Raw genomic sequence first — 144179 nt, 5'->3', positions numbered from 1 at the left:
CTTCCAGGCCAGCTCTCTGCTGTGGCCCGGGAGTGCAGTGGAGGATGGCCCAAGTGCTTGGGCCCTGCACCCCATGGGAGACCAGGAGAAGCACCTGACTCCTGGCTTCGGATCAGCATGGTGCGGCGGCTGCAGCCATTGGAGGGTGAACCAACGGAAAAGGAAGACCTTTCTCTCTGTCTCTTTCTCTCACTGTCCACTCTGCCTGTCAAAAAAAAAAAAAAAAAAAGGAAGAAGAAGAAGAAGAAGAAGTGTTGATTGTCACAAGCTACTGAGTTTGGCCTATTGTTAAAACAATTAAAATCGTGTTGACTTATTGTTATAAGCCACTGAGTTAGTAATAAATAGCTAACTTATAACTATACAAAAGTCCCCGGAACACTTATACAACCCAAAGAGAAGTAGATTCTCCGTACCTTGGTCAGAACTGCCTTTATATTATTTAGATAAACAATGTAATATTTTTTGCACCTACATGATGTGGTAGAAATCTGTTCCCATCAGTGTGGTGTGTGAGTGTGTGTATGTTTTAATATTTCTCGGTTGACACTCATGGTCATGTTCTGGAATCACTAGATTAGATGACATCTAAGGTTTCTTCCAAATCTAAAATTTCATGATGCTACATAACCTAGCTCATGCCATTTGTTTATTGCTTCATATGTAGCCCCTCCCTTTTGGTCACTTCTGCTTCAAGTTAAGTGGAGACTGCCCTCGGTTCCTACACTTTGGTGTCATTATTTCTGAGGTCCTTTGTAGCCAGAGACTGCAAGAGACCTCCACCTTTCCAGATGCTTATATTACAAGTCTGAGATAAGGGAGGATGAAATGAGTGTGGAAATGGAGTAGGGTGTGGTGGGAGCTGGGAAGATAGGTGGTGTTGGAAGATGCCAGCCTTCAGTTCCCTGAACATCCAGATCATGTGACTGCCTGCAATAGATTGGGTGGGGGGACTGCAAATCCAGTTTATTTCCACAAATGAGGAAATAAAAATACCATACTAGGAATACTGGCTATCATACTTAGTAGATACTTATCAGATTCATCATTTGAATAGAGATGCTATGATGGGGGGAGGAGGGGATGAAACTATGTAGAATATTTGAAAGTCTTATCATCATAGATGACCCACTGACATCTTGGAAATTCCTAGAGAGGTCTTCACCTTAAATGTAGGTGAATATTGAAAGGATAATCTCTCTCTCTCTCTCTCTCTCCTTGTAACTTCTGGGGAGCATAAGAAGTTACTGGGATATAAATTCCATCTTTGGGGGTGTCCCGAGTACTTTTAGAGTTGTAATTCACTTTAATAAGGTGTCAACACAGAAAGCAGACTAGTATTCATGCCAGACCCCTAAAGAATTCTTTCTGTCCAAAGAGCTTGAAGTTTACTGGATTAGCCAGGAATTTCCCTCTTTATCTATAGAGATTATAAACGCCTTCTTTTTCTCTCCTGGAAGGTTGATCTGTTCCTACTTTGTTCTTATAGATGCTTCTTACCCTACTCCAAAGAAGTTAAGTTGAGGTTTAGAGAATTCCACAGACTATGTTTCATCGTCTAACTTCTGTAAAAGAGATGTAAGAATCCTGGAAACTCTGCCGACTTCTCTTGGACATCTTGAGACTCTGGTATCTTTCTTTGGTGATCTTTAATTCTAGTACAAATGACATACACATGTGGGGGGGGTGAGATGGGGGGAGCACATCTGTTAGAAGTGATACTATATTTTTAAAGCTTCTTCAACAATGTACCCAATATTAACTCACTCTGGTAGGCTATATGTTATTCTAGCTTTGAGCCATCATTCCTCAGGAAGTTTTCAAAAGTTGGCTACACTAACAGAAATGTGGTCATCAGACAATATAATTCTGTAAGGTTTATTAATCTCATCTAAATAAATATGTAAGTTAAAGAATCAGTTTCAGTTAAATGCAATTATGGTACATGCATATGATAAAAAGAATTTCCAACTCGGGAGCTGTTAAGAATTATTTAGCTTGGGGCTGGTACTGTGGCATAGCAGGTAATGCCGTTGCCTGCTATGCCAACATCCCATATGGGCACCACTTCACGTGCCAGCTGCTCCACTTCTGTTCTAGTTCCCTGTTAATGACCTGGGAAAAGCAGAAGAAGATGGTCCAGGTATTTAGTCCCCTGCCACCCACGTGGGAGAGATGGATGAAGCTCCTGGCTCCTGGCTTTGGCCTGGCCCAGCACTGACCTTTGTGGCCATCTGGGGAGTGAACTAGTAGATGGAAGATTTCTGTCTCTCTCTCTCCCTCTCTGTAACTCTGACTTTCAAAATAAATAAATAAATCTTATAAAAGAAAGCTCACTTTAGCTCACTTCCAAGAAACATTATTAAGTGGAAAAAGACACTGCCATGTGTTTACTGAACTACCACTTATGCGAGGAGAAAAGACACACACACACACACACACAGGTTTAGAAAAGTACAGAAACTGCTAAAAGACACAGGAAATCACCACTGTGGTATTGTGATTGCCTGGGGGAGGGTGGCCACAAATGAGGCAGAAGGGAAGGAAACCTATTTGTGATTGTGTATTTGATTTTATTTTGTGTACATTTTACCTTCTCAATAACAACAATCAAGACAAGATGTCTGCTTTAGTTCATTTTTAGTACTCATGGAGTAAAAAATACAGCTGGCTTGAGACTGTGTTTTGGGGTCGGCCAGGTTCAGATTTGAGTTCACAGGCAAGGGGGAGACTGCCCTGACCAGCTGGCCCCTTCTCTGTGAGAGAAAGCAATAAGCCCCTTAAAGGCTTGTCTTGGGCGTGAATGAGCACAGCTAATGGAGAGATCTGGTAGGCACTCACAGAACCATAGCCGACTTTGTTTATACACTGTCCTTACTCATTCCATAGAGCGGTAATCAACGACAGCCTGTTCTTTGACATCTCTGTTACATCCAAAGGTCGTGGACAAAGCTTTGAAAAGCAGCAGCCTTGCTGTGTCACAGGGAGCACATCTTAGGAGTAGATCTAAACCGAGATCCTGGCTGCATTATTGCCTTGAGAGGAAAGTGTGTTTGAAGGCAAAAGAGAAAGAAAAAATATTTTTTTACTCTTTGTCTTGGTACATGAAATTTCACCATGAAATTTCTTTTATATCTTGGTGGCTAGTAAATCCCTAGCAGCCTTTACACTGATGATATTTAAACCTCATCTGCTAACACTTTGCCTGGAATTAGTTTAAGCAATTAAAATCTTCCCCTTCCCCAAATACCACCACCCAGAAAACAGGGGACTGTGAAAGAGCAGGCCAAGCAGCCTCTTTCCGCAATTGCAAGCTGTAACCTGATGCGGTTTTAGAAGGAACTCCTTCCTTGAGACCCTTTACTGCCATCTGCTGGAAGTTGTAGGTAGTAACCTGCAGGCTCTCCCTTGACTAGAAGACAATAGACCCGCTGAGGTTTTTGCACAGTGCCCCCAAAACAAGCTTCACAGTTTTGCCCAGGGATGGCACTGTTCCTACAGCACAGGCACCAGTGGCAAGCTGCTTTGCTTTCAGGTGTGTATCCTGCGTAATTCGTCCCTACAAGCATTTTCTTGGTCACTCTTGCCGATCTGTGGTACTAGTCTGAAAGTGGCTCCTGTGCCACTTCGAGAATAGAATATCTGCAGGGCCCTTGCAGACCACTGCAAAGTCCCCTTTCGGAGTCCACAGCCTCCCCAGGTGAAAAAGTTTTTAAAGAGTGTGAAGTCATCTTTCTATCATTGCTTAAGGCAGCACCATAAATTGTGACAGTCAAGAGAGGCCTGAAGGAATGCGGCATTGCAGGCAAGCTCCATGGATAGGAAACAGATCTGACCAGGTGCCAGCAGAACAAGGCGCTGGCCTTCGGAAACTCTGCTGAGTTCTCCAGAGGGTGTCAGGGAGCAGGGGGAGCAGAAGAAGGAGTCCTGTGGGGCTCCCACGGACGGCCAGTCCCTCAACTCAAAGACAGAAATGAGGTTGGGCTACATTCTTTTCAGCCCACTGATTGCTTTATTTCAAATTACCCTAACTACTTAGCATGGTAAATTAAGTTGAAACCCCCAAAAGTTTGCGGAGGATGTCATCTAATCTGATTAAAAGGAATATTCCCGTCACAAGCTAGGGAGGAAATGGAAATTACTCTGAGTGCTCTGCTATTAAATAATTTGCATAGACTTGCATATGCTATACATCAGAAAAGCATATGCGCTTTAGATTTAATGAAATAATTTTCCCTCTCCAAAGACTCTTAGAGTCTCTGTCCTCCCCTATCTGTCTTTTTCTCTTCCCATCTGTCTCTTTTTGAACATTAAAATTATTTCATGGGAAGGGTACATTGCTATGCACAAATTACATGAAATATGCTAATAATCTTCCTGCTGGCAGGGCTGGGAGGTCCTGAAACTGCATTGCTAAACTCCCTGAATGTCCCCTTTGTCAATCTCACATAATTAAAGGCTCCCTTTACAGCCCTTAAAAGGTTCAGCTTGATTCATTTGGGACTTCCATGGGTGGGGGAAGGGTTGATAAAACCAACCTTCTGGCTCTCCTTTCCAAATAATGTCTTCCTAACCCTAAGGAATAGCATCTAAATCAACATGGAAATGAAAGGAAAAATCATGTCATCCACATTGATTGGGTCTCTGACATGGCCATTGTGGTTGCACGTGTGCAGTAACCATCCTCAAAAGGTTTCAGTGCCTGCTCTGCTTGTCAAGGTTCAAAACCCTTGACAAATACTGACTGCTGTTAAAGCATCACCCTGATTTTATCCAAGGAGATAAGGAAGCCCAGATAGATGAACATGATGGGTTAGTGGCTAGTGGTGGGGGAAGGGAGGCAAGGGGGATGAAATCTATTTTTATATTCTCTGTGGATATTCACTCGCTTTTTGGTAATATTTTAGCAGATCTCATGTTCAGTTGTAATGTAGCCAACAGAGGAATTCTAGTGAATTCCCCAACAAAATTACATTAGGATCAAATGTGATCGTTATAAACACTATCCAGATGTTGGGGGTGGACTGGATATAACTCTTTAAGCCCCAAATTACAGTCTAATAAATGCAAGCATGGGGATCTGCCAATGCATCTGAACTTCGTGTCGGAAACCAGGTCTGACCTTGATTTAACTCCATAAGGAACTAAGAGTTTCCCCACTTGGATAGTTAGGATGCATCCAAAGATCTCCATGTGCTACACTGTCACAAGTTTTATCACTTACATGAAGCATGACCATATCAGATTCTGGATTCAAGCCAATGTTAATGCAAGCATTTTATTAACACATTTAGAAAGGAAACAGAATTGTAACTAGAAATAACTATTGAGGTTATGAAACAAACCTGTGAAATGAAATACAATATAATATTAAAATCACATTTGTCCTTGGTAAGTCTCAGGGAGTTAAGATAGTGTAATAAGCACACACTAAAGTATTTTACTATGTAAACCAGGGATGCAAACTAACACAGGCCCACAGAAAAAGACTTTCTGTCTGTAGGGCTGAGGCAAATTGATGCAAATTGGTAACTTTTTTGATAGCACAAGACCAGTATAAAATATATCATAATTAGAATGTCAGTGGTTAAAAGAGAAGATGAATATTTCAAATATTCTAGTGTCAAATATAAAAAAAAAATAGCAGACACTTTGAAAACCTGGAATCAAGAGACTAACCAATTTGTTGAGTAGTAAACTTTAGCATGACTACTATTGAAATCGGAGAAGACCCCCTAAAATTCACACTGAAATGTGGCCCCTTAAAGTTCCCTAGAAATGCTATCCGGGGTGCCACATGCACCACCAGAATTTGGGGTACCTTATGATTTCAACACGGGCTTATTACTAAATCCCCGATATTAATAAGCCCGAGAGGGTTCTTGCCTAATATTTAAAGAATTCTAAATACCGGCACAGATAAACGAGGCAGCATGGTACGTTTTAAGCTTTTATTTAGTGAGAAAAATGCAAAAGAGAGTGAGAGCTTTGTTTAAGAGAGAAGGGTAAGTAGGGGTTCATACCAAGCACCAGGAACCAGCCACATGGAAGAGCATCTAGGCCAGGAAGCCTAGAGCACATGGCCCGAAGTCCATGCGCCCTGGAGGCGCAGGGCTACAGCAAGCCCCTTCCTAGCAAGATGCCAGGGAAAAAGAGCAGAGCTTGGCACACTGTGCCCTAGGCTTCTAACCTACTCCAAAGGGGAGTGGTTAATTAACCTGATTGGCTGGTGGGCACCCCAGTGTGGCCAGGTAGGGGAACAAGGCCACTCAGGGGCGTGGCAAAGGCATCAGGTAGGGGCATGAGGCCACACAGGGGTGTGGTGAAGGCGTGGTCTTCCAGTTCACAAATCTGATCAATTTTAACTGTATGCCTGCCTACTTCACTATCTACATGATATTTTTTTGGATGATGCTGGCAGAAACAGAAAGTAAAAGGAGGGGCCAGCACTTTGGTGCAGCGGGTTAAAGCCCTGGCCTGAGGCGCCGGCATCCCATATGGGCGCCGGTTCTAGTCCTGGCTGCTCCTCTTCTGATCTAGCTCTCTGCTATGACCTGGGATAGCAGTAAAAGATGGCCCAAGTCCTTGGGTCCCTGCACCTACGTGGGAGAACCAGAAGAAGCTCCTGGCTCCTGGCTTCAGATTAGCGCAGCTCCATCAGTTGCGGCCATCTGTGGAGTGAACCAGCAAATGGAAGAGCTCTCTTTCTGTCTCTACCTATCTCTATAACTATGTCTTTCAAAATAAATAAAATAAATCTTAAAAAAAAAAGTAAAAGGAAACATTTTAAGGAGTGCCAAACATGCATCAAGACCTTTAAGAAATGTATGCTCTTTATCTGATTTTAATGTTGTATGTCCTGAATCTTAGAATGAGCTCCTCAGAGAAACTGACCATACATAACCAAAGATGTGAAATACATAGACCCCCAAAATTCAGATGTGAAATCACCCAAGAAGACAATAGATGTCACAAGTCAGCGTAAGTAGAGCATTGAGGTTCTCTTTGTGTCTTCTACCACTAACTTTCCAAATGCAAAAAGTTATTTGTAGCAGCTGAAAAATATTGAAAACACATGATATCAGCTATCCCAAAATGTGAAACCTATGTCATGATTATCTTTGTCTACAGGAGTATTTTTTAAAAATCACTCAGTTATTTGCAAAAGGAAATTAAAACCTATCACCCTCCCATCCGTACTTCTCCTCTGTTTTTTGTCAGGACTGGTCCCAGTGTCTTCATCACTGGGTATGTGACTGTGAGACAAAGAATGGGGGGAAAAGGAATTGTGAGAAGAGAAACTATCTCTTGATGGAAAACTCAGATGAATTAGTGCTATGGACCTCGAGATATTGTCGGGGAACAACTCAAGTGTCCACTGATGACAGATCAATGGGTAAAAATAACGTGGTATAAATTAGGGGTTTATAAAAGTTCACGGAAAACAGAATTAAAAAAATAAGTTTATCCTGTTGCAAAAATATTTTGAAAACCATGCATTGAAGATTTTCAAAAAGCTTGCAGTTGGGGTAGGCATTTGGCCTAGCAATTAAGATGCAGGTTAAGACACTCATGTCCCAGAACAGAACACCTGGGTCTGAGTTTTCGCTCAGGCTCCTGACTTCGGCTGATGCAGACCCTGGTAGACAGCAGTGATGGCCCAGGTGGCTGGGTCCTTTGCTGTCATATGGGAGACCTGGATTGGGCTCCAGGCTTCTGACTTCAACCCACAGCCCTGGGCTGTTATGGATACTGAGGCTTAAGAGACCAATGGATGTGATAACTCTCTCTCTCTCTCTTTCTGCCTCTCAAATAAATGAATCTTTTAAAAAGCTCATAGAAATACATATTATGAAAAAGGTATGCATGGATTTCAAAAACTTTTTACAGCAAAGTAAACGTATCTTTTAATTGTATTTTACATGAACTTTTTGAAGCACACACGTACCACTTCTGAAGAAATATACCATGGGCTACTCCTCAGCCTTCAAAAGCAATGAAACACTGATACATGAAACAACGTGGATGGACCTTGAGAACCTGCTACAAGAAGCCAGACACAGAACAAACAACGATTCTACTTATGTGAGCTACTGAGGATAGGCAAATTGAGAGACTCCAAGGAGAAGAGTGGGCCCTGGAGTCTTCAGGGAAGGAGTGACGGCTATTGTTTAATGGGTACAGAGTTTCTTCAGGAAATGATGAAAAGTTCTGGAAACAAATAGCAGCAATGGTTGTACAATGTTGTGAATGTACTTAATGCCTAATGCCACTCAAAAGTACTCTTAAAAACATAGATAAATTTTAAGGCCGGTGCCGCGGCTCAATAGGCTAATCCTCCGCCTAGTGGCGCCGGCACACCAGGTTCTAGTCCCGGTCGGGGCGCTGGATTCTGTCCTGGTTTCCCCTCTTCCAGGCCAGCTCTCTGCTGTGGCCAGGGAGTACAGTGGAGGATGGCCCAAGTGCTTGGGCCCTGCACCCGCGTGGGAGACCAGGAGAAGCACCTGGCTCCTGGCTTCGGATCAGCGTGGTGCGCCGGCTGCGGCGGCCATTGGAGGATGAACCAACGGCAAAAGGAAGACCTTTCTCTCTGTCTCTCTCTCTCACTGTCCACTCTGCCTGTCAAAAAAAAAAAAAACACATAGATAAATGTTAGGCAATTATATGCATACAGATTCATAATCTCAGGGGAACAGCAATGATGGCCAGGCAGTGATAGCTCTAGAGTGTGTGTGGAAGAACTGAACGAGGCTGGGCAGAGCAGGTGTGCCCAAGGCAGTCTTCCTCCCAGCATCAAGTAGGTAAGTGTACAAAGCCAAAGTGTGGGGGATAACCGAGAATTCAGAAGTGCCAAACCCACCTCCAGGCAAACATCCAATAAAAAACCAAAGCAGGAGGAAGCACTTGGCCTGGTAGTTAAGCTGCTACTTGGGATGGTCATACTGGAGAGCGTAGGTTTGAGTCCTGGCTCCATTTCTAATTCCAGGTTCCTGCTAATGCAGACCCAGGGAGACACCAGTGATGGTTCAAGTACTGGGGTCCCTTCCCTGCCACTCATATGGGAAACCCTGATTGAGTTCTCAGCTCCCAGCTTCAACCTGGTCCAGTCCTGGTGACTGCAGGCTTTTGGGGAGTGAGCCAATGGAGGAGGTGCTTGCTTGCTCTCTCTCTCTATCTCTCTTTTTTTTTCTCTCTCTCTCTCCTTGTTTTTCTGCCTCTCAAATAAATAACAATTTTAAAATAGCAAATACTCTAGGCAAAGTCTCTTTAAGCATGAGGATACCACCTTTTCATTCCCAGTGTTAGACATCCACATATTCTTAGATTTACAACAAACATGAGGGGTCTTCAAGAAATTCATGCAAAATTGTAATTGAGACAAAGTGCATGGTTATGAACTTTTTGAAGACTTCTCAAAGGCATGAGGATCACTGTTCAACCCTTTAAAAAAATGCCTTGAAGGCAAGGAGTGTAGACTGGACATCTTCTACTCACCTGGCTGTGAGAGACTTAACCTCTCTGCCTCTGTGTCTGTATCTACAACATGGGGGAAATTATAGTTCCTACTTATAGGTGGTTGTGAAGAATAAATGAGCAAATATATGTGAAATTGCTCCTGGAAGGCAGGCATTTGATGCAATGATTAAGATGCCCCCTGGAGGGGCCGGTGCTGTGGCACAGCGGGTTAACGCCCTGGCCTGAAGCACCGGCCTCCCATATGGGCACCAGTTCTAGTCCCAGCTGCTCCTCTTCCGATCTAGCTCTCTGCTATGGCCTGGGAAAGCAGTAGAAGATGGCCCAGGTCCTTGGGCCCCTGCACCCGTGTGGGAGATTTGGAAGAAGCTCCTGGCTCCTGGCTTCAGATCGGCACAGCTCCGGCTGTTGCAGCCATCTGGGGAGTGAACCATCAGATGGAAGACCTCTCTCTCTGCCTCTCCTCTCTCTGTATAACTCTTTTCAAACAACACTTCCTTGACTCTTTCAAGTCAAGGAAGACTGCCTTGGGCACACCTGCTCTGCCCAGCCTCGTTCAGTTCTTCCACACACACTCTAGAGCTATCACTGCCTGGCCATCATTGCTGTTCCCCTGAGATTATGAATCTATATGCATATAATTGCCTAATATTTATGTTTTTAAATAAATCTTTTAAAAAAAAAAAGGCAGAAAGACAGAGAGAGAGACAGACAAACAGAGAGAGAAAGGGAGAGAGATCTGCCATCTACTGGTTTACTCCCTAAATGCCCGCAACAGCCAAAGCTGAACCAGGCCAAAGTCAGGAGGCAGGAACTCATTCCAGGTCTCCCATGTGGGTAGCAAGGTTCTATATACTTGAGTCATCATCTTCTGTCTCTCAAGGTGTGCACTAGCAAAAAGTGGGATCAGAAATAGATTAGCAAGGACTTGAACCATGCATTCCAATATGGGACATAGGCGTCCCAGTGACATATCCACTGTGCCTGTCCTTCCAAGAAACTTTTGAATCCACCTTGTTCCCATATTGAGCTAGAAAATTATGGAATGGCTCAAGAGACTGAAGGGAACTGAGAGATGGAGTAGGAGAATACCAAGGGTTTCCTCTGACACTAAGTCAAAGGCAAAGTCACAAAGTTCAATATCAAATGCTATGGAGAAAGAAAGACTCAGCCAAGGCTCTTCCCACTGGGTTAGGTGCAGTAAGAAACACCCCCAACATCTTGGGCTGGAAGATCACAAAATCTAACTTTTGCTCAAGATTTGTCTTTCTACTACTGGCCAACTGGGGACTTCCCCCAACACTGATGTTCTTTCTCCTGTACCCAGACTCAGGGAGCAACGGCCACCCGCAGCACTGCCCTTCATCATGGGAGAGAAGACTGGGGACTGGCTGCCAAAGGTTCAGTTCATAGAAGACTCTGCCCTTTACATGCACACAGCCATTTCTAGTCCTATCACACTGGCCAGAGCCAGTTGTGTTCCCATGTCCAAATGAAGGGATTGGGCAAGTGAAATTCTATCATATACCTAAAAGAACCAGAAATATGTGCTGAACAGAACTAATAACCACCACACTACCCTCAAGACTAGTCTCAGCCACAATTTATCCCTCAACGTTCACACGGTGCGCCACTGACTACAGACATCCTTTATGCATGTTATTGCACAGGAGCCTCACAAATAGAGGTCTGTGTTTACTATTCACACTTTAAAGCTGACGAAGCAGGCTCAAAGAAATTAAGTTAGTTGCCCAAGGTCAGGTACTAGCAAGTGGCAGGGCTGGGATTTGAACTTTCGTTTCCTGACACTTAGTCCAGGCTTGGGCTGTTTCCTCATGCATTCAGCCATGCAGATGGGGACAGATGCCAAACTGCAGTGGAAATGAAAAGAGTTCACTAAGGAATTTAGGCTTGATCTTGCAGCCATGGGAAGTTTCTTAGCAGGAGAGTGACACCTGGAAAGGAGTGTTTTAATAGGGTGCCCCAGCCCAGCACTCACACACTCCTGGAAGAATCATTAGTTTTTGTCCAGTCTCTCAGGACAGCAGTTTGGCAACTCAGATCAGCTTTTTAAAAGCTCATATACTTCTAGAACTCATCAACAAGAATATACTCAGATAAGGGTTAGATTTGTATCTCAGACCACTAATACTGCAGACAAGTATTTTAATAGTAAAAATTTTTTTTCAGAGAAAATTTAAATGTCCAAAAATAGGCAAATAGGAAATATATTATTTATGCACAAGACAGAAAATGAGGCAATTTTTCAAACAACACTTCGGAAGAATTTCTAGGGGCCAGCGCTGTGGCGTAGTGGGTAAAGTCAAAGCCTGCAGTGCCAGCATTCCATACAGGCACCAGTTTGAGTCCTGGCTGCTCCACTTCCTATCCAGGTCCTTGCTAATACACCTAGGAAAGCAGCAGAAGATGGCCTAAGTCCTTGAGCCCCTGCACCCATATGGAAGACCTGGAAGAAGCTCCAGGCTCCTGGCTTCAGATCGGCCCAGCTCCAGCCATTGCAGCCATTTGGGGAGTAAACCACCAGGTGATGGAAAACTCTCTCTCTCCCTCTTTCTCTCTCTCTCTCTCTCTCTCTCTGCCTGGGCCTCTGCCTCTCTGTAACTCTGCCTTTCAAATAAATAAATAAATAAATCTTAAAAAAAAAAAAGAGAGAGAATTTCTAGTGGCTTGGGAAAAAAATCCTCATTTGGTACAGTTAAGAAAGCAGGATATAGAATTATATAGTGTCAGGTAATCATGAAAATATACACACAGCTATACATTCTCTAGGTGGTTGCATTTTGAATGATTTTGTTTCATTTAGACTTGCCCAGGTTTTTAAATTTTCCAGAACATACATGTGTTGCTTTTATAAAGAACAAATAATAAAAGTTATAAAAGAAAGAGAAATTGACAATCACTCAGGGTGAAATGGAAGGAAGAGAGTAGAGACAAAAAGAAATCCACAATTTAGCCTTTTATGGGGCAGGGAGGAGGGCTTGTGGACAGAGAGAAAGGGCAGGTAGAGGCTCATTATTGTTTTGCTTTAAACTAAGAAATGGTATACCACCTGTGAGGCACAGAGGCCTTGCCTTTTTTTTTTTTTTTTTTAATACAAAGACTAAATGGAACCCTGTTGGAAGTTGCAGGTAGGGATCACATCTGAAGACACACACAGCACAGTGCCTGTCTGGAGCAGTGTCAGGTAGGAAAGATTTGGTTATTCACTATAGCAGAAACCGACTGCAGAGAAGATCCCTGGTCATACAACACAGTTCCATCTAGCAGCTCCTCTTTTTATAGGAAAAAATTAAATTGACACATTGCCATGTGTCACAGGTTTATGGTTTTGAAAAAGACTGGTCCAAAACACAAGAGATGGCTCCTGGATTCTGCTCTGGATGGCTGGCATACTGGGAACACCAGCCCCAGTCTCCTCATTGGTTAAAAAGCAGGTGACCTCTTAAAAAAAAGCAGGTTAAAAAATAGGTGACCTCTAAAACGTTCTCCAGCCTTCAGTGCTAGGACTATTTTGGTCTGTATTAATTTCATGGTAATGAAACCAACCTGTAAGTGTATTTGTGTAAAAGATTTTCAGCTAGACCACCCACCAGATCAAACTGCATTGGAATGCCTTTATATGTGCCAGTTTTCTAGGTGCCCCATTAAATTAGAACCAAGTCCTTTCTCAAGCATTTAACATTTTTTAAAATGATTTGTAAACAGAAAGGAAAAGTTAGCTCTGAGACTTGGGAAAAGGTTGACAGTAGAATCAATTTTTTTTTTTTTTAAACCAAAGACTAAAAGGACCCCAGCTGGAGGCGGCAGGTGAGGAGCACTCTAAACACACGGGGGCTGCCCATGTTGCCATATTTAGTGATAGTGGGGTTAACTGTCTTTTTCTTTTCCCTACAACTGCCATCAAGTAAGAAAGTTGGGGAAACTTTGAAATATAAAATGCAACAGGATGAAGACTTAAAACAGATTCAACTCATCTGAATTTCTGAGTAAAGAACAAAGCCATTATTAATGAATATGGAAAATATCTTAAAGCAGGAGTCAGCAAGTTTTTCTTTATAGGCCAGATTGTAATTCAGGCTTACAGGCCATGCAAAGGTCTCTGTCAGAGCTATTCAATCTGCTTTTGTAGCATCAAAGTAACCCTAGATAATACATGAAAAAGCAGGCATGCCTATGTGCCAATAAAACTTTATTTACAAATATACATGGCCACTCTCTTGCATATTCCTATTGAAAACCAGAGTTTCCAATCCTATTGCATCCAGCAAATGTTAGGAAATAAGGGTGCAAACACAGGTGCAGGAATGAGTGAAGATTTGAACCCAAGGAGGAAATTAAATTAAAAGTTACAGAGAGGAGACCAATGCAGAAAGGAGAAAAGAGGGAAATGCAGAAGAATGGAGTGATAACAGAGGCAGCATAGAGGAAGCAGGAACCTCTACATTACAGCCACTGGGACACTCCCCACACCCCCCATACATAATGCCTGGGGTCATTTAAAAACAAAACCACTTGCCGGCGCCGTGGCTCACTAGGCTAATCCTCCGCCTTGCGGCGCCGGCACACAGGGTTCTAGTCCTGGTCGGGGCACCGGATTCTATCCCGGTTGCCCCTCTTCCAGGCCAGCTCTCTGCTGTGGCCAGGGAGTGCAGTGGAGGATGGCCCAAGTACTTGGGCCCTGCACCCCATGGGAGACCAGGAGAAGCACCTGGCTCCTGCCATCGGATCAGCGCGCCAACCGTGGCGGCCATTGGAGGGTGAACCAACGGCAAAAAGGAAGACCTTTCTCTCTGTCTCTCTCTCTCACTGTCCACTCTGCCTGTCAAAAACTAAAAAAAAAAAAAAAAAAAAAGTATGACTCACATATTTAAGTTTTTATCTATTAGAAAACAGGGGGTAGACATTTGATGCAGTTATTGGTATACCCACATCCCATCTCGGAGTGCCTGCGTTCAAGTTCAGCTTTGCTCCTGATTCCAGCTCCCTGCTAATGTGCATCTGGGGAGGCAGCAGGTGATGGCTCAAGTACTTGGGTACCTGTAGGAGACCTGGATTGAGTTTCTAGCTTCTGACTTCTGCTTGGTCCAGCCCTGACAGTTGCAGACATTTGTGAAGTGAATCAGCAGATGGCAGATCTCTGAGTCTTTATGTCTCTCTGCCTTTCAAAATAAAATAAATTTTAAAAATACTAACATGGCGTGCCAGCGCTGTGGCATAGTGGATAAGGCTGCCATCTATGGCACTGGCATCCAATATTGGTACCAGTTCAAGTCCTGGCCACTCCAATTCTAATCCAGCTCCCTGCTAATGCACCTGGGAAAGCAGTGGAGGATGGTCCAAGTGCCTGGGCCCCTGCACCCGTGTGGGAGACCCAGAGGAAGCTTTTGGCTGCAGATCAGCCCAGCTCCAGCTGTCGTGCCCATTTGGCACAACACTGTTGTTGAACCAGTGGATGGAGGATCTCTCTCTCTCTGTGTGTGTAACTCTGCCTTTGTAATAAATAAATTTTTCTTAAAGTGTATCATGTAAGAAAAACAGACTGAAGGAGAAAGACTGAAAGTATAGGGATGTAAAGAAAGGCAGGTGAAAGGGGGGCATGGACAGGGCAGTGATAGCCAAGAGGGAAGAAAAAGGAAAAGGTCCGTTTTTCCCTCTCTTCCCAGTTTTAGTTTTCTGAAAATCCAAATGCCATGTGTGATCTGCAGCCCTTGGTCTTGCTGGAAATTTCTTGGTCAAAATAGTCGGTGGGCACATGCTCACCAATGACATAGCAGGTGTACCTGTCCCCCAGGCCCTCTCAGCCCAAGTCCAAGTGGTCTCAGCCTACTAACCACTGTTCTGAAATTGCTCAGTGTTACATTCCTCCTGGCACTGTGAGCTCAATGTAGACTCTGGTCTTTAATAGCAAGCATGGAAAATTAGCCATGGGTCAGTTTCCTCATCCACTGGTCATACCTTAGCATTTCCTTCCAGTACAGAATTACATGAAAAGGATCTCCAGATCATGTAACACTTTGGTTCTAAGTGTACTTGAGATGGGGGTGTGAGGAAGAGAATAAAAGCACCAGGCAGAATTTCATTTGAGCCATCTTGATTTAATGGGGATTGATCTCTCTCTCCCTGCCCCCTTCCATTTCTTTCTCTCACCCTCTTTCTCCTCCAGAGACAATTCAACAGTCTCTTTTCAATCCATACCTGGCTTTAACTAACACTCACATTCAGGAAGTTCTTCTTTATATTTAACCCAAATCCTTTCTGCTACAGTTAAACCCATTTCCTCAGTGGAGATTTGGAACAGCTGGTTCCCATTCTCTTTATGGCAACTCTGCTTACAGATTATCTGCTTATAAAGGACGTCTATACCAACCTCTCCCAAGACATCCAGATCCCTTTATTTAAGCATTTCCCAAGAATATTTTCATATACATTTATTGATAAGCAATTGCCTAGTGTTTGGAGTTCTGACTCATTGAGGAAATTTCTGCAGCTCAAGAAAGACAACAGCCTCTATCCACAAACTTGACAGGGAAAAGGGGCAATATTTAAGAACAATCATTTTCTACTTGAGTCATTAAATACCAGCTTTTTTGGGAAGATACTGCTAATTCAAAGTTTGGGACAGAACAAAGACTAAAACTAGAGCAGAATGCTTGTGTCTGAGCAGGGAAGCACGTAGATGACCAATCTTTGGCCAAATGCCTACCTACATCTCCACACAAGAACATAACCCCTTACATGCATATGGCAAGGCATTTTAGAACTTTGACAAATAATGCCCAATGTTGGTCTCTCAATGAAATTTGTAACTGTCTTCTCCCCATCACATATCTCAAACGGTTTCTTCTCTAAAGCATTAAAAAAAGGAAAACAAACAAACAAACAAAAAAACAAAAAAAAAACACCCGACAACTCTGGAGCAATACAAAAGATCTTCAGCTGACTTTTAGGAGCAAACAACATATGTTCTTGAACATCTGTGCTTTTCCCAAGCTATTTTTTCCCCATTATTGTCAAGAGAAAAGAAGTTGAGTAGAATCCTTCTCCACAGAGGCACAAGTCTATAATACTCCCTGTTGATTACATATAAAAGACACAAAGTATTAGTTTATTAAAAGCAGCTTCAACCATTGCTGTACAAAGCAGTTTTCCGATGCAACAGATTTATGAAGTAACAGCTGAAAGGTATGCAGATCACAAGATACATGACAAATGTACTTTATTACATGGATCAGAAATACCATATGTACTAGCAGTTACTGTACAATGATACACAACACCCAACCAAGACCATTTAAAGGTTTTGCCAATATTGAAAACTATAAAGACACAATGCGAGAGTGAGAAAGTGTTTCATAAGATAGCATAATGCCAATACAATTCATCACTTTAGGAAATAAAATACATTCTGCATATTATACTTAATGTATTATAAAGCAATGCCTTTCTTTAAATTAAAATTTGAAGGACTTTACCCCATTCATTGTTTAAAGCAGATGTTTATAACATTTTTCTGTACTTTTAAAGTGGAACTTAGTGGAATAAATAACAGACAACGATATTAACAAAATAAAGGAGATTTCAGATTCTGGTATTTCCACCAAAAAGATACTTAAGTCATGTAGTGTACAATTCATTTCCATCATGACAACTTCCTAGAGGCATTTTTTGGCTGGAAAGGACTTTAACAGAGTTCATCCCAACAAGTACAATGTTTAAATTCATTCTGCTACATTCCAAGAGGCTGCTCAGCCTTGGCTTAATGGGTAGTACACCCAAGACTGCGAACACCTCCCAGTATCTAAGTTTCCTTCTTAGATTGAATCAAAGTCTGGCTCCCTGTAGCATGCCCTCATAGGTATTCAGTCTACATTTTAGGATAGCCTTACTCACTGCATAACAGTTGCATGACTTTGGGCAAGTTTATATATGTCTTTAAACTGTTGATCTGGAAATAGGGATAATAAGAGCATTGATCTCCTAGCCTTGTTTTAAGGATTAAATATTATATATAAGGCAGTTAGCAGAGTAAACATTTTCTAAATGTTGGCTGTTGTTATTTTTACTACCATCCTAAGAATGAGTTTTATTGCTCCCCTGTTCTAAAACACATGCAGAAGACCCTTGACATTCAACTATGTAAACTTTTGAATTCTTTTTGGTAAGCAGGCCCAAACCTGGCCCTGGAACTCCTGGCTGCCTGAAGGACCTCTGGGAACAACAACCCCCTGCTCATCCTCAAATACTTCCTTGCATTCGTGTTTCTAATATGCTGGCAAATACAGGGGAAAATAGTTAAATTTTGAATCACTCTGCCAAGTGGTGTCACAAGTGAGTCACTTAGTAAGATTAGCTAACAACCAAACACCTGCATTTCCTTTCTATTTATATATTTGGCAATTCTTTGAGGTCTCTTTAGATCCTGCCCGCTTCCCCCACTCCCAATTTTATTTTGTGGCCAGCACTTTAAACTACATATCACTGTCTATCATAACCACCAGTGCCATTCAGATATTTAAATCAAGTCATTTGCAGCCAGTTATTTTTCCTTCTGTAACTCCTAAAAACTATATCCTAGATATAAATTTTGGAAACAACCAACAAATTTCCTAGTAAGCAAATACTTACTTTACTGCATGTTTATTTTACACAGCCTGTGAACTAGTAGGAAAAGAAATACATCCACATTAATGTGACAGTAAGGAAAAAAAAGTTATGATCAAAACCACCGCTTGATTCTACCTTAGAGCTTCAATTATAGTTGGCATTTCTTATCTGATCAGGTGCCACTGAGAATGGCCTACACCTTGCCCTTTCAAATTGTTCAGCCTTTTAGTAATTCAGTGCTTTTAAAGGAAATCTAGTTTGCTGTAGGCCCAGAGATTTGAGACTTTATAAATGATTGCCCTTCTTTTTTTTTTTTTCTTTTAATTCGTATTTATTTTATACTGAGTTTATTCCCGAGCCGTAAGTTTTTGCTTCTTTAGTTTCTTCTGGGATATCGTTTTCTTCTGTGCCACCTCCTCTTCTGGCTTAGGAACAATCTGTTCCTTCTCAGTGAGGATCATCTCAATGTGGCACGGGGAGCTCATGTACGGGTTGATCTGGCCGTGGGCTCTGTAGGTCCGGCAGCGCATCTTGGGGGCCTTGTTCACCTGGATGTGCTCAATGACCAGAGAATCCACATCCAAACCCTCCCGCTCAGCATTACTCTCTGCATTTTTAAGCATGTGCAGCAGAAATTCGGTACTTTTTTTGGGCCAACGACCCAGGGTCCAACCCCACTGCTTGGCCTGGGCACATCTACCAACTCCACCATTGTACCGACGGAACGGCACACACTGCTTCTTTAGTGTGACATCTTTCAGGTATTTGGTGGCTTTTCGGATATGCATACCCTTGATGGCCTGGGCAGTTTCTCAAGTGTTCTTAAAGTGAACGTGAAGATTTGAGCCTCTTGATTTGCATGATTTTGTGGGGTTTTCTGGGTCCAGTGAGTAGCGAACCATTTTCGCAGGTCACCTAAGGCCGCTTACAGGAAGAGCATGATTGCTCTTCTAAAACTTGTTTTTTATCTGATCATCATCAATCCGTCACGAGTTGAACCAAAAAACAGGCATTCTACCCTAAAATTACCTTTCTCTCTTAGCAAGTCTATACATCCTTGAGGAGGAGGACGGCATGACAAGAACAGGCTCTGGAGTCACACTGCCTAAAGTGAATCCCAGCCTTCCTAGATTTAGTTATGTGGTCTGTGTGCTTCAATTGCCCCAAATGCAAACAGAAATACTAGTACCAAACTCATAGGCTTCTTGGGTGGACTAAATGAAGTAATACTTTAAGTAATTTTGATCATCCTTATTCTAATAATAAATTTGACTTTTTTTAAAAGCAAAACTAAAACATTACAGTCAATTCCTAATGTGACGTAGTTCACTCAGTCAAATTTCAAAAATGATTTGGTCCTTAGCTTGAGCTCCATCTGGTGGTTTTTTTAGCAATCCTCTGGAAAATATTAGTCAAAATGACGAATTTCAAAAAGATAAGCTAATTATTTAGAAAACTAAAGGACTATGTTATACTTAATTTATAATTTTGAAGAATAAAATGACAGAGAAGTGATCATACATACCCCTGTACCAGCTTTAGAAATGCCAGTTTAAATTTCCTGCCAAAATTCAGAGGTGGGAAGAATCTTGCTGGAGGTATAACTTGAGAAGTCAAGTGTGTTAGAATTTCCCTTTAATTGCCATCTTCCCAAAGGCCATCTGACACTTGAGAAGTTTTTTGGTAGCAGTGCTTGATTTTTTTGTTAGCAAGTTAAATCCTAAACAAATTTCATGACAAACAAGCAAATGAACATTCTATCAGAGAGGCCCTGGATGAGCTACTACCATTGGAGTGGAATTAGAGATTAAGAGTAACAAAAATGTGAACAAATTCCTGCAAATAGTCTCTTAAAGAAAATCTGGTTAAAAAACATGACAATGCTGGGAAAATTTAAATAAACATTTGGTGCATCACTGATACAGATTTGGTTATCACTGATACAGACAATTCCTGGGATGAAATAATTCAACAAGTATATTGACAATGATTTTGTCAATGGTGTAACATTTGCAGCTTTTCATTTCGTGAATAACATTTACATATCCACTTTCTCCTCACAAACTGTTGTTATTCACAATTCTACCAAAATGCAACAAAGGCCATGAACCAATGATATCCACCTTTCATCTCATCTTCCCTAGCTTAAAACTGACTTTAAATATTTTAAACTTACCCACAACTTTTCAATGAATTTTTGAGTAAACTGAGATAAATCTTACTGTATTAAAATAGTTACACACAAGATACTTTGGTCAACTTTGCACTGCATATATAATGGTGGTTCTATAAGATAGTGTCATCTGGTGACATCACAGCCATCTAAGTACACCGATGTTCCTATGATGACAAAATTGCCTAACAACGTATTTCTCAGAATGGATCCCTGTCCTAAAACAATGCATGACTCTAAATCCAGCATATTACTGGCAATAAATGTTACGGATCCTGACCTCCTGAAAGATGCGGGTCATGTCCTATTCATCTCCATGTTGTGACCCAGCCTACGGCTATGCTTGGCAGTTTGTGATCTCACACCCAAGTGACCTTATTGTAATACATTGCACCTTTGTTTTCCTGTGAAGTTAGCATCTTTTTCTGGGCAGATGCAGTTTCTGGCCCTAGAAAGTTGATAACCTTGTATTGTTCTCTGCATCCCTAGCACATGGAAGTCTCCAGCACACAGGAGACACTCCATAAATATTTGTTCCAGTGCAAATGAGATTATAGTGAAATTTGAGGGAACACAACTCTGCTTAACTAAAAGTAAATTTAGTCAGAGTGCAATTAGCAAACTAGCAAGACAGATTTAACTAAAAATCATTTCATTATACTGGGCTTTCTTGTATCTTACTTTTTGGAAAACTAGTTCAGTCAAGGCTGAACAGGTTTCTCTATTGCTAAATCTCTATGGGACTATACTAACCTAAAATCTTGTGGAACTTCAAGTATGTAGTATTTCTCACATTGATGTGATTTTATTTTTTTAACCATGCATCTGGAGAAACTTGATTCAGAAAAAAATACTCTGGGAAATACTGCATATTAGGCCATATAATATCAAAATATTAAATGAATCAGATATTCTAATCTAAAAAGCATGCTGACTTGTACATGCTAAAATTCTACCTAAAATTAAGATTTCTGAAAATAACTGAAAAATTTGGTCTTCTCTATTACTAAAGTATCTTAACCATACATGGAAAAGATCAAACTCCAAGATTTATACCCAAAGTATTTTTTATTCTGAATTATACAAAACCAAAATTCCAAAGAATATTCATAAAATAGTTTTATTTATTTTTTTAAAGATTTATTTATTTATTTGAAAGGCAGAGTTAGAGAGAGGCATTGGTTCACTCCCCAAATGGCTGCAATGGCCAGAGCTAGGCTGATCTGAATGCAGGACCCAGGAGTTCCCTCCAGGCCTCCCACGTGGGTGCAGGGACTTGGGCCATCCTCCACTGCTTTCCCAGGCCATAGCAGAGAGCTGGATAGGAAGTGGAGTAGCCAGGACTAGAAGTGGCATCCATATGGGATGTTGGCACTGAAGGCGCCAGCCCCCACTGTTTTATTTTTAAATATGCTTATATAACAGCTTTCTTTAAATCCGAGTTTATACAAATTTGTCAGTAATAATTTATTTCACCTTTACTGATTATAATTACCATGTTTTAAGAACAAACATAACCACATTATTACTTGACAGCATTTTGATGTCTGATAATACCTAGATATTAAGACAGCATCCAATTAAAATACAAATACAGCTTTCATTCACCACAGAAAATATTTTATTTTAGTTCTAAAAAATCTGAGCAGTTACACTGGGTCTGAATTGAAGGGGAAAAAGGCCTACTTAAAACACAAAAAGAAATAGTCTTCATTTGGTGAGAGCTGAAAGCAAAGCACACATTCTTGCCAAACAACTGTCCTGTGGGGTCTTTTTCAAGTTTAGAATGAGAGTCTCTCTACCATGCCAGACCCTTTGCTGCTTTCACTGCTTTTGCTTTGCTCTTTCCCTTTCCTTTCTCTCTCTTTGCCTTCAGCCTTTTTCTTTGTCTCTGGTTCATCCATATTGGGTACTGTCCATGTTGATCTAGAAGAGTCTTTCTGTTTCTCTTAATTTCAGTCTCCATTTTCATGTCATCTGAATTTAAAAAAAAAATGGAATAACTATTAATACTCATGTATAAAAAAATCCCTATGAAAGCATATTAATAAACTGAGAACATCCTCAGAAGTGATGGTGGGGCTGGTGCTGTGGCATAGCAGGTAAAGCTGTCGGCATCCCATACGGGCTCATGTCCCGGCTGTTCCACTTTCAATCCAGCTCTCTGCTAAGGCCTGGGAAAGCAGTAGAAGATGGTCCAAGTCCTTGGTGCCCATATAGGCCCTAATCAATGATCATTTCTAACGAACTCAATGGAGCACTCAGCAGCATAGTTGAGATGAAAGAGGCAGACAGGCAACAGGCAACAAAGGAGGAAGACTTGGTCACAACCAGAGGCTGCTCCATGTTTCCTATCCAGATTATACTAGAGATCAAGTTCTGCTGATCAGAGGCTTGGCAGAACGCTCAGCGCAGCTATGCTGTGGTGCACTGTCATCACCCTGAACTGCTGTAAGGGACAGGTCCAGAATGCCCTTCCCTGGGACTGTTCCATGATACAAGGTCTTTTATTATATTAGATATCACTGTTCCCACAGTGCCTAGAATTGTGCCTGGAGTATAACCGTCACTCGATAACTAGTTGGTAGATGATTTTAGATGATGTACTAGGTTCTGAGCATGCAGTGGTCCATATAAGCTCCTTGACCTCACGGAGTTTACACTGTTCTGCTGAGGTGAGAATAAAAAGCAAAAAGAGAATTTCATCCAGTGGTAAGTGATTTTTTAAGAATGCTAGCAGGACCAGATCAAGACCTAGATTCTATTATGTACATGGAAAGACAATGAGAGACTTTAAGCATGAAAGACATATAAATCTGACTTATATTTTAGACAGACCACACTGATAATACGTAGAAAATGAATCAGAAGGAAGCAGGGGCTGGTATGGGCAAGAGTTGATGGTGATTTGGATTAAGGTGAAAGCATTAAAGAGGAGGAAAATAGATAAGTTTCCTAATGCATTGCTGGTAGTTTGGATGTGGGGAATAAAGGAAAGATGGGTCAAGAATGATGACCAGGTTTGTGGCTAAGAAATCAGGCAGCTGGGGGTTAGTGTTATGGCCTAGTGGGTTAAGTTGCTTCTTGTGACACTGGCATCCTGAGTGCCGGTTCAAGTCCTGGCTGCTTCACTCTGATCCAGTTCCTTGCTAATAATGCACCTGGGAAAGTGGAAGACAGCCCAAGTACTTGGATCCCCGCACCCACATGGGAGACCAGGATGAAGCTCCTGGCTTTGGCCTGGCTCTACCCTGGCTACTGTGGTCATTTCGGAAGTGAACCAGTAGATGGAAGATTCTCTCTGTAACTCTACTTTTCAAATAAATCTTAAAAAAAAAAAAAAGAAAGAAAGAAAGAAAGAAATCGGGGCTGGCACTGTGGCTTAGCAGGTAAAGCTGCAGCCAGCACTGGCAGCATCCCATATGGGTGCCGGTTCAGGTTCTGGCTGCTTCACTTCCCATCCAGCTCTCTGCTCTGGCCTGGGAAAGCAGTAGAGGATGGTCCAAGTCCTTGGGCCTCTGTATCCACGTAGGAGACCTGGAAGAAGCTCCTGGCTCCTGGCTTTGGATCGGCACAGCTCTGGCTGTTGCGGCCACCTGCGAACTAAATAAGTGGATGGAAGAACTCCCTCCCTCTCTCTTTCTGCCTCTGTGTAATTCTGCCTTTCAAATAAATAAATAAAAATCTTTAAAAAAAAAAAAAATCAAGCAGTTCAAAGAGTAAAAATAACAAGAAACATGAACCTGAAAGCAGAAAAGAATCCTAAGGAAAACAGTTTACTAAATGTGGAAGACTCCTCTATCCACAGTCTCATCCTCATTTAGCTCCCAGAACACTGCAAGAATGAGAGTATCCAGATATACCCTAGGCAGATTTGGTGTCCAGAATACATACAGAATTCTTACACACTATTAATAAAAGTACAATCAACATACTTTTAAAAAGAGGAGGTGGTGGCAAAGTTCTTAAATACAATATTCTCAAATAAGGTATACAAATGGTCAATAAGCATATGGTAATATGTTCAATAGCATTATTCATTAGGAAAATGCAAATCAAAACCATAAAGAGATACTGCTTCGTATCCACTGGGATGGCTCTAACAAGAAAAATGAAAAATAAGTGAGGATGTGTATCTCATACATTGCTGTCAGGAATGTAAAATAGTGTAGCTAGTAAAAGAGAGTAAGCAATAAATCACTATAATCTAGCAAGTCCACTCATGTATATATCCAAAAGAATAGAAACAACAAAAACTTGTACACAAATGTTCACAGCAGCACTATTCATAACAGCCAGAAGACAGAAGCGACCCAAATGCTTATCAACAGATGAAATGGAAAAATATATGTGATATATACATCAACTATTACTCAGCCTCAAAATGGAAGGACGTACAGGTTGAGTATCCCTAATCTGGGAATCTGAAATCCAGAAATTTGTGCATGCCTGACACAAAGCTCAAGTGGTTTTGGATTTCAGACCATTTCAGATTTCAGATTTTTGAATTAAGAATGCTTCACCAATAAAGTTTATGTAAATAATCTAAAATCTGGAACACTTCTGATTCCAAGCATTTAGAGATACTTAACCTGTATTGATAAATGTTACAATGAGGATAAATTTCAAAAGCATCATGCTAAGTGAAAGGAGCCAGGCACAACACATCATATATTGTATTTCATTTATATGAAAAATCCATTGAGACAGAAAGTACTTTAGCAGTTGACAGAGATTGGGGCTTAGGAAAAGAGAGACTGCTTAATGAGTTCAGGGTTTCCTTTGAGGGTGATGAAAATGTCTTGCAACTAGAACTGATATTTGCACACTATAAAAGTACTAAATGCCAATGAACTACATGGTTAGTTTTATGTTTCATGAATTTTGCCTTAGCAGAAAAAAAAAAAAAAGAGAGAGAGAGAAAGAGAGAGAACAAATGGGTAGGGATGGCATGCATGTGAGGAAATGGAAGTAATAACTGAAGTAATAACTGAAGGCAAGTATTTCAACAATTTAAGGAGCTGAAATAGGCACCTGACTAGTAATTAAGAGCTCTACAATCCACATCAGAGTGCCGGGATTCAGTTCCAGGCTCTGGCTCTTGACTTCAGGTTCCTGCTAATGCAGATTCTGGGGAACAGTGTAAGTAACTGAGTTCCTGCCCCTCATGTGCTTTGGACAGGTCCAGCCCAGGCCAATGCAGGCATCTGAGGGAGCAAACCAATGGAAGGAGCTCTATTTCTCTGCTTTTCAAAACCTTTTTTTAAAAAAAAAATTTCAGAGAATTGAAATACATCAGCAGATTGAGAGAAATGTGGATTCAAGGAAGAATTTTTCTTTCCTTTTTCAGTGGGACTTCTGAGAACACATATGGGGCTGACCCAGCAGAGGAGACTGATAAGGAAGATGCTGCGCCAAATGCAAAGCAGAAAATGACTAAAAACATGAATCAAGAAATTAGTGTTTGAGGGACTGCTAACAAAAGAGGGAAGAGACTTTGAAATTCTTATAGACTTGGGTAGTAGGAAGATGAAGATATTTCATTCATTGGCCCTATTTTTCAAAAAAGCTAAAGTAAAAAGCTCCCTATAATTTTTACTTGGTGGAGTGGGAGAAGGATGGAATGGGAAGAGAAAATTAAAAATGGTCATTTGGAAGAATGGGAACAGAAATTTCTAGGATTGAAAGGTTCAGGAATGCTGCTATCTTCCTTGACCATATGATACCTAATAAATATACTTCCATTTTTAGAGTATGCCTGTTAGGAGTTTTTAATTTAGTTTGCTGCCTTATTGGTCCATTAGGATGTAAAAACCAGTGACCCTTTCTTTCTGCTGAAACCAGCATTATAGACAGTTTCCAACTTCACACTCTGATTCAAAGACAGAGGTCCCTAGGATCTGTTAAAACGAAATATGATGAAACCTTGTGACTTTCAGAATAATATATAGGGGTCTATGACTCACAGAGGGAACTAAACTTTACAAGAGTAAAATGAAGTGCTCTTTCTATCCTGTCTACAACCTTACTGAACTGTGAACTGTCTCAACCAGGACATGTTGAGGCTTGTCTATTCCTGAGACACTCAGGCTATTGGATAAGTACCAAAGACCAACCCTGAACAATCCAAAACATGCCTATTCAAACGGACTAGCTATGGAATAGTTTAGCATACAATTTATAGTAGCACCAAGCCTTCAAAACATAAAAATGTGGTATGGCAGATTTGCAGGAAAGTTGGTATGGGAATGGTAGAGGACAGCTTTAAAGGGAAAAAGAGGGGCTGGCAATATGGTACAGCTGGCTAAGGCGCTGCTTGCAACTCTGGCATCCCGCATCAAGCACTGGTTTGGCTGCTCGGTTCCCAACCCAGCTTCCTGCTAACACACCCAAGAAAGCAGAGGAAGATGGCTCAAAAGCCTAGGCCGCTGCCATCCATGTGGGAGACTAGGATGGAGTTCCTGGTACGTGGCACAGCCTTGACTGTCACTTGGCCATTTGAGAAAAAAACCAGTAGAGGGAAGATCTTTCTCTCACACTGTCTCTATGCCTTTCAATAAATAAGTAAAAATCTTAAAAAAAAAAAAAAAAAGCAACACATAAACTCACCTTTTTCATCTGTCACCTCACATTCCATTTTCTCTTGGTAATGTTTGGGTACTACCACAGTTGCTATCTCTTTAACATCTTTCATGACAACATCACTGTCTAGTTTGAGAATACTTTTAAGTCTGCTCAGCTCCTTTGGAGCATTCTTTTTTCTCTTTTCAGCACGCATCTTCCTTTTCCACTTACTCCGTAAGCTTTTAGCCATGTTTTACCTAGAAGTTAACAAAAACATACATTCAAAAGTAAATACATACTATTTTTTTTTTAAAAAAGGTACGTTCTTAGGAAACCAGGCCAACAGATATCACTACCAGACAGGAACCAGTGGAAGGTAAAGCTCTTCAGGATTTATGAAGTCTTAATGTGCAAGTTAGGGGAGGATCAACGTGGTACATACAGCCATTAAAAACTTAACAGTATATCTAACAGCCTTTCTTAGAATTCTTCAATGACCTTCCCCCTCATATATTTCACACCTACAAGGTCACTTATGATCTGCCCCCTGCCTACTAATGAAGGACCCAAAGCTGGCGGGGTCCTTGGTAGCACCCTGGGGACCCAGAAATTCAGACTCCGGACACCGGTGATGCAAGCACAAGAGGCGGTTTATTTACGTTTTGCGCAAAACGGACCCCTCCCTCCTGAGAGAGTGAGGTGCGGGACAAGGGTTACAGGCAGTATTTAAAGGCCCTTTCTTGAAACTTCCTTGTTTCACAAGTCCTTCACTTCAATTCCATCTCATCTAACTCCCCATTCCCACACACATCTGCAAGCTCCAATCACATCTGAAAAAAGTCCAAATTACGTCCACGTCGGTGCCTTCACATGTGCTGGTCCTGTCCCCGGGCACTGCTCTTCCCAAAGTTTGCTCCTTCAGTACCTCAGAAAGGACCTCTCTGACACCCGAGTTCCCTCCCCGTAAACTCAGGCTGCACCCCGTCACTCCCATTGCACTGCAGGCTCCATCAAGACGGAGCAGCCAAGTAGTTTTGTTCGCCGTTCGTCCCCCAGTGCACAGCGCTTTGCATTCAGCACAAGTTATACAAAAGCTGTTGAATAGATGGCTAGTCTAGTAACACTTTTTGAACGCCAGCAATCACAAACTCAAATGTTTCCTTGTCTACAACAAACTGAACCCTGCCAGGAGCGGAAAAGAGGGCCCAAGTGAACCTCAGCATCTTTACCGACGACGGAGGTCTGCACTTTCCACAGTTTCGGGAGGCCAGAGGGCCGCCCCAAGGTCATGGAGGCCCTTCGCCGTGGATGGAGGTCCGCAACTCCAAACCAGAGATCCAGTTTGGTCCCAAAGCTGCCAGCGCTTGCCACGAAACTCTCTAAGGGCCCACAGTTCCACGGCCCAGAGGATCTAGCAGTCCCCAAACTCACCGGAAAAACTTCCAGACGCTCACGCCACACGCAGATCACGCCGACCGGAAGTCCTGAACTTCCGCCTTCCGGACTGCGCCGACGTGGGGCGGGCGCACTGCACGAAGGGAGCCAATTGGTCCTGCACGGTGGTGAGAGGCGGGTCTTCGGGAACCCGGGGTGACGCGATTCCTGCCTTCGGGGTGAGTAAGGGTGGAGCTAGAAGCTTGACTGGTTGCTTGCGGGTGTAGAAGTCGGATTTGGAGAATGCAGAGTAGTGTCCTGGGCGAGAGGGGCGGCAGTGGGTCATCATCCCGGACGTGGGCGGGGTAACTTGAGACTGTGTCTGTCAGGCGGGGAGTTCGAAGCCCGCTTTCTTTTCTTTTTCTTTTTTTTTCTTCTTTTTTAAAGATTTACTTATTTATTTGAGTTGCAGAGAGAGAGAGAAAGAGAGAGAGAGGTCTTCCATCCACTGGTTCATTCCCCAGATGGCCGCAAACCGGGGGAGCTGGGCCCATCAGAAGCCAGGAGCTTCTTCCTGGTCTCCCACGTGGGTGCAGGGGCCCAAGGACCTGGGCCATCAGCCACTGCTTTCCTGGGCCATAGCAGAGAGCTGGATTGGAAGTGGAGCAGCCAGGACAGGAACCAGCGCCCATATGGGATGCGGCACTCCAGGCGGCCCTACCTCTATGCCACAGCGCGGGCAGCCCACTTTCAGATGTCAGACCCTGCCTCACCGTTCACAGGAGCTTAGGCATTGTCTTAGACTGAGTTATCGGAGATCACGTGTTCTTTCACAGGGCCTGTTATCAACTTTTTTTGCAGCCTGTAGATTTTCCCATCAGGAGTGATGATCTCTTAGATATACATACTTGTCAGAACATATCAAATTACACTGTTAAGTATGTGTAACCTACGGTGTGTCAATGCTATTGCCCAAACTAAAAACAAGTTCCCATCCCAAAGAAGATGGGAAAAATGATGACGTTGTTTCAGTCCAACCAGTGTTTACCTGTCTGATCACTTCCATAGACAGAATGCTAAACCGAGGCCGACTGTTTAGGTCAGGAACAACACCTATATTGTGTAAGCTTCCAGTAGCATAAACTTTGCAACCAAACAAGTCTGTGCCGTGTTCTTGGTTCAAACACTTGTGAATGATACAGATGAGTAGTTGTCTTAGAACCTGTATTTCTTGTACCTAAAGCGAAGATAATACAATCTAATTGATCCTAGGTACATGATAAGGTCTTAGCAAATGATAAACTTCCTCCCTTTTTACATTTTAGTTTCCAATATGTGGCTATACAATGTTACCTGTAAGCAGATTTTTCTAAAGATTTACAACATTATCAAAAACAAGAAGGGAATTGTCTTTAATGATGTCCTGGTTAATTCTCAGGTTTACTGGCTGCTGGTAAAGGAGAGTTTTTTGTGAAACAATTTGTGAGTACCTTCTTTCTTTAAATTCTATCTCTTTAAATTCTGTCTTTTAAGAAACTGCATTGTATGGAAATCACTGAATTCAGAATATAGGAAGTTTTTAAGAGAGACTGAAAAACTTATAATGTTTTTTTTTTTAATTTTTATTTTTTGACAGGCAGAGTGGACAGTGAGAGAGAGAGAGAAAGAGAAAGGTCTTCCTTTTTGCCATTGGTTCACCCTACAATGGCCGCCACGGCCGGCATGCTGTGGCCGGCGCACCGCGCTGATCCAAAGCCAGGAGCCAGGTGCTTCTCCTGGTCTCCCATGCGGGTGCAGGGCCCAAGCACTTGGGCCATCCTCCACTGCACTCCCAGGCCATAGCAGAGAGCTAGCCTGGAAGAGGAGTAACCGGGACAGAATCCAGCACCCCAACTGGGACTAGAACCGGTGTGCCGGCACCGCAGGTGGAGGATTAGCCTAGTGAGCCTCCGCAGCGGCCTCAAGTTTTATGCAAAAAAAAACATGCCTGAGAAATCTAGTTTCTTTAAATGGAAAATTAAATTCTCAGAGCTATTGAATTTCTGTTTTACAGGTTTACCATCTACATGTACATAGTCTTTTTTTTTTTTTAAGATTTATTTATTGTATTTAAAGTCAGAGTTACAGGGAGGGAAGGTGGGGAGAGAGACAGATTGTCCATCTTTCTGGTTCACTTCCCAAATGGCTACAATGGCTGGGACAGACAGAATCCAGGAGCCTGGAACTTCATCCTGGTGTCTCACGTGTGTGGCAGGGACCCGAGCACATAGGCTCTCTTCCCCACTCTCTCAGGCTATCTTCCCCACTCTCCCAGGCCTTTTAAGCAGGGAGATAGATCGGAAGCAGAGCAGTGGGGCCTTGAACTGGACTCATACAGGATGCCAGTATCACAGCTTAACCTCTGTGCCACACGCTGGCCCCATATATACTTAGTCTTTCAAATTAGAATTTAGCCATCTCTCCAAAGGTGACTTCATTTTAGAGAAAACCCACACTCAGATTGACCAAATTGCCTGTATCCTGCTTACCATAGCAAGGCTTTTTTTTTTTTTAATTGATTGATTTATTTGGAAGTCAGTAACAGAGGAGAATCAGAGAGAGAGGTCTTCCATCCTCTGGTTCACTCCCCCAAATGGTTGCAATGGCCAGGGCTGGGCCAGGGGGAAGCCAGGAGCTTCATCTGGGTCTCTCATGTAGGTTCAGGGGTCCAAGCACTTAGACTATCTTTGTTACTTTCTCAGGCACATTAGCAGGGATTGGAAGTGGAGCAGCTAGGAATTGAACCAGTGTTCATATGGGACTTATGTAGCTTAACCTGCTACACCAAAATGCCAGACTTCAGGCCAAAATTTTTAATAAGAAAAGAAAGAATAACTTACCTTTATGAAAATGTTGTGGTGGTACAATACATGTCAGAATTTAACATTACTAAAGCTGAATCATGGAATGCACTATTTTAAAAAAGCTTTTTAACTTGTGTTTCCTACCAGTATGTATGTTCAATTGTGAAATGGACCTAGTATATTGAAAAATCCCTCATTCATACATTTGAGAATGTATAGACACTATATACAAAGATGAATAAGTGAAAGTGCTACGTTCAGGAAACTTTAATTCCTGATTTAAAAAAAAAAAAAAAAAGGCTTAAGGCCCAAACTGGACATTGCTGTGGCTCCTCACAGAGTTGGATGGAGCTTATGGAATTAGAAACACTGGAGAGCCCTGAATCCCTGACAGGAAGTCAGGTGATTCCTCTTCTAAAAGACGTGCTATACGACTGGCACCGCCAGAGAGCAGAACCCCTGCAGCTAGGCCTCTCCTATGAAATCCTTGATGTGCATTATCACTTCGTGAGGAACAGGAAGAATTCTGAGAATCAGAAGGTGACTTCTGGTTGCCTAATTCCTAGACATTGGGCGACTTCAAACAAATCTCCACAAAGATAAAAGAAACATGCAAAAAGAGTTAAGTTCTACTTCATCTTTAAAAAGGCCTGCAGCTGGCTGCTTACGCCACTTTTACCAGAATGGCATTAAGAGGACCAAAGCCATGCCTGAGGTCTGCAGGGAAGCAACGAAGATGTGTGCACAGAGCCCTCTGCACCTCCTTCCCCATACTACACTCAATAAATATGATAGTTCAGATACTGCTCTTCTCTCATTTTCCTCCTACTTCTGCCTGTTATTCCCTTGAATCCTGCATGTTGAGTTGCTTGTTGCACTGTGCATGTTCTGCTTATTCAACTTTTCAAACAGTTCTCGAGTTTGCATATTTTCCCCTTTATTTGAGGTAAAACAATTGAAGTTGCATGTGCTCTTGGATCCAGTAACCCTTTTCTAGATGTATTCCCTATCTAGGCAAACTCTCATATACAGAAGGTTACAGAACACATAGCTGCACTCATTATAATAAAAAAGGAAGAGCCATACAAGATTCCTTGACAGAAAAAATGTATTGAGTAACTATGGCTCATTTAGAAAATATATTCTATACTGGTCTTTGTCAAACTTTAAAAAAAATTTTTATTTTTGTTTAAAGATTTTATTTATTTATTTGAGAGGTATAGTTACAGACAGTGAGAGGGAGAAACAGAGAGAAAGGTCTTCCTGGGGCTGGTGCTGTGGTGGAGCAGGTTAACGCCCTGGCCTGAAGCACCGGCATCTCATTTGGGCACTGGTTCAAGACCCGGCTGCTCCACTTCTGATCCAGCTCTCTGCTATGGCCTAGGAAAGCAGTAGAAGATGGCCCAAGTGTTTGGGCCTCTGCACCCACATGGGAGACCCAGAAGACGCTTCCTGGTTCCTGGAGTCAGATCATCTCAGCTCTGGCCATTGCGGCCATCTAGGGAGTGAACCAGCAGATGGAAGGTCTCTTTCTCTCTCTCTCTCTGCTTCTCCTCTCTCTGTGTAACTCTTTCAAATAAATATAAATCTTTAAAAAAGAAAATGGGGCCGGCACTGTGGCACAGCAGGTTAAAGCCCCGGCCTGAAGCGCTGGTATCCCATATGGGCACCAATTCTAGTCCCGGCTGTTCCTCTTCCAATCCAGCTCCGTGCTGTGGCCTGGGATAGCAGAAGATGGCCCAAGTCCTTGGGCCCCTGCACCCACGTGGGAGACCCAAAGGAAGCTCCTGGCTCCTGGCTTCGGATCAGCGCCGCTACGGCCATCTGGAGAGTGAACCATCAGATGGAAGACCTCTCTCTATCTCTCTCTGTAACTCTGTCCTTCAAATAAGTAAAATAAATCTAAAAAAAAAAAAAAAAAAAAAAAAAAAAAAAAGGTCTTTCTTCCATTGGTTCACTTCCCAAATGGCTGCAATGGCCAGAGCTGCACCAATCCAAAGCCAGGAGCCAGGTGCTTCTTCCCGGTCTCCCATGCAGGTACAGGAACCCAAGCACTTGGGCCATCTTCTACTGCTTTCCCAGACCATAGCAGAGAGCTGGATTGAAAGAGGAGCAGTTGGGACTAGAACTGGTGCCCATATAGGATGCCAGCACCGCAGGTGGAGAATTAACCTACTGCGCCATGGCACAGGACCCAAACTTTTTTTTTTTTTTTAAGCTTTTATTTATTTGAGAAGTAGAATTAGAGGGAGAGATAGAAAGGTCTTCCATCCACTAGTTCACTCCCTAAACAGCCACAATGGCTGGAGCTGGGCCAATCCACAGCCAGGAGCCAGGAGCTTCTTCTGGGTCTCCCACATGGGTGCAGGAGCCCAAAGACTTAGGCCATCTTCCACTGCTTTCCCAGGCCATAGCAGAGAGCTGGATTGGAAGTGGAGCAGCTGGGACTGAAACTGGCGCCCATATGGGATGCTGGTGCCACAGGCTGAGGCTTAACCTACTATGCCACATGGCAGCCTCATTGTCAAATGTTTTGGTTGAAAAAAATCATTTAAAAAGTATGAATTAATTACACATTATTTCACTTTGATTAATACAATGGAATACCTGAGACAGGGACTTGTAAAGAAAAGAGATTTCTTTTGGCTAATGGTTCTGGGTGATCAAGTCCAAGATCCTGCTAGCCCCATTAGTGTGGCATCTGTTGAGAACTGAGTATGGTATTGGTGTAATGCTTACTGAGGAAGGGTCACATAGTAAACTACGAAGCGGAGAGTGATTGGGCCCAACTCAGGCTTTTATAACCAACCATCTAGCAAGACCTACCTTTCAAGGGCATGCCTCCAGTGACCTAAGAATCTCCCACTAGGCCCACTTCCTAAATACCATAATTGGTGTTTAGTAACCATTAATTTGACTTTGGGGTTTAAAGTCCTGTGTGAAATTCAGGAACCAAATAATGTTCAGATCACAGCACATATTGTTATTTTTATAAAATAACAACTATTTCCTAAATTAAAAATTACTCAGTAAAATAACAGCTTTGTTTTACACTTTTTAAATGTTAAATCTCTTGCTTAATGTCTTAAGTCACATTTCAGTCTATTCTTTGAATTGAAAATTCTAGTAGCAGCTGGAATTACTTAGTTTACATGATAATCTATCTTATTTCATCAGAATAACAGTCCAATAAAGTAGGGGTTATTCCCCATCATAAAGATGAAGCAGAAGTCCTGGTAAGGAAGTACCCTGCCAAACATCACATAAGCAGTTGGATGCACAGCAAGGATTTTAATCTAGATGCTTGACCCATTTTTTTCTTGTTATATCCTTTATAATTTAACTGCATTGCATCATGCAATTGGGTATTCAACGATTAGATAATGATGCATTAAAATTACATTCAAGCACGAGGCTAAATCTATGTGACCAAATTATTTGAACTTGATAGACCAGAAATAGTGCTTGGTGAGTATTATGGGCTGACTTTTAACCCCCTAAACCCCCAATTCATATGAACTCATAAGCTCTATTATCTGAAAATTGGACTCTATTTGGAAAGAGGTCTTTAAAAAAGTAATTAAGAAAAAGGCCATTCTGGATGCACCTCAAATATGAAGGATGTCCTTTTAAGAGGTAATTTGTACAAATACACAGGGAAGACCATGTGGAGAGACTGCAGGATAACTGCCACATACAAGCCAAGGAGAGAGGTCTCAGAAGAAACCAACTGCCAGCACTCTGGTTGTAGTCTTCTAGCCTCCAGCCTCCAAAACTGTGAGAAAATGAAATTTTTTTTTTTTTTTTGACAGGTAGAGTGGACAGTGAGAGAGAGACAGAGAGAAAGGTCTTCCTTTGCCGTTGGTTCACCCCTAATGGCCGCTGCGGCCAGCACACTATGCTGATCTGAAGCCAGGAGCCAGGTGGCTTCTCCTGGTATCCCATGCAGGTGCAGGGCCCAAGGACCTGGGCCATCCTCCACTGCACTCCCTGGGCCAGAGAGCTGGACTGGAAGAGGAGCAACCGAGACAGAATCTGGCGCCCCGACCAGGATTAGAACCTGGTGTGCCGACGCCGCAGGCAGAGGATTAGCTTATTGAGTCACAGTGCCGGCCAAGAAAATGAATTTTTGTCATACTTTGTTTTGGCAGCCCTAGCAAACTAGTACAGTAATTTAGCAGTGCTCTGTGGTGTGTATGTTCCTCCCAGGTATGACAGAAATTGAAGACAGTACCAAATCCTATATATACTATGTTTTTACTATACTCACATACTTATCATAAAGTTCTACTTATAAATTATGGGGCTGGCATTGAGGCACAATGGGTTGAGCCACTGCCTGTGACACCGGCATCCCATTTGGGCACCAGTTCAAGTCCCAGTGACTCCACTTCTGCTAATGGCCCGAGACAAGCAGGGGGAAGATGGCTCAAGTGGTTGGGCCCCTGCACCCATGTGGTAGACCCAAATGAAGTGCCTGGCTCCTGGCCTGTGGCTGCCATCTGGGGAGTGACCCAGTAGATGGAAGATCTCTCTCTCTCTCTCTTTTTAACTCTTTCAAATAAATAAATAAATCTTTAAAGAATTTATAAATTAGGTAAAGTATTAATGATAAAAACTATAATATATTGCAATACATCTATTGTACTCACCCTTTTTGTGTTGGTATAAGATGATACAATGCCTATGTGATGACATAAAGTAAGGTGAATGACACAGGCTTTATGACATGCAGTTAGGTTACTGCTGGCCTTATGACGACACATCAGAAGTTGGACCATCTACTCTTGGTGATCCTGAATCACTAAGCCATTTGTTGCACATATAGCATGAATACACTGGACAAAGTGACGATCCATATCCCAGATAGGATAGAATGGGATAATGCAGGATTTCACCACCCTACTAAGAACAGCTTGCAATTAAAACTTATGAATTATTTACGAAATTTTCCATTGAATATTTTCAGACCACAGGTGCCTGAGGGTAACTGAAACTGGGGAAAGTTCAAGGTAGATAAGGAGGGAGAACAGTACAGTGACAGGATTTGCTAATGTTTCATTGGTCACTGTCACAAACTTAACATGCTGTGGGGACCAACACAAAACCACAAGACACTATTTCCAAACATTTTTATTTTGAATTATATGTACTTAATGACAGGTGAACCCATACTTTGGGGTCCTCTAACCACATAAGTTTGGTATAATTTTAAAATGAAACTTGTACTTCAAAAAAACACAATTCGTTTCAAATTTTGTTTTAATATCTAGCTTTCAAGCAAATTAATTTTAATGCATCATTTTATAATCAAATGTCACTAACATTTAATATAATTTTAATATAATATTGAATACTTCCCTATGGAATTTTCCTTTTATATTTTTTCCTTTCTAAAGGAGATTTATACTTTTAATGGTATTAGTGCCACTAATACTTTAGAATAAAAACATCAATTAGAATAAAAAACACATTAATTTAGGGAAAGTTTAGCTAAAATCACCAAAGTAATAGATATTTTTAATCTAATTGCTCATAAAATTACTTTCAAATTTCAAATGAATAATTTTGTATGCTAGTCTGGGATTGAAAAAAAATTTAAAATAATAGAATTTGGTATTTCTTGCCTGAGTATCTAGATCAAGGATTCAGAAATGAGATACAATAAAGAATAGTAAGATTTTAAAGCTAAGAAATACACAGAATATAAAGATCATAAAGGTACTTAATATTTATTATATCTTGAACTTTATTACTTAATGAAACAGTTTCTAGAGATGGCTTTCAATTACTTTTTATTAACTGCTTCCAGAAAACGTAACAGGTGCAGGAATAGATTGATAACATCCAAGTAGAGGCTGATGGCAGCTAACACATACTCTTCAGGTGATAGTTTATGCATCAGAGAGTGGGTGTCATAGATGATGAATCCACAGAAAAGAAGGGCTCCAACAGCAGCCAAGACCAACTCCATTGTCTCACTATTAAAAAATGACTGTAGACAAGAGATTAAAGAAATATGTTTTTATTTGAGAACAGTATTAAGAGCACTTAAGTTACCTCCCCCAATGATCTGTTACATACATATTAAATAATGATATATACAACTTTATATACACAGGCTAAAAGTACAAAAAGGCAAGTCAGGTCCAAGCTTGCTTCTGTTGGATGGAAAGATGACTAGATTAATGGATAGATAGTTTCCTTTCAATTAAATTACCCATTTGATTTGAACAGTAGTATTCCAAATATAAATTATTTTGAAATATATTTCTTTTTCAGAATTAAATGTGTTACTTAGAGGCTGGCATTTTTCTATATAACTTTTTCTTTCAGTCATAACAGTGATCAACATAAGAACTTGAGTTTTTAAAAAGAGTATAGTACAAATATTCTATATACAAATGTCACAGACAGTTATAATAAGTGTTCTACCATAAGAGTATCTGTTACCCTTTTGATCTTATTTATATGCTGTGACCAGTATTATAGTTCAAGTTAACCATTCTAATACAACTTACCTTCAAGATTCCTGACAAGCATAAAATCCACAAAACAGCAAACAGTCTATAAAACCAAAATTTTAATAATTTAGAATATACTTCCTTACCAAAACTTTCTAATTCAGAGATTTATCAAAGCTATATGAACAAATGTACAGAACTGCATTTTTAAAACAATAGCAAGTTATTCTGTGAATATATCAAAGTTCACAATGTACTTTCTTTCTTATATATGAAAGAACTTAACATATATATGCAAATTTGCCACTGCTACAGTTTTACAAGTTACCATTCAATTGTTTAAAATAAAGTATCTTTATATGAAAAAAAAGAAGTCAGTCCTTGGTTATCAAGTATGAGAGGTCAGTGTTCTGTTATCAAATATGAGACATACCTTCCTCCAGGGACCTCAATGTACACACAATAAATGGGTTATTTAAATTCATAGGCTCTGTTTTATAAGTTTCTGGTAGAACTTGAACCTCAGGGTTTATAATTTGTGAAACTATTCTCTGTAAAGACAGTACTATGTAAAGACTTAAAAGTCATATCTTGCAAATACATTCTAAGTCATTGTTATATCTCATTAAACATTTAAAAACCAAACAGCAAACTCTCTGTGAATATAGGTAAGATGTGGTAAGAAATGCCATATACATAGTGCTGATTTCACTGACAAAAATAAATTCCATCCTCTTTTCTCCCAACAAAAAGCACAAAATAAGAAAGAGCACACAATAGTTAATATACTGGTAAACTGGCTCTCTGGGGGAAAAAAACAAGTCAAAGTTTGTAGCAATTCCTGATTTTTTTTTTTAATGTAAATACCTCCACCAGGCCTATATTTAAGCTTCCAACAATTTAACATAACTTGCAAGATTCTTGAAAGCTCGTAGTCAGCTGCAGCACACCAATGACAAGTTTGTATAAGTATCATATGTAGTTCTGAGATTTAATTTCTTTTGTGGCAAAATTACTACAGTATTAATAATGATGTTGTAAAACCATGAGAGCTATGAGTCAATATATGAAGCAATGCCACCACTGCCTGCTACCACTGTACATTTATACTGTTAACAAATACTTCTTGAGTCTCTACTATAAGTAGCCAATAAGCCTTTCTGAAAAATATTTTTTCGAAGCAGTTGTTTTTGCTCAGACTTTATATGTTGGCCTGAGACAACCATCTTGGTTTTGGAGCTTCACAATAACTAGTGCCATTAAATTTTGCTTAAAATGATATAAAATTCCACTTTTAAGTATTTGGTATACTGGTGAAAATATAATTATTGGGGCCAGCACTGTGGCGCAATGGGTTAACACCCTGGCCTGAAGCACCGGCATCCCAAATGGGTGCTGGTTCAAGACCAGGCTGCTCCACTTCCAATCCAGCTCTCTGCTATGGCCTGGGAAAGCAGTAGAAGATGGCCCAAGTCCTTAAGCCCCTGCATCTGCATGGGAGATCTGGAGGAAGCTCCTGGCTCCTGGCTTCAGATTGGTGCAGCTCTGATCACTACAGCCAGTTGGGAAGTGAACCATCAGATGGAAGACCTCTCTCTCTCTCTCTGCCTCTCCTCTCTCTGTGTAACTCTTTAAAATAAATAAATCTTAAAAAATATAATTATTATTAGGATTTTGCTAGGGAATCATTACATGTCAATATTCAATAACTTAAGGTAGTAAATGCATTACAATGGTGAATTGGGCTATATCCAATGAGCAGTAGTGACATGTTTATAGGTTTTAATAATGCCATGATCAATTTTATATCACCTAGTTGCTTTGTGGATAACAGAGTAGAAACTGGTAGGACTAGAGATGGAGAACTTGTTTGTACTAACACAGGTAAGAAGTTTTAGAGGGTTTTGCTTCCAGTATTATAGCAAACAAGGTTATTAAGACCATTTACTGGCACTCCCCCCCCAAAAAAAAATTAAAATTATGGATTAAAAAGAAAATAATATTTCTTTTAAAAAAAGATTATTTGAAAGGCAGAGTGACACACAGAGAAATTTTCCATCTGCTGGTTTACTCCTCAAATAGCCCCAAAGTCCAGGGTTTGGCCAGGACAAAGCCAGGATTCAGAACTCCATCTGGGTCTCCCATATGGGTGGCAGGGGCTCAAGGACTTGGGCCATACTCCAGTGCCTTTCCAGCACATTGGCAGGGTGCTGGATCAGAAGCAGTGTAGCCAGGACTCGAACCAGCACTCCAATTTGGGATGCATGCTGGCATCGCAAGTGGTAGACTGCACCCCAATGCCAACCAAAGAATATCTTCTTTTTTTAAATTTATTTTTATTTTTTACAGGCAGAGTGGACAGTGAGAGAGAGAGAGACAGAGAGAAAGGTCTTCCTTTGCCGTTGGTTCACCCGCCAATGGCTGCCGCGGCCAGCGCACCGCGCGGATCCGAAGCCAGGAGCCAGGTGCTTCTCCTAGTCTCCCATGCAGGTGCAGGGCCCAAGAACTTGAGCCATCCTCCACTGCACTCCCGGGCCACAGCAGAGAGCTGGCCTGGAAGAGGGGCAACTGGGACAGAATCCGGCGCCCCAACCGGGACTAGAACCTGGTGTGCCGGCACTACAGGCGGAGGATTAGCCTATTGAGCTGTGGCGCTGGCCCAAGAATATCTTCTTAAAACCATCAAATAACTGCTAAGAATCATCAAGCTAAAATCTACATAAAAGCAGAACCCAAAGTAATACCATGGTATGGTAGCTGGATTTGCCTAAAACCTATCAGCTTAATGTTTGGGCAAGCCATATATCATCTCCTATCCCCACCCAGGAACTACAAGGCAAGTTATCAAAGCAAGGGGAGAAGAAAACACCCCTGGGAAATTGTTACTGCAAACTTTCCCTTTACAGATTTGTTGTTCAAATTCATAATGCCTAGGCAGTTGAGAAACATCTTTGGTCATGTATTTTAAGTGGATGTAATTGAATAGTTTCCCCAGCTGCTGGTCACTCAATATAAGAACGCACCTTCAACCTAGGCCTCAAGAAATTCAACAAATAAATTTTTGAAGAATAATTGTAGGGGCCGGTGTTGTGGCATAGCAGCAGGTAAAGCTGCTGCCTGTGATGCCTGCATCCCATATGGGCACTGATTGGAGTCCCAGCAGCTCCACGACCAGTCCAGCTCCTTGCTAATGTACCTGGGAAAGTGTGGAGGATGGCCCAAGTGTTTGGGCCCCTGCACTCATGTGAAAGACTTATATGAAGCACCTGGCTCTGGCTTTGGTCTAACCTAGCCATTGAGGCCATCTGAGGAGTGAAACAGTGGATGGAAGATCTCTCTCTCTCTCTCCCACTCTCTCTCTGTAACTGTGCCTTTCAAATAAATAAATAAAAACATCTTTTTTAAAAAGAATAATTATATAGTCAAGAATATCCAAGCATACAAGGAAAAATATCACAAGAATTAATCAGAAACAACAGACACAGATATATTGATCTCAGAAATATTCAGATCTATATATGGTAATTGCAATTACCAGTTGTGTAAATAAATATAAATTAATTATGAAGAGGCTGAAATATAGGAGAGGCTGTTTACCAGAACAGGATTTTAAAAGACATACTGGAATGGATGGGAGGGGAGCAGTTGGAGACTGGGATGAGAAAACAGAGCAAACTTTTCACTATACATACCACACAATTACATAGGTAACATCTCTTCAAGAAAAGGGGAAAAAGTCTCTCCCAAATCAAACTCCACTCTAATAAAACTAAGCAGCACAATACTAACAATAGTGTTGGTTGATCAACTATATTTATCTTGTAACCTGAAATATCAAAAGGGGAAAAAAATGGGGAGAGGGAGTTGCAAGAGTAGGCTTTTGTTAATATTTACTATTAAAACAGGAAGAACAGAAAATGCTTGGGTGATTATGTGCCAGCAAGAAGCCAGTGTGAGCTTAGCAAAGAGTCCACATGGTCACCAAGGGAGGGCAACACAGTGCCATTCTCCTAATATGAAAAGACCATTCCCTACATTTGTTTGAAGGAAGATAGATGTTAACCTAGATGTATGAAAAGGTTTTAAAGTTCATGCAGGCATTTCCAATGTCTGGGCCTATTTCATTGTTTACAAAGATGTGGATGAAGTCTTGGTAACAAGACCAAAATAATTTTGTTAAATTAATAAAGCATATAAGCCTTGCCTCTCAAGAAAGCTGTTGTCTTTTCCTTTCTTAATTTTTTTACATTCACTTGCTTTTATTATACAAGGGAAGCAAATGACACAAAACCACTTTCCATGTCCTTGTATGAGCTGGAAGTTTAGGGCCTTGACTTAGTATTCAGAGAATGATTTCTTTTTACCTTCTATTTGGAAAGGTAGTATTCAAAGCTAACAGTATAGCACTTTTCTCAAAATTGCCCATAATATTAAAGATTTACATTATATCCAAGAATATATAACTTACCCTGCTCCAAATTTGCTGAAATCTCTCTTAGATTGTAGAGTATATGCAGTCAAACCAAGAAATACTGCAGTAGTCAGTATAAAGGCTTGCAGAATAACATATACATCATAGAAAGTAACTATAAAATTAAAACACTGATTAAAATCCATATAAACACTCTAAAACAGCTTTTTCTAGTGCTTATAGAAATGATTTGTTTTCTTCTCTACAACATACGAATAAAATAATTATGAAAAAGCCCTTATCTAACTTGAATATGAGTAATAGAATAAAACCATATCTTTAATGCAATAAACAAGTTCCAAAAATTCATTCATACAAAATAAGGGGGTTGCATGACTATGAAGTTAGTGAAATAACTAGAGGTAGCTGGTTAGGAGTTTTAGGGATCTGATAGAGTGACTCATTTATTTCTGTCTCAACTACAGTTGAGACATCTGTGGGGATTTTCCATTATAGTTTAAAAATCAGTAGCCATTGGGGCCCGCGCTGTGGCGTAACGGGTAAAGCTGCCACCTGCAGTGCCAGCATCCTATATGGACACTGGTTCAAGACGTGGCTGCTCCACTTCCAATCCAGCTCTCTGCTATGGCCTGGGAAAGCAGTAGGAAATGGCCCAAGTCCTTGGGCTTCTGCACCCGTGTGGGAGACCTGGAAGAAGCTCCTGGCTTCTGCCTTTGGATCGGCATGGCTCCAGCTGTTGCGGCCAACTGGGGAGTGAACCAGCGGATGGAAGACCTTTCTCTCTCTCTCTTTCTCTCTGCCTCTCCTTCTCTCTCTGTATAACTCTGCCTTTCAAATAAATAACTAAATCTTTAAAAAAAATCAGTAGGCTGGATTCTAAGTCCTCTAGTTGGCTGGGAATTCCTAGAGAGCACCAATTCTAGCAATCAGCTAGTAGGTTGTACCCAATTCATCAAGCCAATCCAAGGCAAAATTTGGGCTGTTTGGGATTGCCTCCTAATCATACTTTACAGAGAACAGAAACAAACTGTGGGCTTTGCTGGATGTGTAGCAGTTTCTCTTCTGTAATTTTAGAATAACCATCAGATTTACCATAACTATTATAAGAGAAATGCTTAACATTTTTTTTTTTTTTTGACAGGCAGAGTGGATAGTGAGAGAGAGAGAGACAGAGAGAAGGTCTTCCTTTTTGCCGTTGGTTCACCCTCCAATGGCTGCTGCGGCCAGCGCACCACGCTGATCCGAAGCCAGGAGCCAGGTGCTTCTCCTGGTCTCCAATGCGGGTGCAGGGCCCAAGGACTTGGGCCATCCTCCACTGCCTTCCCAGGCCATAGCAGAGAGCTGGCCTGGAAGAGGGGCAACCTGGATAGAATCCAGCGCCCCAACCGGGACTAGAACCCGGTGTGCCGGCGCCTCAAGGCAGAGGATTAGCCTGTTGAGCCACGGCGCCGGCCAGAAATGCTTAACATTTTAACAGAATGCTAAATTTTAACCTGTTTAAAGGAGGTTCAGTAATTTTTAATTTTCAAGGATGAAATATCCACATTATTTGTAGTCCTAAATGCTACATTGTTGGGCTTTTTTGCATTTATGCCATTATGGGATTAAGAAGGTGAACATGGAAAAGATACATGAAATCAATTTTGCTTATAAGATGGAAAAGATTGTATAATTAATAAAGACAATAATGTTCTCAGATCACCTTATCTATGTATTTCAACCCCTAGTTCCAATAATCTTGAAATTCATCTCTCCTACATTCCTTATACATGGTGAGGGGAGTGGAAGAGGGATAAGATAGATTTGATAACATTAATAGATTATATTAACACCAAGTAAAAGATAATACCTGCTGTCTACATTAAAAAGCTTTAATCATTTATTTTAGTATATATTACTAATTATATTGTCTTTCTTTTAAAAAGATAGGTATAGATTCAATGACATAGAGGTACAAATTCAACAAAAAATTATGACAAAACAGGCAGGGATAATTATATTAACCATAGTACTAACAGTTTGCTATTATTGACAGTCATAGTTAACTTTTTTGGTAGCTAAAATTAACCATTTTAAGACAATCAGAATGTTTGCTGTTAATTTATTGAAGTTTCTTACTTGAGGCATTACATAGCATATCAAGTAATAAGAGACAGCTGGCCTTCGAATACATATTTCAAGTACATATTTAACATGAGATAAAGAAACAGAAATTACCACTATTTTCTGTCATATCATTTAGTAAAATAAGAGGAGACAGAATGAAAGCATGGTTTAATGCAGGTGATTTTTAAAGGAGTAAGTTCATATGATGAAAGTACATGGCTCAAAACACAGCTCATGTAAGATCCCTTTAAATTTGGGAGATTAGCTATGGTTGTCTTATTTTCATAAATGGGAAACATAAATGAAATATTATTCTCCTTTCCTTTTGTTTCCCTTAAACTTTTCTACTTACTCTAAGCTCACTGAACTATGTAGAGGACAAATATTTGACTTATGTTTATACTTTAGGAATTCTTCATCCTATACTATGTTTTTGAAATATGACATCCCATGATGTTAAATCTTAAGCCCAGATACTTTTTTACTAAAAAGATTTATCTACATTATAACATAGAGAAGTGAAATTATGGCTTACCAGCAATGCCCACAGTCAGAGCTTCCAACAGTGTCTAAGAAACAGAATCTGAAATTAATGCATGTAAAATTTACATGTACACTTTCTAATTTTTAGCAGTCCAATATGATCCCTTATGGACAATCTCATTTTAGATTCAGAGGAGGCCTGTGAATTATATGGGACAGTTATTAAGCTCACCATAATGAAAATAAGACCTGTTTATTGGGCAAGAATATGTGGATCCTAATTGTGATTCTATCACTCTTTAAGCCTTAATCAGATTTGTAACAGGAAGATTATGGAAAAAATATAAAAAATTGTTTTTCTCTGTAATAGAAATAAAAATATTATTTTATAAATCATGTACACATTTAGAAAAACCTCAATATCTCATACAAACATAGGGAGAATAAAAATATTTAGGTGGTACTTTGCTGGGATGGAGTCTTGAAACTGTCTCCCAATATTCATTCTCTTCCCCATAGCAAAATTTTAGCTGGCCATGTGGCTGTTAAGATTAAATTTTTACATAGTTTAGCCTCTCTTGGAAGTACATCTGACCATATGACTATATTCTAGCCAACTTAAGGTGAGTAAAGAGGAGTACTGTGTTCCAGACTGTATTCTAAAGCAAAAAGCTTTCTCTCTCTCTCATTTTCTCTCTCTCTCTCTCTCTCCTCCTCCCTCCCTCCCCTCTCTCCTCTCTCTCTCTCTTGAAATGCCTGAACCATTGCAGAAGACTGGGCCCTTGACAGTTTCACTTGGGAGTACTTGGGAGCCAACAGTGGGTCACATAAAAATTAAAGTTGGAAAAGAGAACACAATGAGTAAGTACAGTGTGAGGTAGAAAAGAGGTATAACAGAACAAGGGAAGGGAGACCACAAATCCTGCCTCTAAATTTCCTACAACAGCGTCATTTCTAGAACTTTCTTGCAGTTCCTCTTCTTGAGGCCTGATGAGTTTGAGGATGGGTTCTGAAGTTCGTACATCCTTAAACTCTCTTTATTTGAAATAACTTGGGTTGTACTGACAACTTTAATAACAAAAGAGCTTAAAATTTAATTGAATAATTGCTCTTTATAATAGTTGAAACTTCCAAAGACATGAGCTTTTCTTTCATAAAATAAACACAAACTCATTATCAGAATTCACAAATTTCTTTAGTTGAAAGCATTTTAATCTGATCAACAGCTTTTTCACTTATTTGATTACAGATAATTCTTATCAGTTTCAAATGTTTTGAACTAAAATTTTAGGTCAGCACACAAAGTCATAATGGATTTAAGAAGAGACAAAATAATTTTAAAAATACTGGCTGGCGCCATGGCTCAACAGGCTAATCCTCCGCCTTGCGGCACTGGCACACCGGGTTCTAGTCCAGGTTGGGGCGCCGGATTCTGTCCCGGTTGCCCCTCTTCCAGGCCAGCTCTCTGCTGTGGCCCGGGAGTGCAGTGGAGGATGGCCCAAGTTCTTGGGCCCTGCACCCCATGGGAGACCAGGAGAAGCACCTGGCTCCTGGCTTTGGATCAGCGTGGCGTGCTGGCCGCAGCACGCCAGCCACGGCGGCCATTGGAGGGTGAACCAACAGCAAAGGAAGACCTTTCTCTCTCTCTCTCACTGTCCACTCTGCCTGTCAAAAAAAAAAAAAAAAAAAAAAAAAATACACAACTTGCCTTACCCACTCATGCTGGTCATAGTCTAAGACTGAGTTTTTAGAGGTAGTAGGTTTTAATTTTAACAAAATTAGAAGAGGAAAGTTTCACAAGGATTATCTACTTAATATTATCATTTTACAAGTGAGAAAACTTAGATACAGAAAGGCTAAATGCCTTACCAAATGTCATATAATCAAACAGTGGGAAAGCCAGCTCATCTAATGCCACTTCAAGATTTTTTTCTACTATATCCTAATATTAACTAAATACCTTTGAAACTTACAAGCAATTTAAAATCCTAAAAGACTACAAAATTATAAGTAATTTCCTAAAATACTCTAATAGGAAAAAATGTTAATTTTGTTGTCATTTCATTAAATATGCATTCAGTTAAATAAATACATGTAAAACTCAGAAATAAATGTTAAAGGAAAAGACATTTGTCAAAATACTCACAAATCCAAAAAGAAGGTACAGGTTTAGGGGATGCTTATGTCTGTTTAAAGTCAATGCAAAAATGAAACCCAAAGATCCAAGAGCAAACACCAAAATTAAGGCAGGACTGAAAGACATAATATTAAAAATATTTCAAGTTTAAAGATAGCATGAATCACATTACCCAACTTAATAAAATTTACCTATTCTACGTGAATATGAAAGTACAGGAAAAAAATGACCTATACCAAACTGAAAATAAATTACTTTTACACTGGAAAATTGGTATGAGGTAGGGAGGAAGAGCAGCAGGACAGAGCAAGCAGCCCACAATGAATAAAGGTTTTTTACTTTATAAGCTTCTACCAATTTGAGTAATGTTTGAAATTAGCATACTACTGCTATTAGCATACTATTTTTATAATTAAAATACAATAAAGAAATTAAATAATACTACATTTTTAGGGTATTTACCATATGGTTATACTTCAAATTAAAGACTTACTCCAAATAGCAAACTATTAATTTAAGACTCCCTTTTCATAGGAGTGAAAGGGGGAGTAAGAAGATAAATTTTCTATATCTAAGAAAATATTCATTCTTTACTTTTCCTTTTCTTTAGAATAAAGAAACTATTATTTTTAGCTGTGGAAATAATTATGTTGGAGGTGATTATCTTCAATAGGCATGAATCAATTAGAGCTCTTGAAAATTTCTTGATGAAATTATCCTAGTCATAAACCCAAACTAAAATTAACTCACAGTTTCTAAGTACATTTATTTTTTGAGGATGTCTTCAGCTTTCGAACAGGACATAATTTATAAAACTTCATGGAGTAAACTCTTAATACTTTTCCAGGAGTTGAACAGTTGAAAGGTAAATACTATGTTGTGAAACATTTTTCTTCATCAAAAACAAAACTAACCTGACTTTTAAGAGTTATATAATGAAGCATTTTTACATTTTAACCTCAAAAGTTAATAGAAAAAATGAACTTTCTTTATGATATGCCTTTCTGATGACACACTTACCTTGCATGAACAAATACCCGTATAGATTCACAGTATAAAAAGATTGCAGAGGTCACTGTAGTTAAGAGAACTTGCAGGGAAAGGATGCTGTAGACTTTTCTTAGAAAGGCTAAAAGAGAAAAAATTACATGTGACTATATTATTTAGCATTTATCTTAGAACAGCAAAATGAAATTTCTTAGTCCCTATAAGGTGATTTTCATTAAAACCAGAAAAAAAGCTTCCAAAGTAATTTAAAACATTGTAAGGAATCTAATCCTCCAAAAGCATGAGCTTAAACAGATTAACTTGATGGGGCAAAAGGTAAATGTTTTCATCAGAATAAAAGGAAAGTATTAAATATCTACTTATACACAAGAACATACAACAAAGCAAAAGATAAAAAACATAACATTTTAAAGAAATTATTGTATCTTCAATCTGAAAGGCAGAAATAGAAAGCATTCAATTATTTTATTGATCTGAGAAAGAGAGAGACAGATAGGCAGATACAGAGAGATTTCCCAACTGCTAGTTCAGTCTCCAAAGGCCTGCAACAGCCAGTGCTGGGCATCCTGAAGCTGGGGGCCTGGAACCAATTGACATCTCAACTGCTACCTCCTGGGGTACACATTAGTAAGCAGCTGGAATTAGGAGTGGAGCTAGAACTCAAACCAGGCATTCCAATATAAGATGCATCTTAACCACTTTGCCAAACACATACCCCTAAATATTTTTTAAAGTCTTAATTTCCATAGCAGTAAAAATGTTCCCCCAAAATGAAACTTATCCTTAAAAGGCAAATAACATTTTTACTTATCTATTTTTATTTCTCATTTATAGTACCTGTTTCTCCAGTTTCTATCCAATAAAAAATTTTTCCTTTCAGATTTTTTTTAAATAAATCTTTTTTTAAAAAAAGATTTATTTATTTTATTTGAAAGTCAGAGTTACACAGAGAGAGAAGGAGAGGCAGAGAGAGAGGGAGAGAGAGAGAGAGAGGTCTTCCATTGGCTGGTTCATTCCCCAGTTGGCCGCAATGGCCAGAGCTGTGCTGATCCGAACCCAGGAGCCAGGAGCTTCTTCCGAGTCTCCCATAACAGGTGCAGGGGCCCAAGGGCTTGGGCCATCTTCTACTGCTCTCCCAGGCCAAGCAGAGAGCTGGATCGGAAGTGGGGCAACCAGGACTAGAACTGGCGCCCATATGGGATGCCGGCACATCCACAGAGCTGGCCCCATCCTTTCAGAATATTTTATCACCAATATCCAGAAATCAACACCAAGGCTTAATAATTAGACAATACTGATTAAAAGGTTTTCTCATATAAAAAATACAATGACCTTCCAGCAACTCACCACCACCTTCATAAAAAAAAAAAAGTTCCCACTTTCTCCCTGTGTGCACATACTAAGAACACTCCCTTCCCCTCACACTCCTAGCTAACTGCCAGTCATTTCTCAAAACTCAGCCTTTCTCAGTTCCTCGGTCTGGATTAGGTGTTCTTCCTTCATGTTCTCAAGGGACCTTAAACGTACCTCTATCACTTTATGATCGATAAGGCTACTTGGTGTTTACCTCTGTTAGACTACAAAGACTTAATGCTCACTGATAACAATAGGGAACAAGTCTTTTTCATTTCTATTCACTTGGCACCCAGCCTAGTGGATGGCACAGAATAAACACTCATTAAATTTTATCTGCTTTTAAATAAATTTATATTGGACTAACAAAAGGTACCATCCCCCAAATAATATATTTAATAAAGGATTAATATCCAGCATAAATAAGGAAATCCTTCAAGTCAACCAACAATAAAATCAACTTGATTTAAAAATGGATAAAGTAATGAAATATCATCTCATACTCATTTTGATGGCTAATTTAATTTAAAAAAAACATGTTGGCAAAGGTGTGGAGAAACTTGAACCCTTGTGCACTACTGGAAGGAATATAAAATGTACAGCCAGGATGGAAAAAAAGTATGGCAACTTCTTATAAAATTAAAAATAGAATTATCATACAACCCATTAAGTTTACCTCTAGAAACCTATTCAAAAGAATTAAAGCAGGGGGCTGGCACTGTGGCGTAGTGGGCTAAAAGCCTCCATCTGTGGCACCAGCATCCCATGTGGGTGCCAGTTCCATTACCAGCTGCTCCTCTTTCAATCTAGCTCTCTGCTGTGGCCTGGGAGGGCAGTGGAAGATGACCTGAGTGCTTGGGTCCCTACACCTGCATGGGAGACTCTGAGGAAGCTCCTGGCTCCAGGCTTGACAGGCCCAGCTCCAACTGTTGTGGCCATTTGGGGGGTGAACCAGCAGATGGACAACTTTTCTGTCTCTCCCTCTCTTTGTAACTCTACTCTCAAATAAATAAATAAAATCTTTAAAAAATTTAAAAGCAGATCTTGAAGAGAGATTTGCACACTTATATTCACTAAGAGACCCAAGCCATGCAAATCTCCACCAATAGATGAATGTATAAACAAAATCTGGCATATACACAGAATGTGATTTTATTCAGCCTTAAATAGGAAATTCTGACACATGCTACAATGTGGATGCAACTTGAAACTAATTGGAATAAACCAGTCACAAAAGAAACAAATAATTGATTCCACTTGTATCTTGAGAAGTCAAATTCATAGAGACAGAAAGTAGGGCCTGGGAGAGGAGAGAATGAATTTATTATCAAATGGGTATAGAATTTGACTTTTGCAAAATGAAAAAGTTCTGGAGAGAGGCAGGCATTTCCAGGCCCAGCAGTTAAGACACCTGCATCCTACATCATAGAGTGTATGGGTTTGAGTCCCAGATCAATTCTAACTTCCTGCTAATGTACAACTTGGGAGGTGATGAATCAAGTTGCTGTTTCTGTCACCCATATAGAAGACCCAGAGTTCCCAGCTCCTGGCTTCAACCTGGCCCAGGCCTGGCTCTTGTGGTCATCTGGGGAGGGAATCAGCAGGTGAAGGATCTCTCTCTCTCTAACTCTGCCTTTCAAATAAATAAAATAAATCTTTAAAGAATGGTTAAAATGGTACATTTTATGTTACATATATTTTATCTCCATTAAACATTTCTGTAAGTGCTTGCTTCGGCAGCACATAAACTAAAAATGGAACGAAAAAATTCTTTATAAAAGAAGCTGAGCTCACTCGCCAAAATAATTGCAAAATTCAATTCCAATAATATTGATAGTAGGCATCAGGATTCTTAATGCATCAGAACTATCTTCATAAGCTTTCCAGAATGAGTTCGAAATGCCTGTAGAGGCTGAAAATCTGGGGAAGCTTCTGTAATCAAAGGGCTGGAATAATTGTATGCGATGATTTCTTCTGCGTATTTTAAATTCACAATCATTTCTGCCCACTGGATACTGCACAGTAATCTAAACATGGAATTCCGACTGGAAGTTTCCAACAGCAGCAAATTCCTCACTAATGCTCAAGCACATTCTACGTCCAATTCCCAAATAGAGAAAACAGTGGACAGGATAGAGCCGGGCTCTGTCCTCACGCGAGCTCACAGCCAGTGCGGGAGACAGGCACGTCCAAAGCAACTTGGAACTCAAAAACATCAGGCGGACCACTCCTGACGTACACGACGATCACGTCCTCCACTTATTTCCAATACAACTGTTTCTCTCAAAGAAGCCAAGCCAAGGGTGCTGACGCCTTCCTCTGCCCCCGCTGCCTTCCCTGAGAGGAACCGGAGCACCGCCGCTCCCCCAGCAGCGCTCTCCCTAGACCCCTGGGGAGGGGAGCGAGCTCTTCCTCCCCGCCCTCGGAGCAGGGCGCTCTTCCCCGATCCCTAGGGGGCACGGAGGGAAGGGGCGGGTAGGGCAGAGCCGACTCTCAGGAGCTGGAAATCCGCCTCCTGAGGCCCAAGGCGCAGCAGGGCGGACGAGGGGCGCCGGGGCGCACGGCGCCGGGGTGCGCGTACCCATCCGGATGTGCACGCTGGCAGAAGCCACGCAGCTGCCGTAGTTGAAGTCATCCTCGATCGAGGAGCGCGGGTAGCGAGGGTCCGGGTCGGCCATGTTGGCAACAGAACCTCCACCCATCCTGGCCGGGCCTGGGAGACCGCACTGACCACAACGGCCTTCAACCCACTTCCGGGATGAGGCAATCCAGCCCAAACTAGCTGAGTTGCCTCGGCGGAGCGAACCCCGAGCTAGTCGATTGCTTTAATTCAGGCCAAGTCATCTAAAGTGAAACTTTTCCCAGATTTTCATCAAGAAGGTTTTAAATCCTCTCAAGGGGAGAGTTGTCAAAAGTGATGGAAGTGATGTCCAATTCATCCAGCCATCCGACAAATATCTCATCCATCCATTTTAATAAAGTATTTTTTATTCTATCATTTTTATTAATTAAAAAAATCGTACACTTGTTGAGCACTATCTATAAACGAGGCTTTATGAATGAAGAAATACTAAATCCTGAAAGGCAAACAGGAGCCCCTCCGGAGAATAGAGTGATTTTCCAAAGCGGCCCGCATCCACAGAGGGGCAGAGCAAAGTGTACGTGGCCAAGAGTGAGGCTGGGAAGATGAACAAAGGCCTGATCACTGCCCGCCAAATGTAGCATACACCGGGGAAATCACGATAAAGAAGCATGGAAGAGGAGATACTGAGTTCATCTAAGAGCTGATGGCGGCAAATACAGTGTCTCAGAGTGAATATTCATGATATTGTCCTTCCTATGCAAAGATGAAGTGTAGACATGTACACACTCATATCATCCCAGGGCCCATGGAAGTTTTTCAGTGCGTTTTCTTTGATCCACCCCCATTACCCAGTCCTCACTTTAACCGCAGCATCCAAAAGACTTGGCAAGTGAAGCGGAATAGTTGTGGAACAGTCTATTCTGGAACTAAACCCTTAAACTTGATGTTATCAGAAGTTCTTTTTGAAAGAACTTATAAATTAATAAAGTTTAATCCTCCACCTCTTAGCAATCACAAAAACTAAATTCCGGATGGATTGTGGATCTAAATATGAAAGGCAAAACAGTAAAACTGGATGAAAATTATAAAGGAAAACATCTCGAAGATTCGAAGGAAGGCAAAGATTTCTGAAATCAGATATAAAATAGCACTTAACCTCAAAAGAAAAGACGGACAAATTAAACTATGTTAAAATTGGGAACTTCCAGTAATCAAAATACCCTGTAAAAGAGTGAAAAGGAAAATAGAGGCAGCGCCGTGGCTCACTAGGCTAATCCTCTGCCTGCGGTGCCAGCACACCAGGTTCCAGTCCTGGTTGGGGTGACGGTTCTGTCCCGGTTGCTCCTCTTCCAGTCCAGCTCTCTGCTGTGGACCGGGAAGGCAGTGGAGGATGGCCCAAGTCCTTGGGCCCTGCACCCACATGGGAGACCAGGAGGAAGCACCTGGCTCCTGGCTTCAGATTGGCGCGTCGTAGTGGCCATTGGAGGGTGAACCAACGGAAAAGGAAGACCTTTCTCTCTGTCTCTCTCTCACTATCCACTCTGCCTGTCAAAAAAAAAAAAAAAAAAAAAGACATTGATAATATCAATTGTTATCATGACTGTGGATTAATTGGAACTAAAATTAGAGCTGGCTTCATAGGCATTTGACCTGTGCTATTGATGAGAACCCTGTACTGAAAAAATCTTACACTTGCTTCAATACTACATATTTTGTCTTTGGATTTGTGTTTTTAAATGAATTCTGCAGGATCAGGAAGCATGACCATGAGAAGAAGAGATACACACAATATGGATGTCCACTGTTCCCTGCCAGTCATTAGCATTTAGCACAGCATTTTGTTGGACCTATAATTCATGGGAGTTAATCTAAACTCAAAACCAGTACAAGATGAACATGTCACATCTACAACTCAGGAAAGGGAGTAGGGAAGTACACTGAGAGCCCCAGGAGGCCAAGCAGTTTTTACAAAGTAGAACTTTCTGTGAATGCAGAAAACAAGGCAGTGCCATCCTGAGAAACAAGAATGACCAAGGAGTACTATCACATCCTCTTTTACCGTGTTCCTTCGTTATATTAGTCAATCACTTATAACAAACATGAAGACAGAGAAGGAAAGGGAAAGATAGGGTGAACAGAGTTGCTTTTCTTTTCAGTCCATCCTCATCCATAAGCTAAAGGTAAAGATGCTGGTTAATGTGCATGTATCAAAAAGTGATATACTGGTGGACATGCGGCGCAAGTAGCTAAGCTTTAGCCTGAGATGCCCATATCTTATACCTGAGTATCTGGGTTTCAGTCCTAGCTTTGTTCCAGATTCCAGCTTCCTGCTGATGTGCACCATGGGATGCACAAGTGATGGCTTACATACTTGGGTACCTGCCACTCATGTGGGAGATCTGGATCATGATCCACACTTCTGGCTTCATCCTGGCCAAGCTGCAGCTGTTACAAGCCATTTAGGAAGTGAGGCAGCAATTGGAAGATCTCTGTCTCTGTCTCTCTGCCTTTGAAATAAGTAAACAATAAATAAGCTTAAACAAAGTGATATAGAATAATGGAGCTAGTTTTTGCAGCTTTTCCACAGTTACTGGAAGAATGAAATATGTATGAACATAAAAGCTATTAAAGTATTGCCTAGTCTTTGGTGATTCAGCACGTGAGTTAAAGTCCCCTTTATATTTGCATTCAAAACTGGCATTCAAGGGGAGGCATTTGTTGCAGTGGTTAAGTCCCTGCCTGAGGTGCCTGTTTCACATATCAGAGTACCCAGGTTTGAGTCCTGGCTCCACTGTTAATTTTGCATTCTGCTAATGCTCACTCTGGAAGGGGCAGGTGATGACTCCCTACTACCCACATGGGAAGCTCAGATTGAGTTTCCAGCTCACAACTTCAGCCTGACCCAGTCTCAGCTGTTATAAGTATTTGGGGAGTCAACTTGTGATGGAAGATCTCTCTGTCCCTGTCTCTGTTAATTTCAAATAAGTGTAAATCAATAAATAAAATCAATAATTTTTTTTTAAATTGACATTGCACAAGGTATAAATCAATGGCACAATTTGTGTTAATAATTTGAAACAATGCTTGTACTTTTATTATTTTTAAAAAAGATTTATTTATTTGAAAGGCAGAGTTACAGAGAGGCAGAGGCAGAGAGAGAAAGGTCTTCCATCCACTGGTTTACTCCTCAAATAGCTGCAAAGGCCAGAGCTGGGCTTCTCTGAAGCCATGAGCTAGGAACTTCCTCACGGTCTCCCACCTGGGTGCAGGGACCCAAGGACTTGGGCCATCTTCTACTGCTTTTCCAGGTCATAGTAGAGAGCTGGATTGGATCAGAGTAGTTGGGACTTGAACTGGCATCCATATGGGATGCTAGCACTGCAGGCAGCTGTACCTGCTATGTCACAGCACATACATAATCTTGTATTTTTTTCTTTACTTGCTTTATGACTTAAAATTGCAAGTAAAAAACATGGCAAGTCAAGTGGTTGTAAAATAAATGAAAAAAGGTTTATATTTTAGTTGGGCTTTTCTCCTGCATTTTGGGCAAGAGTTCCCATATTTTCATTTTGTACTAGGCCCCACAAATTATGTGACTGACCCTGTAGTGGAAATGCGAAAAGGGGCAATTCTTTTGGAAACTGTATGACAGTATCTACCAAAGCTGAACATACACTACAAATTCTACGACTCAGCAATTTTACTCTGAGGTAGAATGCATGCCCAACAGAAATGGGTGTGTATGTTCACAAAAGACACATTCATTAATACACATAGAAGCATTATTTACAATAGCCCCAAACTGGAAAAAAACCAAATGTGCATCATTGGGAAAATGAGTAAATATATTGCAGCATTTTAATGCAATTGTATGATTTATACAATAAAAATGAACAAAGGGTGCAGATGTTTGTCCTAGCAGTTAAGTCATCACTTAGGATGCCCACATCCCATATCTGAGTACTTGGTTTCAAGTCCTAGCTCTGCTCCATGTTCTGCTAATGTACACCCTGGGAGGCAATCGTGAGAGCTAAAGTTGTTGATCTCTACCATCCACAAGGGAAACCTGGACTGTGTTCCCAGCTCCCAGCTTCAGCTTTTGCACATATTTGGTGTGGGAACCAGCAGATAGGTACTCTCTCTGTGTCGCAAATGAATAAATAAACACCTTTAAAAAATGAACAGATTTCTATTATCTGCAACGTGGATGAACCTCACAAACAATGCTAAGCCAAAGAAACCAGACACAAACAAATATACATAATAGGACACCATGTAAGGCTGAAAAGCAAATAAAATTAATTATCAGAAAATTGTTCTTTGGGGAGAAGAAAAGGATGATAATAGGAGGGGGAGCTTAGAAGGACTTCTGAGAGTCTGGAAATTACTGTTTCCTGCTGATTGCATTATCATTACTCTGTATAATGTTTATACTGAGGATTGCTGTACTGCTCTGTATACTGTATTTAATTTTTCAGAATTTTTAAAAGTGAAAAAGAAATGCTGCTTCTCAGTTTAGTTAAGAATGCTAGCTTGTGGTTATAAGCTGTTTACTTACAGACATGAACTCTAATAACTCCCTATCCTGTTGTCTCTCCATTTCTTTTAAAGCTGTAATTTCAAGGAAAGTGCTTTGTAAATGAAGTTACTAAGTTAATGAAATGTTGGTGGTTTTGAGGGCCTATCTGTATGCTTCCTCTTTCTTCCAACCATCTCTTCATCTTTCTCCCCTCCTTTTTATCTAATGTCATCATTCTACAAATCCCAAGATAAAATATCTTCTATCCTCAGACTATAATTCTGTTCTTACCCCTGGATTGATTAGAAAACACATTCTTTTTTGGTTTTTGGATAATAGCATGGATTCCACATTAAAGGCAGTAGAGATCTAAATTGCAACTATTTTTAAAAATGCTTTTTAATTTATTTATAGAGTTGTATCTACATCTCAATTTTAGGGACCAGAGTAGTGGAGGTTTCTAAGTTTCACTGATTATTGAAAAAGAACATGGGCTTTACAGTCAAATAGATTTAAGTCTGAATCATAACTTACTTGCTTTCACACACATAAATAAGTATCTTGAGGCCTAGATTTTCTGTACTGTAAAATAATACTTAGAATATCTAAACTGTGGAATTGATGAAGGATTAAATGTGGCAATACATAAAGCACTCAGCTCTTTTGCTCAATAAAGTTTCCTTTTCTCCCTCTCTCAACCCTATTGGATAGGTCTGATTTGATGTTGCTGTGGTTTGGGTATGTTTTGTCTCTATCAAAGCTCATGTTGAAATTTGAGTCCCAGTGTAATAGTGTTTAAGAGATAACCAAGTCGTGAATAGATTAATGTCTTTCTTGAGTGACTGAGTGAAGTCCCTTGGGACTGGATTACCTCTTACAGGAGTGAGATGAGTCTTGAGAGACTAGAATAGTCACCAAAGCGTAGGTTGCTGTAAAGTAAGATTACCAATGCTGCTGTGGCCTCTTTTGCATGTATCCACTCCTCACTCCCTTGAGCATTCCTGCCATGTAATGCCATCTGTCATATTGATGCAGCATGATGCTCTCACCAGATGCCATCGCTCAATCTTGAACTTTCTGCCTCCAGAACTTTAAATGAAACAAACCACTTTTCTTTATGACTTAACACCCTCAAGTACTTTTTTTAAAGCAGCAGAAAATGAACTAAAACAGGCAGCTATTGAGGAATGGGGGAGAATATTAGAAGGAGGAAAGAAAAGGGGGAGGAAGATTGACCAGAGGTAGGAATGAACACAACTACCATGAAGTGGACTTCAGAGAGCCCTGGCTCTATTATGTACTAGAGAGACACTAAAGTCTTTTTTGAGGTAATGAGAAGAAGAAAACTTTAAAAAAAAATTGCTATTTGAAAGGCAGAGGCTGGCACCGCGGCTCACTGGGCTAATCCTCCACCTGCAGCGCTGGCACCCCGGGTTCTAAACCCGGTCGGGGCGCCGGATTCTGTCTCAGTTGCTCCTCTTCCAGGCCAGCTCTCTGCTGTGGCCCGGGAGTACAGTGGAGGATGGCCCAGGCCCCGGGGCCCTGCACCCGCATGGGAGACCAGGAGGAAGTACCTGGCTCCTGGCTTCGGATCGGCTCAGCGCGCCGGCCACAACGCTGAGTGATCCATCTTGGAAAAAGGAAGACGTTCTCTCTGCTCTCTGTCTCTCTCTCACTGTCTAACTCTGCCTGTAAAAAAAAAAAGAAAGAAAGAAAGAAAAGAAAAGAAAAGAAAGGCACAGTGATAGAGTGTGGAAACAATATTATGAAAACTTTTTTTTTTTAAACTTGTGTGAAAGGCAGAGACAGAAGAGGAAAGGAGAGTAGGGAGAGGAGAAGAGAGGAGAAAAGGGGAGGGAATAAGAGAAGAGAGATTATCTATCTGCTGGTTCACTCCCCAAAATGCCTACGAGAGCTAGAGCTGGCCAGGCCAGTGCTAGGAGCCAGGAACTCCATCCTGGTCTATTATATGGGTGGCAGGGATCTAAGTACCTAGGCCAACATCTGTTGCCACCTAGGGTGCACATTAGCAGGAAGCTTGTTTGCAAGCAGAAGTGAGACTTGAACCTAGGCACTCCAATATGGAATGTGAGCATCTCAAGCAGCAGGTTGAGCAGCTGTGCCACAATGTTCAACTCTGAAAACTATTTAGTGTAGATGCATCTGGAGATAAAATGGATTTGGAAAGGGCTGATGTTTGGTGCAGTGGTTAAAATGTTTTTTAGGACACCAACACATTGGCATTCTGGAGAAGAGAAGGCACAGAAACTCCATGCCCAGGATACTTGCAGACCTTGCCACTCTATATGTCTCTTCATTTCATCATTCATTTGTGTCCTTTATACTAAAATGACCATCATAAGTATACTGCTTTCCTGAGTCCTATGAGCTGTTCTAGTGAACCAGGAAATTTGAAGTGTGTCATGGGGACCTTAACATTTGTAGCTGGCCAGGCAGAAGTGCAGATAGCTTAGGGATACCTAAGACTTGCACTGGTAAGGTGTCTTGTGGGACTGAGCCTGTAACTTGTGGGGTCTGCTTTAACTCTGGGTAATTAGTGATAGAAATTATGGACTTTGACCCTAACTTTTGTTAGAATTCAAAACTACGTTCATCTAGTTGATGTTGGAGAATTGGCAGGAGGTGATGTGTAAAGTACTAACACTGTTCCAGTCATGCAGTGAGTGCTCAGAAAATGGTAACTCTAATTGTTGCTGGTTAAAGGCAAAGCCATCACTTCTTTCACTCATTAGACATTTATTAAGTAGTTTCCCTGTCCCAAGCACTGTGAAAGATACACAAAGATGATCATGACTCCCCTGCTACACATCAACCCTCAACAAGTCCAGCAACAACAAAATTTAGGATAGCAATAAGTACTATAATGGGATCAAGAAATAAATGATTGACTTTGAGGAAATTATAAATGGCTTCACAGAGTGTTTCTCCTAGGGCTGCAGTAATAAATTACTATGAACTGGGTGGCTTTAAACAATAGACATTCCCCTTGTTGGTTCTGGAGGCCACAAGTCTGAAGCTAAGACATCAATATGGTTGGTTCCTTTGAGAGGCACTGAGAAGAAAACCTGTTCTAGACCACTCCACCAGCTTCTGGGGGTTGCTAGCCGTCCTTGGAGCTCCTTGCCTGTGGCTAGATTACTGTAGTCTCTGCCTACACTGTCACATGACTTTCCTCTGTGTCCCCATGTCCAGGTTTCCTTCTTCTCATAAGCTCATTAGTCATTGTATTAGGCTTGCCTCTTAACTCAGGTCATCTGAAAATGAAGCTTTATTCTAGGGTACTGAAGGTTGGGGCTTAAACATATTTTTGAGAGACACAATTCAACCCACAGCACAGAAATGGTGACTTTTTCAATTGAGTCATAAAGGATAAGTAAGGTTCACCAGGTTGGAGATACTGCAGAAATCCAAGCATAAGGTAATGAATATAGACATTGGAAAAGACCCAGGCACCTAGCACAATGGCTAATAAAGTGGGTGCTCAGCAAATCCTTCTGAAGATAGTAGTCAGTTTGTCAAAATGACTCAGATTCCCTTGGCCTGTGTGACCAGCATCAAGGAAGTTGATTTTCTAAGAAAAGATCAGTTTGGAGCATGTTGATTTGAGATGAAAGAAGAAATCAGAGTAGAATTATTCAATAAATAATGTAGAGAGGAACTGAGAAGGGAATCTGTAAGACAAGTTAGGGCTGAGAACACAAATATGAGAAGGGTCCACCCTGAGATAATAGATGGATGCATGTTTCTATTCAGATCTGAGGAGTGTGGATAAGCGAGAGAGATCTGAATGAGATAGGATTGTACTGAGCCACATATTATTGGGAAAATTCCATCACTTCTCAGCTCAAATCTGAGTGCATGGATCATTGCAGTTTTAAGTATGGAGGTCACAGTAGAACTTAACCATTTGGGGAGATCATGTAAGTCAATGGAATGGCAAGCACAAAAGGTTTAATGTGGGATTTCCCTGGTGTGTTCAAGGACCAGCAAGGAAACAGAGTGGTTAAATCAGAGTGAAGAGAGACAACAGCAGAGGGAGAGGGAGGAGAGGGTAAAGTGGGGAGAAGAGGGAGAATGTGGATCATATTAAGACTTAGACTCCTTTTTTATTGTTTTAATTTTTTTTGACAGGCAGAGTTAGAGAGAGAGACAGAGAGACAGAGAGAAAGGTCTCCCTTTTCTGTTGGTTCACTCCCAAATGGCCGCTACGGCCGGCGCGCTGCACCAATCCGAAGCCAGGAACCAGGTGCTTCCTCCTGGTCTCCCATTCGGGTGCAGGGCCCAAGGACCTGGGTCATCCTCCTCTACACTCCCGGGCCACAGCAGAGAGTTGGACTGGAAGAGGAGCAACTGGGACAGAATCTGGCGCCCCGACCAGGACTAGAACCCCGGGGTGCTGGCGCCGCAGGTGGAGAATTAGCCTAGTGAGCCGCGGCACCGGCCTTTATTGTTTTAATTTTTAAAAATTTACTTTACTTATTTAAAAGGCAGGGTGACAAAGAGAAATGGAGAGAAGAGCCAGAAAGAAATCATACATCCACTGGTTCACTCCCCAAATGGCCGCAATGGCCAGAGCTGGGCCGGTCTGAAACCAGGATCCTGGAGCTTCTTCCAGATCTCCCATGTACCTGCGCCATCCTCTACTGCTTTCCCAGGCACATTTGCATGGAGCTAGATCAGAAGTGGAGCAGCTGGGACTTGAACTGGCACACATATGGAATGCCAGCATTGCAGGCAGTGGCCTCACCCACCACACCATAACGCCAGCCCCCTCATCAGTTTTAGACACAGTTGGTCTCCCAGTCCTTCTTGGACATGTTCTTCATTTGACTTCTAGGAAACCATATTCTCTTAAAATTTTCACTTACCTCATGGATCACTCCCAGCTTCCTTTGCTGTTTCTCCTATTCTCTCTGAACTCCTCATGTTGGAGAATCCTAGGATTCAGTTCCTGGTTCTTCTGTCTACATCCACTGCCAGTTTCAAGATTTTACCAGCTATAAAGGCTGCCAAATGTATGTCTAACCCAGATTTCTGAATTCAACTTGAGTCACATTCAAAATTGCCCTCTTGATCATGCCTCATGGACCTGCTCTCCCCTTGTTCTTTACACATCTAGGTTAATAGCATCTCCATCTTTCTAGTTGCTTGATCCAAAGCTGTAGACTCATCCTTGATTGCTTTATTCCTTCACAGTCCATTTTAAAAAAGATTTATTTATTTATTTGAAAGGTGGAGTTAGAGAGAGGCAGGGAGAGAGAGAGAGAGAGAGAGAGAGAGAGAGAGAGAGGTCTTCCATCTGCTGGTTTACTTCCCAGATGGCTGCAATGACTGAAGCTGTGCTGATCTGAAGCCAGGAGCTTCTTCTGGGTCTCCCACGTGGGTGCAGGGTCTCAAGGAATTAGGCCATCCTCTACTGCTTTCCCAGGTCATAGCAGAGAGCTGGATTGGAAGTGGAGTGGCCGGGACTTGAACCAGCACCCATATGGGATGCTGGCACTGCAGGCGGTAACTTTACCCACTATGCCATAGCGCTGGGCCCCTGCAGTCCATTTTCAATCCACCAGTAATCCTGTTGAATCTACTCAAAATTTGAAGAATCCTCAAAAATTTTGGGAAAATATTGTGAAAAAAACTACGTGTGAATTTCAATTTTTTTTTTTGAAATTTTCTCTCTAACTCTGACTTTCAAATAAATAAATAAATAAATCCTATTAATTGGGAGCCGCACTGTGGCATAGCAGGCTAAGCCTCCACCTGCAGTGCCAGCATCCTGTATGGCCACCAGTTTGAGACCTGGCTGTTCCTCTTCTGATCCAGCTGTCTGCTATGGCCTGGGAAAGCAGTGGAAGTTGGTCCAGGTGGTTGGCTCCCAATTAATAGGATTTTTTTTTTCCTTCCAGCTACACTATAGTTCACATGTAAAGAGCTAACAATTGGAAAATTGGATTTCTTTTTTTTATTATTAAACTTTTATTTAATGAATATAAATTTCCAAAGTACAGCTTATGGGTTACAATGGCTTCCCCCCTCCCATAACTTCCCTCCCACCTGCAACCCTCCCCTTTCCCGCTCCCTTTCCCCTTCCATTCATGTAAAGATTCATTTTCAATTCTCTTTGTATACAGAAGATCAGTTTAGTATATATTAGGTAAAGATTTCAACATTTTGCCCATATAGCAACATAAATTGAAAAAAACTACCATTGGATTACTAATTATAGCATTAAATAGCAATGTACAGCACATTAAAGACAGAGAACCTACATAATTTTTTTTCAAATTAATTAATTTTCTATGCCATTTCCATTTTAACACCAGGTTGTTTTTTTTTTTTTCATTTCCAATTCTCTTTATATACAGAAGATCACTTCAATATATAATTAGTAAAGACCTCATCAGTTTGTGCCCACACAGAAACACAAAGTGTAAAAATACTGTTTCAGTACTAGTTATAGCATCACTTCGCTTTAGACGACACATTAGGGACAGATCCCACATGGGGTGTAAGTACACAGTGACTCCTGTTGCTGATTTAACAATTTGACACTCCTGTTCATGGCGTCAGTAATCTCCCTAGGCTCTAGTCATGAGTTGCCAGGGCTATGGAAGCCTTTAGAGTTCGCTGACTTTGATCTTATTCCGATAGGGTCATAGTCAAAGTGGAAGTTCTCTCCTCCCTTTGGAGAAGGGTACCTCCTTCTTTGATGGCCCCGTTCTTTCCACTGGGATCTCACTCACAGAGATCATTCATTTAGGTCTTTTTTTTTTTTTTCCCATGATATCTTGGCTTTCCATACCTGCTATACTCTCATGGGCTCTTCCGCCAGATCCGAATGCCTTGAGGGCTGATTCTGAGGCCAGAGTGTTGTTTAGGACATCTGCCATTCTATGAGTCTGCTGTGTATCCCACTTCCCATGTTGGATCTTTCTCTCCCTTTTTGATTCTATCAGTTAGTATTAGCAGATACTTGTCTTGTTTGTGTGATCTCTTTGACTCTTAGACCTATCAGAGCTATCAATTGTGAGCTGAAATTGATCACTTGGACTAGTGCGATGGCATTGGTACATGCCATCTTGATGGGATTGTGTTGGAATCCCTGGCACATTTCTAACTCGACCATTTGCGGCCAGTCCGATTGAGCATGTTCCAAATTGTTCATCTCCTCCCTCTCTTTTTCCACTCTTAGATTTAACAGGGATCACTTTTCAGTTAAAATTTAAATACCTAAGAATAATTGTGTGTTAATTACTGAGTTCAACCAATAGTACTAGAACAACAACAACAACAACAAATACTAAAAAGGATAAAGTATTACATTGTACATCTAAAGTCAGGACAGGAGCTGATCAGTTCATTGTTGCTTATAGTGTATGTTTCACAAGCGAGTTCAACAAGGTGAAAGAGAATCTATAGAGAATAGAGGAGAGAACATATACAAAGAAGTGATGGCAATAATTCACTGTTGGGACCAGCGCTGTGGCATAGCCAGTAAAGCAGCCACCCATGGTGCCGGCATCACATATGGGCACCAGTTTGAGTCTGGCTGCTCCACTTGTGATTCAGCTCCCTGCTAATGTACCTGGGAGGGCAGCCAGAGGATGGTCCAACTGCTTGGGTCCCTGCACCCATGTGGGAGACCTGCAGGAAGCTCCTGGCTCCTGTTTTGGATTAGTCCAGCTCCAGCTGTTGCAGCCATTTGGGGTGTGAACCAGCAGAAGGAAGACCTTTTTGTCTGCCTCTCAAAGAAATAAATTAAAAATCAGCCCAGCTCTGGCCATTGTGGCCTTTTGAGGATTGAATCAGAGGATGGAAGATCTCTCTGTGTGTGTGTGTGTGTGTCTCCCTCTGTACCTCTCCCTTTAAAAAAAAATGAGTATTAAACTGATCTGTATATAAAGAGAATTGAAAATGAATCTTGATGTGAATGGAAGGGGAGAGGGAGCAGGAAAGGGGAGGGTTGCGTGTGGGAGGGAAGTTAAGGGGGGGTGGAGCCATTGTAATCCATAAGCTGTACTTTGGAAATTTATATTCGTTAAGTAAAAGTTTAAAAAAAATTGAGTATTGCCTATGTGGATGAGGAGAAAAGTGAGGATGTCAAGAGGGTGGGGCCAGAGAAGAGGCACAAAGACTTTGGATTAGATATCTGGATAAAGGGAGGATTGCTGGAGTCAGAGAACGGATTCATGAAATAGAAATAGAGAGGATGTAGTTATTGATAATGCTAAGTTCTAGGAGATGATCATGGGAGTGAGTAGCTGAAATGAGGAATAGGGTAGAGCACAAGATCATTGGAGGAGAGGAGTCAAAGAACTCAGATGCCAGGGTATTGGAGAAATCATCACCCATTCTACATGCATTTTTAATCACCACGATTTAACAACGGATTAGTATTGGAGATAGTGAGTGACAGGGAGCAAAGACTATAGAGGCTAAAAACGAGGAGGAGAAATTGGAGTGGGAGAGAAGAGTGGATGACAGCCACAGGAAAGAGGAGTAGTAGGGGCATGTATGTGGCATGATGGTTAATATGCAGCTTGCGACACTTGCATCTCATATCACAGTGCCTGGATTTGATTCCCGACTCTGCTCTTGAATACAGCTTCCTGCTAATGTGGACTCTGGAAGGCAGCAGATGATGGCTCAAGTATTTGGATTCTTGCCACTCACACGGTAGACCCAGGTTGAGTTCTGGCTTTTGCCTGGCTTGCATCTGGCTGTTTTGGACACCTGGTGAGTGAACCAGCAGATGGAAGTTACCTCTCTCTCTCTTTCAAATATAGTGAAAATAACAAAAGATTGTGAGTGATATAATTTGATGCTATAAAATTCAAACTCAAAGGCAGTTTTAGGAACATGGAGTAAGCATGATCTGATAATACTCGCTAACATTGAAAACAGGAGATTTTACATAATCTAGCTTTCACGTAAAATCGTTGCATCTTGAGAGTATTGGCTCCACCAATTTTCTTCTTTTGTTTTCCTAAGATTTATTTCATTTATTCAAAAGGCAGTTACAGAGAGAGAGGGAGAGATACAGAGATCTCCCATCTGCTTTGGAGTCACTCCCCAAATGGCCCCAATGGCTGGGGCTGGGTGAAGGCAAAGCCAGGAGCCAGGAGCTTCATCCAGGCCTCCCACAAGGGTGCAGGGGCCCAAGCCCTTGGGTCATCTGCTGCTTTTCCAGGCTCATTAGCAGCGAGCTGGATCGGAAGTGGAGCAGTTAGGACTCCAACTGAAGCTCTCATGTGGAATGCCAGCATTGCATGCGGTGGCTTAACTCGCTACGCCACAACGGCGACCTCTCCACCAATTTTTTAAAATATTTTTGTGGACTACCTTCTCTGAGAAGCACTTTGACAATTCCAGTAGAGGGAGGAAAGGACGGTGTATCACCATTGTTTATCTCTAGGGGGCGCTGGTACTTTTAAATTGATCGCCTTTATCCACTTTTCCAGTTTTGAGGGTTGTTGGGATTTTTCTCACCACTTTGGAAGCATCTCCAGTTATAATTTTATTTATTTTTATTTGTTTTTGAAATTGAGAAGCTCCCAACTGCTGGTCCACTCCAAGCCAAATGTCATGGCTGGGTAAAGGTGAAAGCCAGGACCCAGGGACACAATCCAGGTCTCCCAGGAGACAGTAGGGATCCCATTACCTGGCCTATCACTGTTGCCCCCTGAGGCTGCACAAGCAGGAAGCTGGAGTGAGGAGTCAGAGGCAAGAACAGAATCCGGGTGTGAGCGTCTTAAGGGAACTGCTAACTGGGCAGCTCTTGTGTTGTCCATAGCAGTTGCATCATGCCCAGGGTTACAGCAGACGATTTCAAAACAGTCCGCTTTTACTCAAACGCCTTGTTGAAAGCAAACGGAAGTCTGTGAAGCACTTTGAGGAAGGAAAACGTGGTGGAACACCATTTCATCAGGGTAGCCCCAGAGGAAGAGAAGTTAATAAACCGGAGCCTCTAGGAGGAGGGGCTGCCCCAGGAGAAAGGGACCGGGTTTACTCTGATGTGGGTGGGCTCGCTTTCGTTTCGCTGTTATTGGTAGCTCTGCTTGCCTTTGCCAGTAAGCCACCTACGCAAGTTTTTCATGTTTAAATTCCGGGACAGCCTGGGAGGAAAGTGTACCAAAACGTGCAGAGTGCTGGTCGTCCTGGGTTTCCCAAGTGTGGGTAACTCGAATTCACACACCCTACAGCCGTCCCTGCCAGGGCAGGCAGACGGGGGTGGCAGGCTCTCCCTGTGTTCTGCACTTACAGTCCCTCTCCAGCTCTGCTGTCTCCCCTCTCCCACACCTAGGGCAACCGAAGGACCACTGAGAAGAGGCGAGCCAGAGGCAGGCAGACCCCGCGGCGGCCCAGCGTCCTACAGGGGCATCTAAAGGCAGCGGTGCTCTGCGTCATGTGGGGCCCGCCCCTTCGAGGGCCCGGGCACGGCGTGTTCCCAGGGCTCGGCCGCCGTGGTGGGAGCGGGACTTCCGTGGTTGGCTAGCGGCGCCTCGCAGGCGGGCGGTGCAGAGGGCCCCGGGCGTCGCGCGCGGGTCTCCGGCGGCCGAGCCATGGCAGGGGCCCGCGGCGCGCTGTCGCCGCACACTCTGCTCTTCGACCTGCCGCCCACGCTGCTGGGCGAGCTGTGCGCGGTCCTGGACAGCTGCGACGGCGCGCTGGGCTGGCGCGGCCTGGGTGAGTGCGGCCTGGGCAGCGGCGGGGCGAGGGGGGAGCGGCGCTCAGCGCCGCCCTGGACGCCTGGGGCTGGCGCGGCCCCCGGAGCTCGAGACAGGGACACCTGCCCCGTCCCATGTCTGGGAAGGACCCAGTTACTCCCGAAGACCCAGACGTGAGCTCCCCCTTCTCTTTCAGAGAGACTGTGCGGCTCGCTGCCCAACGTCCAGTGAGCTGAGGCTTGAGAACGACAAGCCAACTAACTGTAAGCTTCCTAGGTTTACCAACCGTTCCCGGCATGGGAGACCAGGGGAAGCACCTGGCTCTTAGCTTCGAATCAGTGCGGTGCGGCGGCCGCAGCGGCCATTGAGGGGTGAACCAACGGAAAAGGAAGACCTTTCTGTCTGTCTCTCTCTCTCTCACTGTCCATTCTGCCTGTCAAAAAAAAAAAAAAGATTTATTTTAGAGGCAGAGTCACAGAGGGAGCGAGAGAGAGAGAGAGAGGGAGAGAAGAGAGAGAGAGAGGGAGAGAGGGAGGGAGAGGTCTTTCATCTGCTGGTTCACTCCCAGGGCTGGGCTAGGATTAAGACAGGTGCCAGAAACTCCATCTAGATCTCTCACGTGGGTGATGGGGGCTCTTGTACTTCTGCCATCATCCACTGCTTCCCCCAGGTGCATCAGCAAAGAGCTAGATCAGAAGCAGAGCACCTGGGGCTCAACCTGCACTCTGATATGGGATGCTGGAATCCAAGTGCCAGCCTAACCCACAGTGCTGCAACACCTACCATGGCCTCTAGCTTTATAAAGATTGTTTATCTATTTTAAGTTCTGTAATTTGAAATTATAGCACTGGAGTAAAAATCTTAGAGAAGTGTACCTTACTCTGCTTTCTGGAAAAACATAGATTTCCAGTATGCATTTAAAGGAGAAGACCCCTCACCCATCAGATCTCTCTGAGAAGAATCAGGGCATGATCTGTATTTGCACCCATATATTTCCAAGAGTTACTGAATTTGTGGAAGGAGATTTTTTTGTCTGGACCCAGGTATGTGTCATCAGTGTGTGAAGCAGGCTGCTAGAGGTGATGAAAATGGAAGAACATCTGTGCCATCGGAAAGGGGCAGGAAGCCAGTTAGTCTAGTGGTTAAGCAGCAGGAAGCCAGGTGGTTAAGCAGCCCACCTCCTATATCTGGCTTTGAGTCCCTGCTCGGGCTCCCTATCCCAGCTTCCTGCTAATGTAGATCCCGGAAGGCAGCAGGTCATGGCCTAAGTACTCCTGACAACCATGTCCAGGAGACCTGCTTGAGTTCCTAGCTCCTGACTTCAGCCTGGCCTATCTCTAGCTATTGCAGCACCTCCCAGCACCTCCCTCTCTCTCTTCCTGGCAATGTAATCCAGGCACTCATTTTTTTTAAAAAAAAGATTTATTTATTTGAAAAGTAGAGATAGAAGGGGGGAGAGAGTTATCTTTTTATTTATTTATTTTTGACAGGCAGAGTGGATAGTGAGAGAGAGAGAGAGACAAAGAGAAAGGTCTTCCTTTTTGCCGTTGGTTCACCCTCCAATGGCCGCTGCGGCTGGCACACTGTGGCTGGCGCATCACGCTGATCCAAAGCCAGGAGCCAGGTGCTTCTTCTGGTCTCCCATGCGGGTGCAGGGCCCAAGCACTTGGGCCATTCTCCACTGCCTTCCCGGGCCATAGCAGAGAGCTGGCCTGGAAGAGGGGCAACCGGGACAGAATCTGGCGCCCCGACCGGGTTCCCGGTGTGCTGGCGCCACAGGCGGAGGATTAGCCTATTGAGCCTCGGCGCCGGCCTGAGAGAGTTATCTTCTATCTGCTGGCTCACTTCCCAAATGGGTGCAGAAGCCAGGGATGGCCCAGGCTGAAACCAGGAGTCAGGAACTTCTTCTGGATCTCCCACAGTGGTGCAGGGCCCTAAGCACTTGGGCCATTTTCTGCTGCCTTCATAGTTGTATTAGCAGGGAGCTGGATCTGAAGTGGAGCAGCCAGAACTTGAACCGGCACCCATATGGGATGCTAACACTGCAGGCAGAGGCTTAACCTTCTACACCACAGTGCTGGCCCCTTGACACTCATGCTTTACATGGCTTATCTCGTATAACCCCATCAATCACCCTGCTAGCGATTCAGGTGCTATTATTCTCCCCATGTTATAATAGGTTAGGAGACTGTGGTAACTCACCTAGGTTCACACTGCAGGAAGTGGCAGGGCCAGGACTTGAATCTGGCAATTCAGGCATGTGCCCTTAACCACAGCCACTTCAAACATCCCCTCACTGTGTTGTTCTTTACAGCTGCACCTCAGAGCCTCGCTAAAGTATAGCTGCCCCTGGTCACCTTGTTTTCCTAGTTGTGGAAATAAAAGAAGATCACATAAATGAGAACAAGCAAAGGCTATTCAAAGCGGGTCAGCCAGCCACTGTTACTGAGCATTTGACTGATTAAAAAGGCAGGCAGAGGATGGGAAAGCTTTGGGTATGCCTGGTTGCAGGTTATTGGCATGGGAAAGTGTTAAGGAGTACATATTTGGCTTTATCCAATTGGTCCTAAATTAGAAGTTGACAGATTAATTTAAGATTAAGGAAGCTGTCGGTTATTAATCCTGATTGGAGCCAACTGCTACAAGGATTATTGTTTGGCTTCCTGGACTTGTTACAGGTAGCAGTTTGACTTCTTGGATGAGTTACTATAGATAGTGGGTTGGCTTCTTGGGCTGGTTGATGTGTGTTATGACTAGAGTTCTATTTTATATATAGTCTGCCCATTGTCACTTTGTATATTGATTCTCTTCTAGGGGAAGGATCCAGAAGGCTTAGTCTTTGATTCTCCAGCTAGTATTCATTATACAGGGAGCTGTACCTACTGACCACCTGCTCCACATAGCTGGAACTGACCAGCGGTTTCACAAGTTGTTGGTTCAGCAAGAAGGGCAGGCTGGTCCAGTTCAGGGTGTAAAGGTCAGCTTCCCCGGGTGAACATGCTGAGTTTGCCTGTGGGTGTAGGCAAGGGAGAAAGAAGGGAAGGGAAAAGGAGAAGGAAAACCTTTGATGAGGGAGGAGAGAATGATGGAGAACTGAACCAAAGTGACAGGCCCCTCTGTGCTCAGGACAGCTGGGCGCCTGAAGGTACATACGGCCCACAACTCCAAATAGAAAACAACTGTGATGGTTATAGGCACAACTCTCTGAGGCCAATCATGATTCTTGATGCTGTTGCGTATCGGGCTATGGTTAGAAAGGAAGCTCAGACGAAGGCAGATCATATAGCAGCCTTCATTATACGGTCAGTGTGTGGGGGATAATGTAAGCCAGTCCTTCCCAAACTGGAATCACCTGTGCAATTGCCTTTTACTCCATTTTAAACATTATTTATTTGAATGTCAGAGAGAGGAAGACAGAGAGACAGAGACAGAGAAATCTTGTATCCGTTGATTTACTCCCAAATGCCTGCAACAGCTGGGGGTAGGCCAGCTCCAAGCCAGGGGCTAGAGAATTCAGTCCAGGTCTACCATATGGGTGGCAGGGCCCCAAGTACTTGAGCCATCATCTGATGTCTCTCAGTAAAAGCATTAGCAGGAAGCTAAATCAGAAGTGGAGCCAGGACTTGAACCCAGGACTCTGAGATGGGATGCCAGTGTCCCAACTGGCATCTGAACTGCACCAAATACCCACCCCATGCAATCTTTTAAATATACATGTGCCCAGGCCCCAGGTCTGGAGCTTCTTGGCCACTGTCTGGTGTCTTTCATTTTTTTTTACTCAGCTCTCCCAGTGAATCTGATGCACAGCCTGATTTCTCTTCTTCATAGCATCTGCCTATTACAGTTCTTTGATTACATTCTTTCAGTATTTAATTCTTTTTGTTTTAAGCATATTCTGCATATTACGCTTCAGCTCACTTGTGTCAGGTATGTTATTGAAAAGTGTTATCTGAAGATAGCATGTTATCCAGTTGACTTTGATGACTTTTTGGCTTTATAGCGAAAGTGGGAGTCCAAATTGGAAAATGTTATTTACTTTACAGAGATGATAAGGTGTATACAGAACCTCTGCTGATAACTCACTTCATTAAATTAACACAGATTGGTATTTATTTAAATTGGAGTAGCTTACGCTGTAAAACCTCAACACTTAACACTGAGAGAGAAACCATTTTTACAGACACTTTGCACTACATCAGATCTTATTTTTTCCTCAAAAAAGCAAAGGAAAGTATCATATAAATTATTATTTAAAACAGATTAAATGTAAAATCACACTAAATGTACATTTGAATATGCAGTAATTTAAAATGATAGCAGTAATAATAATGGCTGCCTCCACTTGCATGCTCACTGTGTGTCAGACACTGTGAATTGCGCAAGTGATCTAACTGACTTACAACAGTTCAATAACGTATTTACTCCTCCTTTTCAGATGTTATAGGTAGAGAAACTGACGTGAGAGATCTTGAATAATTTGCCTTAAGTCAGTCTGCTGAATGACAGACTAGGAGTTTAAGCAGACTCCAAGGCCTATGTTCCCTTTGTTATTTTACATTTTAAGTGGTCTTTGTTGTTTAGAACTGTTTTAAATTCACTGAAAAAGTTGGAAGGTAGTTCAGAGATTTCCTCTCTAGACTCTAAATCTTTCCCATATGCTGTGTACGCAGGTTCTCCCATGATTAACATCTTACAGTAGTAGGGTGTGTTTGTTGCGGATACATTATTCACATTCCTTCATCTTTTACCTGGCATCTTTTATATTACAAGTTTTCATCCAGGATACCACGTTGCACTTCTTTTATTTGGTTTTAAAATTTATTTGCTTGAGAAACAGAGAGATGGAGAGGAAGAGACAGATAAACACACAAAGAACTCTCATTTGCTGATTCAATCTCCAAATGCTCACAACAGCCAGGAGCTGGGAACTCAGGTCTCCTACATGAGCCATCATTGCCGCCTCCCAGGGTCTGCATTAGCTGGAGTCAGCAGCTAGAGTGGGCATTGAGCCCATGTATTCCCATGTGGGATGTAGGTATCTTAACCACTGGACCAAACACCCACCCTAATACTGCATTTACTAGTCATGTATACTCCAGCTCCTCTTGACTGTGGTGGTTTCCAGATTCTTTTTTTGTTGACCTTGAAAGTTTTGAGGAGTACTGGTCAGTACTTGTTGACTGTTGTTGAGTGTTCCTTAATTGACATTTGCCTGTTGTTTTTGTTGAGACCAAACTGAGGTTATGGATTGTGGAGGAAGACCATAGGCATGAAGTGCATTTTCATCCTATAATATCAGTGTATGTAGCATGTACATGAATTACCACTGTTGATATTAGCTGTAGCTGAGATAGTGTCTCTGAGGTGTCTATACTGCACAATTATTCCCTCTACCAACCCATATTTTACTCTTTGGAAGGAAATTACTGCACAGTGTCCACTTGAGGAGTAGAGAAATGTGTTTCCCATCCCTGAAGGTGCAGTAACACCTATTTTTGTGCGCACTCTGTTTTTCCCATCTACCTGTGTTCTCACTGCTACTCTAAGCCTCCACCCTGTATCTGTGTTCCCCTTGGGATTCCTCTCGTCAGAGGTCACTATGACTAAATCCAGTGATCAATACTCAGTCTTTATCTCTTGATACAGCTGACCACTCCTTCTGCCTTAAAGCACTTCTACTTCTAAAACATAAACTCTTTGTTTTCTGCTCACAGATTCCTGTCTTTTTGCAATGTCCCTGGGCTTAGTCCACAGACTCCATCTCTTCTGTTTATTCACTATAGTTTCTACCTTGTATAAATTCCATCTTTATGCTAATATCTCCCAAATTTCTAACCTGAGTCTCTCTCTTGAATGTCAGCAACAACCATGTAATTGCCTGCTGAACAGACATCTCCAGCATTGCACCCTCTGCAAAAAAAAAATATCTGAAATTAAATGGCAACACCTTCCTTTGTTCAGGACAAAAATATGAGTCTCTTGTAATTTCTCACCTTCTCTCACAAACCGCATCCCATCTCTTAGCAAAGGATGCTGCTGACTCTGCCCTCAGGCTCTTATCTCATCATCTGACCGCTTCTACCACTGTTACCACAGCCATCCTGGTGCAAATCACCATCAGATTCTACCTGGATTATTCTAGCAATCTCCTAACTGGATGCCCTGCTACTGCTCTTGCCCGTCTTAAGTGTCTTTCCTTCTTCTTTTTTTAATATTTACTTTATTTGGAGGGGGAGGGAGAGAGAGAGAGATCTCAAGATCTCCTATCCACTGGTTCACTCCCCAAATGTCCGCAGCAGCTGGGATTGGGTCAGAATGGAGGCATCACCTGCTACTTCCTGGGGTCTGCCTTAGGAGGAAGCCAGAATTGGAAGCTGAGCCAGGACTCAAATCTAAGCACTCTGATATGGAATGTGGGTATCCCAAATGGCATCCTCACTGCTATACCAAACATCTGTGCTTTGTGTTTCTTTACAACACAGCCATCAGTGAGCCTGTTAAACACATTAAGTATATTATTTCACTATTTAGAACCCTCTACTAGCTCCCCATCTCACCACAGGTGTTGTGGAGGCCCCATACCTGGGTCTGCTTGCCTGAAGCACAGCAAGCCAAACACTGACATCAGGGTGGTTGGGAGAAAAATGTGTGTTTATTAGCAGAGCCCAGAGCAAATCACTTAATTCTTGGGCTCCTTGAGAGGCTTGGTGTAAAGGCTCAAACAAACTAAAGTTGGGATTTAGAGGTGCACGTTCATCTCACGTGCCAGTCTCTGGTTGGCCCACAGAGCTTGTGGCCCTCCTTTGATTGGTTAATGACATCATTTTGGGGGAGAGAGGGCAGATTTTGATGATGGCAAACTGTGATTCAGTCAGGTGGAAGTTACTCAATGCCCAGGGCCTGCAGTTTCTGGAAAAACCCTCAAGATAAGATCAAACATCAAAATTTTAGCTACAGAGGAAATAAATGACTTCATAAGTTTTGTGATCAGGGACCCTGTGGAGCCCACTGTGCCACTCCCTCAGTTTATCGAGTTAACTTAATAAGAGGTTGATTTGCAAAGAAATTTTAATATAAGAAGAGAGGCTAGGGCCTAATAGTATCTGGTATCTACATCAGAGATGCTGTATAGCAGCTTGATTTCAAACGTAGACACTGGAGGCAGACATTAACCTAATGGTTAGGAAGCCTATGTCCCATATCAGAGTGCTTCAATTTGATTGTAGACCCCCTACCCCTGACTCCGGCTTTGTGCCAGTGCAGGCCCTGGGAGGCAGTGGTAGTAGCCCAAGTAATTTGGTTCCTGCCACTGATGTCAAATACCTAGATTCTGTTCCTGGTTTCTGGCTCTGGCTCTGGCTCTGACCCTGGCCCAGTTTGGTTCATCAGAGGCATTGGGGAGTGACCAGCAGATGGGACAGCTCTGTCACTTCCCTCTCTCTCTCTCTCTCTTTCCCCCGCCCCATCTCTCCAATAAATATTTTTTTTTTTAAAAAGCGAACACTGAAATCTTACATGACTTTTTTTTTTTTTTTATTTGAGAGGTAATGTTACAGACAGAGAGGGAGAGAAAGAGAGGTCTTCTATCTGCTGGTTCACTCCCCAAATAGCTGCAGTGGCCACGGTTGGGCTGATCTGAAGCCAGGAGCCAAGAGTTTCTTCTGGGTCTCCCACATGGGCGCAGGGGCCCAAGCACTTGGCCCATTCTCTACTGCTTTCCCAGGCCACAGCAGAGGGCTGGATTGGAAGAGGAGCAGCTGGGACTAGAATGGGTGCCACAGGCGGAGGCTTCAGCCCATTATGCCACAGCACTGGCCCCTACATGGCTTTTTTTTTTTTTACCCCCACTTTCTTTTCCCTCTTGTTTGCTCAACTCCAGCCACATTATCCTCCTTGAACATGCAAGGAGTATTTTTCTGTAGGTCACTTTGAACTATGCTTCTTCACTTCCTTCATGTTTTTGCTTAACTACAAGTATTATCTACCATGACTGCTTTTTAAAAGTTGGCACCCTCCCATTCCTTTATTACCCGTATTTTTGTTCTCTATACAACTTAGCAACTCTCTCATACTTCATACATTTGAGTGTGTGCCTGTGTGTGTGTGCGCATGCTTGTTTGTGTGAGCGTGTGTTTATTGCCCATATAGAAATAAGCTTCATGATGTTGAGTCCGGATCGGAGACCCTCTCCAAAACAACCCCCAAAAGGCAGGCTGGATGCAACAGCAAGAGGATTTATTCACAGCTAGCTGGGGCTCTTGCTGGCATACAGCGCAGTGCTAAGGTGAGAAGCCCCGTCTCTCCCCTTCCCAGCATTTTCATACACTCGAGTAAACAAGTACACACGTCACTACACACGTAGGCGAGTTCCTTATTCCCTATATGGCAATTACCTAAATTTATGCATTTTATTGATGCATTTGAGCAACTCAGGGGCTAGGCCTCACACAGGAAAGTGGAAGAATCTAAATTCCAGGAATAGTTTCACACCAATACCCTTGGGCCTGTCTTTTTTTTTTTTGGCTCAAAACGAAGCCTGTCATGGATGAACTGCGGTTCTCTCAACAGGTCCTAAAAGCCCCTGAGACCAAGATTCAGCTTGACTTCAATATATCACCCCATATTTTACATCGCTAAAACTTAACCTTAACATACTGCATAACTATCACACACTGTTAAGTCTTAACTCTAAATGTACTTAATCTAAACTAACCTACAGTTTGAATTAATTACTTAAAACTTGGGTCGGTGCTGTGGCTCACTTGGTTAATCCTCCGCCTGCAGCGCCGGCATCCCATGGGTGCCGGGTTTTCTAGTCCAGCTCTCTGCTGTAACCTGGGAGGGCAGTGGAGGATGGCCCAAGTGCTTGGGCACCTGTACCCACATGGGAGACCAGGAAGATGCACCTGGCTCCTTTCTTCAGATCAGCGCAGTGCCGGCCATGGTGACCATTTAGGTAGTGAACCAATGGAAGGAAGACCTTTCTCTCTTTCTCTCACTGTCTATAACTCTACCTGTCAAATAAAGAAAAAAAAAAAAACTTCACAATGAGGGCAGGAATTTTTACTTGCCTTATTATTTCCTGCTCTCATTGAGAGAATTGGATAAATATCTGCATTTTGGATAAGTTAGTGAGCAAGCAGACATCTGTTAAACATCCAAAACCTTGTTGGGCAGAATCATAGACAGAGCACTGTACTAGAGGCACTGTTGTGGTTTCTGCTTGTAGGGATTTTCTAATTTCAGGCAGACAACAAGCCTGGATAAAGAATGCATGAGGAAATAGTATTCATCTTCACTTAGGTCTGACGTTACTCAGCTTTTGAGGTGTAGACTGCAATGCCAGTGTTGAGGGTGAGCCGCTCTGAGGTCTGTCCCAGAGGTAGTTAACAGTAGGTCCTCACGTGGGTCTATGGAGGACACTGGGGAAATAATGCACAGGCCTCCCCCGATATGGAATATGAGTCTTATTTGAGTATGGGGTAGAAAGTACACAAGCTTAAGTACGAGCAAGTATTATTTCTGGTAAAATTTATGAACTAATTGGTGTTAATGCTTATGATTTTGTCTGAGGAGTAAAGCTAATGTACTCTTTTGAATTTCATTTCAGTTTTTTGGAAGCAAAACTATCTTCCAAGACCCTTCTGAAAAATTGCCTAGTATCTTTGTGTGCTTTGTAGAAAGAATGGAAAGGGGTATCTTTGTTCTCCCCATTGTGCTGTCTGAAAACAAGCTTTGCTAGAATGTAGTCTTCATTTTCTAGGGGTTTTAGCATGTGGTCATAGGCAAATTCAGAGTCCAAATAGGGGTGTGTTGCATTATTCTAAAAAACCCCTTCAGTACATATTTGCATACAGAGATGTGATTTCTGTAGCTGAATTCCCCAGTGGTTAGCACTACTAGACAGCCCTACACTCTCAAAACAGCATCCAGGAACCTATGTGCATTGAGCGATTATTAAGCAACCAGTATGTTGAGATAAACTGGTTTCTGAACTTCTCAGGTAGACTTCTTTTTTGGTTTACATAATGACATGATGTCTTTCAATAAAAGGCTTGCCTTCCAAAAAATGTTTTAAACAATGTTTAACACAGTATATTTTTCTTAATTTATCTGTTGAGAACGCTCTTAACCTTAGCAACACAATTACTCATTGAGTACTTTCATTTTTATTTTTATTTGATTTCTATTGTGCATAAACAAAGTTTTGTGTTCTGGAAGGGAATAAGTAAGCAAGAATTGGAGAAAACTATAAACATTAAAGAATGTAATTAACATGTTAGAGTTGGCATTCCTGTTGCATAAAATTGGAGCTGTTTTATAGAATTGGATCTAAAAGAATTATACATTTTATAGATGTTAATAATGCTCCTTACTGATTTTGCTACTCAGAATGCATCATCACTAGAGGAAAGCTATTAAGGTTGTACTGTGAATCACCAGTGAGAGAAAGAGAAAACATATTTCGTCTCTAGTCCTGGAAGCAATCCATGTGTGCAGGCAGTATCCATTTTAACTTAGCCAGGTCAGTTTCTCACCATGGACTTTTACTATTACAAAAATACTTTGCCTGATATTGCCTTTTTTGTGTTTAGTGAAAACTCAGAAGCCTTTGCCTTCTGGTCAGTGTTAGGGAACTAAAAGCCCCATCTCACTTGGCATCTGTGTTTTCCTGCTCTGCCAAATCTCGGAAGTGTGCTTAAGGGCAAGTGCCTCTTAGCGGTTTCTGAGCTAAGTCATGGGATGGGAAAGGACGGGGTCATCGCCTGCTGCACTTTTGAGAGGGAAATTCCAAAACTGAGAAAAAGGGAAAATAGAGAATGGGGAATGGAATTATGTGGGAAAGCTGACATCTGCATGGGACATGAAAAGTTAACTCTGGATCCTGTTAATAAACTATTCCTTTCTTACTATGAGAATCGTGGGGGTTATAAAATGTGTCCACCTTTTAATGTATAAATATTATATACAAGATTCCTGCTGCTACTGCTACCAGATGGATCTTGCAAAATGTAAAGCTTCTGTTTTTAAATCACTTTCTTGGACATCTTAGTTGGGTCCCATTGCTTTCAGAAGGAAGTTTAAGTTCAAGACCTGTGTCTGATATTCAGTAAATAGCTACTATATGCTAAGCATGTTCCTGGAGACACAGAGGTAATGTGGAGACTTCATGGGGCATCTTCTCCTTTTCTTTAACACGAACCTTCTGCGTTAAGCATGATGGTCTCCTCTCTCTCTCTCTCTCTCTCTCTCTCTTTTTTTTAATAATTTTTTTTTTTTTAATTTTTGACAGGCAGAGCGGACAGTAGAGGGAGACAGAGAGAAAGGTCTTCCTTTTCCGTTGGTTCACCCTCCAATGGCCGCTGCGGCCGGCGCATTGCGCTGATCCGAAGCCAGGAGCCAGGTGCTTCTCCTGGTCTCCCACAGGGTGCAGGGCCCAAGGACTTGGGCCATCCTCCAATGCACTCCCTGGCCACAGCAGAGAGCTGGCCTGGAAGAGGGGCAACCGGGACAGGATCGGTGCCCCGACCGGGACTAGAACCCGGTGTGCTGGCGCCGCAAGGCGGAGGATTAGCCTGTTAAGCCACGGCGCCGGCCCCCTCTCTGTTCCCTCATTCCCTCTCCCCATTTCTGGAACAATCCCACTTCCTTCACTCTTCCCTCTGCCTAGTTAAACCTTGCCCCCATCTACCCCTGTTATGGAGGTAGCAGATGTCAGGTCACCTTTACTATCTTCCCTGACTGCGATAGCCCAGAGCATCTTCCTTCTTCACTCCTGATAAATCACATGCATGTGGCTTACTGCAAATATTCAAAGTACAGAGGGGTGCCAGTGTTTGGCACAGGAGTTAAGATGCCTCTTGGGAAGTTCATGTTCCACATTTGAGTGCCTGGGCTCCAGTTTTAGCTCCTCTGTTGGCTCCAGCTTTCAGCTAATGCACCCCCTAGAAGGCAGCAGGTGATGGCTCAAGTAGCTGGGTCCTGCTACCTGTGTGCGAGGCTTGGATTGAATTCTCAGCTCCTGACTTCAGCCTGACCTTACCCCAGCTGTTGCAGGCCATTGGGAAGTGAACCAATGGATGGGAGATCTCTGTCTCTCTCTCTCTGCCTTTCAAATAAACTCAACAAGTAAATAAATAATTTTTTAGGGAACTCTTAAAATATAGAAGTAATTATTGTATTTTAAAAATAAGCCTATCGGCCGGTACCACAGCTCACTTGGCTAATCCTCTGTCTGTGGCACCGGCACCCTGGGTTCTAGTCCCAGTTGGGGCGCTGGATTCTGTCCCAGTTGCTCCTCTTCCAGTCCAGCTCTTTGCTGTGGCCCGGGAGTGCAGTGGAGGATGGCCCAAGTGCTTGGGCCCTGCACCTGCATAGGAGACCAGGAGGAAGCACCTGGCTCCTGGCTTCGGATCGGTGCAGTGTGCCGGCCGTGGCGGCCATCTGGGAGGTGAACCAACAGAAAAGGAAGACTTTTCTCTATATCTCTCTCTAACTCTGCCTGTCAAAAAAAAAAAAAAGCCTATCATAGTATGCATATACTTGTTATTACTAATCTGTATGGTGCATTATGTCTAATAATCATAAATTATCCCATTAATTTTCTAAAATGAACAGTTGAAACCTAACCTTTCCCTTTGGTGAAATTTAATATTTAGGAAGCTTTCATTGCAATGTTAACTTGGAAACTAAGAAATGTTTTAAAGTCAGTGTTCATATAGTTGCCAGGCCAGGGAAGAGCAACCAATAGTAAACAAGGATATTTTTACAATTTTGTGGAAAATGCAATTAAAAGATAGGTTTACTTCAGCATAAATAAATTTTGAAATGTATGCATAGTTTTTCATAATACACATTTCCATGAACTTTTTGGAAACTTAGCATAAGGATTTCCAAATGTTCTTGCATCAAAATAAACCTGTTTTCTTCCATTTTCTGTGAACTTTTTAAAGTATGTTCAGTACAGCTCTAAAATACTTATATCAGACCATAAATAACTCAGATGCACCAATTTTGAGCAATTAAAAACCTAGGATACTAGTGAAATATTTTCCATTTCTTACCAGATACTAGCTTTTACCTCCTCAAAAATGCACATGAGTGCAATGTGAAGCAAACATTTTAAACACCATTCCATGAAAGCATCAACAGCTGAGTCTAAGTGTACTGCAAATGAGTGATAACCCTGAAGGAGGTGAGGAAGAAAAGCATTAATTTCAGTAACTTCAGAAAACTGCATCTTAACTGGATGCTTGGGGGCTAAGGCCAAAAAGGATCACTGTGCTCTAATTTGGTTCATGTGTTTTTCACAGGGATGTGGGTTAGCAATTCCCAAAATTATCTGTGTGTTTAGTAGAATTAAGTAAATATGTTGTCCATAGCAAGAGCAGTTTCTTTCTATTCAACAATGGAATAATAAATTAAGGAAGACTAGACCACAGCCTGAATGACTGGATTGGAATCAGAGGTATCAGGATAAACTCTTGGTTTTTAATATGGGTACACAGAGATTGAGAAATACAGATGCAGGGGGTTGGTGTCTGTGCATTTATTTAAAGGGCCTAGAGGCAATGAAACCCTATCACATCCAGTACCGTTGTCCAATAAAGAAGTCCAGAATCCTTGAACAAATAATTACAGTGCTGCGTAAGGGGAAACACAAAATGAACCCAGAGTACCTTGTATAGCAAGCAAATAAGGAAGTGCTAAAAAAAGAATTAAAAAAAATTGTTAAAAGAACATAAGAGCCAACCAAAGTGGACAAGGATAGAACAATTTTAACAACAAAACAAATAATCCTAGTATTGAACTTTAACCTACAGAATAAAACCACTAACCATAAGTCCATACTTATATAAATGAAAAAGTGAATAAATAAATAAAATAAGGGGGGAAGGGAGATATGATAATTCTTTCTTATAGAAGAGTTACAGTTAAATGAACATAGAAGGAAAATAGAAAGTCATCATTAAGAAAATACCACAGTAATGTGATAAATGAGATCCACTGATGGATGCAAATGTTATTGGGGCCAATGTGAGGAGAAGCAGAGTATTTCCATAATCACAACATAGTTCCAAGCCCTAGCATGGTTATCATGGTAAAGGGAGAGATGGTGTTATAGTAGATGCGTTGTGCAGGCATCACTTTAATCAGATAAACCTTACTAGTGATAGGACATTGGCATCATGGGCCCCTTACATTATTATGTTCTGAAAAGGACAGTGTATCATTTCATTGTCCTGAAAAACAAGGAGGACTGAGGAGCCAGCAGAGATTGGAGGAGATTAAGGAGAAGAAATGATTAAATGCATTATGGAAAACTGGCTAGGGTATTAAAAAAGTAAAGGTACATTAATGGAAAAATTCATGAAATTAGAGTATGGTCTTGTAGTATAATTATCACTGATTCTGACCATTAGTTAGTATGATGTTCATGTTAACGGAAAGTGAATGAGGAGTATATGCTAAATAAATTCAAAATAAAAAGTTACAAGTAAAATTGAGTAAAACGTAAGGCACACAACAAGAAGTATTCCAATAAAGATAAAATATTTGCTTCTTTCTACTACAATTTCCACAGCGGAGCGGCTTTCAAACAGTTGGCTAGATGTTCGTCTTATTGAGAAATATGTAGACCAAGGTAAAAGTGGGACAAGAGAGTTACTTTGGTCCTGCGCACAGAAAAACAAGACCATCGGAGACCTTTTACAGATTCTCCAGGAGATGGGACATCATCGAGCTATCCACTTAATTACAAACCATGGTAAGCACTTATTCTTATCATGTGGCTCCAAGTCCATCTTCAAGGAATTGTGATTTGTAAATGTAAATAGTGCTTTATATCCAGACATTGACTTGTCAAGGGAGGTCTGTGATTCCTTACCTATCACTTTTATCCGGAGGGGACCTTGCCACTTCACATTTTTTGGTGATTCTTTCCCCCCTTATTGACTAAAATTCAACAGAGTCCTTTCTACCACTTTACACTTTTGTTTTCTTTCTTTCTTTTTTTTTAACTGTTCATTACAACTTTACTTTTTAAAATATTTCATTTTTGGCAATCTATAGAATCAACTTTCTGAAACAACTCTAAAACACTTTGAGTCCTAAACATAGTAAAAAATCAGAATATCTACATGAAGAAGAGATAATGCTACCCTTTATCTTGTTGTTTGATTCGAAGTAAAACTGTAATTGGCTTCCCTCTATCTTGGTGCAAGTGATACCTCCAGAACAAGCCTGGAATTTTGCTTTTAGTGCTGTTGTTAAGCCACAGCTCAACCTTGCTTGCTGACCATCTACTCCCCAGCATGCTCATTCTTTCCATTTGTCTTATTTGTTTTTGTGTCATCACTTACATTTAGAAAAATCTGATAAAGTTCACAAAGTCTTCTCTGTTTTTTCAGTAAAATAAACTCTTAATATCACCTGTTCTATTTATTCCACTGAGATTTATTCACTTCAACAATAATAATCTTGAGTGAGCCTTTTGTTGTAGATTCAGGGTTATTCAGATAGAAAATCTTTTATTCATTATCCTGTGGTTCTTCCATATATATATGTGTAATATAATATTTGTTTAGTTTATTTATTTTGAGAGGAAGAGATGTTTTCCTATCCACTGGTTTACTCCCTGAATGTCTGCCACAGCTGGGGTTTGGACCAAGCTAAAGTCAGGAGCAAGGAATTCCACCCCAGTCTCCCATGTAGGTGGCAGGAACCTAAGTACTTGAGCCAACACCTGATGCCTCCATGGGTCTGCATTAACAGGAAACTGGAATTAAGAGCAGAGACTGAACTGGACCACAGGCACTCCAGTATGGAACACAGGTGTCTCAAGGGATGTCTTAACTGCTGGACCAATGCTCATCCCAATCCAGATGTATTCTTCATTCTGTATATTTGCACACCTGTTGTTTGTTACTGTATTTAGTGTACACAAGTCTCTTCTTAACACCCAAATAAGCTTTGCACATATAAAGAAGAAATCTTGAGAAATTTGTATGAGAAAGCTGTACCTTCAGATTGATTTTTATTATGTAGATTTTTCATATTAACAGGATATTACTTCCTAGGCTTCCATCATGATATTAACTGTATAATTTGGCTAATCTCTTTTGTCTTTTGCACATTATTTCTTGACTTAGTTTACTGCATTAGAATGTGTGACTTTAAAGCTGACTGATCAAATCCCTGGGAACTGTATATTCAACGCTATTTTATTATCTGAGCCTTTTCCAACCACCGAACCACCCACAGGGCTTGCTGTTCACAATATAAACTCACACCAATTTAATGGGACTCATGGGCAATGTTTTATACTTCAGTGTTCTGGAATATATTTCAGAGTATATTTACACTCTCCATTTGTTTATGCAGCAGAGGATGATTTGTACTTTAAATAGACAGAAATTTCACATTCTTCTCTTAGTCTGTTGCACATGCAAGGTTGATTTCTTTTTTTTTTTTTTTTACATTGTGAGGTTAGCTAATTGGTGGGAAGATAATCATTGACTGCCTTGGAATGAAGACACATCAAAAAGTTTTTAGAAAAATTGAATTCACAGATGAATTTATTTTGGTGCCAAAATTTTTGAAATTCATGCATGTGCGGGGTTTTCAAATTATTTATGAATGATTTTTTTCATAAAAAGTATGTGGATGTCTTTTTTTTTTTTTTTTTTTTTTTACAGGCATAGTTAGACAGTGAGACAGAGACAGGGTCTTCCTTTTCCGTTGGTTCACCCCCCAGTGGCCGCTGTGGCCAGAGCGCTGCGGCCGGTGCACCGCGCCGATCTGAAGCCAGGAGCCAGGTGCTTCTCCTGGTCTCCCATGCAGGTGCAGGGCCCAAGCACTTGGGCCATCCTCCACTGTACTCCTGGGCCACAGCAGAGAGCTGGACTGGAAGAGGAGCAACCGGGACAGAATCCAGCGCCCCAACCGGGACTAGAACCTGGGCTGCTGGCGCTGCAGACAGAGGATTAGCCTAGTGAGCTGCGGCGCTGGCCAAGTATGTGGATTTCAAACACTGTTGGAACCAAAAGAAACATCTTTAAATTCCATTTTTTCATAAATTTTCTTGAAGTGCCCTCCAGAAAGAGGTTAAGTCTGAGATGATGAAAATACTGCTATACTCTTTGTCCTTTACTGAAGAAAATAGCATTCTTTAATTGTAATTTATTGAGTTGATGCCTTGAATTAAATTATCATTTTGAAAAGATTCATTATGGAAATCATTTAAAGTAAGATGTGTGGATTCCTTGGACATACCAGTCTACTGAACAGGTTGTGTCCTATGGAAGCTGTTTGCTGAATTAGCAGTTGAAGCTCCTAACTGAAAATGCATAAACAGATTTAGTCTTTCTTTGCTGTTGCCATAGACAGATTCATCAGTTATCCAGATAATTGATTTTTGCCTATTTCTGCTTGAAATTTTATTGTTTAGTGGGATGGTTTTATTTTGGAGGAATTTTGTTAAGAAAGCTTTTATTTAACGAATACAAATTTCACAGGTACAGCTTTAGGAATATAGTGTTTCTTCCCCCCATACCCATCTTCCCACCCCCACTCCCATCATGACATCATGGAGGAATTTTTTTTAAAGATTTATTTATTTATTTGAAAGGCAGAGTTACAGAGAGGCAGAGAGAGAGAGAGAAAGAGAGAGAGAGAGTGTCTTCCATCCACTGGTTCACTCCCCAATGGCTGCAATGGTCAGAGCTGTGCTGATCTGAAGCCAGGAGCCTGGAGCTTCTTCTGGGTCTCCCATGTGGGTGCAGGGGCCCAAGGACTTGGGCCATCTTCTACTGCTTTCCCAGGCCGTAGCATAGAGCTGGGTCAGAAGTAGAGCAGCCGGGACTCGAACAAGCATCCATGGGATGCTGGCACTGCAGGTGGCGGCTTTACCCACTATGCCACAGCGCCGGCCCCTGGAAGAGTTTTTTAACCTTACATATTCCAACCTCCAGGTGTCACTTTGTGGATTTAGATTTTCTCATCCGTTTCCTCCCCCATATTATTTCTGCCATTCAGATAGCTACCATTGGGAGGCTTCTTCACATCCATAAAATTCTTTAGATTTCAGGGTAGAACTGAATTGTCCTTATGTGTCATGTTTTGCATCTATATTCCAGAGATCAGCAGTTCTTTCCCGGTTGTGACATACATGTACAACTTTCTACCCATTTTGAATCTCCCATTTTATGACAATGAGATACTATCTCTCTCTTTTCATTAAGGTCTTTGACTTTTAGGGCCCTTACAGAAACCAAACTTCAGATCTTCTTCTACATAGCAATACCTGATTCAAAATGTTTGCAATTTCTTTTTCTTGCCTGATTGCCCTGGCTATAACATTTGCTATAATGTTAAAGAGAAGTGGCAGGACTGGACATCTATATAATGTTCTTGATTTTAAAAGGGGAAACATCTAGTCTTTCACCTTTAAGTATGATGTTAACTGTGGGTCTTTCATAGATGCCTTCTATCAAACTAAAGAAATTGCTTCGTGGGGCTAGCACTGTGGTGTAATGGGTAAAGCCACTGCCTGTAGTGCTGGCATCTCATATGGGCGCTGGTTTGAGACCAGGCTGCTTCATTTCCATTCCAGCTGTCTATTACGGCTTGGGAAAGTAGTGAAAGATGGCCCAAATGCTCGGGCCCCTGTATCTACGTGGGTGACCTGGAAGAAGCTCCTAGCTTCGGATGTCCCAGCTCTGGCTGTTGGTGCCCATCTGGGGAGTGAACCAGGGGATGGAAGATCTCTCACTCTGGCTCTGTCTCTGCCTCTCTCTAACTCTGCCTTTCAAAAACTTTTTCAATTTAAAAAAAAAAAGCATAGAAGGCAGGCTGGCTATCACTGCCCTTAAAAAAAAAAAAAAAAGAAATTTCCTTGTGATCCAAGGGTTTTCGAAATTATTATCATGCAAGGGTGTTGGATTTTGTCAAATGCTTTTCCACTATCTGTTGGATGAACATGTGGTTTTTATCTTTGATTCCATTAATGTGGAGTATTACATTGATTAATTTTTGGACATTAAATCTTGGATTCTGAGGTAAATCCTGTTAATTGTGGTCATAGTATCTAATCTTTGTCACGTTTCTGTGTTTGGTATGCTGTTGTTTTGAGGACTTTTGACTCTATGTTTGTATTTTTTTTTTAAAGTTTTATTTGTTTACTTGAAAGTCAGAGACAGAGAGCTAGAGAGAGAATCCTGTGCTCCACAAATGCTGACACAGCCAGGGCTGGATATTCCAAAGCCGGAACCAGAAACTCAATCCTTCTCTACTATTTGGGTGCCAGGGACCTAACTACTTGAGCCATCACCTTCTGCCTCAGAAGTGTGCATTAGTAGGAAACTAAAGTCCAGAGCCAGCATGACATATCAAAGCTAGGTATTCTGAGATGGGACGCAGGCATCTTAACCTAAGTGCCTGCTCCAGGTCTTGTTAGTTTGTAGTGTTACTCATGGAGGTTTGTTATTAACTGATTATGCTTTCTTGCTAGTTTTCTAAGCATAATAAATATTAGAACATAATCTATAGAAAATTAGATGAAATAAACATTTTTATAGAAAACTTTTATTTAATAAATATAAATTTTGAAAGTACAACTTTTGGATTATAGCGGTTCTTCCCCCCATATCCACCATCTCACCTGCAAATCATCCCATCTCCTACTCCCTCTCCCATCCTATTCTTCATTAATATTCTTTTTTTAAAATTTATTTGACAGATAGAGTTATAGACAGAGAGAGAGAGACAGAGAGAAAGGTCTTCCTTCTGTTGGTTCACTCCCCAAATGGCCGCTAAGGCTGGCGCGGCGCTGATCCGAAGCCAGGAGCCAGGTGCTTCCTCCTGGTCTCCCATGCGGGTGCAGGGGCCCAAGCACTTGGGCCATTTTCCACTGCCTTCCCGGGCCACAGCAGAGAGCTGGACTGGAAGAGGAGCAACCAGGACTATAACCCGGCACCCACATGGGATTGCAGCATCTCAGGCAAAGGATTAACCAAGTGAGCCACGGGGCTGGCCTAAGATTTGTTTTTAATTAACTTTATTTATAGAAGGTCAACTTTATACTAAGTAAAGATTTCAATAGTTTGTACCCACACAGACACACAAAGTATACAGTGCTGTTTGAAGACTATTTTTACTGTTAATTTTCATAGTATAACACATTAAGGACAGAGATCCTACATTGGGAGCAAGTGCACAGTGACTCTTGTTGTTAATTTAACAATTGACACTCTTATTTATGATGTCAGTGATCACCTGAGGCTCTTGTCATGAGCTGCCAAGGCCACAGAAGCCTCTTGAGTTCACAGACTCTGTCCTTATTTAGACAAGGACATAATCAAAGTGGAAGTTCTCTCCTCCCTTCAGAGAAAGGTACTTCCTTCTTTGATGGTCCTTTCTTTCACTGGGATCTCACTCACAGAGATCTTTCATTTAGGTCATTTTTTGCCACAGTGTCTTGGCTTTCCATGCCTGAAATACCCTCATGGGCTTATTATTATTATTTTTAACAGGCAGAGTGGACAGTGAGAGAGGGAGACAGAGAGAAAGGTCTTCCTTTACCGTTGGTTCACCCTCCAATGACCGCTGCGGCCGGCGCACTGCGGCCAGCGCACCATTCTGATCCGAAGCCAGGAACCATGTGCTTCTCCTGGTCTCCCATGCGGGTGCAGGGCCCAAGCACTTGGGCCATCCTCCACTGCACTCCCGGGCTACAGCAGAGAGCTGGCCTGGAAGAGGGGCAACCGGGACAGAATCTGGTGCCCCAATCGGGACTAGAACCCAGTGTGCCAGTGCTGCAAGGCAGAGGATTAGCCTACTGAGCAGCGGCGCCGGCCCTCATGGGCTTTTTAGCCAGGTTCGAATGCCTTAAGGACTGATCCCGAGGCCAGAGTGCTGTTTAGGGCATTAGTCATTCTATGAGTTGGCTGTGTGTCCTGCTTCCCACGTTGGATGGTTCGCTCCCTTTTTTATTCTATCAGTTAGTATTTGCAGACACTAGTCTTGTTTATGTGATCCCTTTGACTCTTAATCCCATCTTTATGATCAGTACGAGCTTAAACTGATCACTTTAACTAGTAAGATGGCATTGGTACTTGCCAACTTAATGGAATTTGGAGTCCCATGGCAAATGAAATAAATATTTTTTAAGGTGTGTCAAGATATTAGCAATGACAACAAAATATGAATTGCTTTTAATTTTGTATGGGAAGCTACATAGATTATCTCAGCTCAGACAGTTCTATAACATCAGGACTTATAGTCTACATTTGGCTGATACACACACACATACACACACATTTGCATTCACACAGAACCATCTTTAATACCTATGGCACAAGATGGCATAAAAAATAAATTAACCTAAAGAGGTAAAAATCTTATAATTGTAAAAATTTTAAATATATTTATAAACAGTTGTTAACATTGTTGTATTTTATTTCAGTTTTCTCCCTTATACTTTATATTATTGTTACACATCATTAAAAATATTGAAGTAGCTATTTATGTTTTAAATGAACAAATGTATGTTTTTATATTTAATCACTAGAAGCATATTTCACATATGTAAATTTGTAATCATTCCACAGGAATGGGAATTGAAATTAAGCTTTGGAATTGAATGTTACTAGTAAGGTATTTATTTTCACAGTGTCAAAAAGAGGAAAAATCAAGCTTTTCAGAACATAATATTTTTTGTTTCTGACTCCCTTTATTTCTCTTTCAGGCACAACCTTGAATCCTTCAAAGCAAAGTCATCAGAAAGAGAGATTTCTAAACATGCCAGCCAAGGTAGAGCATGTTTGTATAAAAAATGAATGTTGTTTATGGATTTGAGCATAAGGAATAATGTTATTCAAGAGAAAAGATGCTGGATTCACAGACACTTTTTTAAAAACCAAAAATGTTTCCATTCTCTCATTGGTTTTTACTTAGTTGAGGATTGAGGAAATAAGAGAGTTGTAACCATTGAACGAGGTGAGAGCTTCCTCTCTCACAGACCTGTCAAGAGAGGAGACTTAGAATTAAGGCTGATGTGAATTATGCATTTGCCTTAACTTTTAATTTTCCTTTTCTAGTTGGCCTTTTGTGTATTTCTCTTAGTTTTTATTAGAGCAAATTAGCAGTGATCATTTTTATAGCATTAGAAGTCATTTCAAATTGGCTATATGTAACTATGGCATTGATACTTGAGTTTTTACAGTTGATATGGAAGTCTTAAGTATACACTTATAAATAGCAATAAATGCTATTGAATAAAGTGAAATAACTTTGCTTTCTACTAGCTTTCTTCTAAATTAGATTCTGCACGATTGTACTGTATGGTCCTAGGGGGGCTTTGGATTTCTGTTGAGGTTCTGTTCTTTCTAGAATTATGAAATAGAATTACTTTAGTATGTATTTCTTCTCTTAGGAAGCAGCCAATGTCACAGTGGGTGATGTTCTTATTTCTGAGCACAATAAAAAAGGTAAAAACCATAATTACAAAATTTTTTTTATATCTTGCTTTCATTTAAGGGAATTTAGAGGGGAAAATGTCCAATTAACTTATTAATCATTTATACTCATGCTCAGAATACAATTTTCATAGAAGTCAAAATATTTTCAGTTTTGATTGAAACTCATAGTTCTGATAGATGACATATTATTGTTTTGTTAAGAATCCATTGGCTGGGGTGAGCTTTTGGCCTGGTGGTTGAGATGCCAATTAAGATGTTTCTTATACTTGAGTTCATTTCCTGGCTTCACCTCCTGATTCCATCTTCCTGCCACTGCAGACCCTGAGAGTCAGCAGTGACAGCTCGGGTCATTGTGTTTCTGTTACCCAAGTGAGAGAGCTGGATTGAGTTCCCAGCTCTTGGCTTCAACCCTGGCCATTGTGGGGATTTGGGGAATGAACTAACAAATGGGAGCTCTGTCTGTTTGGCTCTTTCTACTTCTCAGAAAAAACTTAGTTTTTTCTCAGTTAATGAAGATCATCATTGTGATCTTTTCACATAAGGAATATTTTTTGTTGTGGTTAGTATAATTTGCTATTTGTATGTCTCATAATAAAGCATTTTTAGAATTATGTCACATTTTTATATAGTCTCAGAAATTTTCATGGTACTGCAGAAATATTTCAAGATGATTATAGTGTAGTGTTGAGAGTCATTATAAAAATAAAGTTACTGGGACTGGTACTGTGGCTTAGTGAGTAAAGCCACCACCTGCAGTGCCGGCATCCCATAAAGGTGCTGGTTGGAATCCCGGTTGCTCCACTTCTGATCCAGCTCTCTGCTATGGTCTGGGAAAGCAGTAGAAGATGGCCCAAGTCCTTGGGCCCCTGCACCCACGTGGGAGACCCGGAAAAAACTCTTGGCTCTTGGCTTCAGATCAGCCAGGTTCCAGCTGTTGCGGCCATTTGGGGAGCAAACCAGCAGATGGAAGTCTCTCTCTCTCTCTCTTCAGGAACTCTGCCTTTCCAATAAACAAATAAATCTTTTAAAAAAATCCGGCTATTTTCCAAATCAACTTTTTTCCCTTCTTAAAAGGAAGAACAATTTACTACCACCTGAGAATCATTCTGCAAATGTTAAAGACTATTTCAGACTGCCTTGCTTAATCTCTGTCACTAGATCTGATGCTTCTTTGGTTGAAAAGACAATTAGAAGTTAGATAAGCTTTTGGTTCTTTAACAGTAAGATCTAAATCAAGCTTTAAATGCCTTCAGAAACTATTTCATATTTGCTGTGGAAATACAGCCAAAACTGGGTTCTGAAGGATTTAGCCAAGCTTTCTCTTCGTAGTTAGTGTTTGGTTACCTTTTAAGTGTATTCTCCCAATCTCTGCTTTGGATGATTTCTTTTTCTTTTCTTTTCTTTTCTTTTCTTTCTTTTTCTTTCTTTCTTTCTTTCTTTCTTTCTTTCTTTCTTTCTTTCTTTCTTTCTTTCTTTCTCTCTCTCTCTCTCTTTCTTTCTTTTCTCTTTCTCTCTTCCTTTCTTTCTTTTTCTTTTTCTTTCTTTCTGTATTTCTTTCTTTCTCTCTCTTTCTTTTCTCTCTCTTCCTTTCTTTCTTTTTCTCTTTCTTTCTTTCTTTCTTTCTTTCTTTCTTTCTTTCTTTCTTTCTTTCTTTCAAGCTAATGTATCTTTCTAATTTACCCTGAAGAAGCAACTTAGGCATTCAGAGGATCTGGCTAATGAAAAGTATTTCTATTAGTCAGGTTTGGAGAATTTTGTTCAGTCCTATCAGAATTCCCACTTCCATAGTTTTTTCATGGTTTTAGGTTCAAAATGGGTTAACAGTAAATGTTGACGTAATGACAAGGAACAGAATCTTAGGAAAATTTCCCCAGCTAAGTTTTTATATCAGCATGTTATTGTGTAAGCATTTTTAAAAAAGCATTTGCTCTGTGGAATGGTGGAAGCCTGGCCCAAGTAAATGTGCAGAAAACATGTGGTGGGCTTCCCTTTGGGCTCTGTTGAATTGCTGAGCTCTGGTGTGTTTCTTTTTAACTGATATCAATTTATTTTCATTTATTTAAAGCATGGAGAGAGAAAAAGATAAAATAGAGATAGGTTGATAAGTAACTTCTATCCACTGGCTCACTCCCCAAATGCTGCAACCAGCATGACTGGGCCAGGCCAAATATGGGAACCTGGAAGTCAATCTGTATCTCCCATGTGTGATGGCAGGGACCCAATTACTCGAGCTTTCTCCCTCGCCTTCTAGGCTGTGCATTAGCAGAAAGTTAGGACTAGGAGTGGAGCTGAGACTCAAACTCAGGCACTCCAATATGGGATGCAGACATCCTATGCAACATCTTAACCACTGCAGCAAAGATCTACCCCTCTGATGTTTTTCTAATAGAGTATGGAAGTCCTGGTTATAATAGTGATGTTGATGCTTAGAAAGAGAAAAGATAACTTATCTCTGCTCTTCTTCTTAAGGGATGTTGCTTAAATCCTCCATCAGCTTTCAAAATGTTGTAGAAGGAACTAAAAATTTCCACAAAGATTTCCTAATTGGAGAAGGAGAGATTTTCAAGGTATACAGACTGGAGGTTCAAAACCGAACATATGCTGTTAAATTATTTAAACAGGTATGGAAAGAATTACTATCACAGGATATCAATTCCATTTATTTGCTCATATTTCATATTAAAATGTGTCATTTTTCATCACCATTGAAAAGAGGTATATATGAAAGTAAAATTTGAGGAATGGAAATAAGATATATAACCTCAGGTGACTGGAAAAATAACTGAGACATGAATGCCTGTCTTGCAAGAATGTGAAAGTTAAGTCCTACTGGTCCATAGATGTATTAACATGAGAAAGACTTATGAAAAGCTTTGCAGGCCTCTGAAACTTTGCTTGTGAGAGTCAAATTGTGCTGGAGGGATCAAATTCAGAAATCAGTAAGAGATAGATATCTACAAAGAGTTGCTCTTAATTTTCTTGTTGTTAGTCAACAATCAAAGAATATTTACTAAACTTCTGTTGGCTGGACGTCTGACCATGGGTGAAATGAATAAGCCATAAGTATGTCCTCAGGAGCTAACAGTCTTCAGGAGAAATGGTCAGGTGAACGAATAATTAAACTGTTGTGAGAGGAAGGCTTTAGCAGAGATTTGTCAAAAGGTCTCAGAGCACATAAAAGATAGCAACTCTAATCACCCAGAGGATGGGTATATCTGGCATCGAGGAGACTATCTGGCACAAAGTATCCCCTCATAAACATCTCTCAAAAGCCAATGAAAAAGTTGATGGAAGGAAGTGACCTTTCAACTGGATTTTGATGGGTGAGAACTTTGGTTGGTAGTGAAAGACAGGAAGTATATTCTAGGTGGAACAAATAGCAGGTGCAAAGACCTGGAGGTTCATGTATGTAAACATAGGTCTTACTCATTGAATGAAGTAGAGTGGATTGTAGGAGGCAGGAAGGTAGGTAAAAGATATAGATGATTTTTAAGTAGGATAGTGAAAGTCTTAGTTTTTTGTTTGTTTGTTTGTTTTTGTTTTTGTTTTTTTTTTTTTTTTGGACAGGCAGAGTTAGACAGTGAGAGAGAGAGACAGAGAGAAAGGTCTTCCTTCCATTGGTTCACCCACAAAATGGCTACTACGGCTGACGTGCTGCACCGATCCGGAGCCAGGAGCCAGACACTTCTTCCTGGTCTCACATGTGGGTGCAGGGCCCAAGCACTTGGGCCATCCTCCACTGCCTTCTCGGGCCACAGCAGAGAGCTGGACTGGAAGAGGAGCAACCGGGACAGAACTGGCGCCCCACCTGGACTAGAACCCGGAGTACTGGCGCCACAGGTGGAGGATTAGCCTAGTGGGCCGTGGCGCCGGCTTGGTTTTTGTTTTTTAAAGTACAATTTTGAATACAGGCTGAAAGGTGGATTGGAAGTTGGCAGAGGGTTTTGGGGAAAGAACTAGATTGGAGGCAGAAGGACTTGGTGGAGAAATATTTCAGCTATATAAGCTAAGGAGTGGAGAGAGTTTAAATCATTATTTTCAATGCTTAACTATGTATTGGAATCACCTAGAGAACTTTTAAAAAACTAGCTTCAGGGGCAGGCATTGGGTCTAGCAGTTAAGATGCCCACATCCCATGTCAGTATACCTGGATTCAGTACCCAGCTCCATTTCTGATTCCAGATTCTTGCTAATACAACAGTGGGGGCTCAAGTGATTGGGTTCCTACCATCCACATGGAGACCTGAATTAAGTTCCTGGCTTAAAATTTTGGCCTGTCCCTGGATGTTCTGGGTATTTGAGGAGTAAGCCAGAGGATAGGAGTGCATGCTGTCCTTCAGTGCCTCACAAATAAAATACGACAAAAAACTAGCTTCATAGCAGTTGGTTAAGTCAGAACGGTGATGATGAAGGCAGGCATCAGTAGTTTTTAAAGCTTCCCAGGTAATTCATGTATATAGTCAGTGTTGGGAACCATTGCTGTAAGCCAGGAAAAGGTTGATGGGTTTAGTGAGGGGAACTCAAACGAGGTGAAAGGGACAAAATCTAGTGATCTGTTGGATAAGACCAGGAAGTGGAGGAGAAAAGGGATCTAAAGTGATTCCTAGTTGACAGCTTATTTAACAGAGCCTTTAAAAAATTATTAGTGTGATGTCTCCATCTCCCCATATTGCATTTTATATCACTTCAAGATTCCTGAGAAGAACAGTCTAATAACAAAGCAATATACTAGCAAAATCATTCAACAAATGGAACGTGGTTGCTGTAGAGGTGACCTCACTGAAACCTGTGCTTACCTGTCCCTGGGCTTTTTTGTACACTCTCTTATTATGGAGGCCCAGGGTCAATTCTCCAGAGGGTCCATGTAATCTAATTTGTACTTCTCTTTGAAGCTGCCCCCACATCACCATCCCTTTTGGAATTTTCTTTCCATGGTTCTGGCTTTAGAATGAGATGTCATCGCTTCTTGGTCCCCTTCCCTTCCTGTCCTAAGGCAAATATTACTTTTTTGATTACCTCTGACCCTTCCAATGTAACTTTAGGGACCTTCCTATGTGTAACCATAGCATCATAGAATTATCTCAAAGCCTTAGTTTCTTCAGCTGCCTCTACCAACAGACTGGATGGCTTTCTTTGAAGAGCTCTGACTTATCTTTGTTTTCTAGTATCTTATTTAGAGCTGGGTCCATAGTGGTTGTTCAGTACCTGTTAGATGAATTGAATGAAGCATACATATGCTTTTCAGGAATTTTGTTGCTGTTCACTAGGCATAAAAACACCCAGAAACTGCAAAAGAATGGAAAAGTCCCACTGTACGTGGTCCTACTCTACATTTTAACTCTTTTTTTTGGGTGATGAGTGGAAGTGTGCTTGGATTTGTGCTCTCTGGTTCTATCTCCTTCCCCTTCTTCAGCCATGCAGAGACATAGATGCACACACATACTCATATACATACATAAACACACAAAGACATGCATACTTTTAAGGAAAGATGAGATCATTTAGTGGAACCTTGGTGAACATTTTTAAAAATAAATATAGTTTTGTAACACTGGGACATTCTCTTCAGTGACCTTTCTTGAAGAGACTAATGTGAGGAATGGTACTGGAGGGCTTGTGCCTCTGGAAGTTTAGTGTGTGCTTAATCATCTGGCAGTCTTTTCACAATGCAGATTATGACTCATCAGATCGGAGCAGGAGCTCAGCAGAAGGTGCAGCGTTTCTCGCCAGCTCCCGGTAGAGCTGCACTTGTTTGTGCATAGACCACACTTTTAAGCACCCGGTATTAGAGCACCAAGTTAGCATAAACTAACCCTTTCATTTTTCACATTAAGAAAACTGTGACTTCAGGGAGATTGAGTGACTGATAGCAAGTCACAAATAGCAAGTGTTCAGAATGGGCCCGAGATCCAGTTTACTTGGCTGCTAGGACCATGGTCCTGTGAAATGTAAATTCTGATGGAGTGGCTCTTGGAAACGATTTGTTACCCTGGTTTATTGTTACTGACTTCCTGGCTTAACTTGGAAAATAACTTCCAGAATTCCTGTTGGATTTCTCTCCTTTTATTCCTGAGGACAGAGCTCTAAATACTCTGCCCTCAGAGCAAATGACAGAAGCTTACAGCTGGTGGGACTGAGGAGCATCCTTTAACTCCTTCCTGGTAGAAGTTAGGAGCTTGAGATCCAGAGACGTGCAATGACATAAAATGTGTGCAAGCATCAAGAACGGTGCCAGGAATAGTGTAGGTGCTCAGTATATCACTGAGTTCAGTCATTCACCCAGTTTTCATGTATCAGGCTCTGGACCAGCTTCTGAAGCTTCTTTGAAGTGAAGAGTTATAGTTCATTTGCTGAGGAAGCCCATCTTTCCAAACTTAACGCAAAGGTGAACTGCAAACATCTCAACATGACTCTAGTAAATGACAAATTAGTGAAATTTTGATGGAAAATAAGGAAATACAACTTGGATTCTCTGTGAGATCAAGCAGGGAGTTTTTTTTTTTTTAACTGTCAAGGGGTTTTCATTAATATATGTAATATTTTTGAATTTGTGCAAATGTATGTAAAATATGATGAAAGTCTGAATATGAAATTTGGCAGTGTGATGTATAGCATGAAAAACTTTTAACTCAAAAGCACTCGTTCTACATCTGTTTTGAAGCTAATGGATTTTTAAAAACTCTTTTGAAAGCTGAAGATCCTCCCCCCAGCAAAATGTTTATATGCGTTTCTACCAAAAATTTCATTTAATTTCAGGGACTATACAGACTGTGTTAGGAATTCCAGAAATACAGGTCCTTCTCTTAATTTTTTTTTCTGTGTATTTAGGAGAAAAAAGTGCAATATAAGAAACAATGGAAGAAATTTTTATCAGAGTTTGAAGTCTTACTACTGTGAGTATATCTTATCCAGAATTTTCCTTGCCTTGTGCTCTGATTTCATCTCTGATCATCTTTGATTTTATGACACAGTGCTTGGCATGGCTGGTATTTAATAAATGTGGGTTGGAAGTTAGAACACTGGATAATTTTTGACATCTGCTTCAGTGTATTCTTTAAAGTATATTTTAATGTAGACCATTTACATAATTCACTAGAACATATTTTAACAAGAAACTGTCACAAGGAAGTGGGTTAAATCGGGTGTGACTAACACAGCTGAATAATAGTTCTTAGAACATTCGAATTGTATATATTTCACTGTTTCCACCCTTCCTTAGAGACATTCCAGTCTAGAAACTGTTTCATCAGTTTTAACTCTCCTCAGGAAGAGAGTTTTATTCAAAGAAATCAAATGCTTTTGATGTGTATATTATTTTCTGGGAATTCATTCATGAGTCTGAGAGCCCTTGGAGACAAATAAAATGACTTCATTTTCATATATATTCATATCTGCAGCTGTGCAACCTTCCTTATTGAAGGTCACTAACCCAATAGAATTCACTCATCACAGTTTACAAATAGAAAATGTTCTTTTCAGATGTCTTCTGGACTGAGATGTAAGAGAGAGGAGTGAGGTGAGGAGAGGAGGTATTATACCATTTTGCTGAATTCCTTTGCTTATATATGCAGAACCAGAAATAAAAATGTTAGAGGTTAATTATAAAAACTTTATATCACTCAATAAAACACTAAATCCAAAATTGTAATAGAAGAGTTTTATATTTAAGGTGTTATTTTTGCTTACAAAAGTAAAATTCAGCTATTTCAAAATTCCAAAAGTACAAAAAGGTAAACCAAGAAAAGATTTTCTCCTACTATTATCCTCCAACCACTGAGCTGACTGTTCAAAGGATCACTGTTATCAGGCTCTTGTCTAATATTTCCAGAGATAGTTTATGCATAGGCAAATGTCTATTGTGTTTTCTGATTTTCCTCTGTTTACCCACAACGTAGCATAAACATTGTTCACTTTCTTCATTTTTGCTTTCTATATTTTATTGTTACTTACTGAATGTTCTTCCATTGGTAAATTAGATTTTTTCTAATCTCATTATTCAAAAATGATACTGCAAGATTGAAACCTCTGTCTTTATTATTTTGTGCCTGTATGAGTGTATCTGTAAGATAAACTCTTATGAATGAAACTGTACCATCAGATGTTTATGTGCATTCATAATAACAAATGGTACTGCAATAGTAGTTGTGCCAGTTTTATGCTTATACCAGTCATGTGTGAGAGTGCCTGGTTTCCCACATTCTTGGCAACCTCTTTTTTTTTTTTTCCAGCTTTTAATTGTTTCTAACCTGTCAGGTAGAAATAATTTTTAAATATAATTTTTTGAAAATATTTACTTGACAAAAAATGTCTGTGTTCACTGTGTACCTTGTGGTGATTTCATATACGTTGTGTAATGTTTATCTCAGTCAAATTAATTAACACATCCATTGCCATTCATGCTATACTTACATCCTTAGTATTTGCTCATCCTATCACTGAACGTTTGTACTCCTTGGCCAATGACTCTCTGTTTACCTTAGCCTCCAGCCCTTGATATCCATTTTTCTACTGTCTGATTCTGTAATTTTGACTTTTTAATTTGCACATGTAAGGGAGATCATACATTGTTAGTCATTCTGTGTCTATTTTATTTCACTTAGAGTGGTATCTTCCAAGTTTGTCCATATTGTTGCAAATGGCAAGGTTTCCTTCTTTATATGGTCAAATAATAATCAATTATATATACTTACATACATATATGTAAATATGAATATATATGTATATGTATTACAGATAAATAATCACATTTTTTCCCCAAGGAACATTCATAATAGCTGTACCAATTTACATTCCCACCAATAGTATGCAAGCATCAGCAGAACGGGCTCCTTGAAAGAAGTAATATCTAAGCTGACACCAAGGGACGGTATTTTTTGTTTATCACATAGATGACATTAAGTGTTAAAGTGATCCTATAAATAGGACTGTTTTATTTATTTATTTAAATTTATTTGACAGGTAGAGTTATAGACAGAGACAGAAAGAAAGGTCTTCCTTCCATTGGCTCACCCCCAAAATGGCCGCTACGGCTGGTGCTGCGCTGATCTGAAGCCAGGAGCCAGGTGCTTCCTCCTGGTCTCCCATGAGGGTGCAGGGGCCCAAGCACTTGGGCCATCCTCCACTGCCTTCCCGGGCCATAACAGAGAGCTGGACTGGAAGAGGAGCAGCTGGGACTAGAACCGGCGCCCATATGGGATGCCAGCGCTGTAGGCAGAGGATTAGCCAAGTGAGCCATGGCACCAGCAGGACTAAATGTTTTAAAATAATAATAGAAAGAATAAAAAAAGAATGAATGCTGCAACATGGGAAGCAGTCCATACAACAGACTCAAAGAATGATAATCACTTCAAATAACAATCTAACCTCAGAATCAGCCCTTAAGGCATTCTGGTCTGGCTGAAAAACCTATGAAAGCATGTCAGACACAGAAAGCCAAAACACTGTGGCAAAAATGTCCCACATGAAGGATTTCTGTGAGTGAGACCCCAACAGAAAGAAGTGGCCTTCAAAGAAGGATGTACTTTACTCTGAAGGGAGGAGAGAACTTCCACTTAGCCCATGGCCCTGTCTAAATGTGGAAGGAGTCAGTGTATTCAAAAGGCTTCCACAGCCTAGTCAGCTCATGTCAAGAGCTTTGAGTGATCACTAACATCATACATAAGTGTTAATTGTTAAATTAACAACAGGAGTCACTGTGCACTAATTTCCCATGCAGGACCTCTCCCCTCAAAGAGTTAACAGTAAAACTTGATTTTAAAGATTTACCTTGCTTTAGTGTATGAAGTAGAGGTCATCATCCATGTATCATAAGCTATAGTAACGTCTAAGTGCTCACAAAAACACACCATCTTGAGTTGTTCTCAAGAAGTCAAATCTCAGAAAGGTTTATTTTTATTGAATCAAAAAGTACTTTCTTGCATCACTGTAAAAACAAGCCTGTTGGTATTCTATTGCACAGTAGAGTAATAATAGTTTACAATAACATACTATACTTTTCTAAATAGCTATAAGAAAGACTTCTGAATGTGCACACTACAAAGAAACCTTGAATATATGAAGCAAGCGATGCTAATTATCCTAATATCATTAAAATGTATGTATGTGTCAAAATACCACATAAATATGTCCAATTACTGTTTGTCAATGAATAACAAAATTTTAAAAATGACATTACCTTAAGAATTATAAACTCCCTAGAATTTGGCTTCTCCTTTTTCTGCCTCCTTCCTTAGGGAAAGAAAGAGAAGCTAATGATTTCTAAGGATCTTCCATTTGACTATGTATTTAACCTTTTCTTTAATTTTTTATGAATAACTTTGAAAAGTAAGTGTTTTAAATTATTGCTTCTTGTTGAAGAAACAGGCTGAGAGATGAGCTAACTTGCCCAAGTTCATGTGGCTGGATAGAAAGACCAGAGATTCAAACCCAAATTTGTTTGTGTTCCATCCTGTCTGCTCTACCACATCATATCTTGCATTGTTTTGTCTTCAGTAGGCACTCAGAAATGCTTGCTAAGCTGATTTTAAAAGATATCAAATCTGCAAAGCTTCAGCTCTATAATACATAAACTCCTGCTGATTTAACAGTTTATAACCAAAGAAAAATTGGTATGGGTCCGTAAGCTTAAAACTAGCAATTTTTCTCTGTGTTTCATGCCATGCTAACTTTTTTCAAAAAATTAATTAATTTATTTGAAAGGCAGGGTTACAGAGAGGCCGAGGCAAAAAGGTCTTCCATCTGCTGGTTCACTTCCCAAATGGCTGCAATGGCTGGAGCTGGGCTGATCTGAAGCCAGAACCTTTTTCTGCATCTCCACATTGGTGCAGGGGCCCAAGCACTTGGGCCAACTTCTACTGCTTTCTCAGGTGCATTGGCAGGGAGCTAGATCAGAAGTGGAGCAGCTGGATATATGTGATGTTTAATCTGCTACACCACAGTGCTGACCCTAAAAATAAAAGTCCATGTGTTTTTATATGTATTTACGAGGAGTTTTCAGAAAGTTCACAGAAATACATATTATGGAACAAACAATGCATGTATTTTAAAAGTTTTTTTTTTTTTGCTTAGCCTTTAGTCCCATTTTCCTATAGACATTCTGAAGTATCCTTATGTGTATGCACATACACGTGCATGAGTGTATATGTTTATATGCATATATGTGAACCTTTTTTCTACCAGAAAAAACTTACTAGTTAATTTTGTTTTCCCAGAAACTTTCTGAAGTACCGTCTTGAGTGTGTATACATACATACACACACACACACACATATGCATATATACACATAGTGAGCATGCATACACACAAAATTATAGGAAAGTTTTACTACTAAAAACTAAAGAAGCTACTACTAAAAAGTAAGGAAGTAAATAATAGACCTTTATAAGTAGAGCTATTTTTATAGCTTTATTAATTTAAATACCCACAATCACACCCAGGACACATTATTCAACAAATAATTATTGAATTCAATTGAGTTCATAGTATGAGCAAATTTTACAATTTTTACTTCATAGTTGCTGCCCTGGTTCCATTGATCTTGATGATGACATGTACATTCAAGGAATAGAATTTTTATTAATAACCTAATAAGTGATAATTAGGAAAGAAGTGTGAATGATGTAGGTTATACTGACATCACTATTCATCTGCTATTTAAAATCAGTGATAACAGAGCAGGTGTTTGTCCTGGCAATTAAGATACTGTTTGGGATGCCCATATTCTGTGTGGGAGTGCTTGTGTTGGAGTCTCAGCTTTGCTTTTGATTCCAGTTTCCTACTGTTGTACACCCTGGGAGGCAGCAGGTTGATGTCTCAAGTAGTCTGCCACCCATGTAGGATTGAGTTCCAGGCTCCTGGCTTTGGGCCAGCCCCAGTTGTTGGAGGGTGAACCAGCAGGAGGAAGAACTCTCTCTCTGTTTTTTGAACTTCCAAATAAAATATAAATAGTGTTTTAAAAAGACTTATTTATTTGGCAGAGTTTAGAGAGAGACAGAGAGAGAAGACCTTCTATCCACTGGTTTACTTCCTAAATGGCTGTAGCAGCCAGAGCTGGGCCAGGCCAACACCAGGAACCTGGAACTCCATCTGGGTCTCCCACATGTATGGCAGGGACCCGAGCATTTGGGCCATCTTCCATTACTTTACCAGGTTCATTAGAGTGGAGATGGATTGAAAGTGGAGCAGCCAGGACTTGAACCAGTGCTCATATGGGATGCCAGTGTTGCAGGTGGAGGCTCATCCTGCTGCGCCATAACGCCAGCCCCAATATATAGTTTTTTAAAAGAAAAATTAGTGATATGCTTTTCCACATCAAACTTGACTAATTGTATAGATTGCAACTGTAAGCTCGAGCTTTGTGAAGACATTGATGTTTCTCTCCAGCTGGTACCTGTCACAGTATCCAACATACTAGTGCTTGAATGGAAGTAACGATTGAATAGAACTAGCCTTCTGTATGCTCATCTTTTGTGATTTCACTTAAATATGTACACGTCAGTAAATCAAATGAACAATGTCAGCAGCATTATCTTTCTTTAATAAATAAGTCATATTGTGTTTTATAATGATAAAAGCAAATAGCAAATAGTATTGCCTATCTTTTATAAAGTTCCCAACAACCCAAATCTTTAGAAATTGTACTTTTTAAATTTCTCTGTCTTGGCCGACACCATGGCTCACTAGGCTAATCCTCCGTCTGTGGCCCCTGTACCCTGGGTTCTAGTCTTGGTTGGGGTGCCAGATTCTATCCCAGTTGCTCCTCTTCCAGTCCAGCTCTCTGCCATGGCCTGGGAAGGCAGTGGAAAATGGCCCAAGTGCTTGGGCCCTGCACCCTCATGGGAGACCAGGAAGAAGCACCTGGCTCCTGGTTTCAAATCGGCGCAGCGTGCCAGCTGTAGCGGCCATTTGAGGGGTGAATCAACGGAAGGAAGACCTTTCTCTCTGTCTCTTTCTTTCTCTCACTGTCTAACTCTGCCTGTCAAAAAATTAAAAAATTAAAAATTAAAAAATAAAATATTAAAAATAAAAAATTTCTCTGTCTTATTTTTGGGTATTTTATTTTTGTTGATCACAATCAAAAAGAGTGACTAGTATTTGTTAAAATTCTTTATGCCAGTTTGAAATGCAAAACTGCATCACATGTCTAATGACACATCCCTGGCCAAATTTGTATGCTGTTAGACCTTTTCCCCATCCCATCTTCTTGCCCCTAAACCTGAACATTGTGTGTTTTCTATTTGAATAAACAATTTGATGTCTTTAAAAATCTCTTTCCAGGTTTCATCACCCAAACATACTGGAGTTGGCTGCATATTTTGCAGAGGCTGAGCAGTTCTGTTTGGTTTATCCTTATATGAGAAATGGCACACTTTTGGACAGATTGCAGTGTATAGTAAGTCATACTCATTATTCTGCCTGGTCCTTTGACCCTCTGATGCCCCAAGGGAACTGCTGAACCCCTCTAAGAGAGCTGAGAGGACATCAGGGGATGGGCACGAGTGGGTTTCCTACGGAAGTAGAGGACCTCTCTAGGAATTAATTCTTTCTAGAAGACTGCATGAATACCTGAGTTACAGTGCTGTGTGTAACGTGGTTACCAAAAGATTTGCTAGGTCCTTCTCCTTGTTGATTACATTCTCCCATTGAATTTATATCGGCTGTCCTTATTTTTCAGATAACTTTATTTTGTGTAACTTTATACAAAGTATCATTCAATACAAAGGATAGACATAAAAAATCTACTAAAGGGCTTCTTGTAAGATGCTTTTGAAGGGTAAATCTAAAAAGAGATTCCAAATAGGTGAACCTTCAGCTAAGGATGATAATAAAGGATGATAATAAAGGATAATAAGGATAATAATAAAGGATGATAATAAATCACCCACACTATTGTGCAACAAATAATTTAAAAATATTATTTAATGAACTTTTTAAAACTATTTGTTTTTTTAAGAAAGCTTTTATTTAATAAATATAAATTTCATAGGTAAAGCCTTTGGAATATATCAGTTCTTCCCCCCATATCCACCCTCCCATTCCCAAACTGTCCTACCTCCTACTCCCTCTCCCATCCCGTTCTTCATTAAGATTCAATACTAAGTAAAGATCAACTCAATACTAAGAAAGATTTTAAAAGTTTGCACTTACACAGACAAAGTATAAAGTACTGTTTGAAAACAAATTTTACCATTCTCATAGTACAACTCATTAAGGACAGAGGTCCTACGTATAGAGCACAGTTACTCCTGTTGTTGATTTAACAATTGACACTCTTATTTATGACATCAGTGATCACTTGAGGCTCTTGTCATGAGCTGCCGAGGCTATGGAAGCCTTTTGATTCCACAAACTGAAATTATTTAGACAGGGCCATAATCAAAGTAGAAGTTCTCTCCTCCTTTCAGAGAAAGGTACCTCCTTCTTTGATGGTCCTTTCTTTCCACTGGGATCTCACAGAGATCTTTCATTTAGGTCATTTTTTGCCACAGTGTCTTGGCTTTCCATGCCTGAGAAATCCCAGTGGGCTTTTAAGCCAGATCCGAATGCCTTAAGGGCTGATTCTGAGGCCAGAGTGCTGTTTAGGGCATTTGTCATTCTATGTGTCTGCTGTGTGGCCTGCTTCCCCTGTTGGGTAATTCTCTCCTTTTTAATTCTATCTATTGTCATTAGCAGATACTTTTTCTTATTTATGTGATCCCTTTGACACTTAATCCTATCTGTATGATCAGTTGCACACTTAGTATGATCACTTTAACATGTAAGATGGCATTAGTATATGCCAACTGAATGGAATTTGGAGTCCCATGGCAAATTTTTAGCTTTACCCTTAGGTGTAAGTCCGTGGGAACATGTGCTGAACTGTACATCTCCTCCCTATCTTATTCCCACTCTTATTTTTTAACAGGGATCAATTTTCCATTGGATTTAAACACCTAAGGTTATTTCTGTGTTAAGTAAAGAGTTCGCCCAATGGTATTAAGTAGAAAAAGAATGTACAAAAAAAAAAAAAAATAGTAAGCTGTTCCTCAACAGTCAGGACAAGGACTGATCAAGTCAGTTTCTCATAGTATCCATTTCACTTCTACAGGTTTCCTTTTAGGTGCTCAGTTAGTTGTCACAGATCAGGGAGAAAATATGATATTTGTACCTTTGGAACTGGCTTATTTCACTCAGCATGATGTTTTCCAGATTCCTCCATTTTGTTGCAAGTGACTGGATTTCATTTTTTTTTTTTTTACCGCTATGTAGTATTTCATAGAGTGCATATCCCATAATTTCTTTATCCAGTCTTCCATTGATGGACATTTAGATTGATTCCATGTCTTAGCTATTGTGAATTGAGCTGCAATAAACATGGAGGTACAGATAGCTCTTTTATTTGCCAATTTAATTTCTCTTGAGTAAATTCTAAGAAGTGGGAGGCTGGGCTGTATGGTAGGGCTATATTCAGATTTCTGAGGAATCTCCAAACTGTCTTCCATAGTGGCTTTACCAGTTTGCATTCCCACCAACAGTGGGTTAGTGTGCCTTTTTCCCCACATCCTTGCCAGCATCTGTTTTTTTTTATTTCTGTATGAAAGCCATTCTAACCAGGATGGGGTGAAACCTCATTGTGGTTTTGATTTGCATTTCCCTGATAACTAGTGATCCTGAACATTTTTTTCATGTATCTGTTGGCCATTTGGCCCATTTTTTGAAAATGTTTAAGTCCTTGACCGATCACTTAAGTGTGTTGTTTGTTTTGTTGTTGTGGAGTTTCTTGATCTCTTTGTAAATTCTGGTTATTAATCCTTTATCAGTTGCATAGTTTACACATAATTTCTCCCATTCTGTCGGTTTTCTCTTCACTTTCCTGACCGTTTCTTTTGTCGTATAGAAACTTCTCAATTTGATGTAATTCCAGTTGTCAATTTTGGCTTTGGCTGCCCGTGCCTCTGTAGTCTTTTCCAAGAAATATTTTCTGTGCCTATATTTTGCAGGGTTTCTCCAATGTTCTCTAATAATTTGATGGTGTAAAGTTGTAGATTTAATCCATGTTGAGTGGATTTTTGTGTGAAGTGTAAGATATGGGTCTTGCATCCTACTTCTGCATGTGGAAATCCAGTTTTCCCAGCACCATTTGTTGAATAGACCATCTAATAAACTTTTAAATAGTGTCATCTTGCTAGCCATTGTTTATGAAGAAACCAATAACTGTTATTGGTGATAGAGAGAAACCCATTTAGAATTAAAAATAGATTGTGGCAAGGCAGACATTTAGCTTAGGAGTTAAAACATTGAGTTAAGACATTCTATATTGGAGTGCTTGAGTTCACTACCTGGTTCTAGCTTCTGACTCCAGTTTCTGCCAATGTAGACTCCGGAGGCAGCAGTAATGGCTCAACTAGTTGGACCACTGCCACCCAACATAGGCGACCTGCACTGTGTTCTCGGCTCTCAACTTCAGCCCAGCCAGTCCCCACTGTAACAGGCATTTGGGAGCAAACCAGCAGATGAGAGAGATCTCTGTCTAGCTGTTTACTATAACTCTCAAATTTAAAAAAGTAGATTGTGACATCTTCTATTTTGGTATGCTACTATACAATGAATCTCAATGGCTTTTACTCATAAAGCATAACCAAACCAACTGCTGTTATCTTTTTAGGGTGACACAGCTCCACTTTCTTGGGATGTTCGAATCAGTATATTAGTAGGAATATCTAGAGCCATTCTGTACCTGCACAACATTCAACCATGCTCGGTCATCTGTGGCAGTATATCAAGGTAAATGATCCCAGAACTTTAGCTTACACCTGAAAACTCCTTTCTTTGTCACAGATAAGTCACACTTCACACTATTCTGTCCCTAGCTTTCCTGGTATGTATGTATGCATATTAAAAAACTTTCTTTTGAATATTTCACATCTGACCTTTTCATTAATGAAAATGTATCTACTGAATTTAAAAAGCTACATTTATGTTGCCAAAGAGAGAGTTAATATTATCTTTGGGAATTATTAATGAACAATGTAGGTAGACAACTCTGTGTATTTTATTAATTATACCTATTTGCAGACTGGGGAATGTACCTGTATTAATCTCACAATTTTAACTGAGGCTTAAGGAAAGGTTAAGGTGACTTATACAGGGACTCCTAGAAAGATAACAACAGTAAGTGGCAATTAAAATTCTTTGTCCTTGAGTCACTGATGTCTTGTTCATTCTACTGAGCCTTCAGCCTGATAACTTTATGGATTTATTTATGACAAGCCATGCAGCAATCCCAGTGTGTATTTTTGAAAAATGATGAAATTATAAGCAACATCTTCAGTCTTTCTTCTCCTTCTTTGGTGGGCATAAAGAATCATTCAGATAGAGTGAGTACCTTATAGCAAAAAGCCCTCTGGTGGATGTTTCCTGTGTGCCCTTTATCTTGAATCTATCCAGAAGTACATTAATATACCTGCACTGTATCAGGGAAAACTGGACAGAAAAGATTGCTGGCTCCTCTGAACCATTTCCTGGAATCTTAAAGCTATTATTGTTCTTTCGACTTCAGTAGCAGAGGGACTGATTGCTTCCTTATTTGTTTTTTTCCCCCTGGGGAAATGAACTCCATTTGATAAGACTCTAGATTTTTATTTAGTCTTGGATGAGTGGAGGGAGCTCCTTGTAGATGTATACCCCTATTCTGGTGTGGAAAATTATTTACTTTTAATAGTTCCAATCAACACAAAATTGATGCACCCTTATGGAATCTGGACATAGAGGGATTGGGACCATCCCAGCAGTTGGTGAAATCATTCATTAAGGTCAGTTCCAAAGGGAAGAGGTGACCACCCCCAACCTAAAACAATTTCTTTCCAGCTTGTAAGCATCACTGAAGATATACATTTTACTGAGTCAATAACTATCCAGAGTTTTGTTGTCCATATTCTTCCTTTGGCTAAAAAAAATCCTTATTTTGTTTTAAGTCCCATGTATCAATATATTAATTTTATTGTTTCCTTTTGAGTGGCTGTGTTCATCAAGTACTTTTCTGGAAGCTGAGTTTTAAGGAGAGAGGAGAGAGGTAGAAGGTGTCTAGGTTCTGATTTTTAATGGGGAAATGGGGCTGGGCATATTAAGCCACTGCTTGGGATGCCGGCATTCCATATAGGAATGCAAGTTCAAATCCTGGCTGCTCCACTTCTGATCCAGCTCCCTGCTATTGTGCCAGAGAAGGCAGCAGAAGATGGTCCAAGTGCTTGGGCCCCTGCCTCCCTTGTGGGATATAAGGATGGAGTTCTTGGTTCCTAATTTCATCCTGGCCCGATATTGGCCATGGCAGCCATTTGATGTAGTGAATTGGTAGATGGAAGATTTCTTTCTCTCTCTTTTCAGAATAAATAATCAAAAATTTTAAAACAGAAGAGAGGGACAGGGAGGGCAATCAGCTAAAGCAGAGGGGGACATCAAGATGGGGAGGAGCAGGTTTAGGGAAAGACTAGGGATAAAGGGTAAAGACTTTTGCATTTAGATCTTTTAGCGGGAGCTTATGGTAAAGAAGGGAAGTCAGACAAAATTGGGCAGCTGGAGAGCATGAGCTGGGCTCTTATAAAAGAGGTCTCTGCTGATACCATGGTGAAGTTCTGAAGCTGGAGTGGTCTTTCAGAGATATCCCCCAAATAAAAGATAGGGTGCTTGGGCTTTGCTCCCCCGTGTCTGTCCAGTCATGTTGTGGGGCTATAATTTGGATGAAGTAACTCTCCTACCAAGGACAGTTCCCAGGCTGGGACTCCATTGTGGTCATCATCAGCCAGTCTTCTTTTTAGGGGAGCAAGAGCCTTCCAGGGACCTGAGGAGGGAACTAGGAAATGGCAGTAGAGGGAGTGACACTACACAGTCACACAGTCATGGAGGAAGATTTGACTGGATGGAGCTTTGAATAATGTGACCCAAGGATTTTTCATTTTTTTTGTGCTTTCCTCCTCACCCTTCTCCCATCTTTTCCTTTTATCTGAGTATTTCTTAATGTTTCAACAAGAGACTCTAATTTACAAAGCAGATGTTCCACTTGAAATATGACTCTAAACCAATTGCTTAATATCTGTAAGTCTCGTTTTTCCCTCTACAGAATGCTAGTAGTAAATGATAGCTTCCATCTCTTAGGAATAAATAACATAAGTTACTTGTGATCCTTAGCAAGGAGTACACACTGACCCCATGGGAACTCCTGCCATTATTGGTCAAGAAACTGTAGGAGTTGCATGGACAGGCTAAGCAATATGGTAGCTGATCAGTCTATTTTACTTTTTACTCTTTAACTTAACACCATCGTCAATTTACTGTGTTTGGAAGTAGACCCAAAAACCAAGCTCTAATTTAAGAAACCTCACATGTATGTTAATATGTCTATCAGATATTTTGAGAATCACATTCATTTTAGTTCACAAATATTTTTGGAACATCTATTGAGTGCAGCAAATTGTGTTAGACTGTAGTGGGGGAGATATTGGTAATAATAGTCTTGTTCTTGAAGATTCAACCTGGTGATCAAGGATATAACACACAGAAACAATGTACCTTTACAGTAAATGTGCCCAAAGCATCATTGGCCTTAGAAGGCTTTCTCTGTTTAAAGAGTTCCAAGCCAACTTGGGCCCTGCACCCCATGGGAGACCAGGAGAAGCACCTGGTTCCTGCCATCGGATCAGCGCGGTGCGCCGACCGCAGCACGCTACCGCGGCGGCCATTGGAGGGTGAACCAACGGCAAAAGGAAGACCTTTCTCTCTGTCTCTCTCTCACTGTCCACTCTGCCTGTCAAAAAAAAAAAAAAAAGAGTTCCAAGCCAAGTCCTGGACAGAGCAGGTCATGGAAATGGACTGGCTGAAAGAGGGAGAGAGATATTTCTGGTGGAAGCCTTTATCTTTTCAAATAAACCGAGCTAAGATCTGCCAAGTACATAACAAAAGTAAGAAAGGAATGTTTGGCTAGAGAGGAAAGAACAAGATGGGAGATAAAGCTAAGAGGAGGCTTGAGAATATGGTGGGTAGGGGGTCATATTGAGCCTTGAACACCAAAAGGGCTGAAGAACTATGTTTGATAAGCTGGGCTCTAGTGAGAGACTCTGAGTATTGTCTGGGATATAGGTGGGCAATGAAAGATTCTAGAGTCTCATTGGTCATCTCATAACTTAAAAGGCAGTCAGTTCTTCCATTCCAGTGCCCCAGTTACTTATCTGAATATGCCAAACTATAAAATCCTATAAACAGCACTGATAGACAGAACACCCAAGGGATAATAAAAATATGGTATGATATGGAAGAGACCGGGCTTGAATAAGAAATGTAGCTACCAATGCTTTTAATTTTTCACTTGGTAGAGGGGTGCTGATGATTGATGCCACAATACCTGAGAGGAGCATCTTATGAAGAAAGATGGGTTATTTTATCTTACAGTTTGGAGGTTCACAGTCCAAGATCAGTGGCCACATTGTTCCAGGCTGCTGGTGAAGTGGAAAGATGGTGCAGGGACAGTCACATGGAGAGTCATGAAGCAGAGAGGGAAGCTGAGCGAAGCTTAGATAACCAACCCTCTCTCAAGAACTACCTTCCAAGGGCACACCCAGTGACTTAAGGACTTCCCATTGTGCCCATTTCCAAGATGCTGAAACAGGGTTAAATCTCCACCCCTAATCCATTAACCATTAATATAAGACATTAAGATTGAAATATCTGTGTGAATGTGTGGAGCCAAATCCTGCTTAAACCATCATAATGCCCTTCTGGGTTCTCCAGAGTTTGAAGACTCAAATGTAACATATCCACACATGTACCTGCCTATGTCAGAGTGTGGTCTGCCAAAGTTGTGTGCATCCCATTTGAGAATTGTGGCTTTGCAAGGCTGCATGAGTGTGAATCTGCCTGTTCCAGGGCACATCAGCCCCTTCCACAGCCATTGAACTCTCGCCCTTTTGCTGAGCTGCTAGCAAAGATGTTAATTAATGCCAAGTGTAACTATAGATATCCTCCCTCTTATTTGACGAAGTGTACACCTGTTCTCTAGACACTGGAGTGAAACCAAGTCAGTTCATTCAAGCCGCTGAACATCTGTCAGATGGTAATGACATTCACTCCCCAGAGGTCTCTGTGAAATGTGAATTGGCTGACCCAGTTCATCCTCCCAAATCTCTTCTAAATGAGTCCTACGTTTTGCTCTAAACCCGGGCCTCCTTGATTCTTGGTCTCTTTCTGTACTGCCAAGAGCTTTTAGGAGGCTATGAAATCCTGCCTCTTCTGCCTTTGTCATACTAATTTTCTGAATCTTCAAGGAAAGACAGCTTCTGGGAGGGAATGCTGTTTTATTGTACAGCTCTGATATTTGGCTCAGAAAAGAACATCTCAAAATCTATTAAACAGTGACCTTTTCTATGGATAAGTCAAAGATTTGTTTTTGTTGGTGGAGTGAGAAATGGAAGATATTTTTTTACCTTTCTTTTCTTTTTGAAATTCAGGCTTCAGACCAGTGAGTCACAGAAGAATGTATCATAAATCATTTGCCATTATTAAATCATTTTTAATGGTATGAAATAACATAGAACAATGTTTATAAAGTGAGACTAAAGGGAAAAAGCCAAATTGATGTATTATACAGCATGTAACTTTGTAGAGCTACAAATTCATGTATTAAAGAAAGATTAAGGGCTGGTGCCACAGTTCAATAGGCTAATCCTCCGCCTTGTGGCGCCGGCACACCGGGTTCTAGTTCTGGTCGGGGTGCCGGATTCTGTCCCGGTTGCCCCTCTTCCAGGCCAGCTCTCTGCTGTGGCCAGGGAGTGCAGTGGAGGATGGCCCAAGTGCTTGGGCCCTGCACCCCATGGGAGACCAGGATAAGCACCTGGCTCCTGCCTTCGGATCAGTGTGGTGCACTGGCCGCGGCAGCCATTGGAGGGTGAACCAGTGGCAAAGGAAGACCTTTCTCTCTGTCTCTCACTCTCTCACTGTCCACTCTGCCTGTCAAAAAATAAAAAAAATTTAAAAAATTTTAAAAATAAAAAAAGAAAGATTAAGACATACAAAATATCAATCAGGGGCCAGTGTTGTGACACAGCAGGTTAACCTGCTGCTTATAATGCTGGCATCTCATATCAGAAAACCACTTCAAGTCCAGCTGCTCCACTTCTGACCCAGCTCCTTGCTAATGTGCCTGGGAAGGCAGCGAAAAATACCCAAGTACTTGGGCCCCTGTTTCCCATGTGGGAAACTCAGATGGAGTTCCTGCCTCCTGGCTTCTGCCTGGCCCAGATCTGGCCATGTGGGGAGTGAACCAGCAGATGGAAGATCTCTCTCTTTCTGTCTCTCTCTTTTTCTGTCACTCTGCTTGTCAAATAAATACATCTTTTTAAAAAATGGCCATATCTTTATTTGGATGGAAAGACTATGGCTTATTTACTTTAATGCCTTATTTTTTTTACTTCTGCTTTATATTTTTTAAAGTTTATTTGAGGACTATGTTCTCTTATAATAAAATTTAATCTATTAGAAAAAATAACTTGGCATCATACATTTCTCCCTCAAACCAAATAATTGGAAGATGTTACAAGAGAATCTCATGTTACTAAGTGAAATCCTGAAGTTATTATTTCCATCATTCTCTATAATTTAGTCTATATGTACTGAATCTTTTTTTTTTTTTTGACAGGCAGAGTGGATAGAGAGAGAGACAGAGAGAAAGGTCTTCCTTTTTGCCATTGGTTCACCCTCCAATGGCTGCTGCGGTCGGCGCATCGCGCTGATCCGAAGCCAGGAGCCAGGTGCTTCTCCTGGTCTCCCATGCGGGTGCAGGGCCCAAGGACTTGGGCCATCCTCCACTGCCTTCCCAGGCCATAGCAGAGAGCTGGCCTGGAAGAGGGGCAACCGGGATAGAATCCAGTGCCCCAACTGGGACTAGAACCCGGTGTGCCAGCGCCACAAGGTGGAGGATTAGCCTGTTGAGCCACGGCGCCGGCCTTGAATCTTGATAACTGTATGCCTTTATGGTTTTTAAACCTTTTTTAAAGTGAAAATTTGTACGACTACTCTTCAGCAGCCTGGAGCCCAAAAGTGTGAGCCACACCTTTTGTCTCAGCAGAATGAAATAGTGTCTACACTGTCCCTGCAGAAGAGGAAGGGTGATGATGTGGGAGGGGTCCCCAAGCCTGCAAGGTCATGCCCTCTGGTCACAGTCTTCCCATTCGGACACCCAGCACCAACCAGGATGACCTCAAGTTGCCTTCATCTTGCTGTCCAGTTCTTTGACTTTATACCTGTCTGTGGTACTGTGCTGTAAACTCACTAATCTGGAGATTGTGACAGGAGGATGAAGGGAACCGCACCTTCTCTTCAATCCTGGCCAGACTTTACCCTTAGCAGCTTCTGAATTACAATGAGTTCAGATAGGTTTGGGGAGGTGGCTCCAGCTCCCTGCCCACCCTGCAGCTGGCCTTAGGCTAAGTCCTGGAAAACTTTTCCAGAACCACCCTCCCCAGTCTTTTCTCTGTCTCTCACCTTTGGAAACCACCTCAGTGATCTTCTTGTTGTCTCTGCCTTTCGTCTCTGGTTGAGCATGTGGCCTTTGGGGGGTCACACAGATCCCTGCTCCACGATTTTCTGGTGCTACGACCTTGGGCAAGTCACTTATTGCCTTGAGAGTCAGTCTCCTTGTTCATCTGGAACTGGGTGTGATGCTACTGCACTTCCTCCCGCCTCCTCATGAGTGAGATAATACATGTAAAGGACTGCCCAGGGCCTGGTAGGAACCCGTGATGATCACTACTTGACAGGAGACCCACCTCCTCTACCTCTAAGTGCTTCATCCAACCTGTCCATGGACTCTTGTGTAATGGAGGGCCCTGCATGCTGTGCAGTCCTGCTCTCAGAGTAGCTGTGATTATGAGAACTCTTTTCATATTGTGATTAAGTTATATGACTCCTTACTTCATTTTGCCACAGGAATTATCTATATATAACTAAATAAAAAGTAGAGAGATGGAAGTTTATTTCATTTCTTTTTTGTAAGCAGCCAACAGTTTCTTAATGTTTATGGATAGCTAAATAACAGTACATTTCTTGCAGTTAAATGTGCCACAATCATCCCTTGGAATCCATGGGGGATTGGTTCCAGGACTCCCATGATACCAAAATCTGGGGATGCTCAAGTCCCTCATATAAAATGGTATAGTATTTACATATAATCTGTACATATTCTTTTTTTTTATTTCATAAATGTGAATTTACAAAGTGCAAATTTTGTATTGTTGTGGCTCCCTCCACCCCAACCTCCCTCCCTCCCGTGGCCCTCCCCTCTCCCTCTCCCATCCTGCCCTTTATCGAGTTTCATTTTCAATTACCTTCATATACTGAAGATCAACTTAGTATATACTAAGCAAGGATTTCAACAGGCTGCATTCACACAACCGCACAAGGTGTAGGGTATTGTTCGACTAGTAGTGTTTTTAAGTTTCATAGTAAAACACATTAAGGACAGAGATCCTATGTGGGGAGCATGTACCCAGTGACTCCCGTTGTTGATTTAACAATTGGCACTCTTATTTATGACGTCAGCAATCACCCGAGACTCTTGCTATGAGCTATTTAGGCTATGGAAGCCCCTTGAATTCACCGACTCTGAACTTGTTTAGTCAAGGCCGTGTCACAGTGGAGGTTCCTTCCTCCCTTCAGAGAAAGGCGCCTCTCTCCTTGATGGCCTGTTCCTTCTGCTGGGGTCTTGTTCACCAGGGTCTTTCATTTAGATTGTTTTTTGCCACAGTGTCATGAATTTCCATGCCTGTGAGACTCTCATGGATCTTTTAGCCAAATCTGAATGGCCCAAGGGTTGATTCTGAGGCAGGAGTGCTGTTTTGGGCATTTGCCATTCTATGAGTCTGCTGTGTGTCCTGCTTCCCCCGCAGGATCATTCTCTCCCTTTTAATTCTTCCCTGTACTTCAAATCATCTCCACATTACTTTTAATACCTAATACAATGTAAATGCTTTGTAAATAGTTGTTTAGGAAATAATGACAAGGGAAAAAGTCTGTAGCTGTTCAGTACAGCCCCAGCTGCTGTAAGTCTAAGTACATAGTACACAAAGACATGTGAGGTGGACAGAGCTCCAAAAGATGTGCTGAAGAGAAACAGAGGATGCATGCCATGGCAGAGGCTACAAAGAGTGTGCCTACACATCACTTCATGGGCATGAATTCATCATAGTGCTAGGCACACAGCAAATTCATTCATGTATGATGTGGAACTTCCTGGGATTTTTTTTCCAAATATTTTTAATCTGTGTGTGGCTGAATCCACAGATGCCAGACCTGGTGATATGGAGAGCTGACTGTAAATTGAAAGAGTACTGAACAAGGAAATGGGAGAGCTAGGTTTTAGTCCTGACGTTACCATTAAGTTCTTTTGCATAGAATAAGCTGTGTCAGCCATGTGGGCCTCATTTACTGCATGTGACAAAGAAGCCACCATTCTGTGGCAGTGATGACAAATCAGTTTCGTTTCACATTCCATCTTTGATTGATTGGTAATGACTTCTCAAGGGCAATGTTGAAAGGGAAGCTACAGTGGATATTTTCTGAACTCAACTTGTGATGTCTGCCAAGAATACAGGAGAATGTTTTGTCAACATTTGGGCCACATATTTGTCACTCCTGTGCTGCATGGTCGAACACTAACTAATGGTTTCAAATCCTCTTAACCAATTGATTATATCAACCAATGTTTACTTAGTATCTTTTGTAGACTTGACATTATGCTTATGAAAGCAACACTAGATGGTCTTCGTGAATCTGCCAAATGATATGGTTCAGGATGTCCAGTAGGATCTTTTTTTTTTTTTTTTTTTTTTTGACAGGCAGAATGGACAGTGAGAGAGGCAGAATGGACAGTGAGAGAGGTAGAGACACAGAGAAAGGTCTTCCTTTTGCCGTTGTTCACCCTCCGGTGGCCGCGGTGGCTGGTGCACCACGCTGATCCGAAGGCAGGAGCCAGGTGCTTATCCTGGTCTCCCATGCGGGTGCAGGGCCTAATGACTTGGGCCATCCTCCACTGCACTCCCGGGCCACAGCAGAGAGCTGGCCTGGAAGAGGGGCAACCGGGGACAGAATCCGGCGCCCCGACCAGGACTAGAACCTGGTGTGCCAGTGCCACAGGCGGAGGATTAGCCTATTGAGCCACGGCACTGGCCCAGTAGGATCTTAAGAAAGGAGAAATACCAGAATGACTCTGAAGTCATTGAATGAAAACTTCATAGGGGAAGTGAATCTTAGGGTTGCATGAAAAAGTTGGATAAAAATACAGGAGGGGGGATGCTTTTGAGATGATAGGAACAGCATAAAGCAAACTCCACAGCAATAGTAAGCATATAAAGTTTATCTTGATTGCATTGGTGAGCACTAACATATTGGTCAGGTAGTTGGTAGGCTACAGAGAGCTTAGGGAGCTCAATGAAAACCAAAGGATTTTAGACCTGACCGCCACACCCACTGAATCACCTGTTTTTAATCCTCCCAGCAACTCTAAATTTAGGAATTATTGTTATCCTGCTTTGACATGGAGAAAGCTGAGGCTTACAGGGTTAGTAACTGGCCTCTGTCACATGGCCATAAGTGGAGAAGGGAGATGCAACAACAAGTTTATGTGAGCCTGACCATCGTGCCCTTATTAGAGAATTAAAGGTCAGGATTATGAGATCATGTTGGCTTCATTGGAAGAGACAGGGAAATTGGAAAGGAGAGCATAATTAGTGTGTGCAAATTTTGAAATGTTGACACTGGACTCTTAATGGAGATGCCAGTTGGCACTTGATGGGCACATGATGCACTGGCCGTCTTCACTTATTCAAGCAGTGAGAGTAAATGGCTTTCTAAGGAAGAAATTGTTGAGGACGTGGCTGAGGAACACCCACAGGAGGAAGCAAATCCCACATTGCAGAGGTATTTTCAGCAAGTCTGGTGGTTTATTTAACCCAAAAATGTCTTAGTAATTTGAACCCTTCAAAGAGAATGTTATAAAAACAAAATTCACTTCCAGATGGTGGAATTTGAGGAGGAAGGGATTTAAAGAAAAGAATCTTGAAGAGTTGCAGTCTGTATTCCTGGCAAGAGTCCCTCACATTTTTATTTGGGAAACGAAGATGTTTTTGAATTACAGGATCACATAAAAGCATCTGAAAGCAGTAAACCTCCTTGTTACTCCCATCCAATGCCTTAGCAAGCTTAATTGTTTTCACATTTATGAATGATTTCAAATTGAAAGGCATTTTATCCTCAGCATTTTTTATCCCAGACATTCATCCCTGCTGATGTTTCCAAAGCAAGGAGATAATCTTGGGGAACATTTCTAATGTTTCCCATAAAATCATGTTGTTTAATCGGTATTACCATTTGTCCCCTGCCAAGTGAAACAATCTTGCATACAAGGGAGGTGGTCTAGGAAGGAAAGGAAGGAAGAACTCATTTAAAATGGATTTTTTTAAATGAAAGTTGATCAGAGATGTAGGGTCAGAGAGAGTGAATGTGTGGAGAATTTCCTTTGTGAGGGACTAGATAGATGGAGTGGTTGGGAAGAAGGGCTGGGGAGCCGCCACAGGCTGATGACTTCCAGCAGTCAGGACACACTGCCTGAGGACCCAAGTTCCTGCTACCTCTACCCTCTAGACCTAAGAGGAATGCCCCTCCTGTGGGTGGGCCGCATGCTGGCAAGGCTGCACTCCCACGGGTATCAGGGTATCAGAGCCTGTGGGAATGCAGTGTGTTTCTCGGACTGATCGATAGTTTCATTAACCAACCTCCTCTTTCTCCCTCTTTCCTCCCCAAAAACCTATTTTTATTTTTCAGAAACATTCTAGATGTCAACAATTCTTTCCCCTCAGAGTTTCCTATTTCCCCCCAGTGTCTTCCCTTCTCTAAAACATCCAAATATGCTCATTTTCCCAAGAGATGCCAAAACAATTAAATATTACACATGAGTAAATTGAAACTTCCCCTATTTGTTCTGTTTGCTATCACTGTACCCAAATCCTCCCACAGCATTTGTTTATATACACAGAGATCTATGTACATGTAGAAGCCTGCCAAATAGTTTCCTTTTCCCTTCATTAGCTTACACTGTCTAGAAATGTGACTTTAGTTAGGTCTGTCCAGGCCATCTCTGTAACTATTTTGATGTTTAGCTGACTCCTTGAAACTAATTAACCCAAGAGTCTTCAGATCTCCAGGGTCATCCTATAGCTTCCTGTACCTCTCTGTCACTTAAGTTTGTGTCTCTTTTAGAGATACCCAGACAAGCGTCTTGGGATTTAAATGTAGAGTAGTGGATGTAGGATAGATAATGGTCACCCACATCCTCTAAAGCCCATTTTAGGGACCTTTCTATGTGTTATAAACCCTACTTACTCATCTTATTTAGTGCTTGTGAGAAGCTGAAGGGGAGGGAGCAGGGGTTTGGTGCAGAGGCTGATACCCACATCCCATATCTGAGTGCCTGGGATGGAGTACTGGCTCTGCTTCAAATTCCAGCTTCCTGCTAATGCACCTCCTGGGAGGCAGCAGGTGAAGGCTCAAGTCCCTGGGTCACTGCTAGCCCAGTGGAGTTCCAGGTTCCCTGCTTTGACATGGCCTGGGTCTTAGCTATTTTAGGTATTTGGGGAGTGAATCAGCAGATAGAAATAGACCTGTCTCTTTACCTTTCAAATAAATAAAGATTTAAAACAAAAAGGACACAAGGAGGTAGACATTATCATCTGTTTACTAATGTGGAAACTGAGGCTTAGGGTGGTATTGTGATAGTGTGGTTAGAGCTGAAGTTCTACATTTAAAAAGGAGCACCTCTTTTTTTTGGTAATCCTTTGAAGGAATGAATTTCTGAATTCATAGCATTTATACTTTAATGAACATTTGGTTTTATAGTACTAAACTACTTAGTAGGCCAATCTATCTGAAAATGTCTCAGTAATATCACAAAGCATCTTTCATAGTCTCTGAATTGAAATAACTTAACATACCAAGAAAAGAGTAGGGAAAACAAGTATAATGTAGTTACATTGATCCTGTACCTTTAAGCACAGTGATAACAATACACAGATGAGTAATATGAACCTAGTCCCCTGGCTCTCAGAGAAGCCTCTGAAACCCTTTCTGATTTGATTCTGTGTTTAGATCATGACTCTTGCCTCCAAGTTCCTTCGCTTACTATTATTTGAATTTAGAGTTCATTCATTGATTCATTCATTAGTAAATGTTTATTGACTACATAGTAGGTGTCAATCATTGGAAAATGTGGAGTTTTTAAAGGATTGATAGTCATTTAAAGCCCTCAAACCATCCGTTATGCGCTGTTAATTTCCCTCTAAAAACACCCGCTTGTCATCACCACTCCTGATCTGTCCCATTCTGAACTGTGTTTAGGAGGATTTGCTGCCCTAATTAATTCTCAGTGCCTAGCTCCATCCCACTGATCTCCATCTGGTGGAATCAGTCCAGTAACCTGCAAAGAGGATATTTGGATAAAATATGATTGGGTGGATATTTACATCTTCTCAACAGTCTGTCTGACATGCTGCTTTAACAAATTTAAGTAATCAGAGAAAGTATGTATATATAAATGTATGTTAAACTATGTTAGCCAAAAACAATGTCATGCTAAAATCTACACAAGATGGTATATTTTAAAATGTAGAATCAAATGAGTTCAAGGCACTAAAAATATGAAATACTAAAAACATTTATTTTCAGCTTCCTAATATTAGAAATTAATATTGGTCGTGACCTTAGGTTTCCTTTGGGCCATTAGGAGAAACATTAAGTTATTTAAGGTTGAGGTCCTTCTTAAAAGGGAACACCTCTAGTGACTGGTCCTTTACACAGCAAGCTCAGCTCATCAGGCACCAATGAGGCTAACACAAGTTTTACTACTATTGCTAGGTCCGGCCCAGGTTTAATGGGGGAAGAAAGACAAAGTTTCATAATCCAACAGGGGAATCAAGAGCTTTAGTTATTATCAATCCTGGCAGGATACAGTGTACACAGAAGTGCAGGAGGGGTGTGTGTGTGTGTTTGTGTGTGTGTGACTTTTCCTGTAACTTGTGGGCCTTGGGGAAACTGGATCTTGCTTTATGTAGTGAGGAGAGGCACAACATCTGGTGAGGGGTACCTTAGTGTTACAGCAGCCATGATGCATACAGCATTGTGTGTCCTGTTGCCTCAGGGTATCCCAGAGGGGTAAGTGAGGGATAAATTGGGTGGAGTCCTGCCTTTCCCCAAGAGTTTCCAGGCACTCTGGAGCTATGCTACTGTGTACCAATAACTCCCTGTAAAAATAATTTCTCTGGCCGGCGCCGCAGCTCAATAGGCTAATCCTCCGCCTGTGGCGCTGGCACCCTGGGTCCTAGTCCCGGTCGGGGCGGTAGATACTGTCCCGGTTGCTCCTCTTCCAGGCCAGCTCTCTGCTATGGCCTGGGAGTGCAGTGGAGGATGGCCCAAGTGCTTGCGCACCTGGCTCCTGCCTTTGGATCAGCACGGTGCGCCGGCCGCAGCAGCCATTGTGGGGTGAACCAAGGGAAGGAAGACCTTTCTCTCTGTCTCTCTCACTGTCCACTCTGCCTGTCAAAAAAAATTCTCTTTAGGTAGCATGTATTTAGCCTATTAAGATGCCTGTATACTACATTTGTGTGCCTGGGTTGTATCCCCAGCTCCTGCCCCTGACTCTGGCTTCCTGCTAATGCAGACTCTTGGAGGCAGCAGGTGATGGCTCAACAAGCTGGACTCATGCACCAACATGGGAGACCTGGATTGAATTCCTGGCTCCTGGCTCCTGGCTCCTGGCTCTGGTCCCAGCACAGCACATCCATTGTGGGCATTTGAGGAGTGAGCCAGAAGATGGTATCTCTTTTTGTCTGTCTCTCACTGTCTTTCCAAATGGAGGAAAAATACACACACACATATATGCATATATATACAATAGTGCTCTGACATGTTAAGATGTTATTTTCACTTAAATTCAAATCCTGCATTATATTACTACAGATTGTCTTTGATTTATGTCCTGGTAAACCCACTGTGAAGTTGAAACTACCATGAGTCAAAAATGCTTTACTATATCTAACCTACTGAACACCGTAGCTTAACCTTGCCTACTTAAACCTTGCTCGGAACACTTACATTAGCCTACAACTGGGCAAAATCATCCAACACAAAGTTTGTTCTATAATAAAGTGTTGAATGCATCATAATGTATGGAATACCAGAATCCAAAAACTGCTGACAGCGGAGAACACTGTGAAGCACTGGTGGTTTTCCCTTATGAACATGGGCCCTCTGGGAGCTATGCTCACTGCTGCTGCCCGGCATCCTGAGGGAGCTTCAGGTATTGCCAGCATGGGCAGAGAACACACTTCAAAATTGGAAATGCGATTTTTACTGAATGCATATCACTTTTGCACCATTATTTTTTTAAGAGATTTATTTATTTATGTGAAAGACAGAGTGATAGAGGGAGCAGAAAGTCAGATGGAGAGAGATATCTTCCATCTGCTGGTTCACTCCCCCAAATAGATGGAACAGCCAGGTCTGGTCCAGACCAAAACCAGGAATGTGGAACTCCATCCAGGTCTCCCATGTGGTTGGCAGGGATCCAGGCACCCGGGCTATCATCTGCTGCCTTCCCAGGTTCATTAGCAGGGAGCTGGGTAGAAAAAACTCTTTGTGCCTTTATATAGTTAAAAAAATAATAAACTGAGCCATCATAAGTTGAGGACCATCTATAAGCATGTAATTTTGCTTAGGTTTAAGGCCAAAGAGCTTGAATGAGAAAAGACTAGGGCCCATGCTGTGGCATAGTAGGCTAAGCCTCCACCTGTGATGCTGGCATTCCATATGGGTGCCACTTTGTGTCCCAGATGCTCCACTTCCAATCCAGCTCTCTGCCTGTTGGCCGGGAAAGCAGTGGAGGAATGGCCCAAGTGCTTAGGCCCCTGCACCTGAGTGGGAGACCCTAAAGAAGCTCCTGGCTCCTGGCTTTGGATTGGCCTAGTTCCGGCCATGGTGCCCATTTGAGTAGTGAACCAGCAGATGGAAGACCTTTCTCTCTGTCTCTCCCTCTCTGTAACTCTGCCTCTCAAATAAATAAATAAATAAATAAATCTTTAAAAAGGAGTGTAGAGGAGAAGACAAACTGGTGAGCAAAGAAAAAAATTCTCACTACCAAGTATTTTTTTTATTTTTATTTTTTACTTTTATTTAATGAGTATAAATTTCCAAAGTACAGCTTATGGATTACAATGGCTTCCCCCCCCATAACTTCCCTCCCACCTGCAACCCTCCCCTTTCCCACTCCCTCTCCCCTTCCATTCACATCAAGATTCATTTTCAATTCTCTTTATATACAGAAGATCAGTTTAGTGTATATTAAGTAAAGATTTCAACAGTTTGCACCCACATAGAAACATAAAGTGAAAAATACTGTTTGAGTACTAGTTATAACATTAAATCACAATGTACAACACATTAAGGACAGAGATCCTACATGAGGAGTAAGTGCCAGTGACTCCTGTTGTTGACTTAACAAATTGACACTCTTGTTTATGGCATCAGTAATCTCCCTAGGCTCCAGTCATGAGTTGCCAAGGCTATGGAAGGCTTTTGAGTTCACCAACTCTGATCATATTTAGACAAGGTCATAGTCAAAGTGGAAGTTCTCTCCTCCCTTCAGAGAAACTACCAAGTAGTTTTGATGATTCAGGTTCCCCAAAATAATTGTTCTAGAAACCTGTCTTAATTAAGAAATGTCCCCAGAATTGGGATACAAACTCACCACCTGTGTAAGATTCTTCCCACTAGGGCCAGCGTTGTGACATAGTGAGTTAAGCCACTGTGCGCAGTGCCAGCATCCCATATGGTGCCAGTGAGTGTTCCAATGGCTTCATCTCTGATCTACCTCCCTGCTAATGCTCCTGGAAAAGTGGCAGAAAATGTTCCAAGTGCTTGGGCTCCTGCACCCACATGGGAGACCTGGAAGACGCTTCTGACTCCTGGCTTCTGCCCAGCTCCAGCCAATGCAGAGATTTGGGGAGTGAACCAGCAGACAGAAGATATTTTCTCTCTCTCTCTCTCTAACGCTCTAACTCTCTCTCTATCTCTGCCTTTCAAATAAAATACATAACTCTTTGAAAAAAAGATTCTCCCCACTTCCTCAGTGTACAATCCAGCACCTTTCTGCTGAAAGAATGATCTAGAGAGGTGGTGGCCTCTCTTACAGGAAATAGTCTTATGGCAAATAGTAGGAAATACAGAATGTAGGAACATTAAATTCAAGGTGTGGACCAGCACCTGTCTCTTGCCTGTTTCTTTGGTGGCTACCATAGTTAGCAGCCTGCCCTTGTGTGTTGTATTGTTATGATTCTAATTATTTTATGTTGTCTTTATTTTATTAGTATGTTTTCATGCCACAGCATAAATCTATTCAGTTGACCTCTATGGTAGAACATACTTTATGCTCAAACATTGTATTTAAGTTTGAAGCAGGGGAAATAATTAGGATAGAAATTGATTGTTCAAGTGCTTTTTGCAATTTATACCTCCCTGAAACAGGACATCCTTCTTCCTCAGTTACCAATAACCTTTATTTACAACAGAATAATCGCTGGGCTCAAAATTTAGGTTAACACTGAAGTCTTCTGGGAAATGACTTGTCTTTCCACCAAATGTCGCTGTTCAATGTGTAAATGCATCCTCTGAAATAATTTCATGTCCTATTGATGACCTCTCCCTGACCCGAGGTCCTCTGTGGTGTTTTTTTTCCCTGGTGTGTGACACATTGTTTGTGGTTCCTCAGTTCACCCCCTGACTAACTTTCACAGCAATGTGACTCATCAGCTGCTGAAAGTGGTTTCCCAGTGTCATTGAATGTCCAATAAGTGGACTAGAATACAAGTTTTGTTGTTACTTTTACTTTTTTTTTTTTTTAATTTTGCACTCAGAAAAGATTTGGGGATTCTTAGGTGTTTCACAAGTTCATCTTGGCCTTCTCATCAGTGTGGATTGTTAATAGGGTTTTATAGCTTCTTTAGAGCTGGAGTGAGGGATGAAGAGGGCTTGATGTTTGACACTGAAACATCTGGCATTCAGAGGTGTATGTTTGGCCTGGCAGATAAGATACCACTTGAGAAGCTTGCATCCCATATGAGAGTGCCTAGTCTTAAGTCTCAGCTCTAATCCCAATTCCAGCTTTCTGCTAATGCAGAAACTGAGAGGCATCAGGTGACGGTTCAAGTACTTTGGTTCCTGACACCCTTGTAGAAGACCTGGATTGAGTTCCCAGCTTTGGCCTGGCCCAGCCCAGCCATTGTAGGCATTTGGGGAATGAACCAGCAGATGGGAGATTTTCTCTCTGTGTGTATCTCTGGGTGTATATGTGTCTTTCAAATAAAATAAAAAATAATTTTTTTTAAAAAGGAAATAGAATCTGGAATTCAGAGCTTTTCTACTCCACAGTGAGGGCTGTGGAAGTGGCCCTCCGTATGGCCGAGAAACTGGAGGGCAGCAGCTTGGGTCCTGGCAATGAGAACTGGTGAAACTTTCTGCCCAGCTCCCTGTCCTGGTCAGTCTGGAAAACTTGCTTTCTCATACCCCAGTGCTTTGAGACAGGGCAACATCAGAAGCCCCAGGCTTGATATGAGTGAGTGCTGTGCACACCTGTGGAAGAAGTCATTCTGAACTAAATTCTGGAGAGAAAGTGGAATCTGACTCTAGATACAGACATTTAATTCAGTATGTCTCTACTTTGTCTTCAGAGGAATGTCAGGATGGTCATGTTCTAAATGAGAACGTGAGCAAACTGAGGAGGGATGGAGTAGAAGGTGCTGTGCACAACCCACACTCCAGGAACTGCTTGGTTTTTGGGGAGAAAACACAGGGCAAGGAGAAAGATAAGGACTGTTCTCATTGATACAAGTCCTGGGGTCAATCCTCTCTTTCTCCCCATAAATGCAGGAAGCACACAACAGATAAGGAGCCCTAGGCTCATGCCTGGGGTGGGATCTTGGGATTTTTTTTTTTTTAAATTGTCTTGCTGCCCTTAGAGGAGAAAGAAGTGAAATGAAGTTTAAAGTGTGTCTTTCTGTATCTTTAAGGGATCCTCAAGAGTCCCTTCATTTTGTCTGTTGTCCTCTCAGTCCTAGACAAAGTCTGGATTAGAATTCTTGAGACACAGCTCCGAACATTGGACTGTGCTCCTAAATCCCCTAAATAGAAGGAGGACCCTGCATCCTCTGGATATTAATTACACTGAGAATTCAAACTTGTGGAATTAAGGCCTTCCTGATGGCCTATTTGTGTAGAGGCAGCAAAGACTTCTGAAACTTTTGTATGACCCAGTATTTGTTCAGAATTAAGAATCCCAGTAGCTGTTACCACCTTTATTTTTTGTTTTTAAAAAATTTGTATTAATTTATCTTCATTTTATTTGAAAGACACAGAGAGGACAGATGGAAAGAGATAATGTATCCCCTACTTCACTCCTCGAATGCCCACAATAGCCAGGAAACTGGATCTCCATATAAGTTTCCCACAAGGATGGCAGGGACCCAAATACTTGATGCATCATCTGCTGCCTCCCAGGGCGTGCATTAGAAGAAAGCAGGAGAGAAAGCAGGTAACCAGGACTCAAACCAAACACTTCAAAATGAGGTACAGGTGTCCCAAGCAGCCACTTAACCACTGTATCAGATGTCCACCCCACTGTTACCACTTTTAATAATGGTATATAGTACACAAATATATTTCTTGGCTTCTTAGCTGGGCAGGCCTGGCACATGAGATCTTCAGAACGTTTGTAAAAAATATTTATTATGAAAAAACTATACGTGATTTCTGAAAAAAACTCTTCACCAATAAACTTGTCTTTTATATCCATTTCTCCAAAAGGTTTTTGATTTACCCCATAGTAAATACTTTCATTTCAGGAAGCCAAAAGCAAGATTTGAATAGCATACCTGCTCTGTCAATATCCATCTGCTCGCTCTCAAAAAAACCCTGAAAGGCAGAGAGAGAGAGAGAGAGAGAGAGAGAGAGAGAAAGGAGAGGGGAGGGGAGGGGAAGGGAGGGGAAAGGAGGGGAGGGGAGGGGAGATCTCCTATTGGCAGTATCTTGGGGCTGGTCCAGGCTCCTGGTCTCCCATATGGGAGGCAGAGACCCAGTTACTTGAGCCATCAGCTGCTACTTCTCACATGAGCAGGAAGCTGAAATCAGGAGTAGAGTCAGGACTCAAACCCAGGCACTCTGATACGGGGTACAGTCATCTTCCAGGCAGCATCTTAACCATTACATCAAATTCCAACCTCTATCTTCTTTCTTATAAGTGATTAAAAATCATTATTTTAGCTACTCTTAGCATTAGCATGTGCTAGGCAATGCATTTTAATTCCCCCTGTAAGTCTATAAATTCTATTGCTCTCCTCCTTTCACATGTGGGAAGAGAAGGCACTGAGTTTTGTGGAGTGAAATAATTTTGTGTGAGCAGTGGTCACACAGCCAGGGAAAGGCAGATTGGACCCACTTCCAGGTGTGCCCCGTATGAAAGGCATCCCTCTCTTGGCTTCCCCTTTCCTGTCCCTGCTCTGACAGCCCTTGGAAGGTGAAAGAAATCTAATGCTTATCCTCACCAAGACGTCAAGTGATTATTAAAGTTTTCATGTGGTCATTGATCATAAGCACTTTGTCTTTGCTTCTGTAGTTGTTTATATTTTAAATGAGATTCAAAGACAATAAATAAAAGCCCAAGAGATACAATAATGGGGCAGGGCTCTCATTAAGTCAGGGCCTACAAAAGATTCCTGATATCAATCCAGGTGAGTGGCTCTGTGCCAAGCATTCCACAGTGCAGTTCTGTGCGCTTCACACTTGTTAGTTGCTTAACACTTAATTCACATTCTCCTTAAGTGTAAGAAAAATATGGAGAAAGCTGCACTGGTTATCTTATCTTTAGCTTTTCTTATTGACAGATCAGTGGCTTTATTCACCATCTCATTTTATGTGTCTACAAATTTGAAATGATAATTATGACCATGTCAGGTTTTCATTTTAGGTTTTACATAATACTTGGGCTTATATCTTAAGAAAAATGAAAAAACTGTTCTTTAGTTCATGGGAATCTATGTTTGAATTTATTATATCAACATTTCTAATTAACCAGTTAAAAGGATGAGGTTGCCCTAAAATCTTTCATGGAAATGCCTTCTGATGTCTCCTCTTCTTTGTTGTTTTGATCACAATTTTAGTGCAAACATACTTTTGGATGATAAGTGTGAACCCAAACTAACTGATTTTGCCATGGCACACTTCCGATCCCACCTTGAACACCAAAGTTCTACCATAAGCATGGCCAGCAGCAGCACTAGACATCTCTGGTACATGCCAGAAGAGTACATCAGACAAGGGAAACTCTCAGTGAAAACAGACATCTACAGCTTTGGGATTGTAAGTACCAACCACCAGTTAACAAAGGAGCAGAATGCATTGTCAAGAGGATTCTGCATTCTAAAAATGCACTTTTTCCAAAGAACTTTAACTTTTAGACTTACTGATTTCGTGTTATTGTCATACACATTAATTTTGCATAATCAATAAAGTAATATAAAATCATCCTTGTCCTGATTAACAGTCACAAGTTGTTCCTATAAATTTAACATATGCTTTCACTTTCTATATATTTCTTGTAGGTAATAATGGAAATTTTGACAGGCTGTAGAGTGGTGTTAGATGATCCCAAACATATTCAGCTGGTAAGAGCTGCCTTCATGTTGGCATCTATCTTTTGGTCACTTTTCTGATGGAGTTCTAAATGATTGGGTTGTCTCCTCTTCTTAGAGGGATCTCCTTATGGAATTGATGGAGAAAAGAGGCCTCGATTCATGTCTCTCACTTCTAGATAAGAAAGTATCTCCTTGTCCTCGGAATTTCTCTGCCAAGCTGTTCTCTCTGGCAGTCCAGTGTGCTGCAACGCGAGCAAAGTTAAGACCGTCAATGGATGAGGTGCGTGTATGCATGGCTTTATTCAGAAGTCATAAAAATATGCAAATTGAGTGAGTTGTATATATCAGTGATATTTCTGAAGATTTATTTATTTATTTGGAAGGCAGAGAAGGAGAGGGAGAGACAGAGAAAAAAAAGAAATCTTCCATTCACTGGTTCACTCCCCAAAAGGCCATAACAACCAAGGCTGGACCAGGCTGAAGCCAGAAGCGAGGAACACCACCTTAATCTCTTACATAGATAGTAGGGGCCCAAGCACTGCTGCTTTTTCATGCATATTAGCAGGAAAATGGCTCAGAAGTAGAGTAGGTGACATTTCAATATAGGATGCCAGCTTTGCAAGTGGTGACTTAATGCACTGTGCCACAATGCTGGCCCTATTTAAGTGAATTCTTTATTGATGTGACAAACCAACCTCCAACAGAGAATTCAAACTTACTAGCTTTTCTAGTTTAAAAATTCACATAATCTGAAACTATGTGAGAGGTCACTATTGGATGGAACCAGAGCACTGTAAAACAATTTAATGATAAGTTATAAATTAGTAGTCTACAGAGAATATTTTACTGAGTCTTTATTAAGAGATCTGGCCCATTCAAAATGCAGTATCAATTTCTTTTTGTGTGTGTGTCAATTTCTTTTATTTTTTTAAAATTTATTTGTCCCAGGATTTAATCATGGTTCCATTTATTTATTTACATAAATAAACAAAAATTTAATGTAAAGTATGTCCCAACAGTGACCAAGACTCAGTGACTCTCAAACTCACAGTCAAAAGGAGGAGTCAGGCCAGTAACTGCAATTTTAGTCTAGTAGGATATGCATCATGATGGATGTAGCCCAAGCTTATGTGGGAACATAGTGTCAGAATACATGCCAGCCTGTGGAGCTCAAGGAAGCTTCTGGATGGAAGTGACAGCTTAGGTAAGGTCTGAAAGGCAGCTGGATTTAAGTAATAGTAATTCTTATACAATCAACGCCTCCACAAGCTCTGAGCATGGTGCTCAGAAAGTTAAGAATTTGGAGGATTTTGGGTTTCAGATTCTTAGATTAGGCATGCTCAACCAGTAAAATCTGTGCAAATCTTCCAAAACCTGAAACACTGCTGGCCCTAATAATTTTGGATAAGGAATAATCAACCTGTAATAATGTTGTTTGGGCAGATTAAGGGAGATAAAACACATGAACATGCTTTGTAAATTGTAAAGCTCCTTACGTGAATTTTTCAAGTAATGTGTGTGTGATGGTATATTGTATGTTTTATTATATTAAGTCCAGAGTTCCCAAATCTGGCTGCACATCCAAATATCTGGAAAGCTTTTTAAATACTGATGCCTGAGTCCTTGTTTCCTTGTTTTTTGAATGACAATCTTTAGGTGGGGGCCAAAGGATTTGTGTTTTAAGAAAGGTCCTCTGGGTACTGGCATTTAAGAACTACAAATTAGGTCCACCATTCTTTCACTCGCTTCCAATTCCCTACATATTACAGTTGAAGTAAAAAATGTAAAGAGAGTTTCCTAAGGCCACAAAGCCATTGGGTGGCAAATCAAGGGCTAAAATTGGGACATTTTATATATAATCCATTGCCATTTCGTTTACATTTTGCCTCCAGTCACTTAATTTACATATCAGAAATAAAGATGTTTATCAGATCTTTAAAATCCTTTCTAATTCAAAATTTTATACTTTAACATTTAATGAAAATGAGAGAAGATTCTTTAGTAGGCAGATAGAGGAAAGGTTATTCAAGCTTCGCTCAGTGTTGGTTTGCTTCTTTGCTCTTTAGGTCCTGAATGCCCTGGAAAGTGCCCAAGCCAGCTTGTATTTTGCTGAAGATCCGCCCATGTCCCTGAAGTCCTTCAGATGTCCTTCTCCTCTGTTCTTGGATAATGTATCAAGTATTCCCATGGAAGATGATGAAAACCAGAATCATCATTCACTACCTCATGATAAAAGTTTGCAGGAAGATAGAATGACTCAGAAGACTCCTTTTGAGTGCAGCCAGTCTGAGGTTACATTTTTGGGCCTCGACAGGAAGACAAGGAGCAAGGTTGCAGCAGATGCTTTCAACACGCCCATTTCCTGTGAAGAAAGATGGCTCCCAGAGCGTGCAGTTCCCTCCCAGGATGTAGGGGCCTCTGAGATACACATGGGCTCCTCTTCAGATGCTCCAGGCCATTCTTGTAGGAGCAGGCCAGTGGGGGCCAGCTGTTCCTCTCAGATTTTCTTGACCAAACATGAACAGTACAAAAACGAATAAATGTCAACAGAAGACAAAGAAAAAGCAAGTGTTGCCTAGGCTAAGGGTAGGTTTTGGCTTGGGAAGATGCTCCCTCCTGTAAATAATGCTGAGAGTGATCAACAATGAATTTGAGTAATGCAAATGAACACTGGACAAAATTCCATTTCTTTCTTCCCATTCCAACAACAGAGTGTCTTAAAAAAACCCTTCTATCAGGATAATTGCCTCATGGTCAAACCCAGGCTAAATATGAACCATTCAAAATTGTTCAAGATCATCAGTTCTGATGTCAGCCAAACAGATCAAAAACTACTAGAAAGGGACTGGATTCTCCGTCATCATCAGTGACTTCTGGGAGCCTCCATCGCTGAGTAGTCCGTTGGAATCCATTGTTTGGTTTAGCTCTCCTGTCTGGGATATAGGAAGTATTTAATTTGTAAATGTTAATATATCCTTTTTGAAAGAATTACCTTTGTATTTTGATTGGCCTTTAGTATATTTCCATTCATCGCTGTTGAGCCTGCTGCTCTGGAGATGAACCAGATTCACATTGGAAATGACATATTCTGGGTAGAGAGGGGATTTCTGCCAAAGATCTGTATTTCTGTGTTAAAACACTTAGCATACAATGAAGCTGTTGATTCCTATTATAGTTGTATTGTTGCCTTCTTTTTGCAAACTTGGAGACCAATAATTATAAAATGAATAGAAAGTATGAAATTTTATTCAAGTATTTTTGTTCCTGAGAAAACAGTTGATCACAAGGGCTGAACTCAGCTCTTTTTAAAAAATGATTAAGTTGTAAAGTTTCATGTATTTTGTGTATATGGATTTAGGAACATAGTGATACTCCCCACCCATTCTCCAATGCTTCTTCTTCCTCCCTCTCCCATTCCTACTTTTAATTTTTATAAAGATCTATTTTAGGCCGGCACCGCGGCTCACTAGGCTAATCCTCCGCCTAGCAGCGCCGGCACACCGGGTTCTAGTCCCGGTCGGGGTACCGGATCCTGTCCCGGTTGCCCCTCTTCCAGGCCAGCTCACTGCTGTGGCCCCGGAGTGCAGTGGAGGATGGCCCAAGTGCTTGGGCCCTGCATCCCATGGGAGACCAGGATAAACACCTGGCTCCTGCTATCGGATCAGCGCGATGCGCCAGCCGCAGCAGCCATTGGAGGGTGAACCAATGGAAAAGGAAGACCTTTCTCTCTGTCTCTCTCACTGTCCACTCTGCCTGTCAAAAATTAAAAAAAAAAATTAAAAAAAAGAAAAAGATCTATTTTAGGTTTATTTAATCATCAAAAAGTTAACCCTACACTAAGTAAAAGAGTTCAACAAATAGTGTGAAGAAAAAAACACTGTTCTTCAACAAAAGAGAAAAGGGCTGTAAACAATCATTGAATCTCAAAGTGCCCATTTCACTCCAGTACATTACATTTTAGGTACTCTATTACCTTGGATTAGGAAGAACATATGATATCTGTCTTTTTGAGACTGGCTTATTTCACTAAGTGTAATGGTTTCCAGTTGTATCTATCTTGTTGCAAAAGACAGAATTTCATTTTTGGTTTACAGCTGAGTAGTACTCCATAATGTATATATGCCATAATTTCTTTATCCAGTCAACAGTTGATGGACATCTGGGTTGATTCCATATCTTTGCTAGTGTGAATTGTGCTACAATGAACATGGGAGTACAGATAACTATTTTTTTAGAAACCTTTTATTTAATGAATATAAATTTCATGAGTATATCTTTAGGAATACAGTGATTCTTCCTACCATACCTACCCTCCCACTTCCACTCCCTCCCCCATTCCCAGTCCCATTCTCCATCAAGATTAATTTTTAATTAACTTTATACACAAAAGACCAACTCTGTACTAAGTAAATATTTCAACTATTTGCATACATACACACTTAATATAAAAAACTGAGAACAAGTTTTACAGTTGAATTTCACAGTACAGCTCATTTAAGACAGAGGTCTTGCATGGGGAGTAAGTGCACAGTGACTCTTGCTGTTAATTTAACAATTAACACTCTTATGTATTATGTCAGTGATCACCCGAGGCTCTTGCCATGAGTTGTCCAACTATGGAAACATTTTGAGATCACAGTCTCTGTCAGTATTTAGGCAAGACCGGAGGGAGGCAAAGTGGAGGTTCTTTCCTCCCTTCAGAGAAAAGTATGTCTTTCTTTGATGTCCCCTTCTTTTCCACTGGGGTCTCATGGAGATGCTTTCTGTAAGATATTTTTAAGATTTATTTTATTTATTATTTGAAAGTCAGTGTTACACAGAAAGAGGAGAGGCAGAGAGAAAGAGAGATCTTCCATCCAATGGTTCACTCCCCAATTGGCGGCAATGGCTGGAGCTGCACAAACCCGAAGCCAGGAGCCAGAACCTTCCTCCGGGTCTCCCACGTGGGTGAAGGGGCCCAAGGACTTGGGCCATCCTCTACTGCCCTCCAAGGCCATAACAGAGAGCTGGACAGGAAATGGAGCAGCCGGGTCTTGAACTGGCACCCATATGGTATCCCTGCACTTTAAGCTAGGGCGTTAACCCGCTGCGCCACAGCGCTGGCCCCACTGTAGGATATTTAAAAAAATTTTTTTTGCCACAGTGTCTTGGCTTTTCATGCCTGAAATGCTCTCATGGGCTTTTTAGCATGACCAGAATGCCTTAAGAGCTAATTCTGAGATCAGATGCTATTTAAAGTGATTGTCATTCTATGAGTATACTGTGTGGCCTACTTCCAATGTTGGAGCATTCTCTCCTTTTTATTTCTATCTATTCTTATTACTTGACACTAGATCATATTTATATAATCACTTTAACACATAATTTGGTCACTTTAATACTTGAGTTGGCATTTTTACCACTCAAGTTAATGGTATTTGGGGTACCAGAGGAAGTTTTAAACTGTACACTTAAAAGACCAGGATAAGCACCTGGCTCCTGCCTTCGGATCAGCGTGGCGCACTGGCCGCGGTGGCCATTGGAGGGTGAACCAACGGCAAAGGAAGACCTTTCTCTCTGTCTCTCTCTCTGATATTAATATGGCTATGGCAGCTCTTTTTTGGTTTCTGTTAGCATGGAATATCTTTTTCCAACCTTTCACTTTCAGTCTGCATGCATCTTTGTTGGAAAGGTGTGTTTCTTGTAAACAGCAAATAGATGTTTTTTTTTTTTTTTTTTTTAAATCCATTCAGCCAGTCTGTGTCTTTTAACTGGAGAGTTGAGGCCATTTATACTCAATGTGACTATTGATAAGTAGTGACTTTGCCCTACCATTTTTCCAAAGATATTTCTAATATATGCTTTGAACTTCCTGTGATCTTTTACTGGGAGGTTTTCTTCCTTTACCTTCTTTCATATTGATGGCCGTGTTTCTGTGTTTCTGTGTGTAACACATCTTTAAGCATCTTTTGTAGGGCTGCATGAGTGGTGACAAATTCTTCAATTTCTGTTTGCTATGAAAGGTCTTTATTTCACCATCATTCACAAAGGAGAGCTTTGCAGGATATAATATTCTGGGCTGGCAGTTTTTTTCTCTTAGTATCTGGACTATATCTTGCCATTCCCTCCTAGCCTGTAGGATTTCTGATGAGAAGTCTACTTTGAGTCTAATTGGAGATCCTCTGAGAGTAATCTGGCATTTCTCTCTTGCACATTTTAGAATCTTTTCTTTATGGGGGCGCCGGATTCTATCCCGGTTGCCCCTCTTCCAGGCCAGCTCTCTGCTGTGGCCAAGGAGTGCAGTGGAGGATGGCCCAAGTGTTGGGCCCTGCACCCCATGGGAGACCAGGAGAAGCACCTGGCTCCTGCCATCGGATCAGCGCGGTGTGCCGGTCTCAGCGCGCCAGCCGTGGTGGCCATTGGAGGGTGAACCAATGGCAAAAGGAAGACGTTTCTCTTTGTCTCTCTCTCTCTCTCTCACTATCCACTCTGCCTGTCCAAAAAAAATTTTTTTTCACAAAAAAAAGAAAAAAAAAGAATCTTTATGTTTCACTGTGGTGAGTTTTATTTCAGCATGGCATGGTGAGGATCTCTTTTGGTCATGTTTATTGGGGGTCCTATGAGCTTCCTATACTTGGATGTCTCTGTCCTTCTCCAAACCTGGTAAGTTTCCTGCTAGTATCTCACTAAAAAGGCCTTCTAATCCTTTCTCTCTCTGCATGCCTTCCTAGAAACCAAATGTTGGGTTTTTTAATAATTCCTATAGATTCTGAACAATATTTTTTAGATTTCTAATTTCTTCTTCTTTTCTTTGGTTTGACTGTATAGTTTCATGTGCTCTGTCTTCTAAGTCTGATATTCTCTCTTCTGCTTCACTGATTCTGTTTTTAAGGCTCTCAAATGTGTTTGTCATTTGAGCTATTGAATTCTTCATTTCATTTTGATTTCTCTTCAATATCACAATTTCATGTTCTACTATATTCTTCATTTCATTTTGATTCCTCCTTAAGATTTCATTTTCATGAGAGAGATTTTCTATCCTGTCCAGTAAGGATTTCTGTAGTTCATGAATTTGTTTTTGAGAACTTCTAAATGTTCTTAATATAAATTTTTTGAGATCCGTATCTTGCATTTTTTCTATCTCATCATCTTCATAATCTTGTATTGGAGTGTCATGTTCATTTGGGGGTGTCATAATGTCTTCCTTGTTCTTGTTTCCTCAGTTTCTGTGTTCATTCCTTGGCATTGTGGAGATATTCTTTGGTTTCTTCTTTTTTTTTCCTCACTGTGATGGCTTTTCTCATTATATTATGACTCTAGATTAAGTGGACTGTCTGCTTTTGGTGGATCTTTAGAGGCTTGTGGTGGGTGTGGCCAGAGAGCTCTGTTCAGTTCTTCAGGGTTTAGGGTGTGCCAAAGTTGACACACCCAGGTTTGGCGTGGTAAATCTCTCTCTCTCTTTTTTTTTTTATTCAGAAGGGAAGTAATTCCACACAGCTGAGCTATTCTCCTTGAAGGCAATCAGTGCCTGTGGGTGTAATATTCATCTGCTCTGTCCCAAGGACCACACAAAGGATCTGTGCAGTCCTCATGTAAGCTCAGATTCCCCTGCAATCTCCCACCGTGTTGCCAAGGTTACCGAATTTGTGGCGTCTCCCACCAAGAGTATGTCTCAGTCACTCCATGTGTTCTCCCACACACCCTCATTTTTTTTACAGTCCCAGTTCATAAGCTCCACACATTCACTAGGTCTTAACCCCCTGTTATTTCTCCCCACCAGAGTCAGGTTTTTTTGTTTGGCTGAGGGCGGGCGCGGCCCTGTTACGTAAGTCCAAAATGGCCTTTCCATAGCAATGTCTTTGTATTTCTGTTTCATACCTGTCACTTTCTGAACTCCATTGAAGTTGTTCATGTTATTTTACTAGATTATAAACTCCTCCCTATATTAGTGTTGTATTGTTGCTCTAACAGATTGTCACACATTTATGGTTTAAAGTAGCACAGATGAATGATTTTACATGTCTTGAGGTAAAAAATCTTTGCTGTCGCCTCTGGAGGCTCTAGGGGGGGAATTTGCTGCCTTGCTTTTTCCAGCTTTTACAGGCCATCTGCAACCTTGGCTCACTGCCTCTTCCTCCATCTGCAAAGCTAGCAATATTACATCCTGAAATTTCAATCTCTCTCCCTCTTCCTCTCCCTCTCCTTCTCCCTCTCCCCTCTTCTTCATACCTTTCTTTTACTCTGACCCTCTTGTCTGTCTTTTATAATGGCATCTTGTAATTGCATTGGGTCCACTCATATAATCCAGGAAAACATTCCCATCTCATGATTCTTAATTTAATCACATTAGCAGTGTCCCCTTTCTCTTATATAATAACATGTTCATAGGCTTCTGAGATTAGGACATAAGCATCTTGAGGGGATTACTCTGTCTATCACAATCCCTGAGTGTGTAGGGAGCATTTCTTCAGGGCCTACCATTTTATCCTACCTAGAGCAGGTGTTTCCCCGAAAATTAAATTGAATTAACTTATCTCTGTGAGCCTATATAATAAAAAACTGTTATGATAAATATTGCTCAGTAAATTAATGAAGTTGAGATAGTGACTCTCCTTGTGGTGGTGGATAGAAATATTAGAAGAAAACCATTTCTAGAGGATAGAAAGACTTTCCTTCACCAGGAAGTGAATAATGAAGGGATAGACCTCTATTTTTGAGGGTCAGAGGACTAGGCTCATGCTTTCTGGAGTGGGAGTGGGGAGTAAATAGGTGCACTTGAGAAGGAGTCCTGGATCAAGAACAACTAATCAAAGAAGGGAATCTTCAGGAATCAGGGTCGGGTTAACAGACCAAGGTCAGGAACATAGAGATATAATTATTTTTTTAAAAAAAATATTTATTTATTTATTTGAAAGGCAGAGCTACAGAGAGAGAGGAGAGGGAGAGAGGGAGAGAGGTATCTTCCATACTCTGGTTTACTCCACAAATGGCCACAACATCTGGGCTGGGCCAGTCCAAAGCCAGGGGCCAGTTACTTCATGGGTGCAGGGGTCCAAGGACTTGAGCCATCCTCAGCTGCTTTCCCAGGCCATAGCAGGGAGCTGGGTTAGAAGTGGAGCAGCCAGGACTTGAAGTAGTGACTTTATCCACTATACCACAGTGCCAACCTCAGAGGTATAATTCTCTGAAAAGGCATGAAGTGAGTTTAAAAATAAGCCCTAGTCTGGTTGACAAGCCTAATACAGGCTCCCAGCAGTAGATGGGCACATCAATGCAGGTAGGTGTATGTGGCACCTGACTGCCAGTGCTGCCATCCCATCTGATCATCATATCACATCTGTGTTCACCATGTTGACAGTCTGCCATGTGCTAAGGCTAGCTGAGGCAAGGGTTGGACTAGACTTTATCTATTTCCATTCTTGTGACCTGTCCTAGTTTGGCAACTCTTGTATATACATGTTGATGGAAAAAAAATAGCATAAGTCTTTGGCATTTAGATGACTCATTGCAAACTATTCTGACTTCACTTCTCTTACAGATGTAATATGATAGTATAATCAATGACTAAGTTAGGAAAATTGACCTGAAATCATGTGAAGTTGCCACTAATAATAAGAGATAATTGATAATTGACTATCTTAAACTGTGTTTGCTTTGAATCCACAACCCTCTCCCATACCTTTGAAAAAGAATCATTAAGACAGCTCTGCTGAACAGCAGGCCCACACAGTCACCAGCACAGGTGGAGTCCCTTGGGATTTTGTTGATTTGAACTTGCCTAACTGACTTACAGCAGGGTTTCTCAAACGGGAGTATGCATCAGATGACTTGGGAGGCTTGTTAAAAATACAAACATGTAGACCTCTATCCACACCCCCAGTCTAAGGCAGTAGGTCTGGAGTTAGTAATCTTGGTTTCCAACAAGTTCCCTGGTGATGCTTCTGCTGCTAGGAAATCCAGTCTTTGAGAACCACTGCCTTGACATGTTCTCAAACTTCTCAAATTTCTTTTCATTGTTTTACACTTACCCTAATATCTAGGATGTTGGTAAGTATAGAGTAGGAGCTCTGGAAGTACTATTGAACGTTGAATGTATTGACTAGATATTCTTCCTAGGGTGTGGCTATTTTAGAAATCTCAAAGCCGAAGTCTGATTAACTGAAAGTGACCTGGTTAATGATTTGGTTCAGAGTCCATCATAGCTGGAAGGTACTAAAATCTTCTATTGAATGATTCAGTCCTCTTGACTTGATTTGCCTTCTAAGTGAGTGCGCTAATCAATGTTAATTGGTAGGAATGGAGTATCACATCTCTCAATGGGTGCTAAGAGAATACATTCATGGTTTCATTATATGGAGACTAAGCTTCACAAAGAAACCATAAACGAGCCTCCAAGTGTTCCCCTTAGTCAGCAAACATGAATTAGTAAAGAATTTCACTTATCTCGCTTATCTCCATCCTATGAGGTACCATGGAGCAATCCTTGAGGAAAATTCTACTTACTGTGCCCCTTAGGGTTTTGTCCCATCTTACAATATCTCAAAACATGAAGAAAATATTATGTTGTTTTAAATATATATATACAGGATTTCTTACAATAAATTCTGTTGAATTTTTGAGAGTTGCAAGGACCTGTGACTCACTGTATAATAGTCTGGGGTGGGCCCGTCAGCCTCTGCAGAGCAACTCTTTTTTTTTTTTTTTTTTTTGACAGGCAGAGTTAGACAGTGAGAGAGACAGACAGAGAGAAAGGTCTTCCTTTTCCGTTGGTTCATCCCCCAAATGGCCGCTATGGCCAGAGCACTGCGGCTGTCACGCTGCGCCGATCCGAAGCCAGGAGCCAGGTGCTTCTCCTGGTCTCCCATGCAGGTGCAGGGCCCAAGCAATTGGGCCATCCTCCACTGCCTTTCTGGGCCACAGCAGAGAGCTGGACTGAAAGAGGAGCAACCGGGACAGAATCCGGCGCCCCAACTGGGACTAGAACCCGGGGTGCTGGCGCCACAGGCAGAGGATTAGCCAAGTGAGCCGCGGCGCTGGCCCAGAGAAACTCTTATGACCTGAGGTCTGCTGGGTAAAGGAGTGAGGTTATCATCAGTAACATACTCTTTCAACTTATTGAGAGGCAGAAAAAGAGTGTGGGGAAGACAGAGATTGTTCCTAAGCACTGGTTTAGTCCTCAATTGTCAGCAACAGCCAGGACTTGAGATCAGGCCAAAGCTGGGAGCAATAATTTCAATCCAGGTCTCCCACATGGGCCCCATAAATCTAACCATCAGAATCATCACTGCTGCCTCCCTGGGTCCACATTAGCAGGAAGCTGGAGTCAGGAGCTAGAGCTGAAAATCCAATCCAGGTACTCCAATATGGGACAAAGTTGTTGTAACCTCTAGACCAGATGCCCACTCCATCAAGACTCACATTTAGTAGTCACTTGTTAAATCAAGGCACTGTGTTAGCCACTAGGGTTCCAAGTACTGAACAAACAGTTTAGTAAGAAAGAAACCCAAGTTAAGTTCCATGACATCTGTTATTTGAACCACACACTAATGGAACTGTAAGAAAGTGCTGAAAGTTGAGAGAGAAATTCCTGGTGTCTTTTGAACAGGTTAATAAGGCTTATTGGAGAAACTTCTTGTGGAATGGATTAAAAGAAGCAGAAAAGATAACTGAAGCACTACTCCAGGTGAATTGTCCAAGGAATTGTGGCCCACAGTTCTGCTAGATCCCTGGGGCCTGAAAGCTGGGGTGAGGGTAAAGGGAATTGAGTCTGGAGCTTTGCTTGATTTTTTCTTTTTCAGTCCTCACAGCCACCCTGAGGGTATGAATCCCACCATGCAGGAGAGGAAACTAGCTCAGGAAAGTTACATGATTTGCATAGGGTCTCCCAGATTTGGAATAGCCAGGATTTGAACACATCCCTGTTTGATTTCAAAACCTGTGATCTTTCTTCTACTCCACGTTCAACAAAGGGGCCACTGCAAATTCAAGTTCCTATAATAAGAGATGTGTGTGAACATCATGAATTGATTCCGCAAAGTATAGTAGACTCACCATATCTTCTGCTCTCTACACTAACCTGTTTCTGTGCTATAGGCATCCAAACACCTCAGTAGTCATTACATGTGAATTAAATTAATTCATTTATCCATCCATTCATTCATTGAAAGTGCATATACAAACCTCACTTTACTATCACATGCAACAGTACAGTTTCTTGTGGAGTTGTCTTTCCTTCTCCACCAAACTGAAACTCCCAGAGAAAGGGGCTGTGTCCGCTCATTTTTGTATCCCTAATTGATATCACAGTATCTGACACACAGTATGGCCCAACAAATATTTGTAAAAATAATGAAGAAATATTCCTTCAAAACATCTTCAAAATCATTAGTATCTATTGTATCAAGACTTTCTTTTTTTTATTTGACAGGTAGAGTTATAGACAGTGGGAGAGAGAGACAGAGAGAAAGGTCTTCCTTCCGTTGGTTCACTCCCCAAATGGCCGCCACAGCCAGAGATACACTGATCCTAAGCCAGGAGCCAGGTGCTTCTTCCTGATCTCCCAAGCGGGTGCAGGGGCCCAAGCACTTGGGCCATCCTCCACAGCCCTCCTGGGCCACAACAGAGAACTGGACTGGAAGAGGAGCAACCAGGACTAGAACCCGGTGCCCATATGAGATGCTGGCACCACAAGTGGAGGATTAACCAAGTGAGCCACAACGCTGGCCCATGTAGGGGCCAGAATTGTGGTGCAGCAGGTTAAGCTGCTGCCTGCAGCACTGGCATCCCATATGAGCACCGATTTGCATCCCAGCTGCTCCAATACTGATCCAATTGCATGCTAATGTATCTGTAAAAGCAATGGAAGATGGCCCAAGTGCTTGGACTCCTGCCACCCCTGACATACCTGTGGAAGACCTGGATGGAGTTCCAGGTTCTTGGCTTGGCCTTTTTTGGGGGTTGAGTCAGTGGATAGAATATCTCCCTTCCTCTCTGTCTGTGGAAATCTACCTTTTAAATAATTAAAAATAAAAATTAAAAAAAGACTGTCATCTGGATTGCAAATAAAATTTGTTTTTCTATTATCCAGAATATCATCAATCATTTGCTTAAATGGTCACATTTGACCATTCGTGGGTAGAAGTTATTAATTTCAAATATTAATATCTGAGATGTCTTTGGAAAGAGAAATTAGATATTATATAAGTTGTTTATAAATCTGTACTATGGTTGAAGATTATCCAAAACCACGTGTAAAGCAATGATGTTTTGGTAGAGAATAAGCTGATGTTTGTTATACTTTGTTCCTATCTTCTTATCCCAAGTTAGTTACATGTTTTTATGATTCATGGAATTGAGTTGCAATATTTTCCTGGGAGGCATTTTTATTCCCAAGAGCAGTGCTGCCTACCAAACTCAAGAACCTTCTTATAGATGTCATTTTCTTCCTTGCAATTTTTGTGCTTCTCTCAAAAATAGAAAGAGATTATTTACAGAGTCTGTCATTGGCTGCTTAATTTTAAACTAGTATCATAGACCAAATTTCACTGAAATGACAGGTAAGAAAGTAGAATGAGCTTACTTGTAGGAGATACAGACTCGCTCACCACTGTTGCGTCTTACAGTGTGCTAGATACATCCACACGTGATTTAAGCTTTAGACAACCTATTGAGCTGGGTTGTGTTACCATAAGTTGAAAAAAAATAAAGCTCAAAGAAGGTGACTCTTGCCCTGAGTCATGTCCAGCATGGAGTAAAAATATAAACTAAAAACCATGTCCAGCAGATATCTTTTCTGAAAAGGGATCACATGAAAGATGTATCTACTATTTGGAAATGAAAGCAGCTAATAAATTTATCTGTAGTTATTATTTATTATTGCTATTTTGTCCTCCAGGGTTGGCAATTTTAAAGTAATTGGTAAGAATATGGACACATGAGCATTTTGCTTCACTGCTGGCAGGGATGGAAATTGCTACAACCTTTCTGGAAGGCAATTTGGTAATGTGTATAAAAAATTTAAGTGGATGTACTTTCACCCAGCAGTTTATTTAGGAATTTATCCTAATGAATAAAAATTGCATATATATTTAAGGAGGAGCTTAAAGATACACTTTGTGACATTTCACAACATTAAAACATTGGGAATAACTGAAAAACCTTTAGTAGAATATGGGTTAAATTGTAGTATGTATATACAATCACATTTTATGCAGTTGTCATTAAGAATTTGGACCTGTTTTTATTGCTATGTATATTTGTCTCTGAAATATTCTTGAGCAAAAAAGCAGACTGCAGTATAGCAAGCTTAATGAGAACTCATTTATAACATTAAATATTTCAAAATAGTATGTTTTTCTTAGAGATCTTTGCCAAATATTAATGATGTGGGTTTTTTTTTTTCTGAGCTATGATATTTGGATGCTCTTTACGTTCTTTAGACTTTTATGTATATGAACAATTTATAATGAGCGTGTGTCATTTTTATTATCAGAAAGAAAAAAAAAACTTTTACTTTGAAAAACATTTCCTTACATTTCTACATTTGCTTGGCTCTTTGCTTAGATGTGCCCATGGCAACAACTGACAACTAATAAAAATACTTCTGTTGCATTGCCTTTTATTATCTTCATCTTCCTGCATTAGTGACAGAAGCTACAAAATGAATGTTTCTAGCATCCTCTGAGTCATAAGCTTTGAGAGCCCATGTGCAAAAGCAATTAAGAAGCAAAAGCCAGATAAGCTGAATATAAAATAGTACAGAACAGATCACTTTACAAAACAGAGTCTTCTATAACTAAATAGTAGTTGATTTTGGTAAAGTCTTTAAAAAATTACCCTTTGATACTTTCAAATCAGTGCTTCAAGGAGTTACCTACAGCTAAGTGAAAAGACTTTGGGGAGATAATTTATTTTTTTATTTTTTTGACAGGCAGAGTGGACAGTGAGAGAGAGAAACAGAGAGAAAGGTCTTCTTTTGCCATTGGTTCACCCTCCAATGGCCGCCGCGGCTGGCGCGCTGCAACCGGAGCACTGTGCTGATCCAAAGCCAGGAGCCAGGTGCTTCTCCTGGTCTCCCATGGGATGCAGGGCCCAAGCACTTGGGCCATCCTCCACTGCACTCCCGGGCCACAGCAGAGAGCTGGCCTGGAAGAGGGGCAACCGGGACAGAATCCGGCGCCCCAACCGGGACTAGAACCCAGTGTGTGCTGGCGCCGTAAGGCGGAGGATTAGCCTATTGAGCCACGGTGCCGGAGAGGTAAATTTTTCACCATCAGGTATTGATTCTCCACTCTCCACTTTTAGCCCATGTATAATTTTTTAAGTTTATGAATTCAGTAGACTATAGGCTGTAGTTATCAGTTGAAAATAAAAATTGCAATGGTTCAGGGAAGGTGTGACTGAACATAGTGACTAAACACAGCACATAGAGTTGGAATCTATGTAACCATGTAAATGGGAGCCACAATAATGCATTAATTATGAAGGGAAATATCAAAGTATACTCCAGAGTAAAATACCAATACTATGAATTCTATCTGGAGGGACTGTTTTGTGGACATAACTAAGTCACAATGTGTATATATACAAATGGGGGCCAGTGCTTTGACATAGTAGGTTAAACCTCCACCTGCAGCACCAACATTCTATATTGGCACTTGTTCAGGTCCCGGCTGCTCCACTTCCCATCCAGCTCCCTGCTAATGACCCGGGAAAGCACTGGAATATGACCCAAGTGTTTGGGCCTCTTGCACCCACATGGGAGACCCAGAGGATGCTCCTTGCTCTTGGCTTCAGATTGGCCCAGCTATGGCCTTTGTGGCCATCTGGAGAGTAAACTAGTAGACAGAAGACCTTTCTCTCTGTCTCTCCCTGTTTCTGTAACTCTGCCTCTCAAATACATAAATAAATCTTTTAAAAAATGATAAAAATGCCTTCTAGGAAAATTCAACTGAAAGATGTTTTTAAGAGTATAACAGAGCCAGAGATTTTATTCTTTCAATAACAGATTAATGTGTTGGAACTGTTTTCTACTTCCTAGAAGGGAAATGCCAGGTAATGCCAATGGTACTATCACTGCAAAGATTTCAACAAGAAAGATATTAGGGAACCTGATAATACAATATAAAATGGAACCATTGCTAAACAGCACATTGCAATGAGGTATAAGTAACCTCTGATAGTATTGTTAATCTTCTCAATACCATTATTCACTAATAATTTTATTCCATTGTTGAAGTGTATAAGCTGATTATAGTGTAATTGCTGGACCATTAAAAACTGAATTTTGTGATAATTCTATTTTACAATCATAACACAGGATTTTTTAAAAAGAGCTGCAATGATCAGCCAATGGTAAATATTAATCCATGACCTTTTATTGTTTTTATTTTGTATACCCTGGAGGGAGTTTTGAGATTCTGGTACTCATGTTTATATTAACTCACTGCTGGCAGCTCCAAAGCTATTGCTTGAGACAGCAGGCAAAGCATCTGTGACATTTTCATTAAGCATTAGTCTAATAGTTTGAAGAGGGTAAAATTATTTACTACCCTAACTTGGCCACTAAAATGTATTGACCTAATAAAAATTATCACCTTATTTTTGAAGACGTATTCTGACATGTCCCTATCTTTCTCCTTATTTCACTTCCTGGTATTATCATTCCTGATTTCAACAGTAATTTGAATGAACCAAGTAGCAGCATTGATTCATAGTTAGTAAGCTTCCTCCATGATAGTGAAACTACACTTCCATTTCACATTGACCCCTATCCTGAGTTCACACTCTAGATCCTACCACCACTTGCAATTGCTATACAACAGAAAACATTGACCTTAAAAAGACATGCTGTAATTTGATCTTTCAATTTTTTCCCCGGCCTCTGAACAACAATCCTCTTCTTTACCTTTCTACTCCATGTTTTTCTTTGCCTAGGTTAGGCCATTAGTTTGTCTGTATCAATAGTTGTCCTAAGGGGGAAACAGATTCCCTAGTAAGCATTTCTAACAGAATGAATTTAATATTGGGAATTGATGATCAATCTATTGAAAAAGTAGAGGGAAGACAGAAAGGAAAATATGAATATGTAGAGAAAGGTAATCACATGAAGCCATTCTCACTCTTACAGATAAAGAAGAGAAAGGAAAAC

At 41.2% G+C, this 144179-nt stretch overlaps 3 protein-coding genes and 1 pseudogene across 7 annotated transcripts; 1 reads left to right on the top strand and 3 right to left on the bottom strand.

Moving 5' to 3' along the window:
- Positions 1–18400: 18400 nt before the first annotated feature.
- On the bottom strand, positions 18401–19549 carry LOC133768600 (large ribosomal subunit protein uL22-like; annotated as a pseudogene).
- A 1825-nt stretch (positions 19550–21374) lies between these two features.
- Positions 21375–28350, bottom strand: LLPH (LLP homolog, long-term synaptic facilitation factor). 2 transcript variants are annotated; one of them, XM_062203288.1, is made up of 3 exons: positions 28268–28350; positions 26882–27093; positions 21375–22249 (listed from the first exon to the last, which is right to left on the bottom strand). In XM_062203288.1, exons 2-3 carry the CDS (start codon positions 27084–27086, stop codon positions 22071–22073), a joined length of 384 nt encoding a protein of 127 aa, XP_062059272.1. In that variant the 5' UTR covers positions 27087–27093; positions 28268–28350; the 3' UTR covers positions 21375–22070. The 2 variants fall into 2 exon arrangements, with proteins under 2 accessions (XP_062059272.1, XP_062059273.1); XM_062203289.1 differs by lacking the exon at positions 28268–28350 and adding an exon at positions 28066–28261.
- Positions 28351–36297: 7947 nt separating this feature from the next.
- Positions 36298–51786, bottom strand: TMBIM4 (transmembrane BAX inhibitor motif containing 4). The gene is made up of 7 exons (XM_062203283.1): positions 51618–51786; positions 47696–47804; positions 46685–46790; positions 44591–44624; positions 41986–42103; positions 37575–37620; positions 36298–37048 (listed from the first exon to the last, which is right to left on the bottom strand). Exons 1-7 carry the CDS (start codon positions 51736–51738, stop codon positions 36842–36844), a joined length of 741 nt encoding a protein of 246 aa, XP_062059267.1. The 5' UTR covers positions 51739–51786; the 3' UTR covers positions 36298–36841.
- Positions 51787–66560: 14774 nt separating this feature from the next.
- Positions 66561–130652, top strand: IRAK3 (interleukin 1 receptor associated kinase 3). 4 transcript variants are annotated; one of them, XM_062203287.1, is made up of 12 exons: positions 66561–66843; positions 81409–81591; positions 88570–88634; positions 89257–89311; positions 91772–91923; positions 96131–96195; positions 102579–102693; positions 105946–106064; positions 126578–126776; positions 127019–127081; positions 127167–127331; positions 129118–130651. In XM_062203287.1, the coding sequence occupies exons 1-12, from the start codon at positions 66720–66722 to the stop codon at positions 129589–129591; spliced, it is 1779 nt and encodes a 592-aa protein (XP_062059271.1). In that variant the 5' UTR covers positions 66561–66719; the 3' UTR covers positions 129592–130651. The 4 variants fall into 4 exon arrangements, with proteins under 4 accessions (XP_062059271.1, XP_062059269.1, XP_062059270.1 ...); XM_062203286.1 differs by lacking the exon at positions 66561–66843 and adding an exon at positions 67010–67087 and having other exon boundaries at positions 129118–130649; XM_062203284.1 differs by lacking the exon at positions 66561–66843 and adding an exon at positions 79977–80019 and having other exon boundaries at positions 129118–130647.
- Positions 130653–144179: the final 13527 nt, after the last annotated feature.

Source organism: Lepus europaeus, chromosome 10 (genome assembly GCF_033115175.1).
Source record: "Lepus europaeus isolate LE1 chromosome 10, mLepTim1.pri, whole genome shotgun sequence".
Lineage (NCBI taxonomy): Eukaryota > Metazoa > Chordata > Mammalia > Lagomorpha > Leporidae > Lepus > Lepus europaeus.
Note: the sequence above shows the minus strand (reverse complement) of the source record. Positions and strands in the feature narration are given on the sequence as shown.

Bases quoted from the DNA above. Each gene is read 5' to 3' on its own strand.
- LLPH (XM_062203288.1), bottom strand. From the start codon at position 27,086: ATGGCTAAAAGCTTACGGAGTAAGTGGAAAAGGAAGATGCGTGCTGAA. The intron at 22,250-26,881 runs GTGAGTTTATGT...TTTTAAATTCAG, and splicing joins TGAGGTGACAGATGAAAAAG to ATGACATGAAAATGGAGACT.
- TMBIM4 (XM_062203283.1), bottom strand. From the start codon at position 51,738: ATGGGTGGAGGTTCTGTTGCCAACATGGCCGACCCGGACCCTCGCTAC. The intron at 47,805-51,617 runs GTACGCGCACCC...TTTCTCTTTTAG, and splicing joins CAGCGTGCACATCCGGATGG to CCTTTCTAAGAAAAGTCTAC. The intron at 37,049-37,574 runs GTAAGTTGTATT...TCTTGTCTACAG, and splicing joins GCTTGTCAGGAATCTTGAAG to TCATTTTTTAATAGTGAGAC.
- IRAK3 (XM_062203287.1), top strand. From the start codon at position 66,720: ATGGCAGGGGCCCGCGGCGCGCTGTCGCCGCACACTCTGCTCTTCGAC. The intron at 81,592-88,569 runs GTAAGCACTTAT...TTTCTCTTTCAG, and splicing joins CCACTTAATTACAAACCATG to GCACAACCTTGAATCCTTCA. The intron at 88,635-89,256 runs GTAGAGCATGTT...TTCTTCTCTTAG, and splicing joins TTCTAAACATGCCAGCCAAG to GAAGCAGCCAATGTCACAGT.